Below are 144,179 nucleotides of genomic sequence, written 5' to 3'. Positions count from 1 at the left end.
TTGCGATTTTTAAAATCACAAATACATATTTCGAAAAACTTCTAAACCAATTTGATAAAAAATAAGCATATTAAGTTATTACCTTCCTTGTACCATCCTTAAAGAATTATATGGCCAATAGTGCCGTTCTTCCTTAAATGCCCTTGAATACAGAATATCTAAAACAAATTTAACGAAAATCGAAACTTTTATTTACTTAGAAGTTTCGCAAGTAATCCCACTTAAGGACAGTTTCGAAACAACATTTATCATTCCGTCCGTATATTTCTTCAAGAGACTACATTTTACGCTACATAAAATATACTAATAAGTAAATTAGGTTAATATTTCTGCCAAAAGAAAGTAAAACAAAAAAGCTGAATGAACAGCGTAAAGAGCAAACTTGGCTCCGGCCTCCGCGCCTGAGTTCGAAAGCGAAAGGTGAGCAAAAACTCGCTATTGAAAATATTTCGCGCACAAGTTGGCATACAAATTACTGTTATTTTAAAATAGGCTAAACAAAATCAAAACTTTTTTCCTTCAACTACCTTGCCGGTGAGCTCGACGACTGACGTTGCCTTAAGTGCTCACGCTACATTTGTATTGTTTAATTTGTGCAAGTCTTTAGGCTGTCTAAGTGCGGTAAATATGTCATTAACGTAAAGTTTAGTATAAACAAAACGGTGGATTTGGAGTAGCAGTAGTCAGGCACAGACATTTAGGTGCAGCACGAGCATACTTGAATGACTGAGGATGTGAAGTAAAGAGCGAATATAGAGAGAAGGTCGCTTCTTGATTAGTGAGATATTGCCCTTATAAGCAAAAAATTCTAAGACTTTCTTCTTAATTTTAAAATTTTAACTTTGATTTTTGACCTGCTTTGACATGGGTTTTTGGCATCAGCTCACCTTTGCCACGGTACTCGGTCGATTGATCGTCGGTTTTCGGGTCGTAAGCATAGTTCCAAAACTCATCGCCAGTAATAGATTTAATGACATCCTGGTAGTCGGAAACCATTGTGTCACAGACGTTAACGCGACACTATTTTTCGAAAAATTGAGTGATTTTGATTTTCTTTTTTCTTCGGATGATAAGATCTCTGAAAATGGTTGACTGAAATGGTTCTTTGTCAACGAGTTCTTGAACCTCTTTGAACAAATAGTAGCATCCAAAAACACTTGCCCGCAACGAACAATTATCACCGAAGGCATTTTCCAATATTCTGAATGTTTCGGCACCAGAAATTCTATTCCGCACACAAAATTTATTGGAGCTTATAGGTTGGATAATCTCACTCATCGTAAAAATCTCTGAATGCACTGTTTGTACTTCAGAAAGACAAGCGTATACTACTCGTAAACACTAATTATTATTTTCATGTGAAATTTGGCAAAGATTTCACCGACGGTCATACCTACCTAGAAGTCTTACTATTTCTTGCTCTTAGTAGCAGAAGAGACTGTTGTTCTTCGGGTGCACTCAGTGGCCTATGTAAGAGTCTGTTAAAACCAGGTAGTGCCTAGAGAAAGTTTTCTCACATCACGTAGCCTCCTCGAAACTTTAACCGAATCTTTAGTATTAGTACGAGTCGTTCTAAAAGAAGCTGCGGGGAACGCATGTGACTTAAGCGCTCTTACGCTCGACTGAATGCAAACTATTAAATCGGCATTTGACAGACGCTTCCACTTGAACAAATTCTCCACAACCCATTGCTGGAATTTATTTAAAGTTGCACTACATTTTATCGTATTGACATTAAAACGTACGTTATATGTAAGTTTATGATCCACATAACCACGTCGTTTTTATGTCCTTTCCAAGACTAACGACAAAAAGGAAGTAATTCAAATCTCTGCGCCTTTCTGCCGCACAACAGGCAAGCAGCTATTGTATTTGATTTTAATACGACCACCATGGCTGGAGTTCAAGTTTGAGGCTTACACACACTTTAGCCGTTCAAATTTCGTTTACAAAGCCAAGCCTCTACATGTGGCAACCTGCGTGCAGCGCTCCTTTTTATAGTTTAGGCGAGCAACTTCAGTGGCGCAGGCACAAAGCGGCAAATCCAATGCAATGAGCTCGTTATAGAATATTATGTGACAGTTTTCGTAGCATAAACGTGGTCGCAGCAACACACACACACACTGGCAAAGTAATAGCTTGCGCATGTGTTGCTGCGGTATTACTTGTGTATGAAATAAAAATTCCGCAGACGTCCATATGTGTATGGTATATTACATATTCATATAAATTCATATTATTTATATAAATATATATTTCATATATTTAGCTTATGCCAGTCGAGCAGCTACTTTGCATTTTCTTCTGCTCTTGCTTTGCTGCCAAAACATATTTCTTCCGTAACATTGGTTGCGAAAAATCGGTATTTATTATATTAGAGGTTCAGGCGACTGCACAGCTCTACGAAATAACCACTTTACCCCACTATAAGATGTGTATAAAGCTGTGCTAAGATGAGAATATCTACGTGCCTGCAAGTGTGCTCAATTTGTCAGACAATTTATACGTTAATAGTGATATGTTCATAGCGAAATTTGTGTAAATGAAATGTAAAATTTTTCCAAGGATACCCAGGCAAAATTGGGTTATTTTATAATAGAACATGAGAAGCCATTTCAAAGGCACAACTTTAAAATGGTTTAAGAAAGGTAATTTCCAATATTGAATAAAATGGCTTGACATAGGAATATAAAGTTATTCCATTGGTTTGCGGTGATTTTTCAGGTAAGGTTTTTTTCCTCAACTCTTTACAGCATGTGCTAGCTTAGAGCTCAGATTCTTTGAAAATAACCTTCACCGGTTTTAAGGGTACTAAATTTTGAAAATTTCTGGATATAACGGGTTATCCAAGTATAGGTACTTTTTTCAGTAGCCTTTTTTTGACATACCACGCCTGGCTCATGTCAACCTATGACAACTTGATAATATTTTTGTTCAGTATTGTTTGGCATTTCATCATGGAAAGATTTACGCCTCAACAACGTTTACAAATCGTTCAGATTTATTACGAAAATTCTGTAAAGAATGTCTTCGCTCAATTTGTGGTCAAAATAATCGGTCTACTGAGACCCAGCACTCATTATTGGATAATATTAGACCGAAAAGACCACGTGAAGAGACCGCAGTGAGGAAAATATAGCGCCCATAGCTGTATTTAACGCAGACCATGGCGCCATTCGCAACAACTCGGAGTGACGCATGGAACGACTTCGCGCATTTTACGTCGAGATCTTAAATTGAAAGCGTACAAAATACAGCTTGTGCAAGAACTTAAGCCGATCGACCTTCTCAAGCGACATCGCTTCGCTCTATTGGCTCTTGAAGGTTCCAAGAAGATCCAACGTTTTCAAGCCAAATCAGCGATGCGATCCATTTCTGCCTCAATTGGTATGTAAACAAGCAAAATTGCCACATTTGGGACAAAGAGCAAGCTGAAGAGATTCAAGAGCTGCCATTTCATCCAGAAGACAACGGTTTTGTGAGGTTTGTGAGTTTGTGGAATAATCGATCCACATTACTTCAAAAATGATGAGTAAGAACGTAACCGTTAATGGCGCCGTTATCGCGCTATGATAATCAATTATTTGAGGCCTGAAATTGAAGGTCGTGATTTGGGCGGCATTTGAATTCAACAAGACCGCGCCACTTGCCATACAACACACTAATCAATGGATTTATTGAGAGAATACTACGGTGAGCAGATAACTTCACATTTTGGCCCAGTCGATTGACCTCCAAGATCGTGTTACATCACACCATTCGACTTTTTTTCTGTGAGGATATGTAAAGTCTTATGCCTCTGTGGACAATCCCGCTCGAACGAGTCATCGAAAATTGGACTCAATGGATGGACCATCACAAAAAGTAGGGCACCTCGAAATGATACACCCTTTGTAAACTGCATATGAATGTGTATTGAATAGTAGTAAAATTAATAGCTTAGAAATGTTAAAGGATTAACGATCTAACGTTAAAATTCTAGATATATAGACATAAACTTACACTTTATTTAAGGACAGCTGTTGACAGATATTTTCTTATCAAACTAAAATCATTTTCTGTGTTATTTTATAATAAAGTCCTATAATAGAATTAATCTTATTCTTTCTTTAGGCAGTCATTAAAACCAAGAACCTATCATTACCTATAAAAGTTTCTAAAAATTGTACATGTACCACAAACATGAGACACACCATCTTCAACCTGTATGACTTTGTTTTCTTTTTCGATTTACACCAAGATTCGCTAATAAAACTCGTATTTATTTCCCCTCAGTTTCCACTGTGTGTGTAATATTATATTGCCAATCACTTGCGCCTGACAATATGCAACAGTTTATGACAGAAGTAACTGAAGCCGAGCCATTGCTGCATTGCTGTGGGTTTTCGCGGTGAGCTACCGCTAACGCCATTGACACTTTAGCCCATGAAGGCGAAGTACAAGCGCCATCGTTCAGCGCATTCACACTCACACATTCATATATATGCCTTTCAAATATTTATATACGTTTATATTTTTTGTGCCATAAATGCAATTTATCGCTGTGCCGTTCTCTGGCGGCGGATTATTTTACACTGTGTCTGCTGTGATGTTGTCATGTGTATATGCTTTGCTAGGCATACACTTGCATATACATACATATTTAATATTTGCACAGTAGAGCAGGTAACTTTGCTTTTGAGGCCATGTGGTTATAAAATATTTTTATAAGTTTTTATCGCTCTTTAAGCCAAAGTGTGCTATGATTTTTCTGCAGAATGTGTGTAACGACCGGCTGGAAAGTCTGAATATATTTATATGTGTGTATATGTAGTGTATAACGCCAAAGTGTTTAAGTTGAAAATTTTAAGCAAATAAATTAAACTTTAGTGCGAAGCTTTTTATTAATTAAATTAACAGATTTCACTCTTAATTGTTTTTAAATATCGTTTGTTATGTTGACGTCATTTTTAAATTTATTTCGATCATTTAAGGAAAGTCGTTATGAATTTATATGACCAAGTTTCGCTGACTAAAAAAGGTTTTGCAAAATTTTTTTTTTCAATTTTTGAAAAAGAAACTACTCAAATTGAGCTGAATGTTGTTTTCTTTGTATTTTTGTAAGTAGTCCAGGTTAAGCCAACCAAATGCAAAATTCTACAAAATGCTTTCGGGTGATCGCTAAATGAAGTTGAGAGAGATATTTGACAGTCCAAAGATATAAAACGCTCGTTTGATATAGCTTGGTATCACTGTGTTGCGCTAACTCATAGTCAAGACTATGTGCCGAGACACAATCTATTGGAAACGTTCGAAAAATATTCTACGTATTAGTTCTGCATTCACCGTTTTCTTTAGTTTTGACTTCCGACAATTTTTGTACACTGAAATGTTAGCTGAAAATTAGTTTTGTAACAATGAAGATGAAAAAGTCGAGATTGCGTTATATTTTGCAATAAAAGACAGAAAACTCGTACTATGAAATTGGTACCGAAAGGTTGAAAGAACATTAAAATTGGTGTGGCGTCATCGATGGCAACTATGTTGAAGAGAGAAAGCAAAATTTATATGCCAAAGAAATTTCTTTAGATGATATCAACCTGTCCTGTGTATTTAAATTTCGTTTAAAACTTAAAATCGGGGTTTTTGAAAACTAAATAATTTTCGCTGGCAATTACTTTACTTGTGCTCCATATAACATCATCCATCTAACATGTATGTATATAAATGAGTTACAAGCTGTCCAGTTTTCCGCACTTCACCGTGGCTCTCAGTCTGCCACAAAAGTGTGCTCATGAATGCTAATTTGACTTTATTTATGCAAACGCGGTCAGTTTGGTTACAAACAAGTAACTTAACAAAAATGTGTCGGCAATTTATTACATGCGGTTCTCACTTTAACACACAACTCAATTTATGCAAAAAATTTCATATTTTCATTACACGATTTTTTATGCTTTTCACTCTGCCGTCTACTACCTTTGCGCCGCCAGCACTGTACTTAAATAAGTAAACAAAGAGAATTGTGAAAACTAAGAGGGAAAACCACTTTTGTTGACAAAAAAATTTAATTTTTGCCGAGTTGCATTATAAAGCAATTTTCATCTCATTTTGGCAACGACATGAAGCTCAAAAAAGCATTAGCGTGTAATGGAAATTGGCGGCGGCTAGGGCGCAGTCATGGAAATGGCAGAAGGACTCAATGACCTATTGGCTGAGTGAATGACTGGCTCCGTTTTGCGTTTGGTGTTTTTTTCTGTTAATTTCGGATTTTAGGTTGGATGAACGGCATATGGCCGGCATTAGGCGGATTTAGGTTGAGCACTAGCCACGACAACAATGCGATTACAACCGCCTCGCTGTGCTCTGTGCGGCTTTGGGCCGCAATTGGCATGATTTTGCTGACTCGTTCGGGGACCATTTGTCAGTTATCATATTTAGAATGACTTTAATCGAAAACAAAGCACGAAAGAATTATGTTGGGAAGTCGCTCATTTATTTTTTCGTTTATTATGGCAGCTTTGTTTCTTGCTTGGCTGCATGATCAACAAGCAAACAAACAAAGAGATGGCTTTTATTTAATATTTTAGCTCTGCTATGCGGCTTCGTCTTTTTTACTTGTAGTATTTGCAATATTTTAACGAATTTTCTGCTTTATATGCTTTTTTATGACACTTAATTTCGATTTTTTTTCATGCTGTACTCGAAACGCGAAAAATAAGCGCTTAAAATATCAAATCAAATAGCGCATTGTGTTAGTGTGTGTGTATGTCTGCGGCGTTCGACATGTTTATGTATGAGCCCATACATTTAATAGCCTAAAAGCTGCCAAATAAGAGCATAAATGAAAAGCATTAAGAGCTGTGGTGACTTAGCAGCGCGCTTTATATGTAAGCATACCCATGTACATAAATGTGTATGTGAGTGTGGTTGTGTGGCGGTAGCAGCGTTGCGGCCGACAAAGAATGCGCAGCCAACATAAATAAGCGTGAAATTATGGCATAGTTGTGTGTGTGTCGATATGTCTCAATGGTATTCCACTAAATTCATAGTCTCACGCACACAATTACACAAACAAACGCTCGCACATATTGTTGTACAAAAACGAACCCACTTTTTTGCATCTGGGTATGTGTGTCGAGTGCATGGCGACGAAAGCATGACTTTATGTGCGCTGCTCTGCCAACATTGACCCGCTTCAGACAAACACTTACAAGTGTCTATTTGTATGTTTGTATGTGCGTGTGTATAGACAAAAAATAATAATAATACAACATCAACTTTTGAAACTTTTGTGCGGGTATATGTTTATACGTCTATGTGTGTGTATGTGTGCGTGCATTTATGAGCATTTTAGTTCATTCTATTTTTCTGGCTAGCCTTTTGGGAACTTTATTTCTGTGGGCGAATTTTTGTATCTGTCCGCATAATTTTACACACCCACACACACAGACGCCACACACTCTTTTATATGCGTGCATATGCACTTACGTTTGTATGCAACTCAGCGTTACAAGCGCCACTCGCCGCTAAGTTGCACGCTCCGAACCGTTCTCCTTTTCCCCAAAGAAGAAGCGCGTCAACACGACCCCACAACGCTCTCCCGGCACTCGTCCGCCGACTGTATTTGCAAAGCGCCGCTGCATCCCTTTCAGCGTTTAATTTAAAATGAAATGTAAGCGCACATTCGGTGCACAAGCCGACGTTGATGGCAAGCAGAGATTTATTGCTGACCACTTAAATACTCTTGAGCCAGTTCGTTCATTGTCCGCCGCTATTCAAAGCAATATTCCGCTCGAATTTCAGTTGCATTTTGCCGCCAAGGCAGCGGATACATAGTCACTATCGAAAAATAGCTCTAACTTCTAGTTCTAGCTCGTGCACTCTTACATAAATACTTGCAACAAACGCAGTAACAATCAAGAAAATGCTTTCGAAAATTTACCAAACAAGAAAATATGTAAAAAAGTCCGTTCACAACTGCGGTTACACAGGCTATCATACTGTGTAACGGGCTGTTTGGTTTTGGAAAGTGGAAAATTAAATTATAGCTGAGCTGCAAGGGGTATTAGGGTGTTTCGCTATTACTCCAAAAGGTTTTATTTACAGGTCTATTAATGCTCCACTAAGCAGTTTAGCGTGTTATTATTGAGTTTAGAAGAGCTTTGTGGACGCTTTCATACCTCATTGCATTAGAGAGCTTGAAATAGAGAGAACGCCTGATACAAGCAATTTTGGGAAAGAAATATATTCACAAAATAGTTCATCCAAAAGCCAAAAGATCGGTTTGACCTTAAGGGTACAAGCATGTTCCAACTTTATTTGAAAAGTCGATTAAATTTCCCATAAAAATCTAATCTAATACTTGTAGAATAATAAGCTATGTCCTCGCTAAGTCTAAATACATAGATTAACATTCTTGTCAGAACACACCCAGTAAACTTCAAAAGTCGAACTGGATTTATTTGTGTCATATGAGGCAATTAAAAATGGAATGAGTTGTCTCTTTGTAGGGTATTTACCTTCATTTATATTATATGCTATAAGTATATTATATTCTGGAAAAGCCTTCCGCCGTATTAAAGACATTCCCTTTTGCACATTTTATATAGCTAATCGTAACCAACAGTGCGTATGAGTAATCTACCCATCACTTTACTGTTGTGTTGCAAGGCTTAACACGATTTAACCCTAATTTCTCTTTAAAGTGATATATTTGGGACCAATTTACTAACGTTATTAATACGTAATAAACAGCTTGTGAGAGGTGTATGTTCACGGGAGTATTTATAAAGTAATCGTTGGTGCAAGAATATAACTTGGTCAGTATAGAGTTGAAGCAGAAATTGATTGTTCCGAAGTTTAATCGAAGCACTCGGATGTTCATTGTTAAAATTCTTCAAAAAACAAATACCAATCAATAAATTTCACTAACTAAGACAGAATAACTCCTCTAAGCGTGTCAATACGATTTTCGAATTCTTGGATTTCGTTTTGCTATTTTGTTAAATATTTGCGAAGTCAGTGGAAACACTTTATATAAACTAAAAAGCAGAAAAACCAGCTTATGAGTAATTTCTTAGTAACCATAATACCTTTATCGGTCTAAGGTTTTCTATTAATTCTCTCCATCGCGTCTAGACAATATTATGAATGTACTTATAAATGAAGTACTGACGTCTGCATATATTTTCGCAATAACTTAAAGCCAATATGAATTTTATGGCCCGTCGTAAGCCAAAAAGATCCTATTAAGATTGAAAATTTGCCGAAAAATTCGAAGAAGGCAATAAATAGAGGCAAATAAAGACAGAAACGGGTACACAACTACAAACACAAATGATAAAAGTAAATGTATTTCAAATAAAAATTTAAGAACAATAAATTATCTTTCTGTCAACGGATATCAATGGTCAAATAAATTTTTCACCTGCCAAAACTTGCCAAAAAGGTCACGCGCAGCAAACATTTTGCAGGCTTGTACGCTCTGTACCCAAACTTGAATATTTTCTAATTTTTGTTTCGGATATTATACAAGTATTTTTTGTTATTAAGAGGTGAACAGGGTGCACCATCTTCGATGGAGGTCTTTAATATTTGAGAAACATCTACCGAAATATATTTTGAATATTTTTATTCAATTAATACAATTGCAACTGCAAACTGGATCCATCAAACTTCTTTGCATGATCAGAAAGTGACGACTTGAGTGTCATTGTGACATGCATTTTCAAACCAAAGAATTAGTTGACACAAATCGATATTGATGATTATCGCTGTCCGTCGATAAGCGCCTAAAAAAGATTTCTTCAGCCGCGCCTTTAAAAATACAACATTTCTGTGATAAAAATTCCCTAAAGTAACTGGTGAATATCCAGGACTAACGATTTGTGTCCACTTATATTTTGACAAGCAAACCTTTGCACCGATTTTCCACCAAAGATGCTTGAAAATGAAAATTTATATACATATCTTCAGCGAAGAGCGTGGTTTTTCCTGTTTCAATGGCAAAGGGTTCGATATTTTATTAAAACAATAGTTGAAACAAATCACGCAGGGTCCAATGAAATATAAATATATGATCCGACATAAAAGAAAGTGCACCCTGTCATATCAATAATGTAGCTGCCGTCGTTTAGTGCGCTTATGGGAGTTCGTGGCGCGCTCAATATTTCTATGAGTGTCTTTATCTATATACATACAATACATATGTATATCTGCATGCGTTTGGAAGTACAATGTTTACTGATTTTGTGATTTCAGAAAATTTTGCTATCAATTCTGGAATTGAAACCCAAAAACACAGAACAAAGCTATATACAAAGGAACCATGTTCTAACATCTATGTACGTCTACACACAGAGATACATGCATTCACTCATTCATGCCATATTTTATTTCGCCGCACAGTATCTCCCTTAACGATTTATGCGCTCCGCCATACCAATAATTCCATACCAATACATTTGTGAATCGGTTTTACATTAACGTGCACACAAATACACACACACACACACAATATCATCATATCAAATTTGGCGATGTGTATCTATAAATGTGGAAATGATAAAAATTCCAATGTCCGTGCCGTGAACCAGCTGGCCATGGCTTCTCCTTTGACCGTCAGCCTAAAATGTACTTTGCTTGTGTTTTTTTTCATTTTCTCAAACAGTGCGCGCATTTACTTTGATCCCCGTTCCGCAAACATACACGCGCACATACATAATTCATTGTGTGCTCAGAGAAAATGTAGTCGCGTTTGATGTACGAGGTCGTAAATTGAACTCGAACACTTGATTCTCATTTTCAATTTCAATTCATTAAGTTTCATTACATTTCATTGGTTTGGACTGCAAGCCATGGTTGCATTCCGATGCAATTTGTGTTATCAGACAGTAAGGCATATTGATTTAGTGCAGCGCAATAATAATGGATTTAAAGAGACAAGACACTTGTAAGCTCTGGTATAAATATTAGCGAATATAATAGCGCGAGAAAAGTCTAAACTTTGTTGATTTATATGTGAAGAAACACGCAATTAAGTTATAAAGGTATATAATGCATTGTTAGGAATTTCATGCTTTTGTATGTAAGATATAATTACAAAATATAATACATTAATAAATAACTGTAGTAAATTGGAGGCAGTAAGAAATTTTAATAATTCGCTTTAAAATTTTGCTCTTATATAACGAAGAAATGTTTTGATCTTATCCAGAATTCTTCTGAAAAGTATGCGGTGGCTGTTGTTGTGGGAAATTGAAGATGATGCAATGGAGTAAACGAGTCCTGCAAATTAGAAAACAACTTAGCCAAAGCCATTTATATACATTTTTATTTTAAAAACACCAGCTCCCTCTGTAATGGACATTCATCCAAACAGTATGCTACTTTCTTCCTTTTTTATTTAGGGCATTTCGTTGAACCATATGTCTGATTAAGGGCTGAAGTGTGGAGCTAAAAGAGAGGAAGCTTCAGCGTAGCCACTCCGACATATTCGGTTTCAGGGTTCGTGGAAGTCTAAGTAAAGTGTCTGTCTTGAAACAAACAGCTCGCTTTGGAAATGTGCGCAGGGTTTGGGACCAGCTATGAAGAAACCACTCTCAATGAAAATAAAAAAAAAAACCGCCTTGGATGAAAAGTCTGCAATTTTGATGGTAACCACTGCAAACATAATAGAGAGAAGGTGTCTGATTGACGATCCGTAAACTTTAGAAATATATGATTTGATAGCGGGTATATAATCCACTGACTACCCTCATCTTCGACTCTAGGCCTGAACACCTTAAGATACTTTTACTTCACAATCACAAATTCTCATTTCATTAATGTTTACGAGAAAGAGTGAACAAAAATATTCAAATATACCTATTTGTATGATTCTTGAAATTTGACGGCTGCTTGCTTAAAGCTTTCTAGGAACATTTAGGACGTACTTTTCACACCAAAGTGAGGACTGGAGAGTGTTAAAATCATACATTTTCACTCCTTTTCACAAACAATAGATGTATATACATATATATATATATATCGAAAGTAACATCAGTTCCTCAATATATTTAAGAAAACAAATAAAAAATTTATTTAGCCTTAATATTCAATAAGAGGCCTCTTGAAAATAATCACCCACTTGACACTGACTTTTGCTATATTCCAACTAAAATGAAGCAGCCGACGCTTTACTCGGAAATTTTTTGTATGTGTATCATGTGCGCACACTAAATGTAACGGTATGACGGAAAAATAAACCGAAAGTTGACGAAAATAAAACGGTTTATGTTTTCGCAGTATGTCGGTAGTTTGCTGACATTAGATGTCCTTATATGTCCTTGAACCGTCACTAAACCAATTGCCAGCCAAAAGCTACAATCAAACTCGGCGCTGTCAGTTTTGTTTTTGTCGACAGCGCCATAATAACAAACGTAAACACACAGTTACATACAAACTTTTACGAGCAGACCAAAAGGCAGGCAAGAAAGCCAGCAGTTGCGGAGATAAAACAGAGAACATTGAGCATTAACGGACTGGCATTTGGCATGCAGTTGTTATCCTTTCGCCCCTTTTGGCCGCCGCTGTTGTTATACACAGCTTTTTTTACATTTGCTTATTGTTTTAACTGCTTTGGTGATTTTATTTTTATACTTTTCAAAGCCTTTTTTGCGCCTTACAATTTCTGTTGTGCCGTATCTGGACAGGACAATGAAATTGTTTTACACTCAATTGAGTTGCAAACATTGAATGGTGGCAGCGGGCGTGTGTGGCCTGAGTATGAGAGCTGGCAAAAATTATTCAACTACACATACAAAGATATAAAATTGAAGAAAACAATGAACCACCCGCAGTTTTATGCACGTATACATACAAATACCGTAATGCAGAGGCCCAGCAGGCCGCCACGAAGCCATTCAACTGCAAATGACTGTCACAGGCAAATTGTGCACACACCCATACATAAACAATAACTTGACGGGAAATTTAACTGACCTGGCTGATTGCCTGACGACTGCCTCACTCAAAAGCTGCTTGACTGCTTCACTGCTTTGAGTTTCACTGGCCGCTTGGCTCATCGCTTCTTTCTTGCCTGACAGCGCTTATGAAGATGCCAACAGTTGCTCACTGTAAGTAATATAACAACACACAAGGGTTCAAGCAGCGAAATTCATACAAAAAGATGTCTGTATTTCTTTTTCCTGACAACAAAAACATTTAATTTAAAAGACAATAACAACAATGTATGCGTAAAGCAAAAGGTTTGAAAAAGGTTCCACTCCATTTCAAAGCTCACCATGCCGCTTACCGACATACAAACAAAACTGTGCATGATCGCTGCAAAGGATGCGTAAGACAACGGCATTTCCACCTTAAAAACAGTTATTTTAGATACGAGCACAAACTGGGTACCCAACACAACTATCCCAACCGGCTGGTATTCGTGTTAATAGGCATGGCGGAGTGCTTGCATTTTCGCTTGTTTGTGTATGCAGGCACTTTACTTTAAAACTAATGGCTTGCAACAGTGAAACGGAAAGGCGAATGAGCTGGAAGCTCACTACACTGTGCGCATTCGTGGGAAAGTTGACATGCAAGAAAACCAGTTTTTGTAGTAGTGCTTTAAAAGTCTTTTAATACTGAAAGTTTTTGGTTATAATCTGGTAGTATGAGGTCAAACATTGTCTTCGTTACTGCTCGGTTACAGGCAGATAGTGAAGAATTAACGAGACTTTCGCTTGGGTCTACTGATAGGCCTTACTAGTTGTAGAGTATATTTTTAACCTTTTAAAGGCTGCAGTTAATCTTGGTAGATAGAATTTAGTATCTTAGGAAAATATTTGAGACACAACGCTTTTAAGGAAGCCATTCTATGGAGAAAAAGAGATGTTAGAATAATAATAGAAAAAGTAGCTAAGGAAGTGGGTTTTTTCACAGAATTTTCAATTTTGATGCATGTAGTTGCACCAAGCTTTCACCATTTTTCTCACTGTGTATTTATAAAATCAAGAATTGAGCTCATTACTATGCTAATTCGGATCTTCCTTTTTGTGCGTACAAAAAAATGAAAACGCAAAAAGCAACAACTAAACTTTGCAACATTTTTAAGGGCAATGAATATTTAGTTTAGCTATTTGCCGGAAATTTTGAATGGAATTTTTGATTGCGTTTCAAAGGGAGTAAGTAACGCAGTAAACAGCAAAATTGTGAGTAAATGTATACCAACGTCCATAAGTATTTTGGCAGCTGCTGGTGATGTTCGGAGGGTTGCGGAGGGAATGAGTTTCACCGGACGGCTGAATGCAGTGCATTGTGTTGAAACTGTTGCTTGCGCCAAGGGCTTATTAGTCGTCAAAATGTAAATGCCAATCAACAAAAAATTCTTGCTCAGCAATACTCTATTGTTGTCGTGCTCAAGTTGGCTGTTGTGGTTTTTTCCCCATTTTTAACAGTTTGCCAAATATTAAAATCGAATTTTCGTGGAGAACACCAGGTGGCTGCGTGTTTGGAAGTGTATTCATTGATTTGGGGCATTCAAAAATGCAATCGCTTTTGCATATTTGTCCTTGTATCCGTATATGCTTATGCATACAATTGGGCGCACAAATTTGCTATCTTGTTCATTGACACGTCGAATTCTGTTTGGTATTTAGCTTTCTATTTACTCGGGGCAGCTGCTGTCCTCCACCCGCGGCTTAGGTGCTTATTTACTTTCTTTATGCTGTGATTGCTGTTTTCCGTTTTGTTGGATACGCACGCCATTCGCCGCAACACAACAGCTACAAATACAGTTGCAAAACAATTTTTTCCCTAGGCTCGTATATTGTGTACACAAAAAAAATTTATCAACAAAATAATCCCCAAATTTAGAGAAGCCATTAGTATTGGGCGCTTCAACGTGCCTCCCATGCAGAAGGTTCCCATGAATGTCTGCTTGATTTTTTTGCTGTCAGAAAAATAGAATTTTTTACTGCCTACTAAAGAGTGATTTTCACTCCCTACTGTGGTCTTCAAACGCCGCACTCTGTATAAGCCATTTTACTTCTTGTTTTTCAGTTCGGTGAGTGCGTTAATAAAAGCTGCGCAACTTGATACTACATGAAGAAAGAGATATTAAGTAAAGAAAAATGTCTCAGAAAGCGGTTTTACTCAGATTGCAATAACAATTTGTTTTCAGTTGGTTTTCGGTGTGTATGTAATACACTTACAGCATTAACGTTAAACATTACATTTAGATAAGAGAGAGTTTGCTTTTATTGAAATGACATTTGTAAGAGGGCTTTTATTATTGATTAACGACTTTTGAGCAAAACCATGCTTTTGTATTTGTAATTTTTAAGCTTGGAAATATTTTGCGTTTTGAAGACTATTATTTTTTTTCTTAGAAATTATTTTCAGTCGCACCACTAAATAACCTGAGTTATCATTGTACATTTTTGGAGTAAAAAGTTCAACTCAATTTTTTTCAAATTTACTTAATAAGAATAAATATTCTCGGCTTCCATTAATTTTTGATAAAAACTGCTTATACTTTATAAATTAATTACTGTAACCTGCACGAATTTAATATTTTTATATTTTAACGTCATGCGATACTTGGAGAATATTCATAACCTTGTAATCAAAAATCAATAATCATATTCCATTAAGCTTTTATAGTTATAGTGACCAAAAGGCTTGCTAAAAATCCATAATGAGAAATTCAGAGTTTCTCAGGCAGAACTGATAAATGACATTCAGTAATTTAATCATTTACATTATTAAATCCTCTGCCACTTTTGACATAAAATAAAGAGCCTCTTGGGAAAATGCCACTCGATTAATGTCTTCTACTTATCTACAACAAGTAAACTTACGTTTCCCTGTGAATCATACAGAGACGTTTAATGCATGTTTCGCTCAACTTAGTATGTCAATCATGTTACTTGCACAAACATAGGGTTGTTTTAATTTTGCCTGTTGGCATTTTGTCGTATCATGCCAAGAACCCTTCACACATTGATGTGTTTACAAATGTAAGACCCATCAATCCATTTCGTAACCTTTCGAATTCACTTCTACGAATTGTGCCCATTAAGCGCAAGCACACACATACATACATATATGTGTGAGTAGAGGCAAAGAAAGTATATCCACCCTTACAAAGGCAGAAGACTCTGAATTTATAGTGTAAAAAGTAAATACACAATACATCATCTGCTTGATAAATTACTTGACTAATGTGACACCATTAAACTGGACTCTTTCCTTTGAAGGTGAAAATTTTAGCACATACCACTATATCAAAAGACACAAGAGAAAATAATTTGTCAACAAACTGGCGTGTGTGTGTATTAAAAGCTGTATATTTACTGTTGATATAATTCTTTAAATTTGGACGCCTTTTTTACATGAGTGAGTTTTTAGTATCCAAATGCAATTTTCTAATGATTTTTCTTTTAAACTTAAAGCAGAAAATTGTAAAACTTATATGCTTATGGCATATCTTGTGTTTATCGAGGTAATGTTGTTATTCATCGCCACTAAACTATTCTAACAGACAGGAATGGCATAAAACTATTTTTTTTAATGGCTTAACCCTCTAACCGGCGAGCCTGCCTTTAGACGGTGTATAATTAATATGTTGCTATGCAGATCTTATATTTCAAATCTCTGTTCTAACGGTAAATATCAGCTGATAACAACACAATTCTCTTGTTGAAACAAATTACAGTAAGCATTCGTCATTTGATTGCAAATTGTTGAGTTCTAAAGTAAATTTTTTGACAAAGTGTGTAAAATAATTATTTGTGCATCAAGTGGAGTTTTTAAAATAGTATAAAATCGTTAAAATTCATGATTTGCGTGAACAAAAATTTTTTCTTATAAGTAAATATATATTCTTTTATGTTTTGTGCTTTGATGTTAAGTTTTTAGCAAAACTTTGTTTGTAGCCGGTGAAAATTGAACACCGTCTAAAGGCGGATCTGCCGGTTAAAAGCAAATTTTGCACACACGTAGCTCTAGTCCATTTTCTTTATCATTTCATTTTTCTTTAAAAATTTTTGGGTTTTAAACATTCTGGGAAACAATTAGCAGTTTGAAAATGTTTTCACAAAGAAAAAAATTTAATTTCTCAAAATTAATGGATGAGGAAATTGAAGAACTCATGGCTGAATCGGTGGATGGCGCAGATTCAGAAGACGATTTCGACGACGATATTGATGATTTGGAAGACCCAGACTTTCAATTACCAAACGTAAACATTGCAACATTTGAAGAAGAGTGGGATAATGCAGAAAACAACGATTTTGAAAATATCTTTAGAAACTCAGAAGAACATCTGGCAGAAGTGTATAACAATGTGGAGCAGTCTGACGAGTCTTTACCATCAAAACCTGGGAAAACAAAAAGGGCACGATCCCCTCTACCAGAAACTGAAGCTGGTGAAAGTCCAGTAGTATCCAATGCGGGGGGGCTTAGCGGAAATATAAAAGATATTTCCGTTCAAAATCCAGAGTTCAGAAAAATTTTATGGAAAAAAAAAATTTCTTGAACTTGAAAAAAATGATGTAGTTTTTCAAGGAGACAAGGAATTGCCGCAACAATTCAAAGAATTAACCACACCATTCCGTTGCTTTAATTATTTTTTAACGATGACTTTCAAAATGAAATTGTTTATCAGAGCAATTTGTATGCAAAACAGCAAGATGTTTCTACAAACTTTACTTTGACATCGTGTGATTTTAAAAAATATATCGGAATTTTGATTTATATGTCTGTGTACCGATATCCCAGTGTCGAGAGTTACTGGTCCAAACATTCTTTCGAGCCAGTTAGAAAGGCAATGACTTCCAAATAGTTCTTTTCAATCAGAAAATATCTTCACTTCAATGATACCAAAAAAATTAAAAAAAACCACAGGAAGCAGGATTGGATGAACTGTATAAAATTCGTCCACTTATTGATAGACTCAATATGCAATTTGATTCTGTGCCAAAAACAGCTCGGTTGTGCATGGATGAACAAATGTGTTCAACAAAAATGTTGACAAAATTTCGACAATATATGCTCGCAAAGCCCCATAAATATGGCATGAAACTTTTTGTTCTTTGTGACTCGAATGGCTTTTCTTACAGATTTGAAGTATACAAAGGAGCTGGCGATAATAAAGTAATACCCAATACTCCTGATTTAGGATCAACAGCCAATGTAGTCATAAGGTTGTCAAGTACAATTTCAGATTTCAAAAACCACATATTGTACTTTGATAATATTTATACCTCTCTGCCACTTCTTGTTTATTTTGTTTATTTACGAAGCAGAGGAATTTATGCATTAGGAACCGTCCGATCTAACAGAATACCCAACTGCAAGCTGTCAAAGGAAGTGGAATTAAAAGATAAAGAACGTGGATACTCAGAGGAGTTTGTTGGCCGTGCCTTTGGAGTAGACATATCTTGTGTTCAATGGAAGGATACAAAATATGTACGACTGGTATCCACGTATGCTGGAATTAAGCCATTTAAAACACTAAACAGCAATTCACAACCCTTAAAAATATGCCGTTATGATCGGAAAAATAAGTCCTACGTCGATGTAGACTGTCCTAATATAATTAAAGAATATAACCGCCATATGAGTGGTGTTGATTTGATGGACAGTCGCTATCACATCAGAGTTAAGACCAAAAAATGGACTATGCGTTTATTTTATCACTTAATTGATATGTCGATAGTAAATTCATACCTCCTTTTTCAGCGCATTCATGGAATTAACTGTAAAGATATTTATCATAAAAAATTACCAAACTTTCGTATTGAAGTGGCTGATGTACTTTGTCGTTATGAGGAGACTAACGCCAAAGGAGCTGTTGGTAGACCTCAGAGCCAAAGTCCACAAATACAAAAATTGAAGAAATCGTATGATCCACCCGATGACATTCGTTTTGATGGAGTTGGACATATGCCGCAGTGGCAAAAAAGTATGCAAACTTCCGGGATGTAATTCCGAAACACAAATGTATTGTACTAAGTGTAAATTAAATCTGTGCCTCTCAAACAAAAACAAATGTTTTCAAATTTATCATAAAAACAATAAAAAGAACTGAATAAAATTTCAAGTAAAATCATCCTCTAATAAAAGTTTTTTATTACGTTACCAGGCAGGTCCGCCTTTTGGCGGTCAACATATTTTCTCACCTGGAAGGTAAGTTTAGATTTTTTTTTACCTTTGAACATTAACGTACGTTTTATTTAGCCAAAAACTATAAAAAAATAATTTTTTTTAATCGAAAAAAAATTGGCCGGTTAGAGGGTTAAACTACATTTTTCAGGTTGTAAGAATTTTTTCCCCGTTTTGTAAGAAAGTTAAGTAATATATTTGTTATATCAAATTATTCGTCCAAGTGCAAAAATTAAAATTTTTTTTTTTTATATTTTGCAGATCCATAAAATTTAGCCAATTATCTTTTGATGTTCGCTTTAAATTTTACCATTGTGACACATTGTTACAAATTCCTTAATCCCTATATGTGGTAACACTTGCATTAGTGTGCGTTTTGCGCATTGAAATGTTAGAATTCAATTTGTTCAAATGAAAATATAAACTTGGCATTGAAATGTGCGCTCTGTTTCGAAACTTATTTACCCCGAGCAAGTATTTATGCAAATATTTGCAGATTAGGGTCGCGCGTGATAGTCTCAGCACTTACATATATGCCAAATGTCAAAAAATATGCGTAATGTTACACACAAATAACCAAACTCTTAACCAACAACAGGTTATATAACACATTTTTTCATCAAATAATTGCATTGACGGCGCGTTTAATGCTCAGCACTGTGGGTTCAAGTCCTTTTATTTAAATATATGAAAATGTTACGCATACGATCTGCTTTAAAGTGTCGGTATGGTGTAATTTCACGGTAATTATTATAAGATCTGCTTGTTATATATACAAACAATAACAATCTTTACACTTTTGCCTAAGTTTTAGAAAAAAGATTTTTGAGACGAGTAAGTATTCAAGCCTTTATTTTTTAAGCAATCATCGAAACATATGTACACTGAAACTCTATCGTACTCTATGCGACACTTATACTGGCTTTATCTAAGATCGTAGCAGAAATAAACTTATACAATATATTAAGCCAGATATCTTTAGGAAGCAATCTGTTCCTCATATTACGTATACGCCCTGTCTAATAGTCAGCTATGTAATTATCATATGATAGAAGCTGAAACTTGTGTTAAGAATATTAAGAAATTTGTCACCCTTATACTCACTTCAATTACTATGCTCGTCATTTTACACTAATTAATATAAAACATCTATATTCTCAAAAAAATGGCAGATATTCAATTTCAGTAAATTATTCACAACACCACGAATTGAAGAAAACAGTCATCATGACCTTGCGTCTACACAGTAGTATAGTATATGTACATGAATGAAGACCTTGTAATGTCGAAATAAAAAAACCAACCTTTTAGTCAAAGTTGGCGTTAATTTGATTGAGTGTTGCTTTCCTTATCCCATGCCCTTATGCTTCTTCATATACAAAAAAATTATTTAAAAAATTATATATTCCTCTCCATATTAAGTGACCCGTAACTACTGTGCAATACCTTCATGGGTCGTTTAATTTCAAATTTACCGTAAACAAACGCAACGGAGATAACAACAATATCTGCATAACGGAAAATATAAAATTTTCCTAATGTCATTCTTACCTCAGCGTATTCCATATTATTATTCTCTCCTTAGTTTGTTTACTTCGCGTAACCCTTTTGTTTTACGTAGGTGCCTCAAGTGATTTTGTTTTATGGGAATATTTGTTGCTGCCTGCGCAGTCGCCTCGTTGACCTCGAACATTTTTTTAACGTGAAAATTGGGATGAGCGGATACGTTTTTTGCGGTTGATTTTTTACATGTATTGGTATGTACGTAAAAATACATATATATTTTTCCGTGGCTTTATTTTATTACTGTGCGCGGTTCTTCAAGAGATTTGAAATCAGAAGAAATTCGACATCATTTAGTATTACTATTTAGCACTCCAAGTCGAATATTTCAGACATCAGCCAAGGAACTAAATTAATTTATGCCTCTAATTCAAAAGTTGGCCATGGTCATATGTTTGACCAATACTTCGAGTTATTTGCGTATAAATCGAAATCTGCGTTATGAAGTTTTCAAGCTACAAACACAACTATGGGTCTCTTATGATACTTTTTCGATAACTTTTTACCTAAAGTCATAAAATTGTTCAAATATCAGAATTATGTTGGGTATATCTGTGTTAGGCGACATTGCAGGCCTCTCGCATCCAAAATCAATTCTAAACAATTAGGCTTAAAAATCCAACCTACATTATAACATAATTTTTTATATATGTGTCATGCTTAAAAACGGTACTTCTTTATAAGAATGGTTTCATTACGTAAATATGAATAAACAACACCAAATTAATGATAAGAAGTACCTAATTTAGCCCTTTACATTGACGTCTATAAGGTAATTGCTTATCTCAGTTTCTTATCTGTAAAAATGTATTTATTCTTAAAGAAAATTGTCACTCCGCGCACAACTGCTTGTAAATAGCAAAACATCCCTTTTCGGTTCAACAACCGCAGGCGATAATTAATAGCACTGCTTCATCAAATGTGTTGTGTTTAAAAGGATTTAGAGAGAATCTCTGCAAGAGACATTAAAACCTTTCTCAAGCGTGTCTAATTACGGATTAGTTGGAATGAAAATTAAACTACAAACACACATACAAACATATATATGCAAATAAATATGTATTTAGACAAATACATTCAAATAAAAACACAACAAAATATGTATTTAAATAGGCGCTTAATTAGATCAGCGACGCGATTTTGTTGTAAGCCAGGAGATTTTCCGAATGCCGCCACTTTCGAATAAGTTGTGGTTCGTTGCGGTCGAAGTGGTGGAACAAAATTACAAAGCCGTAATAATTCAAAGCAAAAAAGACCGCAAACGTAATATCGACATAGATCCGCTTAAAACAAACAAAACCCCAACAACAAAAAAGTAGAACCGCAACAATGACAACCGCCATATGGCAAAAAGACGAAACAAAATGGGCGAATCATGAAAATAATTTTAATCCTTTTTTAATTGAATATTAGAAGTTGAGCAAATACACATAAGAGCTGGACTATACGCATTACTCGTGAGGGAATGGCACCAAAACAAATAGCATTATAGTTAGTAACCTAAATGAAACCAAGAGCAAACACGTCAACCAACCAACCAACCAGCCAACCCGAAAAAATGAGCCCAAATAGCTGGAATATTAAAATTGTATTAATGGCGGCGTTAATGAGTGCCAACGGCATTCAAATCTAATAACGGCAGACCGGAAGCGCGGAACGCTGACAGCCAGCAAAGCATCAAAGCATGGCGCGTATACTCGCTCACCAGCTATTTTGCGCTGCTGGGCAGGTGTTGTAAATTAGAAATTAAAAATCAGCTATAGCTGGCGGGGGGTGGAGTTGGCTGAAGTGTTTACACTTTTGAATCTGCTACGCAATTTGTGGAAACTTTGCGAGATTCCTGCGTGGTTTCGCAACAGCCGCGACTTTTGCCCCATTAAAGGTGGGTTTAATTAATTTTTCCATACGCTGAAATTGCTCCCTTTTTTGTCCTCCAAACACGAAGAAAATATTTACGCTTTTTGATAATTTTCTGTTTTTTGCGGCAGCCTTTGTTGCATTGGTATGTGTGTGCATTGGTGTCTGCACGCTTCAAGCAGCTTTTTAACCTTCTACCATATATGTTTGTATTTGCTGGCATAGACATTAGGGTGTGCGCTTTTTTATACTCTTTGTTGCTGTAAACTTTCCGAAGTTATTTTTCTCACTCTCTCTCGCTTCGTGCTTGCAGTGGCAGCCACTTTGACGCTTGTTTTCTCCTCGGTTGGTTTTTTCTAATTTATTTATTTATTCAAGTATTATTAGCAAACAGCAATTGACCCAACCTAATGCATATACATGAGTGAACTTATCTAACTGGCATTTAAGCACATATTTGCCAGCGAGCGAATGCCAGCCAACTTTTGCGTTGCTTTTCCTCTAGTGGTTGAGCAATTCACGCGGTCATGCTGCTTTCCATATGACGTGGCGTGGCTTTTGCTGGGCCAATGCTTTGATGTGGCCATGAGTTGAGTTGGCAAGCTCAGATGCACACCTTTATGCGTACGTGGGTAGCACCAAATATTATTAAGAGGAATGTCTATTTCGAGCGTATTTTTTAGTAAAAAGGCAGGTATATAAGCTATTAAATTTGTTTCCCAGAAACAACAGTAATCCAGGATATAACTGAAACTTCTTTTATATATAGTACTTAATGATTGTACTATGGGGACTAGTCCAAATTTGACAACGTTTTGCATATGATGTAGATCTTTTTGGTGGTCAAAGCTGCATTATAAAGTAAAAGAAAAGTTTACTGTTTTATCCAGTTGATAGGGATAAATATATGCATCGTCATCTATTTAATCTTAATTAGAAGGAGTAAAAACGAAATATTGGATAGTCAAATAACTCTTTTCGTGTTTCTTATCAAACTTTGACTTATTTATTTTTATTTATTATGAACTTTAATAAACCAAATATGCGTTTTCTTCGATGGTTTGCTTCAGTCTCATCAGTTGTTGGCAGTAAAATGTAGAATTAATCGTTTGACCAGGCTGGAGTAGCTCATAGAGGATGATTCCTTTCTGATTCCACCAAACATTCAGCTTAACCTTTCTAGGCATCAATTCTGACTTTGCGACCATTTGTTGAGCTTCACGACGCTTGGACTATGATCTTTTTTGCATTTTATTGTAGTATTGGATTCACTTTTCGTCAGCTGTTACTATTCGCTTCAAAAATGAACCGCGAATGTTAACTCGGTTCATTAAATTTTTCACAGGCAATTCATGTAGAACTCAAACATTGAGCTTCTTTTTGTTGCCAGCGTTTTTTTATGGTTCGAAATCGTTTGATGATGAATGTTAAGTTCCCAGAGATGTCATGACTGCTTATATGAGGGTTCTAGTCAATCTTTTCCATAATTTCATCGACTTTTTCAGCGATATGTCGACCAGAGCGAGGTGCAACTTTCACATCGAAATTTCCAGACCGGAAGCGAGCTACACGAACTGACACAGCATCGTCTTTGTAAATTTCACAACTGAAAACTCAAAACTTCGGATTAAAAATACGTTTATTTTTTGTAGTAAATGACATGTTATTTAAACTGCAGAAACATTTATAATTTTTAGGTTACTGTCTTGAACTAATTATTATCGATTTAATTTCGAATTATAGAGCGGTGCCATAAGTCACTGGCGTGATTCAGGAGTTCTCTGACAAAGACGATATGTACCTTTTAATTACATTTCTTTAAGCAATCAACATCGACAGAAGAATGCGCAACAAATTTGATGATTAAGCAAATATGCTTGTATGTGCATGTGCGCAAAGCAAAGATGTAATTAAAATTCTTTAGCGTTCTTTAAATTGCAAACGAAAATATCCGATTGACAGTTGCAGTGCGAAAAGGCGAACAGCAATTGAGAAGAGCCTTGCTTGTGCAGAATATATGTATTCGTATGGACGTAGCACAAGACGGTAAAAGAATTTCTTACACTATCGTCATTATAAAGTTTCTCTCGAAAATATACAGTAGAAACACAAAAAAATTAGCCATGTATTTTCCATCAACAGTCGTACAAACATATGGTTCAATTCAATGTTTTGTATCTATAAATTCTGTTCTATCGGGTGAATAGGTGATAGTTTACCTGACTCAAAATCAAAATCGACCATTGCAAAATATCAGAAAGATCACAAGATAATCATATGCCATATTATTTGGCCGATTCGACGCCAATTGTAGAAAAGCGGTCTTACTTCCAGCACGACTACACAACCGCTCACACTTCAGCAAACTTGAAGAAGTCTATCGTTAAAAATTTGACTCATATGAGAAGGTAATCGCCGCCACGGAAGTCCACGAGGCGTATTTTTCAGGCAGGGTAAAAAAGCTCGAGAAAGACTGTGTGAAGTATAAAGCATATTTTAAGGTTAAATAGTTATCGGACCTCCGTTTTATACGTTGTCTAAATTTGAATAATTTAATTTAATCAATAATTGTTAGCAGTATTAGGGAAATTTGAAGAAAAACTTCACTCAGCAGCGAAAGGTGCTTGAAATGGTTTTCAATTCATATGTAATATAATTTGAAGACTAAGCTCTTTTGTACTACAACATTACATATTAAAACTGATATATAGTTTATTTATTTTGTTCCATTATGCACTTCAACCACTGTGCCTCCATATTGCAGCGCGCGACGATCTTATATATGTACTACAACTCGTCATCAGCGCGCAACTTCAACTCTGCAGAGAACAAATGTCAGTTGTCTGTTGCAACATATGCCAGCTTATTACATAATGCAATGCATTTGCACTCGTTGGCTACTTTACAGTTGCAAATTGCACCGGCTGTCATAATTCACCTCGCCATACAGTTGACAGAATTCTTATGGCTACCTTTTATAAACGGCATATCCGACGGAGCTATTCATTTGAGACATTTTTTTACGCATGGCGCTTTTACTGCTGCAAGCCTCTGTGTGTGTGCGTGTCTCCGAGAAGCTGTGGTGGGCATCGACTGCATTGCAATTCATTAAAACTCTTCTTTGTGACAGCATAACTGACAGGCATATATGCACACACAGTACATATGTAGTAGTGAGTGTGTATGGTTACCTTCATCATATATACCATATATGCTCGCATTGTGTGCGCAACCGTATGCGGAAATACACAAGCATCTGGCGTTTGGTCTAGCCTCAATTAACAACTGCCAGTTGGCTGCTTTTGGCTTGCTGCTGATGATGGCGACAACCACTCAAACGCGGAAGCGCACAACTGTTCACTGCTGATAGCTGTATGAGCAATCATAAAGATGTTTAATGTTTTAAAATATACTATATGTGTATGCGCTGTTTTAACTGTGTATATGTATACGTACATACTAAAGCTGATAAGCTTGTAGATAGTAAAATGGGTGGGGAATGAGCTGGAAGCTTCTTTCTTTATAGCTCACCTTCTACATGTGTATGCATGTAACTCAAAAGCGAACTCATGTGTATGCACATACTTACATGCATAATAAAATGTAAAAAAGTCGAGCTTAATAAGTAAAATATAATATTTATATGTAGTATTTATGCATTTAAGTACATTCATTTCCTTAACAACGTTGCTCACGCGTTTTTACAGTTAATTTTATATACCAATTTGTTGGTGTTTTTGTACCGTATCCGCTCTTTTGATGTTTTAATAATGTATTATGCACCCAACTCTTTCGTTCGCCTCTCTGTATTTACCTTGTCTTCGCAGGTAACTGGTGTCGCGTAATTATTCACACACTCACGCCCTCATTGCGGTTGTCATGTTTGGTACTTGTTTATGTTTACACTTCATATTTCATTTAATGAAGGTACATAAAGAAAATAAAACAGAACAATATTTGTACATGCATGCTGTTTCCCCCCCACCCACGAAGTGTTCTACACGGCGTATACGCAACTTCAGCATTTGACAACTAATTTAACAACGTAACGCCTGCAGCGCCCTAGCAAGGTTAGTCGCTACTTGTGCTTAGACTCTTTTGACAGGTCAGCCTGAATTTTGTAGTTACAGTTATAATGTTATTTGAAACTTTTCAAGGCAAAGGTGTCAGCGTTATCTCACGATGTTGTTTAATATTAAATTACAACAAAAACATATTTAATTTGTTATTCACACTCGCCCCGTAAGAGTTAGTGACTGTTTCATGGATTTGCAGCAATGATTTCATCATGAAAGAAAAATTTGCTTTAATTAAAAATAAATTTAAATAAATAGTAAATATGAATTTAAATAAAAAAAATTAGTACCAAAACTTTTTCAAAAGATTACTTCTTATTCATACTTCTAAGTCAAAAAATATGAAATTACAGAAATTTTTACTTTGACTTTATGAACTCGCAAAATTTATGACATCCAGTATATGAGTACCGTCATATCGTATACGAAGCATCCTGCCGGTCTAACTTTGTACTGACATGCTTTTGAACTTTTTTAACAACTCTGAAGCGGCTTTCAGTCATATTTGGACTTGAAGTACGTAAATTTTTATTAGAAATTCTGTTCAATAAAGTAACCCAAACTGAAGTACTTACTTTGACAGCTGGTTCTTCAGTAAACTCTCTTGTAAATGGTGTGCCTCTACATGAGCACCCTTTATTATAGATAAAAATAAAAACAACAATCACATATGCTGCAACGCTGCAGGTGTGCACGGAAAAGGTATAAGGTATTAACAAAAAATTTTGCTCCGCATGCGCACCAACATCCAAAGAGCTCGCAAGCCTTTTGAGCTTTAGACACTTTCCCTACAAAATTCCAGTAGCAACTCCCCACTGTTGTTATTGCACGCGTGTTTTTGTATAAAGTGCCTGCTTTCGGGGAACATGTGTGCCTACATTTTTATCTTGAGCGTGTCAATTTATCCTCGAGTAAAAAATTACTGAAATTCTAAAGTAGAAAAAATTTGGCAAAAATGCGTGAATGTGGACAAAAGCAAAACAAAAATAATAAAACTGGAACAGGCATACATATGTATGTTAAATGTTTTTTGGCTCATTTTTTAGCCGCGTTCATTAAACAGTTGGCCATTCTCACGCTGTCGCTCACATGATCTCGCTGTTTCTACTCTTACGCTGCCGTAGGCCATAAGTTTTTAATGGTTTAACAGCTAACGCAGTCACTGAAATATTCACCGGTTTGCCGGCTCTTGTGAAAAATGCACTTGTGCGCATTTAAAAATATTCCACATGCTATTTGTGGTTCCGTCGTGGCAAAAATAGTTAAAGGCATAAAAAGTGGCGACGAAATTGGTTACCAAAAATGACTCACTAAAATTTTTGTTAATTTGTGTAACTGTAAATTTGCAACATTTACTTATTGTGTATATGGCCGAAGCTGGATGTACATATTTTATAATTAATGTTGTGGTGATAACTGGTATGCGAGTAAAATGATCTCTTTCTGTTTGCCATGCTCAACCTCAATCCGAACGCAGAGGCTGGTATGTATTCGATCGATAAATGAGCTCATATTTTTCCAACGTAGTGGCGTTAATAAATACACTATACAATTATACCCTTACATAGTCAGTTATTAAAATGAATTGATGGAGGCAGTGCGTCCTACATACTTTTCGAATTTAATTTGAAATAATTATTTAAATAGCGAAATTGTTTAGAATGTGCAAAAACAGAGTTAATTATTACTTGAAGGGCACTACGAAAGACACCAATTACCTTGGCAGGCTAAACAAATGTAGCGCTGAAGTTGACATGAAAGCCACTTCGTTCTTAATTATTTAGACCACTGGAACGTAAAGCGAACTTTTCGTTGTTTCTACTCTGCTTCAACTCTTCTGGCCCTTATTTGTATTATTTTCATGAGCTCAGGGATCTCTAGGCAACAGTTATTGATTTTTGATAGAAAGTTTTAGAGCTTATCCTGGAGCCCCTTTCGGTGATTGTAGAGGTAGTGAGTAAAATAATATGTGTACTCCATTTTCCTAAGGCTTCTTATATCTTCTACCATCTAAGTAAAATCCTTAGTACGAAAATAAGTCAACTTAGTATCTTGTGATCGTTAATCGGTACATGAAAGACTTCTCTGCTGTAAGATAGTTTATCATCAGAAAGGACCTAACTGCTAGTTGTATAAATGCTGCCCCTTGTAAGGGAATTAGCTGTAATCTACCCAACATATCTATAACGTATTAGTAGTTATTTTGAGATACAATTATCTGCGAGTACTTAAAGTTTCTTAAGACTTTCTTAAGTACAGAAGCAACTTACAAAACAGGTTTTAAGATATAATGTCAAGCTCATGGAATAATATTATAATGGTCCAGAGAATCTGGCACGTGCTGACCATTTTTTTGAAGACGGTATAAGTGAGTATATATTTAATTATCTGCTCATTTACTATGCTGTTCACTTCTGACATAGGACAGTTTCTACATAAACAGTTCAGCGCTGGAATTCCGCAGAAATATTAATCGTGTGAAGAAGTTCCAGTGAAGAGGGTCACTTTAGCCGAGTCTTTGCTCTGTGTCAAAGAAATCGTCAGGGTCAAATACAATCCAGGAAGATTTCCTGGCATTACTCAGCGTCAGTCACTAATGTGGGTCGAGGCACTGAATATAGAATATATTAGCATTTGTTCAATGGCATGCCACTTCAAAATTTCTAATCAAACTTGCTCCACCTCTGTAACATAAATTTACCGCAATTAAGTGAGTTCAAGCAACTTGCGCATGTACTCCATCCACGTTACTGAAGGACTTCATTTGAAACGAGGGTACGTTATTTATGCCAGTTTGAAATTGCCAGCAAATTAAGAAGGAAATGGCAGAGTCGCTGACAGAGGTCCGCGCCGAATTCATAAGAAGTTATATATTTTCGTATGTAAATGTGAGAAAATGTTTAATGTTGCGAAATACCAAGCCAATTAACTGCAATCATTGACGATTATTTTAATTTAATTTTTTTTACGAATGCCTTTTTTAATTTCCCAACTAAACATGCCATTCAAAGGAAAGCCGACGCTGTAGTTGTGGCGGATGGTGGGTAGCAAGCGCAGCATTTGTAATGAAGACGGTGAATAATGGCAGCTGCGAGCGGTCGTCGTTGACTACAGCTCACGCGCTGAATAGCCAGTAAATGAGCAATTAAATTTGGCGTAAAATTTATTTGAAATAAGTAAAAGAAAAAACTTAAACTAATAGCAGACTGCCGAGTTTGAATAGGATTGTGTGAGAAAACAAAAGATCTAAAATAAGAAGGCAATTTCATTTGCTTTAAGAATGCTTTCACAAGAGTGGTGGATGTAAAGTGAGACTTGAATGAGGCAATAAAATTTTGTAAAGCGTGGCTAGCTTTTTTATGTACTCACGCTTCAAGCAACAGTTCAATGCGCTTAATTGAAGAACTTGCTTATTTGTTCTAATTGCTTAGACTTCATCAGAAAAAAGATTAAAATTTGAAACGTTGAAAGCGGCTTGTGTCTTAAAGCAAAAATTAATAATTTCAACAAAACTAAAAAAAATCGTACAACTTTATATGCGCTCGTGTTTGTTTCAACATAATTTGTAATAAAATAATTGAGTTGACAAACATGGTTGTCCCGCATGTGCAATATTACTACAAATATTATTATACTTGAAAGAACCTTTTTTTTGAGCTTGGAAACTATAATCGATTCCGGCTCCGATCAAGGTTTTCGGCTATCGGACAACTTTACTAAGCCTTGCGCGTTCTGATTGTAAGAGATGTTTTCTGAAGATCAACTGAGGCGGACTTTAATATTGTGAAGAAGAGGGAAAGGAAAAAGTAAATGTGAATAAGTTGAGCAATAAAAGTCCCTGGAGGTTGCTGGATCGCGGAGATAAAGGCTTTGTTGTTATAATAATCTATGAGATGCAGAGAAAACTCACAGAAGAAATAGAAGCAGAAATTAATATAATAATTCCCTCGGTTGCAGAACTATTGTGAAAATTGAATGCATATTTGAACGCTGAATCACACTGTTTTTATCCTAGCAAATAATGTGAAGTTGGCAACTCCTTGCAAGTGCTTTGTAAATAATTTTTTCTCACATTCCACGAATAAGTAATTCACAAACGCTTTAAAACGGCGTAACCTCTTATTACTGAGCCCACTGACATTCTCAATACCAACCTTTGTACTTCTTATATTCCTCGAACTTCATGGATTTCAAACACTGGCCTCGGAAAATCGAATTGCAATATATGTATATAGTATAACTGGTGTATGCGCGCATTAAATAATTCATACCATATTTCTTCGAGCGTCCTACCACTCATGCGGCCAAGAGTCCTTCTTTTTCACAGAATTCGCGGCATTTCTCAGGTCGACATTTGAGCGCTTTAATTGCCAATAATGAGATTTATAATCGACTTAGATCGTTAGCGTAAATCGCAAGCGTCTACACATATATATACATAGGTATATGCACCTTCATATACACAAAATGTATATATATAATATATTTTTAGCACCGTTATAAATGACTGTGCGCACCTATAGCGCGATGGATCTTTTATTGATTGGCATGCGATTCACTTCAATATTATTGCTGTGCAAATAACTGAGCGAGAAATAAGAATGTGAAGTCAATTAAGTAAAAAATGCCAGCGGAAAGCAGCTTGACGCCACCTGCAGTGTGGCATTATTTGCCTTCAGCACAAAACCAACGACGTCAAAGGCACAACACATACCCATACACATACACACCCGCTTATGTGGTAGTACCTTGTGTAATACGCTATGCTAAGTTATTATTTTCTGAAAATGATTATTGATACGTTGCCAGCGAATGTGAGTAAATTCAAGCGTTCGTTTGCATTGATGTATAATTGCTTTTTGTAATTATACTTGTATGTAGATGGAGGTGGGTATTAATGGCTGTGTGTATTGATCATGTGCCTACGCACTGCTTTACTCGTATATGTGTTAGGTTATTAAAATATGCCAGGTGCGTATCGCTTGCGTTTTCGCCTGCATGTAATCATTAATGTTCATGCCTCTATTAAAAAGGCCAAAGCACATGAATACATGTTGGCACATCATTTGTGGTTTTATGTGCTCACAAAATTATACAAACCTTCCTGGAAATGCGTGTTGGTATGTTGGCTGGAGTATAATATTTGAATTTTTGCCAGCATGTGCTTGCAACTCTGCGCCTTCAGGTGAGCATATCGGAAGTGATAGAGTGAATGCAAGACAAATGAAAGTGATTGATTAGAGCGACAGGTTACATAAAGGTTTAATGGATAGTGAATTAGCTAACGATTATATCATTTAACATAGATTATAAATTCAGGAAATTGAATTAATCCTATATGCTCAAATAGAAATCTGAGAGAATAAGTGGACCACTTTTTGCCGTTTTTCGCTGGATACATTGGTCCATCAGTGTAAATCGAAAATTCGAAATTTCCAAAACTGAAGAGAGCTGATATAGCCTCGCCTCTGTAAACTTCACAAATTTCATTAGTAGCTTGCGTGGCATTCTTCCCTTTTTTCAACTTACCCGAATTAAATTTTTTTGTCTAAATGAAGCTGAAAATCTCACCCTTTCCAACGCTATATGATATGACAGAATGTGAACGGTACCACCGGAGATATACGACTGGTACGACAGCTATTGACAAAATACGAAAACTCTTTTTCGACTACGAAGCACTATACAACGATTCCTAAATTCTATTGCTGAGTAAAATATTGTCGGCTAATCATATTGAGATATTTTATGTTGAACCAAATATAAGTGGTATCAACATATCAAGATCCACGTTGATGATATAAAGGCAAGAGGATCTTAGCCATAATGCATGCCACTGATACCAAACATATAATATACGTATGTATATTAACAAAGGACGCGTTCGATTTTGAATCGGATATATTTTGACCGTTGCATTTGGATAAGATCAATCGGAAGCAAGTAGAATTTCGCCCTCTATAAATGACGGCTGTGGATGGAAGCGCTCTTTATTTCTCCGCAAGTAAATCTGATTTTTCCCATATAGCATATAAACGTAGAACGATTGGACAAGTAGTCATGTACTTAACATATTCACCTACGCCTGTTTTATTTACATACTCCATGAAAAAAGTCTTTCACTTAATACTCGTACTGTGCACATATATTATTTGTTTACATATGGCACCATAAATTTTCCTTTTCACAGATTTCGTCAGACTTTCAATACGATTCCATTTAATCATATACTCGCAGCACATATGTCGGCGCACTCGCCATAAATATTTTCAGTATATCATTACCGACATCGTTTCACTTAATGGCAGCGCTTTATAAATAGGCTTGCTGATGTTTTTATTTACTTACCGCCATTGGAAGGCCTGCTTGCATATGCTCATTCATTATATGCCAAGTGAATCCGCTCCCGTATATTAATTTCTCTTAATTTAATTTCATTGTTATGCATTAATAAATTCGCTACGCACGGCAACACCTGTCACACTTTATAAGGCTATGGATTCTAATAAACTGCGAGCATATTAATCCAGTACTGGCAAGGATAATAAGTTTATATGGACGTATGCGTTCAGCTTTTTCATGAGATTTCATCTGGCTTTATTAAATAATTTAAGCAAGAAAATAATAAACAAAAATCAGTTGGTTCGATTTACTTCGTTTACGAAAATGATGGTGTGTCTTTTCATATCTCCGTTATATGCTGTTGGAGAAGGTAGAACGTAAATGGAAACTGTAGTGTGATATAAAGCTCCTAAAGTGATTATTATTATTGATTTTCTATTAAGAGCTTCGTTGCATATACACATCAGTTTAGGTTAACGAGTGCGTAAATAAATAAAATATGAAACTAAATGAAACGAAGCACTTACATAGCATAATATTGTGTGTGTATTTGTATGTAAGTATACTACAGGAAATCAGTGGCAAACGCATTCCATATGAAACACACTTATAAATAATAATAAAGGTAAATTAATTATAATTCTTTTGTAAAATAGGTCAGCCCACAGTTTACTCTATCATTACACTACGCCCATTTTTGCTGGTTTTCAAGTTGTGTGGGCGTGATATACTGAAAATTCTTTCAACAGTTAGTATTTTAAAAGTTCTGTATTAAACTTCAATGAGGAAAATGGATATTATGGCAACTTTCAAGCATCAAATCAGTAGTTTCACTGAAAATTTGTAATCTTCTATACATGGTTGCCCCTAGCGGACTCGGTAAATAAGTGAGACGGCTTTCCTGTGTAATAAGTAAACACGATTATAATTTTACGTGAAATACTATTCATATAATTCTCATCTTACTATGTTCATTACATGCTTCGCAGATGTTAAAAGCAAACTAATAATGAAAATTAATCTGCTTGTCGAACAGGGGCGGATCCAGAGTAAAATTTTAGGGGTGGGCCTACATAATTTTGTATTTGATTTGAGAAATGTGTAACTGTAGACCATAATTTTATTTTTGATACATTTTTCAACATTTATTTTGCAACATAAAATCTACATGGCATTCATTATAGTTTTTGCCATAGTAAAGCTTAAGCTGAATCACTACAAAATGATTTCATGATTTATAATATTTAGGTTAGGTAAAGTTAAGCACTATACTACTTGAACAGCGGAATGCAAGTCGCGGAGATCACACTTGATCAGTTATTGCGGCCACCATATTTCGCCTTTGCTGATTTGGTGAGCTGACTGCCGGTCAGTATTGCCAGTTTTAGCGCTCACAGCTGGAAGGAGAGCAAAATAAATATTGAGAATAAAGTACAGAGATGATTAAACCTAACATTTTTCCACAATAATATCCATAATTGGACTTACGAAAGAATTTCAAATTTACGCCATGGCAATGATCTTCCTGTCGAGGCTGAACACACAGAAAACGTTGGGTATAAAACTGAGAGATTATTGATAATCTGTACACCTCAATTCTTGAACATTAGTTTCAGAAGATGCGTCACAACACAATACGCCTTTTTTGACAATATTCATTTTTCACCTAAACAAAATATGTTTGATGCTGCCATATTTTAACGAAATTTTAATGCGTCATTTTAATTTTCATCGACCAATACCATCTGTTACAATATCAGGGTGTCACAACACAGGATTGTCATAGTAATTAAACTTTCGACAAAAAAGCTAATTTAATTAATTTTAACGCCGAATGCCGTAATCTCTTATCATTACACACACACATACATGAAAAAGATTTGACAGAATTAGAGGCTTCAACAAAATTTCACTTTAAAGGCTACGCAGAATCATTTCTAATTATTACATAATGTACTTGGTGCATTTTCTCTGACGACGGAGCGAAACAAACACACATACAATAATACAGCTGCCAACAATGTCGGTGCCGACGTTGGCGCAAACAAATTAGGTTCATTATGGCAGTGACATGTGTCAGTTGAGTGTAATGCAACAACAATGGCTACAGCAACCTTTCAACTAAGCAACGAAAAACAGAACGTATATACACAAGTGGCAAAATAAAAGCTAAGAAAGTAGCAGAACTAACTGAAGAAGAAGCGGCGAAAACTTATGGCACATACTGCTGCCGTGTTGTTGTAAGTTACCCGCTCTGCGGCGCACCACGTCCCGGTCTAAGATCAGTCAAATACATCGTTGGTGTCGACAGTAACGTCAAAGGCGTCAACAGCTTGCCGACAGCGCATGAAATTGCTACAACAGTAGCACATTGCCACCAATGGTGGCGCCACACTGCATGTTGGCAGCTAGTAAACATTTTTATTAGTGCTGCAAATATTTTGTACGCTGCAACAGGCACAACAAAAACACAGCATAATATAGAGAACGCTGCACAAGCGCCGACTACACGACCGACTATAACACAAATGCAACATTAGAAGACGCTGGCGGCGCAGAGCAAGAAGAACGGGAAGTTCTTCCACTTGTTGGCAATATGGCTGAGACAAATTTGCGCTTATCAACTGTGGTGTGTTGGCAGCATAACTGGTGGAAGAAGCTGTGTCTGGAAGAAAAGTGAAGAATAAGTGCGGTTTCAGTGGCAAAGTAGCAAGTTGATGACTTGCAGATGCAGTTGTCATCCACAGGCATCGAAGAGTGAGTGTTGACTGCATGGCGTTTGCTGAAGAACAGTGCGAAATTGCAACAACAGCAACACTGTGTATAGAGTCCTACTGGTCCTTAGTGCTGCTGCCGCTGCAGCTGCTGAATTTTATTTAGATTGACAACAATTTGGCTTTATGGCGTGCCAGTCGCAATAACACCGCCAGCAGCTGGTGAGGGAAGCGCACACCATCAGACACACACCACCGATATTTACACATGCAGACGCGTTGATTGCTGTTCACGCCCTGCAGCTTTAGCGATGCTATGGCAAAGTATCAACTTCGATTCCAAAAGTCAACCTCAACTGCTAAAGGATAATGACATTCACTTCGTGTGTATGAATTCCAAAGCATGTGGCATAACACTCGAGCGCAGTTAGTTTTGTTTTCATATATTTATCTCTGTATGACTCGGGGGGTAGCTGCATTATGTAGTCGCAACAAGTTTTCACTTCCGTCCTTTTATGCCACATGCTGCTTTAACTTGTAACTAGTACATGCGAAAACATATCCATAACCGAATATATGTATATAAATTCACACTTTTATCTGTGCACTCATTTGCAGCATATTTACGAATGCTCCCGTAGCTGTGAAAAACCATAGAACTCAATTTAATGATATCAACCCTGACAACTACCGCCTCAGTTGTGTTAAATGAAATGTCTGCACATTTTGCCTGGGTATAAAGCGCACGTATACATACTCACACGTGTCAAATGGTTTAAAGAGGTGAGGTGTGTCGTGCGCAGATAAAGACTGGCTTGGTTACGGTTGTTTACGTATTGAAATAATTAGGAAGTACCACAGGAAGTAAATACAGCAGGCAGTAAAAGTTCTAGCAAAATTATGTACATGAAAAGCAGAATTTTAGAACAGCTTTCAAGCTCAAATTTTATATATAACTTTCACATCGTTAAGGCAAGTAACCTGTGCATTGGTCACCGGGGGTATTAAATAATGTCCCACTGGTGCACTCAATATACTCCTGCATCAGTTGGCTACAGATGTCTTTACTTGTAAAGCAGCAACAAGCTCTGCTATAAGAATAAAATAATTCGGAGTTTGGATTGGGGACATAGCGCCATCCTGAATCAGCTAAACAAAAGTAAATCCGACTATATGTCTTAAGGTTAGATTTCAATAGCCACTTCCAGGTGAAGATACCCTTTAAATGTGAGTAGAGAAGAAATTTGGTTGAAAAGGATAATGTAGTCTCTATCTATTATTATTAGTATACCGACAGGTCCAAAATGGACTGCGGAGTAAGGACCGGGGAATACTGACGTCTCCCTTTCCATCCGCCTCCCAATCCCAGCCAGCATTTTCCAATGCATGCTAGGTTTAGACAACGGTTGTGAAGTTCTCTTAAATTCTCCGTGAGGTTGCAGAAAGCAGACACATATACGTAAGGCAGGCGGCATTGCTAGCCTTGTGGACCTCATATTTCAGTGTAACTAGTCCACAACTTAAAGACGGCTATAAGGTAACTAGCATATCATGAATGTAAGTAGTGATTACTGATTATTTTATCATTCTTGACGTGGTTCAAGAAAGTCACTCCATATATCCATAGAATGAGCACAAGAACTTTTAATGAAAATATTGAGATAAAAGTGCCTTTCAGTTGTTTGTATATATATTTTTCGTTCCATATTCCAAAGATAATACTACTGCCCCTCTAATGGGTGAGAGTTGAAAATACTACGTGACACACCAAAATCGATACAAATCAGTGCCGTCTCTCGAAAAATCACTGCTTTAGTTAAATTCAGAACATATTGCCTTCTTACTTCTCTCCCTCATAGTGGTCGCTTCAAAGAGAGCATTAAATCTGTTTTCTAGCTGCAAGCGTACTCGCTTTCATAATTCATTCGCCATTTAACATTTATGGTGTAGTTTTGTCGCAATTTATCTTTCGCCATTTAAAATTAACCACAATGCCATTTATGACACCTCAGTTTACACGTTGTCTTTGTCACTAAAACAAGCCACTAATAAAAATGCATTGCTCTGTCGACACACCAACTTAAAATACCAACACATGGACGCTCCACCACCCCCACGCCAAACTGCCTAACTGTGCGTTCTTGCAGCACCGAGAAATTATTTATGAGAATGTGTTGAATATCATAAATGCCTAATGTGCTGACGAGCAACTTGTGCCGGCAGTCGTTATTGCTGACAACGCCAGTTGCTTTGAATTTGCATGAATGAGCAATGCGAGAGTGCCGTCGTTTGACGCTGCGGGCGTGGGGAGGTGGTGTGCTGGAAATAACATTCACACACTTCATCTTTTCGCAATAGCGCTCTCTTTGCCGCTTTCACTCGACAGCACGCTTATGCGTATTTTTATTGTCACGTTATATTGTCATTTATTTATGCAATTGACTAGTTAGTTAATGCATGAATTCTTCAAGGTGAGCGAAAGCGTGAAACGTTTTCACTTTGTGGTAAACAAAAAGCTGTTACTCAACTCAAACTGTCTTTGGCACACAAGTGAATGCATGAAAGCCTGTAAACGGAAATTGATTGTAAGTAATTGGAAGGGTGCATTTATTTACCGTTGTTCGGAAGGGTAGTGTAATTTATGGGGTGGCAAACAGTTTGATTTTGAATTGTTTATATTTTTTATTACGCTATGACCCACTAAGTGCATGTCATAGATCAACTTAAGTACTTCAAAGTATCAAGCAGTATACTATGAAATAGCAACAGTGAATGGAAGTTATAATAATTCATAAAATATATGGAAAAACATTACAACAGAAACAAATAAGTAACGGCTAAGTAATAGTAAATTGATAAAAATCATTTTTTGAATTTCATCACATGATTATGCCTTATGTCCCATATATATTAATAATAAAATCAGTCCAGAACTACAGATCTCTACACTGATCCCATTAACTCTGAGGAAGATCTCAAATATTAAACATTTTTAACATAACGCATTTTTCAAAAGAGCGCTACAAAAGTTTATGCTTGAGACCTTAGAAAATTGGGTTTAGCGTCTGAAATGCTGCTAGCGTGCCCGTGGAGGTCATGCAAAATAAATCGAGTTTTAAACATAATTGCATCGAATTTACTTTCACAAGTATAAAGAATCATATTCAAACATTTGGAGCGCTCTTACTGAAAAACCCGCTTTTAAAGTTGAAGCCACTGACTCAGAATTTCGGTAGTAAGTTTTAATAATTTCTACTTGTTGTTGGAACGTATATCCTTTCATGATGAAATGGCAAACCTTTCTGAAGAGAAATGTCAAAAGAACGGAAAATGCGGTGTCTTTGGCTGTCTCTATCAGTCTACTTTTGTAGTGCCCTATCGAAAAAGCCTATAATTGTAGGAATGGCTATTTCGATTTTGGAATTACTAAGCTCCTAAAGGCTTTAATTCATATAAATACGAGTAATGCAAGCAATACATGGAAGAAAAGTGGATAGACGGACATCCTATATTAAGTCAAATCTCATCAAGGATCACATTACTGCTTAAAGGCCTGAGCTCATTTATTCAGTTCAAAGACATCTGATATTGTGAACTAAAGTTTTCTGCAAAATAAGTATGTCATTCTGAAATATATCTGCAACTGCTTTAAAATAAAATTAGTCTTACCTTTCTTTTGCTGTTTTAATTTCGCGAATGGCCGTCTGACGACATAAATAAACTACTACTAAGTCAGTTTGCAAAGTAAACAACGCATTTTGCATACAATATTCATGACTTTTATTTTGCGGGCTTAAGTTCATTTACTTTCTGTAGAATTAAAATTCATAATTTGACGCGCACACTTTATTTCGTGTCTCACTGTGTGGGTGAACAAACACATGCCCGCCTATACGCAGAGGGTAGGTGAAGCTACCCCACAGGAAACATGAAACTAGTTTTGAAGAAAATACTGGTTACTAGATAGAAAGTGACAAAACTTGAAGACATCTTGCGTAGAGTTGGTTTCCAACAGCAGATGGGGCATACAATTTTTGCATAAAAACGCGAAGAACTTGACCTACAAAGAAGTTAAAAGTACGCAACTGTTTTCTACTGGTATATAACTGGTGCATTTCTGACCGCAATCTTACAACTGTCAATGCAGAACATGCCAGAAAAGGCGGCGGTCGACTTGTGGTTCCAATTAGTTGTAAAGTAGTTCATTAATAGATGATTTAGAGCAACGCTTATACATATATTCCACACATAAGCACATAAGCACTCATACACGCACAAGTACATATTCTTAATGTTTGTCAAGTTTTCAGACAAATTTAATTGAAGTCTGCGCGCTGCTCTGCGCTAACACTTTCGTTTTTTTTAAGTCAGTATATGCATACGCGAGTAGTTACTTGGGGTATATACCCTCTACACGTACAATACATATACTTAAATACGTGTATTTGCATCTAAGTTCATCGATGTGTGGATGTGCGCTTTGTTGCCATTATAGCTGTCACCGTGTGGTGCCCTGCGTGCCGCAATAATCACCAACCAGGCACGTTTTTGTAGTGAAAATTACACCCTGGGGTGCCGATGGCGTGGCCGTACATAAGACGAATGTGGTCGAGCGCATAAAACGTGACAAGAATTTTCGCAGCGGCGCAGCGGTGCGCACAAATCCGCCCATGCACACAACCAGTGATTTTCGTAAGTCAAGTAGCTGTTGTTTGTTATTGTTTTTTCCTTTCGCTTTCCTTGCACGCCGGAGGTTGGGATTGGTAGTGCGAAATTTTCGTGTGTTTTTAATGAGTTTGTATGCATATGAGTATAATGGGGTTGCTAAGGTAATTATATTTAAATATGCATGCAAATGTGTGGCTGCTTAATGTTGTGCACTCTAACTCAGGTGTAGATTTTGCCGCAGTTACCCAGGCACAAGCCGCGAGACTTCGGTAAACAAGCGGGGGACTTCACATTCCTTCACTTACTAATGCTTGCGTGTTTTAAATTTGTTTCAAGGAACTTAAAGTTGCCGTAGTTTTTACATATGCATGTGCTATATGTAGAAAATAGAGATAAAAAGAGAGAGAAGAGAGAAATATAAAGTTTCTATGAAGCTAGGTTTCACGATTGCTCTGATTATGTGAAATCTCTTTGTTTTATTACATGAAATTCGAAAATCTTCTTTAAGAACAAAGTCTCGTTGTTCGCCATTTTCTATTCCGCGAGCTGTGACTTTTCTGTTCCTAATCAGAGAGCTCTCCTCTATCTCGCTTACAGAGGTATGATGTGCTTAGCCTGCTCGATCTCGCTTCTGTATCCCAACTGAAATAGCAAGAGTTAGCGGCTACTAACGTTGCTTTTGTAGAGTGCAAGGTTGTTTTTAAAAATAACAAGCTTTTTCTTTGCACCCAAAAAATACATTATCCACATATTTTCTTTTTAATATAATAGATTTCCAAACTAAACCGCATTTACAGTTTTAATGAAAACTTTAGCTGCGCAAAATTCCCCAAAATTTACTAAACTAAAACTTTTCTAATATATAAAGCATTTTCCATTTTAAATACCTACATATGTACATATATACAGTCAAAATGTGCGCACATTGGGCCATACAATAACAACGAAGGTAGAACAGGGTTAAATTCTGGGCAACTACATCTAATCACCCTAATTATTGTAAATCTGCGCCAAAATATATTAGCACTTGTTACATACATAAACGAGTTCATTTAAACTTTCTCTCTTTCTCTCTCTAATGTGCGTTAATATGTATGTTTACAATAGGGTGTCCGTTATGTAGCTAGTTATTTGTTTTTTTTGCAAATGCCCCTTAAGTTTTTGTCTAAAAAAGGATCCAACGTAAACAAGCTTTTTATTTTTAATTCAAATTTCTTTTCCTATGTTATAATATGAGATTGCTTGAAATTTTGCATAAAGCAACTAAATTTAAAACTTCGAAAAAGCAATATTCTAATGCAAAATTTTTCATATATTTTCCGATATATAAAAAAGTCTTAATAATTTTTTCCATACAAGTTTTTCTTTCAAAGTTATACTGTACATCCAATGACCTGAGCGTTCATACATGTGATTTACACATATTGTGTTGCTCATACGATATGGTGTACTCTATGAATATTCCTTATAGAGAAACCTTTTTATGAAAAAAACATTCGAACATTTTTTGTAGAACGAAAAGTTCTTTAATACTATAACACTTTCTAAAATTGATGATTGGCCTGCTTTTGAGATGAAAGATATTGGAAAAAATCAAAAACTCCTATATAAAATATATGATTTAAATTGAAAATAAAAGGCTTGCACCCTTAGTTTTAGGACGAAAACTGAAATTTCAGCTGGCGATTGCAACAAAAAAAATCTACCTGGGAAATAACGGACACCCAAATACACATACATATGTACATATAGTAGACATGCGCTCCCTTCCATTAGCTTTCAAACACCCGTATACCAGTGCAGACAAACATGAAAGTCTATACATTGGCGATAAAACGGTAAATTAATTAAACTGAATTTTGAGTGTGTTTGATGGGAAGTGGTGTAATAAATGTTGGACATACAGACAATGGAAATAGGAATCACGTGCACGTTGAAACTTTCATTAAAATTGATTCGAAAGTTTGCAAGGTGCTTTAAGCATAATTTCCGATTGTATTTAACCAAGAGGTATGCGCGATTTGAAATTTGTTTAAATTAGCTAATAAAGGAGATTTATCAAAAAACGAAAGTTAGTTAGAAAAAATAGTTATTTTCCAACAGCACTGATATGATAAATATACCCATTTCAAAAGATAATTTGGGGTATTCAGCTAGATTTTAAAAGCTAAGTAAGTTCCTCAATAAACTAATGTAATTCCGCCTAGAAACGTTTTCTTAATTCATTTCCAAAGACCAACTGTTTGATTCTTGCAAAGTTTGAGCCAACACAATTTTTTCATTATGTAAAATGTTATTTAAAGAAAGGAAATTCATTTCGTTAATATTACCAGGTCTTCCACTTTCTTAAGGGAAAGTTATTTTCTGGTGATCAGGGGCCCTATTCTGTATCTGGATTCGTAAATGTATTCTATTCGAAATTCGAATCTACTTTATCAATATGCGAAAGTTGTACCACCCTGTGCCAGAATAAATACGTACAATTTTCGTTTTTGCTTTCTACAACTTAAAAGCTAAAGAATATTTTATTCGAAAACTAGCTGACCCCGCAGCCGTTGTCCTGCGTGAAATTATGTGTATTGAAATGAAAAAATGTTGAAATTATATTGTGTCGAAAATGATTTATTTTCGAATTTTCTACATTTTTTTAAAGTAGCGCAACTTAATAAACATAATTTTTTGATTTCTGTTCTGGTGCGTAAATATGCAGAGAAGATGGGTATCCAACTCGTCAACACGCCACATATATCTGGCCGTGTGAAAAACATAGCATTTCCCGATTTCCTTGTGTCCTGTTGATTGTCAACGCAAAGGCAAATTTCCCTGGAAATTGAATCCGTTTGAACTGAAATGGCTGTCCCTTGTATTCGATAACTGCGTCATAATCAGTCGGGTTCCATTACAAAGTTTCGGCGCATGAAGACTGTGAAACGTAATAATGACAGATCCAACTGTGAGACGCATTTTGGAAATTCCCCTGGATAATTTACGGTTTCGTCTTCCTTGTCAAGACGATCGATCAATTTATGTTAGCGCAAACCTCCCAGAATTTGACTTTGAATCTTCCAGTTTAAGTCATTAACATCGGTATTTTTGGCAGCTAAAATTGCGCGTGCACTCAAGCAATTGCAGTTACGATAACTTGGCCAATGTTCGGATAAACATTCGTAACGAGTTCATCTTCCGTTGAAGTGAATTGACAAAAGGGAGGTGAAATTGATATCAAACCACTGGAAGTATCAACCGAAATATGCCCATTTCCAATTCTTAGCGAATACAATGTAAAATGTCATCGGCAAGGTCACTTTTTCGTATCCCATAATTAACGCTAATTTGAAGGCTGATATGTCGAAATGATCTTCGGGAAAAGTATGCGAACTTCAGTGGCATGCGAAATACTATCGCATTGTCCTTCGTCTGTTTCCAGTGATTATCATGTTCCAGCAAATGCTACTGCTGGCATGCTTCTTAAAAAGTTGCACACACTGTACCATTCACAATACGGAATGACTTAAATGAAGTTGAACCGCGAGACGCACAACAGTCGGAAAACTTTCATGAATTGCAAAAGTAAACATCCTACAAAGCGCTTTATTACGGTTCACATATCAACCCATTTGATACTGCTGATCTCATATCGTTCAAGGCCAACAACCGCTATGTTGCTTTGGTGACGTACTTGCAAACGTATTTGATCGATTTCACCAATCTGCAATATTCAACATTGACATGAGTTTTGAATGTGAATTAGACAAAAGTGGCGAATAAGGTACGATCCATGTGTTGTTAACGTCGATATTCACGCCTCTAAAAAAGCTAAATGAGTAGTGTTTCGTGCTTTTATTGTCAAACATACAAACCAAAGTGGGATTGTAAGGTTCGCAAGGTCCATGAATCATATTGGCTTTCACCACTTCGTATAATTCTGGATCTATTTGTGAATCAGGAATTTCCGCTGAAATGATTTCATCAATTTGATCTGGTGTAATCACCTTCCGCATCCAAAGAAGAATGTGTGCGTGCGGCAAACCTTTTTTTTGCCACTCAACAGAACACATTCAGCATCTAACAGCATCATATATACCATAGGTTGCTTCAAGATAAAGACCATCAAACATCGCAGCTATTGTCTAATAAGTCGTGCTGTGATATCGTTACGATCGCTAGCTGATTGACCGCGATCCATAATTCCGCACGTATGTCATCGCATTTTGGGAGTACTTCTTGCCTTTCCTTGGGCTGCCATACGTTGATGGCAAAAAGAACGCCGACCAATATTAGCGCGACCTCTTCGTGGCTTCGTAACAAATTTCAATATGCAATTGATCACATTGTGTGAAACACACGTAAAGTTGTCACTGAATAATTTTAAATAATTTTTCCTTTGGATAGCCGGAATAAAAAAGCAAGCGATCAAAATTGAACAATTCAAATAATTTACAAATCAAAATATTGAAAAACAAAACAAACAAAAATTGAAAAAAATGTGTATGGAAAATGTCACTTTTTGGAATTGTTCAATTATCCGACTTCTCCTCAATAAAGGTATAAGGTATTCTGTTTCTAAACCTTTGCCGATCCGCAACAAACAACTTTTCAATTTCAAGATTGGTTCAACCGTTCTCTTAGTGTTACTAACAAACAAACATTCATATTTATTGTAACGTTTGTATGGGGAAAAGAAAAGGGCTGTTTTTAGGGGTTTTCCGTAAACTATTCGAATTTTTCTCGCCGTAAAACCCATCCTTGAACTTCAACAAACATTTAAGAAAAAGAATTGGCCAAATTGGTCCAGGCGTTATTGAGTTATGAGCGTACATACATTTTGACGATTCATTTTTATTTATATATGTAGATGTATGTAAATGTAGATTTTCTTGAAAATCCGAAAACCGAGTAACGGAATATAAAAAATCCGAATTCGAGTAATTTTTTTTTCGAATCGAGTTACAGAATAGGCCCCCAGTTCACTTAGAATTATGCCAAAGAATTGATGCTGGATATTGTAAATGTCAACTTAATTTCTGCGCCTTTTATTGCTACCACATACCTCCATTCGATTATGCCAGTCTGCTCGCTTTATGCCCCTTGTGTGTTCGAAAAGCACGGCAATAATCGCTATGGGTATTATGTACTCCTACAAATATTGCATTACAATTAAAGATCTTCATCCGAGAAATATCTCTCTTCTGTTTTTTTTTTTTTTCATTTTCTCTTCTCGAAAACAACTGCACGCTTTCATGCGCTTCTTTTGATGTAACTCACACAGCCGCTGGGATGTCTCGCTCATATATGTATGTAATTGCCATCAACGCGACGACGCTGTTGACATGCATGCAATCAACATTCAGTGCCACCACAACAAAAATAATATAGAGTGAAGAAACTACAAATGTAAAACTTCTGTTATTTTTCTCTCAGCGAACTGCGTTGTGTGGCTTGCAATGCACCTACCATACAGCGCTTATTGCTCTGTTTGTCTGTTTGCGTGGAAGTAGCTGAGCAACCATGTGAGGATCGCAGAAGAATTCAATTTAAATGCTGCTGAAGGGAGGCTTCAGACATGGAGTTTCATTTTCCATAACGTATTCTTCAACATTGTCATTGAAACTCGAAAAGGGTGGGCAATGTTCAAGTCATTTTTTAATTTTGCGTACGTTAGTTAGTATATTTATTTAATTAGTTTTAAATACCGAAATATGCCGATGTTTCTGTCAAAAGGAAATATGTTAGGTTAAATTTATAACCGGTGCATACCTTATGAGGACAACAAATGTTCTCTACCGACACATTTGATACTTAAAGCTCATTTAATATATTTATATCACATTGTTCAGCGGGGTTTGCGCTCCTTCTTAGCTAGAGGACTTTTTTCGCTAATTATATTTTAATGTTTTTTAACTTTTATAACAAAAAAAAAATTACCAACACAGACAAATAAAACAAACAAATGGTATTTCTGTATTCAAAATTTTTATATTTCTTCATTGCTCAGATGCCGTTTTGCTACATAAAGCACTAACCTCATTTGCGGATGTAAACCTAATTCAGTTGAAATTTTTTGGAAACTTTTAATTTGCCCACACTTTTTGATGGAACTCCACTTAAACTATCAAGCTGTTAACCTACTAAACAATAACTCAACTTCTCTTTACACGAAACGCGAAGAAAAAAATCACGAAAGTACCACAGTGTGCAATGTGAAAGTCAAATGAAATTGCGATTGGAATCTTTTTCGGTACAAAAAGTTCTACTCTCATAACAGCAACCAAAGCAATTTTCCAGTACAGAAACGCAATCAAATTATATTTGTCTTTCGTTTCACATCGATAGCCTATGAATAGATGGAGATGGAGGGGTGTATTTCGTCCACACTAAAACACTGTATTTGCTGAATACTCACCTACATTTTTACATATGAACGGTTACTTATTTACGACTATATATGTATATAGACATATCTACTTATGTATATTTCTCTGTGTGTATATATGCGAAGTTTTTGCTCATTAACTCAAATTGTTATCAAACTGCTGGGACCAAGTAAATTTGGCGACGCACAGCCTCGCCAAGTGGACCAACTTTTACCCATTCACTATTTATCGCCCGTCACGTCAGCGTCAAAGTATCGGTATGCAGGTCGTTGCGACCTGTCACGTCCAACAGTCGGTGTGTGCGGTCTCAGCTGTGATGTCCATCGCAACACGGTTGTGGTTGCGCCACAAAACGTGCAGCACGCGTTAACCTGCAACAAATTGTATCTGACAGCAACAGTAAAAGCATGCGTCGTCAATCTTCGAGCTAACTTCCACTTACCTATGCAGCCATTTTGCATTTAATTTTCTTGTTGTTCGGTTTTTTTTGTTTTTTGGTTTAATAATTTTGATGGAACTGTAAATGAAATGTGGTGACAACCAAGGACGCCAATAGAACTTAACTTTGCCCAAGGTAACCACAATGTCAGCCACAAGTGCAGTAAATTATAATTATGTAAGCGTAGAGAAGAAACAGAGTGATTTTGACTGTCACTAAGCAATCACTTTTCAATTACAACGTGAAATGTGGCCATTATTTGTCCCAGAGCAAGTGCAATCGGAGAAAGATTTAAAATTAGTGAAACTAATAATTACTGGTGGGAAACGATAGTCGTAATGATTGGATTGTGGAAGAAAATTGCATACATTATTAGGTACTCATGCATTTGTATGCCTTTATGTTCCTTTTAATCTTGTAATATCTGCGGATTTTATCAAAAAAGTATCAAGGCACGTTGGTTGAGACTTACAGGAATGAGATTTTCATGTCAGGTGAATTCTGAGAAGCTTTAATTTGCCTCGCGAAGTGGAAAATATCTATTCAAACTTTAATCCTCTCTTTAACATAAATATTAAAATTTAACATACTTATTAACATACGCATATTTTTGTACGTAGGCTCTTATACATAACACACGCGGCAGCAAAGTATTAGCATATTCAAAATTAAGCCCTACTCAAGGATATAAATGTAGGCTTCAGGGCGAGTATTTGAGTTAAGCAAGCTTATTAAAATTCAGTAAAATCTCTAGTGCTTGTCAAACGAAGTACGCTTAAGTGGATAAGTTGACAGCTGGTATTGGCACTAATAACGTATTAGATGTGCACTAGAATGGTAATCTTGAGGAAAAACAAGAAAATAATATAGGTGATGACCTAATGGGTTGTTGGACTTTGCCCACTTCATAAAAATTTCCGCAATTGTTGCTGTTTATTATTTACACATGCACATTTCATTCTTTGTGTTTTATGTATAGATTATTAACGTCATTTTGACGTTAGCTCCATTGTTATGGTTAGTTTGCCAAAACAATTTACTATTGCTGCCATTGTTTGATAGTTTTCTGCTTATCACACATGTGTTGTTGTTATGCTAAACACTGTAGAAAGCTGCACACGAATATTTGCGTGTTGTCATATTATGAATTATTCATAGGCGTGAAATGGTTGCCTTCACAATGTTGAGACATATTTTTGCATATATGTATTATCAGCTATTTATATTATGTAGCGATTATGCTCAGCATATTTGCCACACTCAACAATTTGGTGTTTAGAACAAGCTGTCGAATTGGCGAATATATATTCTTAAGTGGAAAATAGGCACATATGTACATGCATATGTATAGTATATGTTAGAGAAATGAGATAAATACATCTATAAATAAACTGTTAGGATAGTTAAATAATAACAGAAAGAAAACTGCCTCGTCCCACGGAGGTTCACTTAAAGGACGAGAGAGATAGAGGAAGTGAGAGAGAAAGTGAAAAATAGGGAGAGGTAAAAAAAACTTCTCGATTAAAATGGAAGGCTTTGACATATATGTATATAAACGCTTTAAACTCTAGAATTGATATTCGACAGATGAGTTTGTGCAAAATCGCAAAGAGTAGTATTTAAATTGAGTGGGAAATGAAAATTACTTCAACGAAAACAAATAATATTTCTTTAAGTTTGAAACGAAGATTGCGGAGAATATTTAAACGTCGAAACTAAGTGCTATCTTCCCTTTAAATTTACAAGGAAAATACTTCAGCTATATTCAAGTACTTCAACTTGTTTTTTTTTTCTTTGTAGATTCTACATCAAAGGTAGCTATGGGTAATATTTGTAGTATTTAAAGCCTCGCTAATTTTTTTCAGTGTGCAGTCTCATACATTGGTTGCTGGAATTGTATTCATAAATTTTGCCATTGCGTTATTAATTAGACCCAAAGTGGTTTATCCTTCATGTCATGTCAAGCAGCAACAACTCATTATCACCATGTTATTTTGTTATCTTTGGAGCGTTAGCGATTCTGATGAACTTCATGTTACTGTTACCCAAACCCGTTTTTTATTATTTCTTCCACAACAGTCTCTTTGGGACGTTCACTGCTCTCATCGACGTCGGTGCTGATATAATCACTCCCAACTTTAGTAAACCACCTGAACTTCAGTTGAACAAGTGGACTGAATTTGATCAAAAAAGTAGCTTCAATAACGCACTAACTAGTCTAATAGACTTCACCAGAAACATGGTTGCCAATAAAGTGATAAAAATGGAGTGAGCTTACATTTCTTTAGAATATTATATAAGCGTTGAAGTGTAATTCTTAATAATTTCACGAATCGGCATGTCCCACCCAGTTGTCTGCATTTTATGTCAATCAAAATTTAATCAAATTGTATGGGAATTTAATTAACACACTCTCTTTCTAGAACCTAAGGCTGCCTGATCTATCATTCTGCATTGAGTCTGGCTCTATCAGCTCCAGCAGCCAGCTGTCAGTAAGTTACGAAAATGACGTTTTAGAATTCGGTATAAATTTGGCAGGAGCTCCCTAAGCTGATGCAAGCAGTAAAATTGGCATTAATGAATTTCCTGTCTAAGTAATACCAACATTACAATATATGTATGTATGTGTGTCTATACAGAAATTTGAAATGAAATTAGTTGCTATGCACACCTAAGAGAGAGTTTGATGAATGTTGTTGCTTGTCTGTCATAATTGTCTCGTCAGAGCTTATATTATTTTGAGCCGTCAGCGAAAACTTGTTGCGCAAATTCATGTAAGTTTATAATATAAGTAGATGTGTGGGCTAACTAACTAAATAATAATATTGCCTTTGCGCACATATTTGCCATTTAATTCGGTGTTGGTTAGAGTTAATTTTAGAGTATGATTATGAAAATTTGAAATCTGTATATAAAAATTATTCCTGGTTTTCCAATAAGAGTAATATAATTTCTTAAAAAAAAAAACCATTATTGTTATGGAAATTTAAATGTTTTCTTATTTATTGTGAAAAACAATCGAATGATGGTCTGAATATGATATATTTGGCAATTTTTGTGTAAATTTTCAACTACATTAAGTCAAATGTCATGAATAGCACGTTCGATATTGGCTTCTAAAGTTTGAAGGGAGTCTGATTTATTTCCAAAGACCACTGACTTCAAATATCCTCACAATGAGTAGTCTAATGGTATTAAATGACATATTCCTGAAGGCTATTCACTGTTATAATTTCTTGAAATAATAACCTCCAAAGTTTCTTTGCAATAATTCGTTTTTGGACATAATGTGTGGCACGTAACACTGTCTTGTTGGAACCGGATGTTGTCAAGATCAACTTCTTCCCATTGCGGCCATAAAAAATTGGTTATCATCGATCGATACGGCTTTTCATTGACAGTAACGGTGTCATCAGCTTCATTTTGAAAGAAGTACGCACCGATGATTACACCAGACCAAAACCACATCACACCAAACTGTCAACTTAGGTGAATATAATGATTGTTCATAAATTATTTGTAGATTTTTTTCGCAATAAAATCGAGAATTTCGCGTCACTCAGATAAAAGTGAACCTCGTCAGAGAAAATGATTTTTTTAAACAGTCGTTTTCAAGTTGTTCCATGGCAAAATCAGCAAATTCACGTCGTTTAGGGTGGTCCAATGACTTCAGTTCTCAGATAAGAACAATTTTATAATGGTGCAAGCCGAATCCTTTCTAAAAATCCGCCAGATTGAGGTTTGAGACAGTCCCTATTCTGGAGAACGTCTTGGAGTCAGCAAATTGTCCTTCTTTGTTGTATGAACATTAGTTAAGAAATCATACGGATGGACCATTATGGCGACCATAAAGTGGTAAAAGTGCACGAAAAGGTGCAATTGTAGAACAATTATTTTAGTAATAAAATTTAATTATTTATAACGCTGTTTTTGCGTGCCATATATATCTTGTATATTTTTCTACGATGCATTTGTAAACAAGGGAAAAAAGGCACTTAGAAATCGTTTTTCAAGCTGATAAGTGGAGTTCATTCCCGACTAATGGACACTGGGCACTCAAATAGCGGGGAGTGTTCAAAAAACCGAATTTTGCTGAAATTATTGGAACTTGTTCCCAATTTTTTCAGAGTAATATTTTATGTCTACTATCGTATGGTTAATGACAGAAAATAAATGTGAGTCAAGTAAAAACAAGTCAGCATCAAATATTATATTGGCAGACGGATAGTATTTTCAACTAAAGTTTAATTTAAATTTTTAATAAAACTGCATTAAGCTTGAAAGTGTTATTAAAATTATTTTCAATATTTCACCGAAAACTCTCCGCACGCAGAGCTACTAGGAGTTAGTCTCTGCGTGCAAATTGGGTTCCGTTTTCGCTAGGCATACAGCATATTCAGAGTAAAACACAATACTCTTTGGTATTATGTCATCGGAGTTTTGAATGAACACTCATAATTTGTGTTTAAATACCATAATTAATAGTTTTGCCATTGAAGTGTGTGTTGAAACGATTAATAATTAGAGCAATGGCGGAGATAATTAAAATTAAATGAGAAAATTTAATAAATATGCAAGTTACAATATTTAATATATTCCGGGACAAAAGTAAATGAATCTTTACTTAATTAATGTAGCTTTTTCGATTTTCCCCTCTTAATGTTTGCGTATATTGCACTCGTTAAGCCAAAGGGCTAGTAATAGTAATAATATATGTATTTGCCGACAATAAAAGAAAGCGGTTATTATTAAATGTTACATGCAGTTGATGGAATATGCTTTAATATTATTGAATTACGTACAAGTATATCACGTATGGCATGTTTATTGCTTTATACTCTAGTAATTATGCTCCGGTGTAAGACATCAGTGGATGGCAAGGTATGCAAATCTGATATTAATATACTTATATATCTTATTGCCCACCTGGCAATAACATCATATTCTATCCCGTCGGAAGATAGCTGAAACTGTATATTATGGAGAACACAGTAGAAGCAATGATAGACACTCAAACAAAGCTAAAGTCTTGAACTTCATATTCAATTGGGAGATTGTGTTTAAGGAGTGATATGTTCTATCTCTAATCGTAGTAAAACAGATTACTACTATTTTAGTTACAGAATATAATTTATTTAATTATTGGAGAAGAGAATGACTTTAGAATGTTTTAAGTATATACATTTCGTATGACTCTTCCGAATGACCTCCTTTCAGACTTAGAGTTAACATATTCGAGAAAAAAGTAGTATTTATATTAGTCATATTTCATTTTCAATCAAATCTTATTAAAAAGCATTTTCGCTTTTCATTCACTTATTATTTATTTACACTATTCTGAAATTAATCGGCGAAGTAAGCTGAACAGAAATGTCAAACCGATTTGTTCAGTTTGCCAGCTGTTTCTCTTGGAAACTCTAAGCCTTCCCAATCATGTTTGCTGTGAGATTTGAAATTAAATTTCAACCATTCTATTAAATGGCTTAAAATAGCTAATCACAAATAGAAAATATTTTTATTGTTAATTATTTACATTTTATATTTCCCTGTTTTACACACAGCTTACTCGAGTTTATGCATAATAAGTACTTAAAAATATTTTCATTTGAGAAACTAGCAATATGCCATACATACCGTTAATTACAAAATTACAAATTTAATACTTAATTAGGCAATTTGGGTATAATTACAAACATTTGTTGATATGGTTATGGTTAGCAAACATGGGTGCTTAGTTATTCTAAAAATTAGCTGCGGTATTAGATTACGTTATAAAAAATATATTTTGTCATTTGAAAATTAATATTAAATGTGACTGGTTGCAATTTGTGTTGCTTTAGCATTGTTGGTTGTCATTAAAATTATTTGTGACCTCAATCTGGTATAAATTTGCGGGTAAATTAATTTTTCACTTTCTACCATATATAGCATAGCGTTAGGCGCGTAGCAGCTAGTCTTTGCGGGTCAAATGAATGAATAAATTATGCAATGACAATAGTTCAAGGTAATTAATTTTCAGCTCATATTTTGTTGCCACATTATGCTGCATAATATGCATTGAACTATTTGTGCAAACTATAGTACATACATAGGGGCGGATCTGGGGGGGCGGGGAGGCGGTCGAACTGAGGTAGAGTTCCCCCACCTACAGCATTTGCGAGGGTCTCCTTCACGTACTCTGCACTTTGCCAGCCAAAAATGCTAGCCTGAACGATCCTTTTCTTCTTCGCGCCGAATCACGACTTGGCTCAGAACAACGATGCTCCAGAAAAGATTGAACGGCTTAGCACTCCTCAACATAAACTAGGTCATTACTGTGGAATCAGAAGAAATAATAGAAAAATTTAATAAAATGAGCAAACACCGTATTGATTTTTTGCTGTAAATTAAATGTTGAAATATGTATAAGTTCAACATTTCTCAAATCAATTACAATTGACATACCTGACATACATAACAATTTTCGGTATCTAATCTAATGATGTGTTCGCATAAAAAATTTGGAAACAATTTTTATTTTCAATTTCTATTCATATTATTGAATGCTATTGATATAGTCAAGCTGGGACCATGTAACAATAGTGGAGTATAATGATGATGTTGAGATATAAAGAGGGTTGACTAATTTAAATCGGTAATTCTCTCACACAATTTCTTGCATTGTTTTTACCTTTGATTTCCTTTTCACATAAAATTTTTTTGACAGGATAGCACCTTACAAAAATAACAGGCAGCGAAAAGATCGTCTTGTCTTGGTTTGTCGGGCTTAAACTCTAAACTTGTAGAAAATATGAATGCAATGATTTTTGGTTTTATATTATATGAGAAAACACAAGTAAGAAATGTAGCGATCTGAATTCATTCTCTTTTACTTTTAAATTTCCAAATGTGTGAACCAAAAATGACATTTACTGAAAAATCTGCCAATGTAGTTACAATAGTAACCTTGTGTAAAAGTATTAATAACTTAAATTGTGCCACTTGCCTATCCATTTATGCACAAAAGTGCCTCGGTTGAAAAAAATATTGGAAATGCTGATAAATATCATCAAGGGTTCATTGGAAATATGACTTACAAAAAAATGTTGGCGAAGAATGTCGTTGCAAAACGACTTCAAGGTAAATTTGATGTTACAGCGCTATGATTTTCGTGTGGAGTTTCCAAAATGTTTTAAAATTCGACTTTTTAGTTGCTCTACGATTTCGATCACTTTGGTGTCTTCTATCGGCCGATTTGTGATTTTTCGTATTGCTTAACTTGTCAGCTTTAATCTCTTTCCCCATTTTCTCTATCAATTTCGTCGAAGAAGCTGGATGATTGTTTTTTTCCGTGCTTCAAACACAGTCGCGTGCACCCCTTATATATCACTACGAGTATTTTCTATTAACTCTCAAGACTGAAACTTTTAAAGCATGCAGCAATGTCTGTCGATTAAATTTTAAATCGAATATTAATACACTATGTATGAAAACTCAAAAGCTCAATATAATTTTTTTTATTGTCTAACTCATTACAACTAACCTCGAATCGCTAATTAATGATGTAGATTAGGAGTGGATTTCATAATACAAATGTGTCACTGCTGTTTTTGTTTTCATTTAATTTGTATTTGTAATTAAGTCCATATGTTCGCTTATGTTTGGGTGATTTGATAAAAGTTTATTTACTTTTTCACACCTGTGCGAGGTCTCGTAAATTAAACTGTAGTCGGCAAATGCAGCAAACATCCACTTTAACTGTATCTATGTATTTCGCATATGTTTATATTTATAAGCCTGTGAACTGCAAATGAAATTTTCTGTCAAACCATAATTGAATTCGTTTAAAGTGTTTTTATTACTGGTGTAGTTTTAACATTTTGGTAAATATTTTTTCATTGATGGCAAATATTATACACTTAATTGCGTTAAAGTGTAATTACATAGATACTTCGAGATAATACTTTGTCCATATGCACAATTTGTTTGCTTTATTTTAATGTAATTAATTCCATACGGAAAAAATTCTAAATTGAGTTGCGGTGTGTATGTGCAAATATTTTATATAATGATTGGTGTTTGGTTGCTGGTGCTGGCTTAATTTTTTGATGTAGTACAAAAAAAAAGTTTATTATTAAGGTTGCGAGTTTAAACTATTGATGTACAGTATAGTATAATAAAAATTCTTGTAATTACTATTTTTTTAATTTCATAAAATTTGTCTGTTTAATAATGGAAAATTATGGAATTAAATGAATCTGTTGGTATTTATTTATTAGCAAAATTATGGCAGCTCTTTAAATACCTAAGAAGGCAATAATTTACTTTTGACATTGAAATGTTATAGCCATGATTATAGAAAAATCGAAAAATTCCTCGAGAAGCAGTTATTTATATAAATAACTGGGAACTTTGTCATAAAAAAAAACTTTTGTAAACAAATAAATAAATTTTTAAATAATTTTCGTTTAATTTGTGTGAATTAGGATAAATTTGAAAAATCTTTCTGAGTCAAGGGCTAACCAAAAGCTTTGAAATTGAGCTCAAACCATTTTGAGGGCATCAAATGAGGACTATTTTGTTTTTTTGGGAACTCCGGCTAAGGAGATTATACCAGATTTACCACTTACTTGTTAAAACGATTATAAAAATAGTTCCAAATGCGAAAAATATCCAATTTTTCCATCACAAAAAATTTTATGAATACAAAAATCTTATCCCGTTGGATTAATATGATAGAAAATCCACTTTAAGTTTTTTAAGCTGCCACTACTTTACTGCTCTTGAACGTTGGTGCTAAGGTGCAGTGCAGTTTACAAAATGTGGAATTACATTAGTGAAGCTACTTTTACATAGGCTTCAAAATTTTACAAAGTATGTTTCCAAATATGGTAGAAGCAATAAAAGATATACTTTTGAACAAAATTTGCATATATGGTATATTAAACGCCAAAATAAGTAAGAAATAACGACTGCAAATTTAGCATACATTTAAGAGCTAGAGGATAACAAAAATACGTACTCTCAACTGTAGCCTTAATAGAGGTGATGAAATAATATGTGGGTTCACATTTATAACAGAGAAAGATAGAAGTAAAAGGTAGTCGCATTAGTTGATCGATACAGAAGCCGCAGTTAACAACGAAAATAACAATATTACCAGATACCGCAGTTATTAATAGAAATAAAACAAGAAAAAACGTTAACGTCGGCTGCACCGAAGCTAGTAAACCCTTCACAGGTGCATTTCTTTTAGTAACTATTATTCAATTTGTATGGCAGCTATATGCTATAGTGAGCCGATCTGAACAATTTCTTCGGATATTACATTGTTTCTATGAAATATCAAATTTCCTGAAGATACATCGTCAAATGAGGAAGTTTTCCATGCAAGCATTTGATTACGATCATTCAGTTTGGTTGACACCTATATGCTATAGTTAACCGATCTGAAAAATTTCTTCGGATATTAAATTGTTGCCTTAGAAAATAATCTCTACCGAATTTCGTGAATATATCTTGTGTTTTTGCAAATGCAAAAGTTTTCCATACAAGAACTTGATTTCGATCGTTCAGTTTGTATGGTAGCTATATGCTATAGTGCGCCGATCTGAGCAGTTTCTTTGGAGATTCATTGTTGCCTTAGAAAATAATCTCTACCGAATTTCGTGAATATATCTTGTGTTTTTGCAAATGCAAAAGTTTTCCATACAAGAACTTGATTTCGATCGTTCAGTTTGTATGGGTGCTATATGTTATAGTGGTCCAATATCGGCAGTTCCGAGAAATAAGCAGATTCTTGAAGAGAAAATGACGTTTGCAAAATTTCACAACGATATCTTGAAAACCGAAGGACTAGTTCGTATATATACAGACAGACAGACAGACATACAGACATACGGACATGGCTAAGTCGACTGAGCTCATTTATATATATACTTTATAAGGTCTCCGACGCTTCCTTATGGGTGTTGCAAACTTTGTGGTAAACTTAATATACCCTGTTCAGGGTATAAATATTATCAGACAATTAAACGCATCCCAATACAGTAGTTCGAAAACCAAACATAAGATCTTGTTCGGAACCTCAAAACTGCTAGATGGTATTGCTGTATAACGATTTTCACTACTTGAATTATTAGGTATTGCAGTAATTGAAGATTATAAAACAATTGTGTATCACTGCGGGCTGTTCGCTGTCAACCGACTATGGTCTCCCCCTTCATCTCAATTGGTCAAATCTTAAGTCTCCCTTTCTTGAGGTAAAAAATATTGCTCAGTTAACGTTTATGCCACTTTGAAACAGCTTTTGTGTGTCCAAACCATGACAGGATTTTCACTGTTTGCTTACCAAGGGTTCTTCTTTATATTAATGCAAACATACTAACATATTACATTATTATTATGTTTCATAAATTTTCGTTTTATTAAAAAACTTAAATTTTCTTGCATTTTATTGCGTATACTGATAAGAGCATTGTACATTCCTGTTTTCATTAAATAGAACAAGTATAGTGCTTACTTAAACTAATACAAATTAAAACTAAGGTTTTGGTATTCAAAAGCATTAAGACCGTCGTTTGCAATTTCTTAAATAGATTAGGTGTTGTTACCTCTTCTTTTAATAACTATTATATTGTAGTATAACATTCTTATGTCTAGATAAAGTCTAATTTAAGCATATAATTTATGAGCTGCATAATAATTAAGGGTTATAATAATTTAGTTGATTTCTTATATAATAATTAATTCTAATAATGGCTACGTTCAAACCATACTTGAAGAACTATAATGATTTTCTACCTCCTACCTATAAGTAATTATGTTGCTGCTTTAACCGAAACTTATAAATACATAAACGCTGCTGTGCAAATATAATATGTGTTTGTGTATTGTATATACGTGCATGTAGCGATGACAAGTAATTGCTCACACTCACGCTTGATTTTAATGTGCAAAGTTTGTCTTCGTCAATTTGCCGCTCGATTGCTGCATACTTTGCACTGAAATCATCTAAGCTAAATATTTTACGCACAAACATATATAAACACTTTTAGACAAGACTACATTTATCCATTGTTTTGGATTGTATTGTGCGGTTCCATGGTATGGCATTCATGGCGTATACGTAATTGCATTAAATGTAAACTTTGGTTAAACTTCTTGGTCCACACACTCGTTTCGTTGCCAACGACACAATTCACCTGCTCACCAGCCATTGTTGACTTATCTGTACGTTGTGATTGTTATTTTTCGTTGTTTGCGCTTTTGGTGTTAGTATTGTTGTTGTGTAAGTCTTCCGTACTCATTTCATTGATTGCTTCTGGTATTAAATTTGTGTTGGCCGTTTGGTGTCACTAATCCTGGGAATAAATATCATAGTTATATATACTATAGGTATTTGAAGGGTTTCAGTCAACGAAACTTGTAACAATAGCAAGGCAAAAACAAATACAACGATATGTAATGGTAGCAAAAACACAATTGACTATGTTTACAGACAGTATTGTTTACTTATATACTTATTCGTTGAAGCAGTTGGTATAAGTGCTTCTCATTCATGCACACAAATATATAAATTCACTTACGACAGACGCTTACATAGACAATACCGACCTGCCTAGGCGACAAACTGTCAAACTGTCTCTTATTAACAATTGCATGTATCTTGCCTTCTGCATTGCTACTCAAACAAAGCTCATTTCACTCACTGTCAGCACCAATACATTAACACACATATACTAAATAGACATTACGCTTATGCAAATCCATACATAAATAGCAGCTACAGATTGTACTGCCTTGCAGCTGTTGCTTAGATTTCAACAAAGCAAATTACTACAGAAATTATTTCCAGCGCTTGCATTGAATTAAGGTATCCTGATCATCATTAGGATCTGATTTCGAGAAATTTAAGCAAACAAACATAGCTTGCCTGTACGTCTATTACCAATAAATTACCTTTAGCACTTCTGTGATGGGATTTATATGTAAGCGTTTTTGACTTAGTTTGTAAGGCAATGCAGATTTATTTATTACAACAGACTTTTCCTTTGAAAATTGAAGAGATCCAAACAGATCATTGTAAACAGAGTTGGTTACATTGAATATTTAATCCTACTTAAGCTAAGTATTTCACTTTGTTATTTTAGATAGCCAGACGCAGGAAGGCAACATTTTCATCTAATTGATAAGTTTTTGTTACATTCCGACTACGAGAAGAGCAGCTTTGGCAATTTATTAAAGTTCTATTTATAGTTGATGCTTAAGTTCCCATGAAATTTGTAGAAATTTAGTAAATTTGTTTGCATCATAAATTCGATTCGATAAATCGATTGATGAGTAGTTGCCGGTATAACAGACATCGCTAGTATGAGAATAAGGCAGCTAAACTGAAAAGTCCACGGCCTACCATAGTAGAACACACTTTTTGGCAAAATTCGTTTTTTATTGAAAACTGGATTTGTTCTTTGCTTCAAAGTCGGCGATCACCTCTTTATTCGACTGACCAGCGTTCTTTTGAGACCTCAGTAGAGGAGCTAGACTGGGGGCCAGATCTAGAGAATATAATGGAAGCGGAAGCAATTCGAAGAATAATTCATGGCTTTTTGCCATTGCTACATTGACTTGTAACACGGTGCGTTGTCTGGGTGAAACAGCACCATCTTAGGCGATTTCGTCCTTCAAACGGCCCAATAAAGCTATGTACTCGTAATAGTCGCTGTTGATGTTTTTTTCTTTTAAAGGTAGTCAATAACAATTATTTAGTGCGTATTCCACAATAGAAACGTCATAATCTTGCAAGTTGACTGTTGCGTTTTTTGACGCTTTGGACCGACTTCTTCATGTGCAGTCCACTTGGATGACTGTCAATTAGACTTCGGAGTAAAAAGATGCCATGTTTCATCCATTGTCATACATCGATGCTAAAACTTGGATTTATTATGCTTGAATATCTCCGAACTCTGCTCCGAACTATCAATATGATGCATATGTTCCATTTATATCTTTAGAGTGTCTGATATCTCGAATAACTTCCCTTTACGGTCATCCAAAATTATTTTGTGGACTCTATTGATGTTATTTTCGGTAAGAACCTATTTGGTCGCTCACTGTGTTCACCATCACTTCAATATTTTTCAAGGTTAGGGTTAATTAAAAGTCATATGGATTAAATTCCAGCAGCGCCCTCTATATGTAAGAAAACTATCAATTGACCTACTATGCACCATTTCCTTAAATCGTTAACACCTTAACATCATGAATTTACATGACCTATTCCACATATTTGAAGTCTTTCAGCAAATTAAATTTTATCAGTTCTCACGTTAACGCGCTAATGGTGACCTAACAGCTGTTTGGAGAATACTACTATTGGAAAACTGTGGCAGCCTCAAATATTAAAATTACTTTGGCGACCAATTTCATTTGATTGCTTCAACTACTCCCCCTAGCTTAGTTTTTCAATTTGCCTCGAATTTTGTATTGAAAATATGTTATACATTTTCTTGTAACAGTTGCTTTATATATCAAACTTCTGGCTGTTTCCCGAGTCAAAAGTCACCTTCAATTTTATCACTGCAAGGCCTTGTTTGTTGGTTTTATGCACGTTACTCAAGTTCTATGCACACATTTAATCACCACACTCTTTAACGGCACTCATTTGTGGCTTAACAAAATTAAAAAAGATTCCAGGCGGCAATTCCCGCAGAGCACAATAACAACAATAATAGCGACCAACTGTTACTACTCTTGATGTATGTATGTAAGTACTATGTCTGAAAGTAGCAGAAATGCTTATATACATATCGGAAGGATAGCTAAAAGTTGCAACACGGTACGTGCAACTTGACCTACAGATTTTAATTTCCATGATGGATTTTCAGACTGTTGTTTGTTCTCTTCTAAAATAATTCTTTTTTGCCTTCACTTGTAGCAAGCAAGCGATTCGTTTATTGAGGAACTAAAGAAAAATACATATTATGCTGCTGACCGCAGGTGAGCCAAAAGTTAAACAGAAATTTCTAATAAAGAGAATGCCACAAAAATTTTCTGCAAACAGAAATAACTTAAAAACACATTTTGTAATTTCTACAACTTTTGCACTACCAATATTCATTAAATGCACACTCAACCTAGATTTTAGTGTTGGCCAAAGAAAATGAAATTTTTTCATTGCAAAAATTGCAAGAATCTTAAAGTTTTTATAAAAACCTATAGATAACTATAAATATATAGATTGTTATACTGGGTGCGCCATACTTTATGTTGGAATGTAAAAACTTATCTTTTTGAACAATTTTTTTATCTTTTTACTAAGTGGCCTCCATTGATAAGTTAGCGACGACTTCGAAAGGAATACGTGTTTTGAGCTCGTAAATTGTTTTATTACCGACTGTTTTGATTTCCTCCTGAATAATTAAACAAAAAGAAGGCAGAGCGAGTTATACCAGGAGATCTTTGTACCCAGCCTATGTAGCATCATTTTGAGATCAGTCGTCCTGGGAATTCTTGTTGCAGATAGAGAGTATAAATCAGCAGTAATCAATACTTAAGGTCCGCCGATCCCATGGAAAGGAAATGATATGTAATGGCTATCGACTTAATATTAGCGTTTTGATGCTAAACCAATTCAATCGATTAGTAATTATCAACGTGGTGCAATCCTTTCAAATCGATAGAAAGTGTACCCTCTACTCAGATATCACGTATATTTTGCTTAAACAATTCACAAATCAACCTTTTGTTATCACTGTTTTTGATATTTATATATGAAAATATGCATATATATTTTATTATCCATCCAACTCTTTACGTTTGCCTTAGTTTATTTCTTGTTAGTGTGGCTGACAGCAAACCGCCCTGTTGTCAAGCCCACCAACCACTCAAAAGGATACACAAATTATTTCGGCTTTTCTTCAAGTGTTTGTAGAGATTTAAGAGAACTTGCCACAAGCATTATTGTAAGCTGGTAAATATTTCTACAATTATATCAACAATGTGGTTACGGTGTTTTCTGGCAAGCTCGGTTGTAACTAAATTCCATACGAATAATACAAAAGGTGTAGGAGGAGACAGAGCTTTACTGGGAGTTTGATGTCCCTAAATGCCAAATAAATGATTTAATTAGTCATCTAATTGAGTTGAAAGTTGCAAAGTAAACTGAAAGTATTCCAAGTGTTGCAGATTTGATATGGGTATCGGTGGCAGCATTTCTCTCAGCTTAATTACAAGAATGACATGATGATCTGTGTATATTGGGTTACTTCAAAACTGCTATTTAGACAGCAACAAATCCAGCTGAATGTGGCCTACTAATTTGATGGTGATTAATCTCTCTGGAATCAGGCTCTAACTAATGCAACAGTTATAGTTTGTCAGGCGAGATGCTCAAGCAGTTGAATAAGGAAAATTTTCAAGCTGTTGAGATTAAAATATTTTCAACATAGATATCAGAAATAAGATAGCTTACAAGAAGGATTCCCCGAGCCATTTATTGTCTCCGTTTATTTCTGTACACACTGAACCCACTGTACTCATTGCATTCAACATAAAATAATTCTCAATTTCTTGGCAATGCTTTAAGATTTAATTCCCGTCTAATGACAAAAAGTTTGCTATCAATGCGTTGCTTTAAATAACTTTTTCAGCGCGCACGCTGGAAGTTTTTCGTTAATGCCCAAAGTTTGTGATGTCCAACTGTGTCATACAAAATCAACAAATCCCCGATTGCTGCGCGCAAATCACTTGAAATTCCCATTTCAACGGCAAACAAAGAAAGATTCAATGTAAAAAAGTTGGAAGGAAAATTGCCCACTAACTCAATATGAATTGAGGAATATTTTCGATTCTTTTTTGTTTATTTTTGTCACACAAACACATTTAGAAAATTTCGGACCACTTGGCATACAACCATGAACGCTGGCATTATGAATGTTCGCCAGCAATTTTTGTTGAATTTGGTAGTCATTTTGGTGATTTTAAGCTGGCTTATAATGTCGGAAATTCAAACGTTGGGCAAACAGACAGAGACGTTGAGGTGAACGGGTAGCTATTTGGAGCCAAATATACCCCGTGAGGAAACTTGCTGATGAGAAGACAATGTAGGGTTAAATTAAGCGGGAATATTGAGTAATTAAATGTCGAGGAAATTTACCAAAAATGTTGTTTCTATGATTGTAATGGATTTCGCTATTTTACTTGTGAGAAACTGCAAACTTCTGAGTTATTACTCTCTACTGTCTAATATTTCCCACAGAGCGTATTCATTTATACGTTATCATATACATATATAAAATATTAAACTCCTTCGAGATGTCAATAAATGGACCCATTGAAAATTTATGAATTCAAGTATGGAAAATATTTGCGAGAATAAATATAGAGCGAAAGAGATGATAAAGCCAAAAAAGGAGGAATAAAATGAACCCACAGCAAAACTATCAGAAATAGTTGGCAATCAGTAGACTTTGCTGTTAGTTATGACTTGGTGGGTAGACGGCGGTTAAGTTGATTAGGTTTGTGTTTGGTTAGGCAAGCGAGGCGGTGAGCGATGTGTAGCTAGAAGGCACTCGGCTGCAAAGTTGGATCAGTAAACGGCAAGTGTGTTGAGTGGTTCGCTTCGGCTGAATGACTGAGTTACTTCGTGACTTAATGACCAACTAACCGACTGACTATCTGGCTGCCTTAATGGTTGGCTGACTGACCGACTGGCAAACCTGTGGATTTTTTTTAGCCAAGTTGACAAATTTAGTTAACGTCATAAAATTTTGAATATTGCTTGGGCAGTGGTTGAGAGAAAAGAAAGTAGGCACGATTTGTTCCGTCAATGCTGCTGGCAATTTGCGTCAATCGATCGAAGTAAGCAAACAGAAGGTTCTGCACACACACGCAAAACCTAACACGAACAAACGCTTATCAATTTCAAGCATTCAAGCGAGACACACCCAGTAATCATTCGCAGTCATTTGACTGTCACAAGCGCCAAAAATGCGAACAAACACACAAATTTACACCAAACACATGCACAGACTGCAATATGTATGAAACTATTCCTATGTAAGCACATATATACAGATAAAAATATATATTAAAGTATGCATTTCAATTTCACATCACCACTAGCAAAATAAATATACGATTGTAGTATGCGTAGCAAACGGTTGTGAGGCGGGACAACTCAAGTCGGACCAGCAGCAAAGTCAACATAAAATTCCAACAACAATACACAGTTCAGCAACTGCTCCACTGACGAACCGCAGCAGCAGACCGTGTGGAACAATAACCGGCGCTCTGCGGGACCGATAGTTGTGGCGGCATTTGTGTGTATACTTTTGGTTTCCGCTCCGGAAACCACTGAAAACCAATTTACGAAATAACATAATTTTGCGAAAAATAAATTTTGTTTGCTGTCACAGCAAAATTCTGCAACACAACGCAACTATTTGCCGCTATGTATGTATAAGTAAATATTTAAATATACTTGTATATATTGTAAGGGTGAATATTTACAGTTGCGCATGTGTCACGAGCGCTCCTGCCTTGCATATCAGCACGTTGTGAGGACGCCGCGCCATATCATCAACGCATAAATGCTCATTCTCGCACAAACTATGCAAAGTAGCCAAATAACGATAAAACTTTCCAAAAAAATACATATTTATACAGAATATTATATAGCTAAAGTGACAGGCACAAGCGCCATTGGAGGGTGCAACAAACTGCAGTGGAACCTTGCTAAACAGCATGCGTTGTGAGGAAACGGAAACTAAATCGATTGAGCTCTAGAAGTGCGCTTTTATTTTGCATATAGATGACTGCGAAATGAAGTAATAAAAGTACCGCTAGGTGCTACTAACCGGTAAAGTGGAAAAGATGTTGCGACATGAATTCAGTTTTCCTAACATGACTCAACTCAGAAACAAGAGAAACCTTCAACTTAAAGTCGAATGGGTGAAAGGAACAATATATTTATGAAGGCCCTTATCTTTTCTGGGATCGGCTAGGTTGTATGGCAGTTAAATGGCACGATCTGAGAGATGATGAACGGAGACTATAGCATTATTTCGGATAATAAATTCGTTAACATATCTTATCATAGTTTTATAAGCAAGTGCTTGGTTTTGATCGATCAGTTTGAATGGCAGTTATATCTAATTAGGACAGATTGACAGGGACAGTGATTTCTTCTTGGGGAGAAAATCATGTGTGCAAAATTTGAGATTGACAACTCAAAAACTGAGGTACTGAGGCCTCTGACGAACCGTGAGTCGGTCATGGTTAAATAATCTCAGCTTGTCACGCTGATTAAATATGCTAAGATATATATTTCAAAATTTATACTTCGTCCTTCTGGTTGTAACAAATTTTGTACAAACTACGTGTTCGCTGTTCAGAGTACAGAAGAACGCGTATTTTATGATCGAATAATAAAATAAAATTCTTCGAACAAAAAAATACTTTTTTTTTTTAACCATGAACTATTTTTCCCGATCTCGATACTAAATATTACTACAAGAACCGCACTTCTGTGAAAAATATTAAAACCAAACATCGAGTTGGTAAACATCAGGAAAGGCGATACAAAAAAGTACAAGACGGTGAGTGAAAGCAGATCACCAATATGCCGCACTGAAGGAGTATAGTGTAAGCGAACTCAATTAATTTCACAGCATGCGGTGGCATGTTAGATGCGGGCAAAAAACTGAATAAATTGTATACTTAAAGCGGGAGTTAGTTGATCTTATTACTTTTGTTGCAGTTCGGTGCGTACAGTGCCCGTGGACGACGACGACGAGGCAGAAGAGGACGTGCCCGTTGCGGTAGAGGCATTTGATGATGCTGTGGAACCTGAGGACGACGTCGAACACGCCGAGGACGCTCTGGAATCTGTTGAACGCGCTGACACTGAACTCAGACAGGAGTCACGCAAACTTGCCTGCCTGCTGACACTGCTGCCGACTGTTGATGGTTTCTCTCCGCCGGACGCTAGAGCTGCCTTCAAAGGCTTTGTTTGCGCCAATTGCGCGGCGATGGCATCCGCTATTGTCCTGGTTGCGGTTGTCGTTGCCGCTGCCGTTGTCGTTGTCGGTGTGGCTGACGTGCAATTGACAGGTACGCGTAACGCTGCTGCTACTGTTTTTGCTGTTGCACCGTCTACGCCATGTTTTGTCAAGGCTACGGTCGCTACGCTTTGTTGTCGTTGCTCGGTTTGCTTTTGCTCTAATCGTTCTTGTAAGCTGCCTGAGCAGGCGGCGCTCGTCGGCATTTGTGGCATGCATGTGAGTGGTACTGTTGCATCGCCTGTTTTACTTACTGTTGCACTTATGTCGTTAGCCGTGACAGGAGCTTTCTGAACCACTGCTGCTGTCACAGATTCCATTGTTTGCTTGCTCATAGCTGTCACCGGTTTGTCGACGCCAGTGTTTGTCAATTCCGTTGTCACTAAACCGGTTGTTATTTTAGTAGTTGTTGCTGCTGTTGTTGCTGATAGCGAGTTAGCTTTAGCCTTGCCATCAAGCGCACTTGACTTCGATGTGTGATCGTGTGGGTGCGCCAAAGCGGGAATAACACCTATCGAAGGTGGCTTGATGTGTGGTGAGGGTGTTGCTGCTATTGTCGATTGCACACTGGGAATATTCTCATGTGACGCTGTCAAATTCGATTTCGCTTTAACTTTCGACTTATTGGGTTGTGCATAAATGTCCGTAATGCCAGGAGCAATGGCTGTACCGCTATTGTTGTTGTAACCCGTTGTTTTCATTACATTATTGCGTACACCACCAATTTGATGGCCTGCCAAATTCATTAATGTAGGTGTAATTAGTGTCGGTGTCAATGAATTTGCCGTCACCGCTGTTGTCTTGCCTTCACTTTGTGTGGCTGGCAAATTAGTTGGCTGTTGTATCGCATAAATACGCTCGGTGTGGTGTGTTCGTTTCGCGTCGGTTTGTTGCTGTTTTTGCAGCAATTTGTCTTCCACTTCGACGGCAATTGGATGGCTTTCGAAGCTTTGCAAACCCGCACTTGCACCGTTACTTAAGAATGTCGTCACACCGCCAACACAACCTGACGGCGTGGCGTTCGGCTTTGTGCCGATTTGAGAGTTGGCCGGCGTTAATGATGCTTCCGAGGAGCTATGCATAAGTTTTGTTGCTGCTGTGCCCGTTACCTCTTCCGCTCTGGTGCTTGACAGGCTATTAAAGGGCGCCTTGTCAGTTGAGGTGAGCTCAGCGCGCTTAAGCGTCGAGTAATTAGTATCGCCACCAGCGCCCGCCTGCGCCTTCGGCTTCTGTTGCGGCACTATGGGACCCACTATAAGTGTATTCTGCGTGATTGGCGGCTCGTCTTCCTCCTCGGCTGTGCAATCGTGAGCCAGCATTAATGGCGATGTGGTGATATTGCTGCTATTACGACGCGTCGAAGGTTTCCGTCCCAGCGTGGAGATTGTGCGCGGTGGCGGAAGTGGTGGATAACGTGCACCTGTAGTAGCAACAGCACCTAGTGTGCTGCTGAAGTGCGGCAGAAAGCTATTAGGCGGCAATGAGTTGCGTTTATTAGTGGTACGCAGGTCCAGCGTCATGGGTGGTGAGTCATTAGCGTTTGCATGAAATTCGATATTTGCATTGCTTGTTGGCAAAACCTTGGGATAATTACGACTTTTGATAACTTGTAGTTGCTGCGCTGGTGTACGACAGACGCTGGCCATCCCACCATCTTGATCATCATCATCGCGGCTGGTCACATTTACATCCTCACCCAGAAAACTGGTCACCTTTTCATTTTCTTCAATGGTATCGCATATTCCACTGTAGTAGTGCTGCATATCAACTGGGTCCGAGTGTGAGTGCGCGTGCTGCGCGTTTGGCATATATGGCGGCAATTGGCCCTGTTGTGGCAATTCCGCCTCACACGGCTCGGTGGCAGCTGAATGCTGGCGGGTAAGCGCATAACGTGTGCTATCCAAAGAGTTCTGCGGCGTGAGCAAATCCTGATCGGTTACCTCTACCTCCTGGCAGATAATTATGTTGCGCCCATCTGACTTTAATTTGTGCACCTCAATCGGCTCTTGCTCCATTACGCTGCTGCTGCGTGCCGATGGTGTGGCATCAACAGCGACGCTCACTTTCTGCGATCCCACTGGCTGCTTGAAACTGCCGCCGGCGCTGCTGCTGCGCAGTGAGGAAAACGTGGGCGAAGAGGATTTTTTCGAACCACCCTTTGAGCTGTCGGCACCACCCCCACCAACACATGCTTTTGCATCCGCAGCGGCGCCGACTGCAGCTGACATCCAAGCGCACACCTTGGTGTGTGTGTCCACGGTGGAGGTGCTCAGTTGTCGTGTCATTTGAAAGCCATTAATCGGCGAACGTTCCGTTTTGACCGCTTCGTAAGTGTTCGATTTGCGTACAATGTCCAGAATGTAGCTCTCATCGCCGTCATTTTGCTTCGAGCGCTTGAATTCATCGTCCGTGGTGCCGTCGTAACTGAGTATGCCGCCCAGTTTTCGTTGCATTGAGTGCGCTTTCTTCTTCCTCTGGAGCAGGAATGTTGAGTAAATGATGACATTAAGCACAATGAACACGGCAATCAGCCCGATGAGTAGTTGTATTGTCGTCTCTGATTTGGCAACTTCCTCTTTGTTGCCAGCGCTGGCTTCGTCACCAACGGCAGTGCTGCTACCCGCATCATTACCTGTGCCACCACTACCATCACTATCTACACCACCTCCACCACCACCACCAATACCATTGTCATACTCGGCAATTTCCGCTCTTGGCACACCATAAATTGCACTGCCGCCAGCCAGCGTTGCGCCACTGCCAACACCAATTTCACTAAAACCACCCAAGTCATTTATTCTGGGCAGCCCACTGCCTCTTCCCATGCCAGCTAGCCCACCCAGTACACCATTTGCGGCCATCGCATAGATTTGTTCGTCGTTCGCTTGTTTCGTCACGCCAAAAGTCGGTGGCGCATTGTACATATTCTCTGCAAAGGTATCGCCAGCCGCGTTCGCATCGCTTGCAGCGCCGACACCATCTTTGTTACCACCTAATTTCCATGGCTCCTGTAGCAGTAGTTTCAATGTGCGTACTGGGTCCTCGGCACCATTATCACGTGTGCCAAATTGACTCATGTGCCCGGTTATTACTTCGCCCCCACCATGCCGCTGCACCGGATACGTATGCTGTGTTGCAGCAGTGGCACTACTCGTACCAAAGACACCATCGGCTCCATTGTACAGGGTTGTATGCAAATACGGCTGTCGTTGTATGTTTGCAATTTGGTTCAGTTCATCGGGCAACTCTTTGTTCCAAAAATTCATATAGATTTGTCGGTACTTATAGCCAATCGTTGGTGGTATGCCTGCGAATATATAATGAAGAAATTTGTCAGTGCCGCTATGTATTTTTGTATGTATGTATGTATGTGTGTAGAGGAGGTATGAAGTAGAAACGAGTTGATTCAATGCATTGTGCATTGACTTAAGTGAGTAAATGGCTCTGTTTTTTGAAGAGCTATTGCATTTGTGCAAGGTTCATGAGGCGTACTCCACATATAGGTTTTAAAAACCAAGCCGCGTTATATGGAGTGCTCTTTATGTTTAGCACTGTTTTTTTTATGTAAATTCGATTTTATAATTCAAAATATTCATAAACCACTTTTACTCAAATAACTCAAAGGCAGATGTCTGGCATAGGTAAGCTCTTGGTAGTGACTAAGAAACTGATCTTCCAGTATACGATTTTTAAGCTGGATCAGAGTAAGTAAGCAAAGAAATATTTTCCATCTTACTTGCGATGAAATGAGAGAAATGATTATTTAAGTTGCTGACCCAGGCAATATTAAGAAAGTACGAAATTTTTAGCATCTGGGACCTCTCCTTGCCTGTAATTGATTTTCTGCAGACCAGACTAACATAGCTTAGCATAAAGTAATTTATTTATTTGTTGAACTGATAAGACCTTCCTGTAGTTATAATTATGGAAGTCTTTTAGGAATAATTTCAGTGAAATGATCAGCGAATTCTCGATTTGAAAAAAGTGTTGTATTTTATATAAACTATCAAATTTGATAACTAAATATATTGACAAGAATTATTAAGAAATCGATTATCCATTTTTTAAGATTCTTGCATTCCGTTTGTTATAAAGAACTTTAGTTAACATTTTTTGAACATTTTACTTTACGGACAGAGTTTCCCACTTGTGTTTCAATGGGGTTCGGAGCTGTATATATTTTTTAACCCTTACGGAATGATATTATTTGTAGAATAGAAATATACAGTAGCTATTCTTGAAGGCAAATATTCGTTACGCACAGAAATGTTTTGATATTTAACATCTGGCGATGCGTAAACCACCAAATGGTCAGTTTATTGGTCCTTACATTTTAACTTAATTGTTCGAAATTTAATTTTACGAAAATATGTCCAAGCCAGTTATATTCAAAATTCCAGCTGTTGCATATTTTGCATGGAATGCTCCCATTGCCATCCTTTACCCGCATACACCAACACACAAAATCAACGTAAGCTTGTACGAGTGTGCGTATTCGCCTGTGCGCACTTCTTCGAACGAAAATCAAATTGAATTAAACGGCTACCAATTAGTGGAATACTTTTGCTCGTTACGGTGCACAAACATACGTTCGCACACATATTTATTGCTTTAATAGGCAGTTGATGGTTGCGGCAGTGGCTGAGAGTCTATGGAGCGCATAGCACGAGTACATAGACACACACATTCATATTTATGTAACTGTCTACACAGCCGTGTCCTAGACGAAGGCTAGAGCTCATCGTCCTTTTTAGGCTTTTATAAATCTTTATTAATTTAATGGGCTTTTACGGCTACATTCATAAATAGCTTATTACATCAACGATACGATTTGCCAACGCGCTGCGCTCCCTGCAGCCGAAAGGCTATGGATATTTTATTGAGAGCATATTAATCTCATATTGCTTTTCCTAATTATAACAATTTATTTAGTTGCTACATTTTACATTGCTTTGCTTAGTATTCGGAACAAAAACAACTAGCAATTCAGAAATTTCACAGTTCACAGGTTATATTAATGAGATTCCTTAGTTTCTAATTAAATTTTATAATAGCATTGCTGCAACGTAGAGTCTATTGTGGCAAGGGTTAAATAATATTGATCGCTATTGATGAGAGATTTAGATTCTAGAGCCCTGAATGGAAAGCTTGAGCGTTATACCTATGCTCCTTGGCTCTAAGGAATGAAAGATGGTTGCAGATGTTTGCAAAAATATTTCGACAAACATTGGCACTCGCAAATCAATAATTGTTAGTAGGTGCTTGGTGGTCCAATTGTTCTTCCATTCTCTCGAAAGAGTCGAGCTTTTTTGAATAGGATGAATTCCTCAAAATGGTTTGGAGGCTAAAATCTAAATATAATTAGAGAAATTTTGAACAATAATATTCAAGCACAGTTTCAGAACTCTCATCACACTCGACGATCTACTCCACACAGACAGTAAAAGGCATACTATCTACTATTACCAACTCACCAATATTCATATACGATTGCGTTCGTTTATTAAATTCCGGCCAATCGAGATCATACCTATCCCATTCCAGCGCGTGCAAATTGATGAAACTTCCCTTCCATGGTGCTTTCGGATTTCTGTTGATAATAGAAAATAACAAAATAAAATAAATGCTGGAATTGTCATGTGAAACTATATAAACAATTATTTGGTGATGTGCAATCTCGGCTATGCAATCAACTTTAAAGGTCATGAAAATTCACTTTCTACTGGTCGGATGGTCGGGCCAAGGAGCAAGTAAAAATAAAATTTAAACGAACATTTTCGAAACAAAATTGAAATTCATTCCGGCTTGTGTAGAAATATACAAAAGTATAAAACTTTATTTCTATTGCCACTAGCAGTCGTCAACACTACACATATATAGTACGTGCTTACACAAACACACACTGAACAAAGTCGCTTGCATATACTGAGTAAGCACCGTAAAGCTTTTTCCATTGCAGTTTTGCACACATTTGCAGTAAAAATTGAATTTGACTGCATTTGCAAGATTCGCTTACGCAAAGTCCATTACGCACAATGGCCCGAAGAAAACACTTGCGCTTTTATTTCGCAATATCACAATTGCAATTTTGCTAAGTCACAGCAAGATTTAGTTAAAATGCTATAACTGGATTTTGGGAATAACATTTTCATAAGTCCATATAGGCTAAAAGTAATGTAAGTATTTTCAGAAGTAATTTTTGAAATGGTTTTAAAAATAGTTAATTATATGACTTTTTTAGAAATAGCATGAATGGCGAATAAATGAACACGGCTGAACCTGAACGAACTATTTCAGATTGAGTCTTAGAACTCAACTATTATAATGATAAAACTTCACGATTTTCCTTTAATAAAGACCATATCATCGGCGTAATCATGATTATTAGATTTACAGATAGGAAAATATTATTGATTTCCACTTTTCATGGACAACTGCTTCAAAAATCCCAACAACATAGAGATACATTCCATAAAAGCGCCTAGAAACTTTAATATAAATATCATATATATAAATTGTCAAACTTACCCAGTCTTCGCAAAATTGGTCCAGTATGTCATCACTGCTTCGGAGAGCAGCTTTTCCTGTGCGCCATACGAATTGCTGGGAAAGGGACCAGCTGGTGCAAGTGGTGCACCGAAAATGAAGGCCAACTCTTCACCCGCAATGCTATGTGGCAACTGTAAACAAATATGTGACAAATTAAAGCAAGACAACGAACAATAGATTATTTATTTTTATATATTATACAAATAAATTTATAATTTTTAAAAAACAAAAAAAATTGGGAAAAAATTCGGTACATTTAGCAAGTTTTATTTTTATTCTGTTTTCATCAAACTAAAATATGTGCTTTTAATATTTTAATTTATTCTATTTTAATAAGTAAATAAATTGTAATAAACTAATAAAAGTTCCCAACCTAAATTCATTACCAAATACCAAGCAATAAATTTTTAATGAATTTCTAAAAATTCTTGTTGAAATAATTTTAAATTACAGCATTTTCGAACTTTGATGCAATAATAAATAAAAAACGAAAACAAAACTAAAATACTCACAGAAATAATATAAAGCGCAGCTAAATATTTCATGAAAAATAAATAAATCGATGGAGTTCTGTCGTGGTTCGGTGAAAAATTGTTTCCTCTCACCTTTCAAATCAATTTACTACCGGAAATTGTATAAAAATGTGCAAATTGCTTTATTGTTGTATGTGTATGTGCGTATCGCATGCAAATGCTTTCCGTTTTATTTTAATTAGATTTGGAAACGATTTTTAAATATTCATTCTAATTTACACTCAATGCGGAAAACTATTTTTATTTGCCACAAAAATGCATGATAAGTCTATGTATCAATGCGAGACTATGATTTTAACAATTAAATTCCCGTTATTTTGAGAAAAATGTGTACTATGCTTTTATTAAAAATATGCAAAATTTTCGCATAGAATTAAGTATCAAATATATATATTTTTTTCAAGCAAAAATGTAGTTAGATTTACTTGTATAAGAATGTTGCTGCTCTTTCACTAAAATTAGCTGATTTGTTAAATTTTAGTAGAAAAGTAGGAATTCTTAACATTTTTACGAAATTGCTTACTATATAGGTATGTAGCGCAGGATAATTGCAATAAGCCTAATAATTTTGTTTGCGCTAGAATTACGTTATTCTAAATTGGCACATGCAATAAAAAAAAAACAAATTAATTGGTAATAAACCATAGTTCTTCTATAAGTCAATTCATAAATTTTCCATCTGTGTGTTTTTGAATCTTTGCTTTCATAATTTTAGTTTCTCAACCTATTTGCGCACGCCCACATTTCGTTGCTGTTTGCCGTTACATTAAACGAAGAACTGTTGGTATATCAATGGAAAATCAACAATAATTTCCGGAAGATTTTTTTAAGCTTTATTGCCATAAAAGTGTGTCTGTAAGTCTTGCCATGTAATCGCGAAACTTTATTAAAAATATTAAAAATTCTTAAACACGCAGGACAAATTTGAATTCTAAACTTCTTATTAAAACAGTTTTCTTATTGAAAACATTTTTAAAAGGGTTACTAACGCAATCACGAAACATTGTGAGTTAATTGAGGCAACTTAGCTCTAAATTGATGCATTAAGCGAAATTCTTAGAAATCCCAAATAAATAAACATACAATTTCTGCTTGGATTATAATTTAATGGCCGCGTAAATGTACACCGTCCGCCAGTCAGAGTTGTTAAGACTCTTTTCCCAGACACGAAACAAAGTTGCTTAAATTGTACATTTGCGAAAGGTATTTTTTGTATTTGTATAGGGTGCGCCATAATTATGTCGTCATGTAAGTAACTTTGAAAAGCAATGATTTTTATGTTTGACATATTTTTAAAAAGTTATTTTTTTTTTAAAAATTTATTGACAACAGAGAAAAATGGTTTTTGATGCGCTATGCCCTGCCTTTTCGAGGTCCTCGTTTGCAATGATTTCTGGCGTAAAATTATCTTCTTATATAAGTCCAATTAAGGAAGTAGTAGTATAATTCAGTATTTTGTAGTCCGATGACCGGGTATTTTTGTTTTTTTTTTTTGTTATATGTATGAATGGTTGATTCGCTGTTGGGCAAGGAAAATTGTGTAGCTTGTGTAATTGAGTATTTTAAGTCAAGCATATTAAAAAAATTCAGAGCTTTTACTGGCTTTTTGTTCAATTATTTATACCTTAAGTTAGGGTCCACCCTATATTTTAATAAAAGCAAACCGTTACTACTTTCATGCATTTCATTGATATTCTATGTTGCCGCTGTCAAAGAAGTATATACAAATCAAAAGTGTTGCAAAGTTTTGCAAGTTTTTGAGTAATATCTGTTTGCAACTACATATTTTCATTCACTTTATTTTGCACTTTGCTAATTTTTGTTTGTGTCAGTTAAGCCGCTAAATTCTACAGAACAGAGTTTGCAAATTTATGAAAAAGTACAAAACATATAGACAAATACTTGTAGGTAAATATAAATATTTGTAATTGATAGTTTTCCATATAAACCTGGGAGTAGAATGGCCAAGTAGCTACAAAATTATAAGTTAAAATTGAATCTGTTAAACTAAAACATTGGACCCAAACGATTAATTTATTTCTGATTTTGTTTATACCGCGTTTTCCAATAAGAGTGATATAATTTTTCCTAAAAAAAAATCACACCAATTATTAAGGAAATAAATTTTTTTTTAATGTGAAATACAATCGATGCAATTAAGTTCTAAATATAAAATCAATCGATGAACCCAATTTTCGAATAATCTTTCCACTAAATCTAGTTATATATCCTGAATAGCATGTACAATATTGACTTCCAAAGCTCGAGGAGAGTCTGGTTTATTCCTAAAGACCAATGACTTCGAATAATCTCACAAGGAGCAGTCTGATGGTGTTCTTCTTCTTGGAGACCATTCATTGTCACAATTTCTTGAAATAATCGAGTTGCAAAACTTTTCTTCCAATAATTCGGTTGGTCCACGTGCTTTGCGGCACCTAGTCTGCCGAAAATGATATTTGGAAATCATATCATCCCTATTGAAAAACCCTATGTAATATACAACTTTTAAAGAGGGAAATATAAACATATTTTTTATATGTGTTTGTGAGACAGCAGTTTTTAAACAAGATTGCGCCGAAGTTTCTTTTATAAATCTTCCATTATACCCTTATTTTCACCATTCATCATTTCAGAACTATTGTTGCTGTATATGAATAAAAAATATGTTTACTGGTCAAATGTCAAGTTCGTGACTAGAGTTTTCTATTTAATTTTTTTATATTATTGCTTGCGACTGTCTGCATATTCCGTTACTTTCGATTATCTAGTGTTTACACATTTCTTATTCATTTCACTTTAGTTTATTTTCGCCGTTTTTCTTCATGTTAGCTTTACACTTTCATTTTCTCGCCAATATAGTGAAATGAAAACTTCCGGCTTTCTTTTGACATTTCCTTGCCATTGTAATTATGTGCGAAAATATGATTTTGGCGCAAAACACGACACAAGAAAGCACACACGTGCCGCATACACACTTATTTGGTGACAAGGCCGTATCCTTGCATGTCTGTAACTGCACGTGTTCGGTTATAACCTCAAAGCAGATGCTCCGCCAAGAATTTACGTGCCAGAAAGTGTGAAGTTTTCTTTGCTATGAGGTGTTACCACACAATAACAACAACATACATACTCGCACACACGCGCACATGCACTTCTGCTTACAAATGAGTCTATATATTCCTTTATTCACTTGTAGTTGTGCAAATATATTTGGTAACTTCCGTGTAGCATGTGTTAGCGCCACGTTTGCTTGTAAGTGGATCAGTTTGTCCTTGCAGATATAAATATGTTTTGTTGTAAACTTGTTTGCTTGCCCGTGGCATGTGTTCTGCTGTTAGCTCAACATGTCTAACGAAATTCATTGGTTTTATATCCTTGTGCCGCATTCATTCAAAACTTGTCGGCTATTTTCTTGGTTATGTACATAACTTGCTTTGTTATCATTTGTGACGTTTTTGTTGTTATTGTTGATCACTTAGTTTTACCATTGGATACTTGCCAAACTGGCGGCTCGCTCACTTTTGTTGATGGGCGGAGTTCCGCTTTACCGAGTTGATGTTCTCCGACAAAAACGGAACTTGTTTCGGTATAACTACAATAACAAGATCACAATGCCTGTGGGGCATTTCTATTATATTCTTTTAGTGAAGTTTCCTACAAATATTTCAATAACAAAGTAGTTTTGGGAGATTTGGTGTTATAAACTCGCTTCAGGTCTCTCACAACTCGTTTAAGTGGCAAATTTATCTAACCTTTGGAGAAATTTTTTGACCCAACTAAGAAGAGTTGTGGAAGTACACATTAAATGGTATTGCTTTGGCTGCTCACAAGCCGAGGAGCATGAACCGACGTCTAACTGACATCAACTTTTTCATTTTTAGCAATTAAAATGCCGGCAAGTCTTTCAGAAATGCCGCCAATAAAATTTTCTGTCCTTTAATCATTTATGTGGGCAACCTTTTGGTGATCATTTAGAGATATGGATCAGTTTGAAAGCAACACTAGACTAGTTTACTGCTAGTGATTTTTAAATGGATTGAGCCGACTTTGCTGAAAAACCTGATGACATTGTATAATAATAAAAGGGCTTTTTAGAGGCGTTAATTACGCAAATAAAACTTTTTTGTTATGCTTTTTCCTGGTGATTTCCTCTAAACCTCTTTTGTGCTTCAAGGACGGCTTAAAGCAACAAATCCTGCAAATATTAATTCTAGTTTTCTTGAAGTGGAATACCGTCCGCCAGAGTCATTAAAAAGCATCAAATTTGTTTTAAGTTCAAAAGTAAATTTGTTAGGATTTGCAAGTTGATAAAAAGATATGTGTTCTCCTCTGAAAGAGCTTTAATAAACAAATATGTACTTTGCGGATTCTGACGTCCTGAGCTGATAAATAACCCACATGTGTTTATGATTCCCTTATTTAATGTTTACCTATTTGCGAGGCAAACAAATAACATTGCCAAGTGTCAAGCGTAGAAAACCGACCAATAAATAAGCAAACTTAAACCAAACATGAGAAAGTTTAAAGTTGTCAAGCAGTAAGTGAGTGGGAGCATACACTAAATAAAATGCTCGTGTATTTATTTATTTACAGTAGAGCTTTGAAAGCAAAGCCAGCACGCCGCCTCCACTACGAACACGCTGTGAGCTAACAAGCAAACTCTTGATGCATGCAAACTTTGCGAAACGCCACGGCGCGTTGTTGCTGCTGTTGTTTACTCGTTTGTTTGTAAGTCCATTGTTGGCTGTGACCTACTGCGCTTCATTTTTCGGCTAAACACAATCAAAGATTTGCGCCAAGTCACGTGGTGAAAGTGCACAACTACATGCACAAAGAGCGTTTGGCGACCACGAAAAGCGCCAACTTAGAAGCACGCTCGTTGTATAGTATTTCGTTTGACTTGGTTGTTGGCGGCCTTTTCCCTTTCCTTGGCATCCAGCGATTTTTCATGCTTTCCGCATTACTTCTACTTACAACTTTACTTACCGCTTATGCATGGGTTGTGCTTCATCCAGCTTTACGCTTAGTTTGCTCTATTTCATTTTGCCGCACTTGTTTGTATACTTATATATATGTATTTAATATTTCTTAGTAGACCATTATTTCATTTTATTTTATTTTATTGTTTTTTTGTTTGTTTGTTTATTGCCGACTACATCACAAAGCCTGGTCTTTGAGTTAGCAAGAATTTTATTTAAACGCTCCTTTATTTATTTGGCTAAAGGCCAAACATATTTATAAGGCAGCTCAAGTAAACAAATACCAACACACACACACACACAAGCGCTGCCATGTAAATATTTGTACACGCAAGTGTGTGTGTGTAAGCATTTCGTAGCCACATAAATATATTTATTTGTCCCGTTAGTGGGCCCAAAATATATTTTATATGCTTGAAAAATTACAACATAATCGAAATAAACGACAAAATGTAAGCTGCAATAACACATAATCTCTCTCTCTTTCCCACGACTTGCCCCAAAGGATTTTTCGGTAAATGTTTTTATGATTGTAAATCTGTAAGCTACAACAAATGATTGTTTAGCGGCGCCCCGAGGGATGCAAAGGTAATTTATGAAAATTCACATATATATCAATTTGGCGCTAAAAGCTTCGAATTGCTGTTGATGCTTTCCTTTATTGGCAATAATCATTAAGTATTCATGAAAGGTAAAACCGATAGGGCGGGTAGGGGGTTGAATATTACACGTGTACGGAAATTTATCAAACTTTAAGAATTACCCAAAAGGAATGATTATTTGGAGAAGAGAAAAATGTATGCAAAACAAAAATCCGATAAAATGCGAATTGAAAAATTGCTTCCATATCTAAGAAGTAAGGAAGGATTTTCTTCTAATTTCAATTATATACCTGCCACATTGACCGAAATTTTCAGTAAAAAGTCAACTTTGAACGCTGGGTTCACATAACCAGTAGCTAAGGACTTGAACAATTTCGGTTCGATTGAAGCATTAATAGTCTTTTCTGGTTTCACTGCGAGAAGCAATTTTCACAGGATTCTTTTGAAGGCAACTTTACTCCATTAAGGGAGTTCTGCATTGAACAAAGCAAATTGTAGTCCGATGGTGCAGGGTCAGGGCAATATGGTGGATGCCTCAAAACTTCCCAGCCAAGCTCTCACAGTTTTTACCGAGGCATCAAAGATGTGTATGGTCTAGCGTTGTCCTGATGGATTGACTGTTGATCAGTTCTGGCCATTTTTTCGATTGCTTTCTTCAATCTCATCAGTCGTTCGACCAGACTGGAGCAGCTCATAGAGAATGATTGTTTTCTGATTCCACCAAACACTCAGCATAACCTTTCTAAGCGTCAATTCTGACTTTGCAACCATTTGTTGAGCTTCACCATGCTTGGACCATAATCTTCTTCGCACATTATTGTCGTTTTGATCCACTTTTCGTATCCTGTTACCATTCAATAAATAATCGCCGATGTTAATTCAGTCCATTAAACTTTTCACAGACAATTCTTGTGGTAACCAAACGTCGAACTTCTTTTTATAGCCAGCCTTTTTTTAATGGTTCAAAACCATTTGATGATGAATGTTAAGTTCCATAGCGATGTCATGGCTGCTTATGTGAGGGTCCTAGTCAATCTTTTCCATAATTTCATCGACTTTTTCAACGATAGGTCGACCAGGGCGAGTTGCATCTTTCACATCGAAATTTCCTGGACGAAAGCGAGCGAACTATTGTTGTGCTTCACGAACTGGTACAGCATAGTCTCCGTAAACTTCACAATATAAATATCGGTATAAATAATTTACAGGTAAACATTTCGGGGAATACACCGCGCTTATCTTGATGGACCTATGTCTCCTACAAGTTCATCACATTTAATTCCGCAGCTCTGATACACAATTGACAACACTCAAAAAGAGTATAAGCAATTCTTAAGCATTTTATTGTTGGCTTATATGTAAAAGCCTTGAAGTTATATTATTTTGCAATGCTTCTACATACATACATATGTATGTGAACTAATCAAGCCGTCCTTTAAAGTGCTGACCTTTGATTTGTAGACTGTGGCTCCTTGATTACTGCAAAGATATTGTATAAATATGAGAGAAAGTCTAAAGCTAAAAATATACGCAGTTGCAAGCAAAAAAATTGTTCTTGCAACCACTCATGTGGCAAAGAAAATATGGGCATAAAGCAAACATGACGCAAAATGACATTGTAAGACAGCACAAATAAATTCAGACGCAGTTGCGAGTCCATAGTAAAGAGCATTATACGCAAGTGGCTTATTGGTGCAAAATTGCTGGAATGACTGGTATATTTTGGCCATCATGTGGTTCTTACATCATATGTCTTTGCAATTTCCATTATTATGTGTTGTGAAGGAACAGCAACTCAAAATTAGGATTTTCAAGAGATTTTATTTCTGGACCATTACAGTATAAGGCATATATTTTACTATAAATAAATATTCATTTATTGCGGTGAGCACCTAAACCGCTAGCGGGTTCGTGTATGACTTTTGTTAGGATGTATGTTAATAGGTTCTTCTTTAGGGTTAGAATACTTTTTTTATAAAAATGTTATTAACGATTTTATTGAGTTGAATTGTGGGCGCACGAGGACCTTCAAAATCAATGAAATCATCCTAACAGTTCGAACTGCAATTTTTATGCAGCTTAGCCGACCTTACCCCAACATTAAGCTTGATCCTCAGGTTAGACCACAGAGTTGACGTAACTCCAACATCTATACCCCTAGTAGTTTCTAAGCCTGTAAAGACACCCTTTATGTACATATGTACACGTGATCATTTGTTAACTGCTTGAAAGACGTAATCTGGCGTAATGTAAGTTGATGCTTGGCATTTTGCTCAAATAATATGCGTCGAGGAAATATACCCTTCTCTCCTATAGTATGTGTGTGGGCTTTTCATTCTTCGTTTGCGTACTTTTGTCCGTTGTGCAGAAACTAATCCGACAAAATGAAGTTATAAGTCAAATGGGGGTTTCTTCTCTTTGCAAAAATATGAGCAGCATCATCATCATCTTAGCTGCATTACACTTGATTTGCTGCTGTAATTTGCCCACTGCACTCTAATTGATGAGGCACACAGCGCATTTACTGCACCGCACAGTTATATACGAGCTACATACATATGTGCTTGAGTGTTGGTAAGCTAGTGAAAAGATTATGAGGCATATAACTAAGGCTGTGTGAAAAGTAGATGTTAGAGAAAAGAAGCACTTCAGACAAACTGAAATAATAACAATCTTGGAAGAAGCAGAGGAGTGTATTTTGCTAGAGAAAATGTGAGGCGGAATAATAATGTTCTTGATTGTCATATTTTTCTCCTAACTTTTAATTCAACATTTCAATAAGGGAAAAACTGTGAGCTCTATAATTAAAAATGTCTAGCCAAAGTCCCTTTATACTTTTAGAGGGTTGATGGGTCTAATACGAATTTAGATAGATAAAACAAAAATATAAGTCTATATAGCGACTTATACTCCTATTTCAAACTATTCAAAATGACAAGCCAAATTGATTTCTGAAAATAATCTGTCTGTATATCTATCCATCCGTTCGTCTGCACACCAATTTGTGTCAAAAATTTCTCCAGTAATTATTTAGATATTCTGATAAAACGTCTATCTCCTGGCACCTTGAAGTTACTAAAACACAAAGCGAGCTATAAAACAGGCTCCTATCAGGAAAGAGTATGCACATACATATATCTAATATGTTGAATACTCATACTTCTCTCGTAGACTACCAAAGAATCGCCAGCTAAACTGATTGAGAATATTTTATGGGATCATTCTCAGAAGTGGAGATTTTTGGTTAATATTCTCAAATCAAAAACAAAATGCTTGGTCGATTGATGTCAAATTCAGTCTATGTGATTTTCATTACCTTCTATCTGCTCTTTTTACTCTCTTACAAAACAAATAATATTGAACCCCAGCAATATCCTCTTCTTATAAAACACAATTTCGAATGCCGTCAACTTACTCTACTTTACACTAGACAAGTCAAACTTGAGTAGCTTTTTAAAGGTTATGCACCTAATAAAGAAGAACTACGATCCAAAAATAGTAACAATGGTTTCATATATTCCCAGCCCCCATATACCGAACATGAGTAGGTGGATTTAGGTACTTGTATTTCTTAAAAAGTGTTCCGTCTTTGGAGACACTCAAATGTACATATGTGTCTAATTTTGTTTGAATTTTGAAAACACACACTCAAGACAGCATACAAGGCGAGTACATCTGTCGCAGCATGCTGAAATGTTTGCATACTTCTTATGCACGTGCTCTTACGTTCGAACGGTTGTGCAAATACATGTACTATACTACTTATGCACTTTACGCTCAAGCGCCCATTCACTCACTTACGCACTTATGCTGCTTGTATGCGCATGCCTGTGTACATAGTTGTGCCACTTACGAATGGCTTGTCGAAAGAAGCCATCACTCGAGCCATGGGCATGCGTTTACAAGCCGTTAAAAATAGCATCATATTTTGTAATGGGAAAAATGTCGAAGAAAACGCGTTTGTACAAAAATTTCCCCTCAACAGGGTAAAAGTGAGTAAGAAACGTTGAAGCTGGTTGTGTTAATAAACAACATTTTCATCGAGCTGCTCATGTTCAAGTCGAATGTGGGTTAGTCTATCAATTTGATAGCTTTGCGTACACCGCTCCGTAGAAACGTCACAAAGTTCATGTGCTGACATCAATCTCATGTCAAGTACGCTTAGATTGATAGCAGGTTTTATGCTGGCTTCAATCACATTCTCTTTCTTCGTCTTTTCCTACATTCACCAATTTCCGTTTCTGACACTTGCTTTAATTTCATCGTCCATGTGGGCGAATGAGCTCTGCAGTATCAAAGTCAGTGTCACCGAAAGAACTAAAATTTTTTATAGTTTCGATGTTGCCCTCGCATCGTGTAATTTGTGATGTTGATACTGCTTTCGGGAAGTTTTTGCAACCACAGCAACATGTTTGTCTTAATTTCCAATTTTGTTTTGCCAAAGAATGACTTTTTTCTTACCCAATACCACTAAATTTACTAATTTCACTTCACTCATTCACTTGTCTCGTGCACAGTATTTATAGCGTTCATAGTTTTTTTTTCAATATGTGCAATGTACATAGATACATATGTGTGTATAGATACCTAAACGAACATAGAATGAAACGTGTGCGTATCATAACTGTTATGTTCTTGTATTTAGAAGAAAAATATTGACGAGAATTGTAGTCTACAGAATTTTGTGCGATTGAATTGAAGATGAAGAACATGGTTTCATGAGACTATCAGAAGAACCATTGCAGAGAATAGTATATCTTGCGTTATGCGATTTGAGACTCTTCTTTTGTTGAGCGTGAGTTTTCTAAGGCCCACCTTAGTCTAATACTTAAATAGATCCGGTATCTTATGGACCAATAGATCATTTGCTCTTGCTTATTCTTGAACGACAACCAAATTGTCATAATAACTGCGAAATACGGTGAAACAGTGTATAATAGAAAGCGTCTACAAATCTGTGGATGGACATAAACTTATAGATCTTGCTACAGTGATTTATCTTATGCAAGCTTAAGTTGTTTTAAGAGTGGGGCGAAAGTCATAAGCAGATTTCTGTGGAAATGCTTTTGGCAGTAATTGTTTAGCTTTAAATTGACATACCAAGCAAATGTTCTATGATCTGACCGATAGATTTATCCTAACTGTTGAGTTTTCTGATTTTTCTTTTGAAAAATTTGCTTGCAGTAATCATCACTAGAGTCTATAGAATGGAATGAAAAAAAATATGATTTTGAAATGGGGAAAAAATTTTGAAAACTTAATATTTTAAACTTTTGTAAAACCACTTTTCCCATTGTGTTTTAACTACTTAAAGAATTTTTTACAGAAACTTTATATGATGATATGTAATGAAAATCCAAAATTTACACACATTTTTCTAAATGAACCTAAAAAGTTCCTTCAAAGATTATGCGTGCTTTTCAGAAGCCAGCTGTTGGCATTAGAAAAATATTGAAAGTCAAATAATTCACAACTCAATTCAGAATTACTCAACATCTTTCCACCACAGTCACGACTGCTTGATGGCTGTTTGGAGCGACGTGCCAGTACGACCAGTGCCCAGTACAAACTACTTAAATATAAACGAACATTCCGATGCCAACTTCTGTGGATTCAATAATACGCAGAGAGTACTTCAACTCATGGCGTAACGCAATTGGCAGCATTTGGAAACTTTTGGCTACATTAACACTCGAGCAAAGTGAACAAGTCCAAACGCATTACTGCCCGACACTCACTCGAAGTGCTTGCAAAAACTTCGAATGTAAACAAATGCGTTTACATTACCTCACACATTTTCGTTATACCATTGACCGCACGAATAACAACGAAGCTTCAATATGGCCTTTTTGTGGGAATTAGGGGTTTCGTTTATTTTTCGGATTATTATAGCCATTTGCTTTTCTTTCCACTTTGTAAACCCGCTCGAATGACTGATCATCATTGGTTTTTTGCTTCTTTTTAATGCATTAATGTAATACGCTAACGAAAGTTAAATAAATAAATAATCACTTGAATGAAAATATCGTCTGATTACAAAAAAAATTAATATTTTATGGAACGGCAAATAAAGAAAGTCTACTCACGAAATGTAAATGATCTCTTCTGACAACATAAATACAATCAGTAATGTTTAATTTACGAATAACTATCGATTAAGGGAATAACCAGAAAATATGTCTTCATTTTTAATATATGAGAGCAAATACTGGATAACTTGGCTAGCTTCAGTTGCCGCTAGTGATAGGACAATTCAATTTGTTCATGCCTCATGTCTCACTTCCCACGTTTCAACGACTTTTAACCACCGGTTAGTTGCTAGATCCAACAATTAATTTTAGAAGGTTTACATGTTTAAGAGTAGGATGCATCGTTGCAAATCATATCCTTGCTATATTAGGGAGCATGATATTAGAAGGCCACACTTGTGTAGTCAGTGATTTGCGTTCTGCCATTAATCCATTTTTAAATAATGATTAAAGAAACGTATTAGTAATGTAGTCATTATCTAAACTAAAAATAACGATTATGTCTTTAACTGTTTCTCCAGAGTACTTAGGTAGTTTCTAGTACGTTAATACATACAGCAATGAAGTTTGTTATAGTGGTGGGTTCCGACACGGTCGTGGGAGTGACCAGCATCTACTAGTATGTAGTATGTATGTGAGCTCACAAAAAACTAGTTTTCACAACTTTAATATTTATCATTAAAAACCACTTCACTCCCACTTCAATTATGCTTATTTCGATTAATTTAATATAAAACACATTATGCCAACATTCCATAAAATCTTTAGCGCATAATACGATTCTCAAATGTGAAGCATATAACTGCGTCACCATTCAGTTAGCTGCCAGTAACTGGCTGATTTATTGAGCTTGCGACCTTAAGAGACATTTATTTTAATACAGCTTACACAATTTCGAAACCTATTTTAAATTGCAAGGGAGTGAGTCAAGACATCTAAAAGCTTCACACAAGTCAACACAACAATAGCGTATTCGGTTAACCAAAAGCAGTTAATAAATCAGAGGGAACTTTTCTATGGCTCAAGCTGTTGTTGCTTCAGCTCCAGCAGGTTTTTGAGAATCCGTAAGCAATTTGCTAAATGATTTCTAAACAGATATAAACGATATGTTCGTATCATATGCACAGACAATTTAGCTACAGCTTAGCTGTTGTTGGCTATGTAAAAACCACACACAATGTGATAAAGGGTGTGCGTTGTGGAGCTATGAAATTTTTTAGTAAAAACTGGCAGAGAAGAAATTAACATAAAGGACAAGAAATCCGAGAAACACTGTCTGGTATAGATTGCCTTCTGAGAGTCATATTTGCTCACATTTAAGTAGAATATAGCGCCTAACTTTCTGTCAATGCCGAACACTACAGGCAAGTAATTTGCTACTTTTTAAATTGTTTGATGTCTAAATTGTTCCAACGATTCATATCAAAACGTCAATTTTTATCATTTTAATGTTTTACTTTCTATTCATGATTTCATCCTCTGAAGAAGCACTCACTATATATGTCTATGTACGTATGTACGATGTCTCTAAGAAAATGTAAAGATGGCAGGAAAACAAAACTTTTGTACGCCAGCATGTATGCTGTTTTGTAGACAACAATAAATCCCGTGTGACATTTATACAAAAGCCTGTTACATGTGGCAAGCCCGGATGTATGGCATAATGCGCCTAAAATCTTGCGCTATGCTCTTTTATTTTACCATATATATACGTATATATTGTATGTAATGTATATTTGTAAGAATATACGCTTACACAATGTACATATCTAACACATTAGCGGTGCCGTTAGGGCGTTTAGGGCCCGAGTGGCACCTTTTGGAAGTCTTAGGAAAAAGTATTTTCATGTTTCCACAGATTTTTTTTGTATTTAATCTTAAGGTGGGACGAGTTTACTTTTTATGTATAAGCATAAGAAATAAACGAAAAAAATGCAGAAATAAGTCAACACTAATGGTCGGTAAAGGGTTAAAATGATCAAACCTGTGTCCAATAAAGCGAGAATGTTGCAGAATTATTGTTTCATATTTAAAAATGTTTGAGAAAAATATTTTAAGCTAAAAGCATTGAATACGCTAAATTATAAAATTTTTGGCATTATTATATCCTTGTGACTCTAAAATCGTAGCGGCCGGAATATTGCTCCTATTTTAACATTATTGTGCTGATGCGCTCATGTGTACGAATCTTTCCAATAAGAGCTCGTATACAATATTAAATATTCAGACACTCCAACCGTTGTGAAACCGGAAACAATTTTGCATTTCAAATCGGAATTTAATTAATTTAATTTGCATTGCCTGTATATTGTATGAACACATGTGTAAACAGCACAAAAACAGTGATGCGTGTACACACAACGCCCCTATGCTTAAAAAGCTAAATAAATAAAGGCAAAATCCATGGTAATCACATGCGCACCCACACACCGCCATGTAATGAAGTGGGCAAGCATTCTCTCAGAGCATAAAAAATTATGGTTGATATGGTTTTAAAATACAAAGAACATAATGACGCGCACTCATACATATATATGTTCATAGCAATACCCAGTTGACAATATGAAGAAGGAAGGAAGTTTTTAACGTTTTAAGGCATCTTTGCAGATAGTCGTAAGAGTCTCAGTATGACGAATAGACAATGGCGCAAAGAAAATTCATAAAAAGCTTTATTTTGCTTTTTGCTTTATTGTTGGGAAACCGCTCACTAACTTTCTGAGCCCGAACGTATACTTTTTTTTTTCAAATAATCATATAATCAATATAATTTCCACGCATACCATAGGTGTGCAATAACTGTTTTATTTTGTTTGAATTGCTATGTTCCAAATAATTCATTTTTTAATTTTATCTATGCTATGATCTATTATGTTCCCTTAGGTTAAATACTGAAAAACAGCCCCGTATGAAATTAATGAGGATGGAAATTCAAGTTTTCCTCAAAATTAAGCTTTCAAATGATGCTCTACTTTAATGGGCATGATAATACAGAAATATTTAAGAGTATTATTTTGAAATCTTCGAAAGAAAATGCCGAGCTGCAACCTCCAGAATGACAAAACACACACAAAGAAACACATAAATCCGTACAGTCAGGGCAACATTGTTGGCCGGGATAGCAGTTTGAGCCTCTGACTCTGGCCAAACCGCAACTGCGCGGAAGTAACGAACGAGTGAGTGTTAAGCAGCTTCATCTTCTTAGAAAATGAAATAACGAAAATTCAGCAAATAAATGAAGACCGCTGGCGGCACCATTAGCGCTAGTCGCCGCATCGCCGTATGTGCGTGTATGTGCCCTGTTTCTTTGTTTGATTTCGGCTCGCTTGTTAGATTTAATTTGTTTGCATTAGTTTATGCTGGCCCTGCAGGCAAATTCAAACTTCGAAATTAGTTTTAAACCAAATTTCCCTAATTTTGTATGGTGTGGTACTGAGTTTTCGATAAGAAAAAAGAAGGAGATTCTGGGAAATAGAATTTATGTAAACTTTGAAATAATATAGTACAAACAATTTGAATAAATAGAGTACAATTGATATTATGGAATATATAAAGGATTCAGAAAAACTATTCGAAAAAATTCTGTATACTGGGTAGAACAGTAGTACTAAAATACTGTGCTTCTGGTCTTTATTTAAACGAAATGCTTAGGATGAACAACATAAATCAGTGCTCTGTTATATAATCTTTGGGCTAGTTCTCTGAATTAGGCAGAATACCTTTATATTCAGAATAATGGCTGCAAAATTTGCTGAGCTCACAAAATATGATAAAAAGTTTTTAGAGTAACTATTTTGAATAAATTAATAAATTTGTTGACTGAAGCTGTTCTATTGTCGTAGAAACAGAATTTGATCTTTTCGAAGTTCAACCGATATTATTGGGTAGCGTAAGTTTCAATCTGGAGTGAGCAATAAGGTTTTGAAAATGTAATTGAATATTTTCGATAAATAAGAGATATAAATTTGATTATGATTTCCAAGTTCTTCTGAGAAATTTTCTTCAATTGCAAACAAAAACTTATTTATAAATCATATTAGACAAGACTAGAAAATAATAGAAACTAGATAATATATATTTGTCATTACCAAATATAGTCATACTACATACACCTCAGTGCAGTATATTTGCTAAATATATGCATATATAGTACATAATCTATTTGTAAGTAAGACTTTCAATTTATCCATCTTATTTCGATGGCCTTTCTCTCAGAAGCAAACTCTGCGAAATAGTTCATTTCATGCTCCATGCATTGGAAGACTTCGAGATCACTTTTGTAAGTATCTTATGGTTAGGTACATTATGAGTGCCTGTATTTTTTTATTAAGGACATATAACTGAATAACCAAAAAAAATTCTGATAAAAAAAATAATTTCTTTCAAGTTCAGCTTATGGTCTCCCAAAAAATTATATCAGTAATTTTCCAATAACAGCCACAAATAATTTATTAAACACGACAATGAAGCTAATATCAAATTGCTTCAGAAGTACATAATTATGTTTACTATGAATATCGACTATCTTAGTAGACGGCGCTCTCCTGTCAAAAAACTTGCACATAAAAACAGCGGCAAAGTTAATAGAAGCTTGCTTGCATTATTAAGTTATACCAACACTCTCTGCAGGGCAACTGTATCATTGTTGTATATGCGCGCATTGTTTGCTCTACCACTGGCATTTCCATAGAAACGCCACGCTTTTGTCTCCAACTGAATGCCAGTTGTCCTTCCGCTTTGACTGCGATACAAACTTTGTCGGTAGGGCAAACAGGAGCGTTTGTTTATTTCTACTACACATTTGCCAGCTCACAAGCTCATATAGAATTTTGCAATAGATATATGATCACATAGACATTTTATACATACACATGTGTTTCAGGGTGTATACATATGAGGCGCATGTATTGATATCAGCTACTCCAGTGGCAGCTGGTGAGCATTTTGTTTTCGATCGCTTTGGTAAAGACATTAAAATAAATCTTTACATTACACACGCACACGCACACGCACTTACACGTCTACGTATGTATAGAAGACAAATAAAATATAATATACGTATGTGTATTAGGGTGGGCCAAAAATAAATTTTTTTCAAGTGATTGGAAACAAAATAGATAACTTTAAGGTGGAGGAACTTCCCCTTAAACTGAAGAGAGGCTTTGTTAGAGTGGCCTACCAACCGATTTTTCAGATTATTAAGCAAAAAAATATTCATTTTTATGATTCACCCTAATGCACATAATATGAAGTTTAACGGGCCTGATGACTTCAAGTTTATCTTTTATTGATTTTCAAGACTAAATAAAGTGATTTCGCGTATAACGAGTATTTTTGCAATATTCATGGCGACATATTTAATGGTGTGACAAAATACCGTGCCAGTGAAATAAATACATAACAAATATTGTGAGGTATATTATGGTGATGGTTAAGAGATGTATGGCGAGGAAACTTATACCTTTGGCATGTTAACGTCAATGTCTATTATCTAGTTTTGACGGCAGATAATACTTACTTAGGTACACAAACGAAAACATTTTTTTTTAAAAGAAAACATTTTTTTTCGATACAGAAAATATTTCAAAATAAAGTTTCTAAATTTGTTCGTAAATATACTATATGTGTAGTACTATAGTAGTAACAAACCAAAAATACATAAAAATACTCACATTGGCATACGGTCCCGTTGCGCTGTTGTGTCCAAACACATACATATAATTGCGTCGATTGACATCGGCGTGAAATAAGCCAGTCTGCATTAGAGGCCCCACTATACGGGCATCGGACAGTATGTCAAGTACAACATCACGATGCTCCGAATTGGTGCCCTTCGTAGGATTGTTGTACATATCCTCATATCTGTAATAAATAATAATATAATAATTAATGTAAAAAAAAATTCTGCGATCTAAATTAATATTGCAAGAAGTCCACTCTAACTTCATTTAATGATTTCGTTTAATATATATCTTTTGTTTACAAAGACAAACGAGAATTTCTGGAAAAAGAAGCGAAAGTTATTATGTGTGTTGGACTAAAACCAATTTTATTGATGGGTGAGTGGCCCTTAGAGCTTGCCTACCACCGGTAAAGTTTTATCAAAGTCCTCAAACTTACTGAAAATAAATGGCTTTCGCCCTCAATAACAATTTTTTTTTTCAAAGACTATGGTGTATTTTTTTTTTGGGATAACCCATCATAATTTTCCAACTACTGAAGAGGTACTTATTCTAACAATATGAAATATATCAAAACAAACTTACTAAAAATTGATAGCGGCCATATTACAAAAAATATTTGAAACACATATTTTTTTCTTATTCGTATTTATTCTTTAATTAATAAACCGAGCCTTAACGGAGAGCGGTATTCATTTTCCCTTATTCCCTTTCTATTCAACGTTATTTACATTATTCACATGTCTAAAACACAGCAGTAGAACTAACAGAAAACTGACAACAACTGACAATACTCATAATTGACGGCACTTTTGGTGCGTCGCTGTCGTAAACGCACAATTTGCCGCGTGTTTGAACTCAGACCCACCCGTGGCTACGAATAATGATTATATCGTGGCTGAAAATCACCGACCACAAATAGAGTTGCTCAACTGTTGGCTGCACGATGTACCTAGTTAATATTCTTGTTGTTTGCACACTTCACTGGAATCCTTTACAAAAGCGCAGCTAGAGGTGGTGCGTTGGTAATTTAACCTGGAAGCTTTTTTCATAAAGTGCAAATCATGCTAATATTACATTAACCCGTGTTGTTGCCGTAGAGGCGGTGATGCCAACGTCAGTGCAAGTGACAATCTGAAAGACGAATAAAAAGCAATTTTCGTACAGCGAATAGTGAGTAGTGCTGCCCTCAATACAACATGCACATATGTGACCTCACACTCCTATTGTTTGCCAGCTTAGCAATATATAGACTTATAGTAAATATGCGTTTGTAGTTCTCGTAAACAAAAATAATAATTTTCGACATTGTGGTGGCTAGCTTATCAAACATTTATAATTGGCGCTGGCATGGTGATGACATGCAAGGAATAACCACTTTGTATGTCAGATAGTGAAAATACCGACAGTTAGATTGATAGGCTGGCTCATCATTTGGAAATTATATAGACGTACCAAAATGTTTCAATTAAGAAGAAATTAATTATATTCTATGCTGCTTTGTAGTCATATGTTTGGTTGCATTTGCAGGTTCGCATACGGCGCTGCGGGGCGTATACGTAATATTTTGTTGCCACCTAGCAAATGTGATATATTGGGAAAACTAAGTAAATAGTTTGTATTTTAGGCAATATTTCAATAGTTTAACTGTTATTTTATGAGTTTTCAGTTTGAAATTTTCGAAATTAGAACAAAGCTGTTCGTAAACTTTCCAATTTATATGAATATCATATTCATTTGGGTGACTATCTTCATGAAATAAATTCTTAATACAACTCTAACATGAAATGTAGATATCTATGTATATATCAGTCAATATATAAATCAATTTAATTGACAGCATTAAAACATAAATTGTAATGTCAGTGAAGGGAATGTTTTCTTAATTATTGATTTTATCATTTAAATACAATAAGAATACGTAGCTGAGTTCTTACAACAATTATAAACCGGTTTCAAATTATGCCAAAGTGTTTATGCACGTAAAGTTATTGGTATATTTATACTCTCGCAACAATGTTGCTAAGGGGAGTATTATAGTTTTGTTCACATAACGGTTGTTTGCAAGTCCTAAAACTAAAAGAGTCAGATATAGGGTTATATATACCAAAGTGATCAGGGTGACGAGTAGAGTCGAAATCCGGATGTCTGTCTGTCCGTCGGTCCGTCTGTTAGTCCGTCTGTCCGTCCGTCTGTCCGTTCGTCCGTGAAAGCTGTAACTTGAGTAAAAATTGAGATATCATGATGAAACTTGGTACACGTATTCCTTGGCTCCATAAGAAGGTTAAGTTCGAAGATGGTCAAAATCGGCTTACTGCCACGCCCACAAAACGGCGAAACCGAAAACCTATAAAGTGTCATAACTAAGCCATAAATAAAGATATTAAAGTGAAATTGGGTACAAAGGATCGCACTAGGGAGGGGCATATTTGGACGCATTTTTTTTGGAAAAGTGGGAGTGGCCCCGCCCCCTACTAAGTTTTTTGTACATATCTCGGAAACTACTACAGCTATGTCAACCAAACTGTACAGAGTCGTTTTCTTCAGGCATTCCCATATACAGTTCAAAAATGGAAGAAATCGGATAATAACCTCGCCCACCTCCAATACAAAGGTTATGTTGAAAATCACTAAAAGTGCGTTAACCGACTAACAAAAAACGTCAGGAACATTAAATTTTACGGAAGAAGTGGCAGAAGGAAGCTGCACCCAGGCTTTTTTTTAAATTTAAAATGGGCGTGGCCTCGCCCACTTATGGACCAAAAACCATATCTCGGGAACTACTAGACCGATTTCAATGAAATTCGGTATATAATATTTTCTTAACACCCTGATGATGTGTACAAAATATGGGTGAAATCGGTTCACAACCACGCCTTCTTCCAATATAACGCTATTTTAAATTCCATCTGATGCCTTCTCTGTATAATATATACATACATTAGGAACCAATGATGATAGCGGAATAAAACTTTACAAAAATACGGTATTTGAAAAATATGTAAATGACGTATAATGAAATATCGATTATCATTTTATCATGCGAGAGTTTAAAATGTTCGGTGACACCCGAACTTAGCCCTTCCTTACTTGTTTGTTTTGTAATATAGTCAACACGAAATATTACAAAAGAATTCTATAATTCCTCCATACCTGATTAGAAGTGTATGTAACAAATTTGTCGATAACCGATCAGAAACTCTGGACCCAGTTATGAAATAAATAATTTCGTTATTAAAATGGCATTTTAATATAGATTATGACTGTATGTGTCGATCATATTCGTGGCAATTCGATAAAGACATTATGAGACTTGCTGGCATTATCAACTTTGCTTTTGCTTTGACGCTGTTAGACTTTCCGTTTGTATGATATTCTTTTAGAATTCAGATTCGTAAAGTACATTGCATAATTAATGTAGCATAATCCTTAACAATTTCATTGTAATCAGAATTATTGACTTTGAAGAAAGAAGAGGAGACAGTTGAGCGCATAAGATCACGCAGAAAGATTTAAGTGTTTCTTTCTACTTTAAAAAACCTTTACATACAGAAGAGTCTATACAACATGAGCTTCGCCTTATTTACGCATGAGTCTCGGTTTATTATTCAAACTCTCTTCTTTTACTTATAATAGTCACTTCATTATAAAAAATAGTCTGAACTTACGTATTACATTAAGTTAATATTTTAACTTTAGGATATTTTGAAAAAAATTTAAATCGATCTTACTTTTCATTTGCCACAGAATTTGTGTGTGCCTTTCACACTAATTTTCATTAGAACTACAACGGTTTTGAATCTAGTTATTCTATTATCGCGAAGCGTTTGGTGCTCATCCCGACTTTCAAGAAAAATTATCATTACTTTGCAAGAATTTTTCTTTAATATCACTGATATTCGCAATTAGTTTTAAATTTATAACGGAACGCTTTAATGCACTAAATTATTCGTATTACTTGCTTTCCTCTATTAGAAAATGAACATTAAAATTATACTTATTTCCATAAGTTCATATACATATGTACATGGTCTGCTAAAATCAAAATCCACTTAGAGCGAAGTAAAACAACTAACTTGGGAATATGTAAAATATTTTACATATACATATATGTAAATTTATTTACTTAATACAATTAAATATTTGTGCACGCACCACTATGCAGCCAATTTAAGTCTGTGCTTTGTTGTCCATATAGACAAATTGCAAAATTTAGCCATGTTCGTTCTTGCTGTAGAAACTAGTGACAATTAGTGGGCTCATAGCTACTAGTGCTGGACTAGATTGACCTTTCATAAAGAAAACACAGCAGTTCCCGATATTTACGTTAAAGTGTAAAGGCATATACTTTTCAACAAAAATCTAAAATTGCGAACTAAATATTGTTTAGTTAGGCCCAGGAAAAAATTATGGGCACTAGTCTTTATTAGAGGAAACTGCCTAAAAATTAACAGAAATTGCAGAAAGCACAGACTTAATTAATTACAGTTCATTTGATCCTTAGCAATGTTGTAGAGTCTTCTTTCTTGTTTGATTTATAGTTACATCTTATAGTATGGCAGAATTTGTCGTTATTTGCAATCAAAGTGATTTAGTCTGAGTCTGAACTAAATTCTATATTCATTATAGCGCCTAGAAGTGAGAAGATCAATATTTATTGATTGGGAAATAAAACTTATTTAAGTCCAAAATTTTTTTTCTTAGTGGAAACAACTTATAAGTCACTGTCAAGAAAACCATAAATCATAAATTGGAAAATTTAAAATTTAAAATAAAAAATTTTATTAAAGACCAACGAAATTTGTGTTAGTCAATTCAGTTATTATTCAGTGCCGACAGCTTCTCGCCTGCCTTAAACTAAAGCAACTTGTCGACTAGTAACATTAGGTTTCAACTGCATCATCATTCATTGAAGAACTGATTCTATAGGTTTGAATTTTTCATGCCAGCAGTTAGCTGTCGTAAAAGAAATTGCTTTTGCTTATTACTGAGTGCAATTTGAGCGCATACGTATTGTGTCTGACATTCTTGCTTATCTCCACTTCAACTCCAGTGGGCGTTTAGTTATTTAAATCCCATACAAATATAATGCAAAGTCGCTTGAGTGTTGGCTCACATGTTGAGCTGTGATGTTTGTTTGCACATTCGTGCGTTACAAGTTGTTATGCAAACTCAAGCGTGCACACACAAACCCATACCTACATCTATGTACAAGTGCAGCAACAATTGCTGCATTCACTGCACGACACACACAGCTGTATTTATCAATTCAAAAATGTTTATTTTCATGCTTTGTCCTAGTGTGATTGTGTGTGTTTTGGAATTGAAGTAGCAGCGTCTTCTGCCTTCCGCAATCGGCCAGCCCTTCTTTGGTCACATAAATTTCCGCAGTCAGAATCCTTTCCCTCAAGTGCGGAAATCTTTAAAAAGTCATAAGTACAAACGGAAATCAAATGTTATGCATGTTGTGTCGCCACACACGAGTTGCTGCCGTCAGTGTGTCCTGCAACTCATTTATCTTGGAAATTTATTCATTGTAAAATTTTGTGTATTTCGTACCGTCGCTTAACAGGCGTCAAGTTGCTTCGCTCGGCGCTCAAGTCATTCACTTTGAATTATCTTTACACGTGCGCCAGCCTTTGACGGTGATGTTAAAGAAATTCGGCAAGTTAAATTAAACCTTCTGGTGGCAAAAACTATGTATTCAGCCATACACACCACTTGCTTGAGAGTTTTGCCAGTCCTTCATATAGTGGTCAAATTTGCTTGTGTCGGACATGGCGTATAAGTAATGTCATATTTATGTACACACACTTTGTCGTAATTTATATTTAAATTGATTTATAATATAAATTTTATCTCCCACTTTACTGCTTGATTACAAGTTAAACAGTTTATATATAGCGTTGTATTTATGTAAATATATAACAGCTTTTATATACAAGAGCATATGTATATTTTGAGTGAAATTAAATTTGCATTTTTCGTGAGGCATGAGCTCGCTCATATGTCTGTATGCACAAGCGTCACGATGGTTATGTGCTCTGACATTTTGTCTGAAGTGTCACATTCGTTTTGTGACACAACTTCCTGAGTTTTTGTTATTTTTCCTTACGCCGTTACTTTTATATGACTTCTGACATTGACGTTAATGGCGTCTTCAATAAATAATAACACTTTGATTGCAGTAATGCGCCTTCACTTTGTTAATGAGTTATAACTGACATATTTAATTGAGTAAAAAACAAGCAAAGGCTTGAGTGTAAATCTATCCCTCGTAAACCGATGTTTTATACCAAGTATTATAAAAAATATGGATTGTTTCGTTCTGTTTAAATAAAATACCAATATTTTCTATATAATATTAAGCTGAACACCACACCACTGATTTAATGCATTTATCTCAATGTATGATATATGAAATAAAGTATGCTAGAAAAAGCCTGATGTCCATCTCTTTTTCTGAACAATAGTACAAAATACCCAACGCCATAAAGTCAAACAGTGTTTTAAGTTAATCAACAATGCAACTTTTCAGACAAATATTGCACCCACACAATGCAACCAGCGTGCAGGAAAGCAAAAAGCAAAAGCAACAAACCAATGGACACAGAGACAATAAAAATGTGCAATAAATGTTTGCTTTAGAAATAACGGCTGAAAATAAATACGAGACACAGTAATAGCAGTTTGACTCAGATAAATGCAATGCACACATCGCTTTGTTGTTTATTTATTTACTTTATTCTTTGTTTCAATTTATTTTACTTTTATTTTATTTTATTTTGCTTGTGTGTTTAATGTAAGAGCAATTGTGGCTGCATTTGAGTACATTATGTGGGCATTTTCATCATCTGTGTGTTGCCTATTCATATATGTGTGTGTATGGGAAAAGAATATATTTTAGGTCCTTTAAAGTCTGGAAGGCTTTTGAGTAGTCGCTTTAATATTTTAGTTTGAGTTTGTAATTTTAATTTTTGCTGGGATCAATACAAAATTTACAAAAAATATAACAAGCTTTTAGTTAGAAAAAATAAGCTCTGATTTCAGCAAGATATATCAATAAATATTGATCTAGTTAATTAAGAGCAGTTCAGTGAAAAACATAAAATAATGAAAGCATAGAAAAAAATCCGGTGATTATTTCCATATATTTTAACTGTAAACTCAAACAACAATCGTTGTGGTTTACATGAGTACCTGCCGAAGTCCTCCTTTTACAACTTAGTCGTGTTCGAGGCTGATCTAAAACCTCTACCATTCTGTGGGTCCGGCACCCGGCCGCAGTGCGACTCAACAATGAATTGAATTTTTCAACCTTACCTGCCTTTACGCTTAAACCACAGCCACCACTAATCTCCACAAAGCGCCAAACCCAATGAGCAGATTGGAGTATACTCCAAGGGCTGACTGCTTCCCGTGGTACCAGTTTAAAGTGTCTGGTAAGGCCTTGTAGCTTTTGCTACTATCAGTTGAGCGCCCACAGCTCAATGTCTGGTGACATTTGTCGCTTGAACTTCAAGTGTCTATTCATTTGAAGTAAACTCATTCAAAGTCTATAATATCATTTCAAGCTGAGTGTTATTGAACAAGATCTGACTTAGAATATGCTGACATTTCAAGGCATGCCCAAAATTCAGACACAGTTCGTATGGATTTTAGTCACCTCTTACGACAGGCATACCTTACCGCGGACAAATTCTACGCCCTACCTGCTGGGGGATGTGAATTCTAACAATAAGCAATCTTATTATCACACTACTTTTTCTTTGCCAATTAATATCTGTAATACAGAAATCAATTTTATTCTTTTAAGCAAACGCGGCTATAAAGCACTATTTTATATTGGAAAAATTAGACATGGGAATGATTTATGGCTTTTTTCGTAGTATGTAATCTTTGATATGAAAACGTTAACTTCACTCTCACCGAAGCTATAATACCCTTCACAGGTGCATACTTTATAGCATAAAAGCGTAAAAAGTCTTTAACTTGATGGTAGTCCGATATGAAATGCAAAAGATTTCCAAACAGGAACCTAAATTGAGTTCTTCAGAATGCAAGTCAGCTCTATGATACCTATAGTGAATATGTGCAAGATTTAAGATCAATATCTCAAAATTTAGGGGCAAGTTCGCGTATATACAGACGGACAAACACATAGATATAGCTATAATTATATATAAGATAATATATATATGTATATTTGTAGGGCATCGTGGCAAACTTAATATACCCTATACGAGGTATAAATATTCCTCAGCACTTACATTATTACAATATTCAGTTTTTAATATACGGAATTGAACAAAAGCTTTGAGTATTAAAAATCAAACCCAGATTTCGCACAAATGCCCTCATTTATCACTTAAACATGTAAGGCGAAATGCTTTTGTAAATTGTGAAAAAGTTTCACAATTTTTACTCTCTGTGTAACATAAATTATTCAGCGAAGACAGCAATCCGCGTTAGCACGAGTGTAATACTTTCTCCATTTTAATCCTTACTGTTATTACTGAAAATAAAATTTTATTCCTTTCCATTACATTTTCCCCCATCTCTATTGTAATCACTTTCATTCATTATCATTCTTGATTGCATGAATGTGTACGACGTTTTTTCATTATTGTATCTACTGTTAATTACCGCTGACAATTCGTTTTTATTATTTTTTAACTTGCTGATTTATCGCGCATTTTCACTCTCTATGCTTATGTATCATTAAACTGCAATTAAATTAATTATATTTCTTGTAGTGACAATGGCGCTGACCAAAAGAGCAAACCGCTGACCGAAAAAATTAAGAGCATATACCCTTTTGTGGAAAAAATGAACACCATTGTGAATATAGGGTAAAAATTATTAGTGGTATGGCGGAATATGTTACGTATACGCACTGACAAAAGTAATTTTGTTTTTTGCTGTCAAACGCTGTGAGTATATAAAAGTATTCTGGTTTAAAAGTTTATGTATCAATAAGGTAATTTATGTATATTCTTTTTTATGTCGCTATTCTTGTGTTTTTGTGTGCAATTTCAGTGGAAAATTATAAAGACTAATTGCTTGCTTGTCAAAGCGTTATATAGGAAAAAAATATTTTCCCTATGAAAAATGGGTATGGTCATAATATTATAGCTAAATGAATAAGCTTAATAATATTTGTAAAGAACGTACGGGGGTTTCTAAAGGCTATATTGCATATCTAAAGATATTTATATTTCAATTATATGTACGTACTATTACCATATACGTTAGAAAATTCTTGAAAGATTATTAAGTTATTATAATTATTTATATAAATATAATAATATAAGAGAAAAAGAGACAAGAGAACATCCTGACACTGATAGCAAACTAACCATCAAAAAGTGATAGAACAGATCGATCGGCTACTAAGACTCTCTCAAATTGAAAAATTCCCTGCAGAAAAGTCAGAGATGTAAGAAAATATAAATACAAAAAAAATTATATAAAAAATACGTACATGAATTTACAATAATTTATTCAAATGTTTATGATTTTTCAGCTTTAATTTAAAAATTGTACAATTTTTTTTTTATATGCGCTGCACCCAATTTTCGAGCTTTAAATTTGGGTAACTTGCTAAAGGTTCAAAATTACAAATTTGTGTCATCAGCTTGCATCTCCTGCATTGAAATAAACACGCCTTCGTGTTAGTGTATGATGGGAGAGTTAGCAACAATGCCAGAAGAATTACGACCATTTTAAACATTTTGTATCTTGCGGCGGGTCAGTTGCCAAATTCTCTCTTAATGGGCGAGCATTAACGCTATTGTTGCATTACAACACAAAATGAACGTGTACACAAAGTTGAAAATGAAAATACACTAGCCAAGCGTAGCATGAAGCCCAGAGAAGAATGTGTTACGGTACAAAAATACTTGGCAGGATTTTCACTGACATTATACAAGCTAAGTTTGAGAACGCACAAATCTTTTGTACTTTTATGTTTACCGGAAATGAGAAACCACAACATTGCTGTTTTGTTAGGAAAGGTATTAATATTGTATTTGCTGGAGCTAATAGTTAGCGAAGAATAGTGAGTGCCACATTTCTGTCTCAGACCGTGCTCTTCATTACCTGGATAGCAATAATATAAGTCAGATTATGATTTTGCTATCACATTTGCTATTATTTTTTTTAAATAGATTTCAAATAATACATATTAAAAAAAAAATATATTCAACCAAAAATTGCTTTATTCAGCGAAAAGCCCACATCTGTCATAAGTATTTTTAAACACTGCAACGCAGCAACTTTTCCTTTGCCCACACAAGCACATACCTAGACAAATACTCGCGTTGATTGAAATAACATATGCTCTTTTAACCATAACTATCGTGTTGAGAAGCATTGAAATATACCGCAGTAACTTTTTATTACTTCAATCGCGCTGCAAACACGTTGTTAACACGGTCAAAATGCCGTCACATCATGTATGTGAGCACAGATTTTGACAGCCTGCTTTTTCCGCTCGCGCCTCCATTTCAGTCTGAAATAAGTTAGCAGCGATTTGTTCAGTGATTTCAATGTTGATTTCTCTTTCTTTTTTTACATTTTCGCATATAGAAAATAGTGCACCATTTTGCTTCAAAAACTCTTGTTAAAACATTTGTAAAATGTGTGTGTGTGGCACAGCAGAGATTTACAGCTGTCACTTCTGTCAGACGCACACGTTAGCAGCTAGTTGTGCCTAGCTAGCTTCAAATCATATTTATTTCACCCTTCACTCACTCACACATGGATTTACACATACAAATATACTACAGCTTTGCCGTATACTCTTTACCTGCTTGTTACATAACACGTGGCATAGTAGTGTGCGACATTACTCCCGTGTGAATTTGCGCCCAAAAAAATTCGCCGCAATTTTTAGAAAAATAATGGAAATATTTTTGCACTTTTCACTTACAAAATAGAATAAAGGGGGTGTTTGCAGTTCTTCGAGCTTCCAATCGGCGCAGTATTTTTACATCATTTTCATGTCAGTTAGAATCATTTTACGTTTATTGTTTTATGAAGCTGTTTGTTGATGGAAAAGTCCACTGATATGCGCAATTTAATTTGTTTTGGTGGAGTGAGATTTTTGTTTTGCTTCTGTTAAAAAAGCACATTTATGAATTCCAGAAGTTTTCAGAAATTCACGTTTCAACGTTTTGTAAGATATTTATTCATTGTACGAGAAGTAAAAATACTTAACCCAAAACCAAAATCGCTTTATTTGGTTTATGGGATTTTTTAACGTCTTAATTAAGAAATAGAAGACTAAATCTGGATCTGGAAATGCTCTTTAAAGTAATAACCTATGAAAAATCTTGAAAATTTTCGTTTGATCAGTGCTATAAAAAATCATCTCTGCAACGCCTGAAACACACGTATACGTACCTCCCTATAATGCTTGAATGCTTCCGTTTTGTGTAAGTTGTTTTAGTTTTTTCCCAAATTCTTTGTCAAGATTCTCTAAACTATAATATCTGACATAACTTTATACTCATTTATCTAGGTATTGGCATGTCTTGGAAATCTGTATTATATGTGTCACGCATTGCTTTCCCAGGCTGCACAGATTACACAAAATGCAGTGAACATTTTCAAGCATTTTCGGAATATTCCGACACCTGAAAGTAACTGAGTGAAACTTCTCACCAATAATCTGCAAAAGTAAAGAATAACTTGAGAAGCTATTTTTCTCTACTGACCCTCATAGTAGCTTAAATATCGTGTTCTTACTGTCAGCCTCGTTTATCAACTTTTCCGCATTCATCTACTTTCTTTAAATAATACATTTACGGTATATTTTTACATCCCCTAAGTGTCTTTATGCCGCTGATTGTCAAAAGCCGAATAAATCAACATAAGATATTTTCAACACAATTATATTATATATTTCCCTTTTCCAATTTCTGAATTCATCAAAATGTCTTTGCTTCAGTTAACGCTCACAACACCGCTGGTGTAAAATAGCTCATGGCTGAATGCAATTTCAATCAGGCTGCAATGTTCCGGTATTTTTCATTGGAGCTGCTTTGTAACGAAAAACAATTTCGCGATCTTCCTACCTCCGTCTAAAAAAGGATGGCAGCCAAAATGTATTTCGTAGCTTCTAAACGGCCAAAGCCAGCAACCAATCACGGCGACCTGCGTATAGCATTTCACGTTACTCATACGCCATGTCGTGCACGCGCCTAGCTCATAACGGCAGCGGCACAAAGAGTCAAAGTAGAGTTAAGTGAGCGTGCAAATACTACTAAAAACGTCAAAGGCTACGGACGGAAAACCTGTTGAGTGGCACATAAATTCTGTAACGGAAACACAAGTGGTGGGCGGGTGCTTACACGTGAAATATTTGTTTGTTTGTGATTATCCAACATGTACGCATTCCACTTCTTGAAAAATATGGGTGCTTTCTTTATCTACAATTTTTGGAAGGTAAGATGATTTATGGGGAAATTACAGTGGCTTTTTGTGGAAAATATATTTTAGCATGACTTCAGCTCTTTGCTTCGAGAAGTTTCGAGGATTTTGAATCAATTCAAGTGAAGTAATCTAAACTAAAGTTATGGGTTTTCTCTGCTGGGCAACTTTCTGTAAGCAAGTGGAACAAAAATGTTGTGAAAAATCTAGAAAAACATGTTTTAATAGGAATATATATATATAGGTATATATAAATTTATAAAATATTTTAAATGCTCAGCAAAGTTGAAGAATATGAATTAAATTAAAAAAAACGTTTCCCTTTCAATATTGAGATACGTGTTAATAATAGTATTTAAAGAAATTTCATAACAATAACAAATTCCATTAGAGTTTTTCTCACTTGCACACACAATAATTTCTTTTAAGATTAACTGCAGCTTTATTTATAATAAAATCGTTGAAAGTAATACCTAAGTCCCTGTTTGCTTTGTATTAAATTCATGTTTCTGTGTGTGTTGAAGTGCCACACTGAAAGCTCCATATTTACCCACACATTGCGGTTTAACACATTTCAACGTTTCATAAGCTTGAAAATTTCACTCACACTTACAACGCATTTACACATGTTAACAAGTAGAAATGCAAGCACTCTTCCAATCACTCAACTGTATGTACGCTGGCATGTATGCATATGTGTGAAAAGCGTCATTGAAAGCTGATGCCGTTAGTCAGTAAGCATCTCCAAAGCAACATGCATGCATTCATATATTGTCCGCGTACCCACAGACACACATAAACACAAGCTCGCAAGCCTTATATCAGGCATTCATGCAGCTATACAACCAGCCACGAGAGCCATCCATCCATCTCCAGCCATCCATCTATGCGGCCAGCAAAGCGGTAAGCAGCCATTCGGCCAGCCAGCTTAAAGTGCTCAAAATGCACAACCAGCAGATTATCTCATAGCGCTCGCTTTGAGCTCGCTGCCGCAAGCATTTATATCTGTGTTATGGTGGTGGCATGGTTGACATCACTTGGTGCCAGGCAGTCCCATTCCGCCCACTGTAGTGTCCGCAATGCTTTTTGCCCTTCCGCTTGCCATTTCTCCTGCAGCTCTACCCTTGTCCTAAATTACTAGAGGACGGTACCTTTGAACGGTTTTTTCTTGTCTGGCAGTTGACGAATAGCTGGCAACATGTTGACATAATTTTACCAAAACATATCCACACAGCTGCATTTAAGCCGTACTTACATATGGACATGCACAATATTGGCTGAGCTGTTGAAAAAATATGTGCGGAAATATAGAAATATAAAAGTTCAGCGCTGCTCTGAAGCTATGCAGTTTGGCTAAAACACACACATGCATGTACAAAATTTTATTTATGAGTTACGCTACGAGGACAGTGCAAAAAGTCCGTGTGTTATGCGGAAAATCCTCATTTGTCTGGCGCCGAAAACAGTTTATATATGAATCGAATACGATTATATTTTTGGATTTTTTATTAATCTTGACACTAATAAAATACATACGCGAAAGCAATATTCACGGGTAGTAAAATCTGACATATACGATTATGAGTATGAGAAAACCTCTTTGGATACAAAGATTTCACCATTATTCTGTTTTAAAGATTTTTTAACACTTTTTGGTGAACAAATCTATAATTTAGATTGTATTAAGATGAAAACTAAAATCAAAAAATGTAACCAAAAAAATAAATGGCAGAACTGACATTAAATATATCAAGGAAAAGAAGACATCTCTGCACAAATTTAATATTAACTTTAGTTTTTCTTAGAGTAGGACGGAAACGGATTACAGTTAATAAAACTTCTCAAAATTTCACTTCCACGAACTGCAAAAACTTGCCGACAAATCAGTTCAACACTGTTTCTAGACAAGGGGACAAATTTAGATGCATGTTTCCGAGTTGAGGGTCACTTACAGTAATAGCTGTGCATGTGCTTTTGTGCGGCATCTCCGTCTAGGGGCAAAGCATCGAGTTGGAAATGAATTCTAAGTGGCTTTAAAATGTGAACATCACACAAACGTTTTGCAAAATTTTGCGCATTATCCCTAAGAGATCGCCCTTATGCCCTGTCGCAACATATGTGCGCATATTTTACATTAACTTGCACGTATGTGTACTTTCAAAGTTTTAATGCACTTTTCTCTTTTTTCTCTCTTGTCCGCACCCATCAAATTCGATCATTCTGCATAGTGGCAAAGCATATCAAACACAAGTGCTAACTTCGGCTGACATACTCGGGGTTATGGTTGCAAAATCACAAGCGTTCTTGTACAACATACTCTGCATACTCGATGGATGGAAGCAAGCTCGATAGAGAAAGAGTACGTGCTACAGGCACATGCATACATATATTTGCCATATGTGTCATAAGTACGAAGTTATAGGCTATTCAAGACACTAAATCATTTCCATGTAATTGAATTGTAGCTAGTGATTTCAAGCATTATTCAAACGTAAAAGCGGAATCGATTTTGTGCTACGTAATTGAGCCGTTTAGTGAAGGAAATGTAAATGTAATGTAAGTTGAGCTTTAACTTTAAGAAAACATTCTTTAAAGTTTCCAATAGTAACGTTTAATGCTATATTATAACGGTTTATTTTGGTAATACGAGTTGGAATCATTTAAAGATAACTTGTTGCTTCCAAGAGCGGCAGTAAGGTTAGACGAAATTGGTGAAATAGCTAATATATTTGTGATATATACTTTATTTAACTTACTGATAACTACCTTTGATTTTATTTTTAATAATTTTATGACCTTTTTTACACAAACATTTCAAAATATGGCGAATTTCTTTTTGATTTTCACTCATTTTTGAACAACTTCCAGAATTTGTTTAAGGTTAACAAATTTTAAAATCTCGCCTTTCCAACACTATATGGTATGACACAATGTGACTGGTAGCACTGGAGATGTACGACTGCAACGACATCTATTGACAAAATACGAAAAGACTTTTTCGACTACCAAATACTTTATAATTAAAGCTTTATGAAAGCGCTTCAATTTGTTAGTTTTTATAATAAAATTTTGGATTCCAAATTTTTTAAGTGGAAGATGTTTATATACTTTTTTAAACCACCGAATTAGTCAATAAAAACACAAATATCGCTTCCTGGCGCTTTAAATACTTATACTCTACAGTAATCAATATTGATTTTTACTTTCGGTTTCGCACCTCGCAACCGTAAGCAATCTTCCATAATGAATTTTATTTTAATTTTGTTATAAAACGTACGCAGAAAAATCAATAGCACTTGACCTACTAAGCGTACAAGCTAACATTGCCACCACACGTACATACATACATTAATGAATGTTGTGAATTTTGTTCTCCGGCAGGCAGTTTGCAGAGTTCAAAACCCTTTTGTATGAACTGGCAGTTATTAAACAACTTTTTAGGCTTGAAACTATTGCAATTAATTCTGCCAATATTGGCGCAGCAAAAATGTGGTAGCGCCTTTTTTCGCCCCGACTGTAAGCGTATGATTGGATCGGTTATTGCACTTAAAAAATACTAAATTACAATTACTTTCCATACTAACTTCCGCTTTTGCAAGCGCTCATCGCAGTCGGTTTTGGGCTGCCGCAGCATTTTCAATAAAACTTCTGACTTTGCAACACAACTTTTGCCCCCAGCAGCATATATATACACATACAAACGCGCTTTTGAGTACACATTTATTTGTGTGAGCTTAGACGCTTGTGCGTATGGTAATGTGGCAACAACTTTATTCAACAAATGCAATTATTCACATGCGCTTCATTGAATTTTGCAGGGGCAAGGAAATCAGAATTCAGCTGACGCTAGCAGCAAGAAAAGCTGACAAGAAGCCGTTATTACAGAAGCAAACGGCTTTAAATACAACTATATATTACGAATAAATTGAGATAAACGGCTTAAAGGCCGATGACGGCCACAACGGAAGCTTCACGATTCAACAAACACTAAAGAATTTCTTTGAAAAATGGCGCATTCCATGGTGTAGTGTGGAGTTTTCGAATTTCAAGGAGTCAATTGTTGATTATAATAAAATTGCAGTAAACAGCATTGCAGCAATATGAAACATAGCTCATATTTTCAGATTACTTCGATGACTGTTTTACGTATTTATACTCGTTTCCATCAAATGTTCAACTTTTTAATTATTTTTAGTTAAAACTGCTGCCAACTTCATATTATTATAATTTGTATCGGCATTATTAATATAATTTCCTCTTTCTAATACATTTCTTATCAATTTTCACAATCTTTTGGTTAAAATAGTTGGTAACTCTCTAATTGCTTACTTTTCTGATTTGACTTCGATAACTATGACTTACGCCACTACTAGAGGACCGAAAATGATTTCAAAACTAGTGCTTTTTAAAGCTATCTTTTCTATTTTGAATTTTTCTCACCAAACTTCATCCACAAAATCGACTACACCTAGCAGTGGACGCGTGATAAATGCCTGGCTTCCTGTGTCCGTGATTTGGTAGGCATGTTGTGCCTCGCCTATTTATACACACATACCCAGACACATTACATAACTATGGAAAATGTAATCATAAATTCAATAAATTTTACTTACTTCTTGAGCGTGGCAGCCAATGCTAAATCGGGTCGAACATCAAATCGTGTCTGCATATAGAAGCGCAATAAATTATCGCGCTCATTCTCACGTAATCCTTCTTCGAGTGCTAATGCGCCCAGCGTGTGATACGATTCGGACTCGGTGACGCCAAATAATAAATCATAGCTGAAATGAATAAACCAATAACGGTAAAATGCATAAGTGTCTATGCACATGATGGTATATAGAGAGTTGTGTAACTATGTATTGACGTTTGCATATAAATAATAACGCTTGCAATGAAGCTTCTGCGCGTCTGTCTATGTTTGTTTACGAATAAAGCTGCTGAGCAGTAAATACAGTAGTGAAAGATGATTTTGTGTATAGCATAAGTTTCGATCTTGTTGTGTAAATGCGTACATTTTACAAGCAAAAATAAGCAAAGTAACGCCAGCCACTACCACTACAAACGCGTTATCCACAACCACAATACAACCATGAGCCTAAGCGCAATACAAAACCACAATCAACTACCATCGCACCGCATTATATAAGAGCAACAACGTTATACTTCAACTACGTCTTATATGCATATGAGCACATGTTGTTACACAAAACCACACACTCACGTAATGTAATTTATGCATGTGTGAGTACGCGGCATTTTCTTATACGAAACTTGTTTACCTCAACTTGGCTTATTCGCTACGGCTTTTGAGCTAATGCACAGGCGTTAATAGCAAATAATGGAAGCGGTAAATTTTACTAAATTTTTGGTAAGCCTTAGCAAAGCGTTTAGCTCGCCTTCGCGCCTCGATTATCTCCGAGAAATGATAATTATTTATTTGGCTCAAGCAAACTACTTAATTTTGCGTCAAGCAAAAACTTCAACTCAAGTATTCTGAGGAAGTTGGCTCTTTTGGGCGCGCCTACAACGCACAATGTAGACCATATGTGTGTTTTCATGTAATCCCATGCGAAGTTGGTTGCCCTGCTAAATGCTTTTCGGTTAGTAATACCTTAAATATCAACAATGCAGCACCGATTAGTTACGCAACCGTTGCGTGTATTTTAATTAGTTATTTATTCATTAAGAGATATCTAATTGCTAATTAGTAACATATGTGCATAGTTCGTGTTGAAAACGGGTTGTTTTAAGTTCTATGGTAAAGACATGTGTGAATATACAGGCTGAGAAGGACTACATCTGCTAATTATACTTCAACCACCACATCCGAATACTTTAAATCTCTTGGAATATTTTCCATACAAGCTCATTATTCCGATCATTCAGTTTGTATAGCAACAATATGCCAAAGTGGTCCATTATTGGTGGTTTCTTCTTATGAAGAAAGGGATGTGTACAAAATTTTAGATCTTCATATCTCTCTACCCTTTATAACATATACCATTTAAGCAAAGGTTAACAAGAGACGATTTTAGTAGAAGTATTTACCACTTCGGAAAAAAAGGATTTACGGTCAAATTACTTCCTGGTGATTAAAAATAATCATCAGCGAAATTTTTTGGCCTCCAAATAAATAGCACGATCTATAGAAGACCGGCGATTAATCTTATAACTGAGGCGAGAAGTATCTTAGTTAGAGCAAAGAGTTTGAACGATAACCTTTGAGCTTCTCAGAAGACCATTTACTACATATCATGTAATTGTTGTTAGTAGACTAAAGATCAACGAGTCCACGCACATACTAGCTGTTCAAACCAACCAAGGTCTTATACGCCTCAGCTATGACATCTTATCATATTTACTGATACGCAAAAAGAGCAATATAATATAAGGTAACTCAAAATATTGAAGAGGAAAACAAAAATATTACAAACCGACTGAAGTGTTCAGTGTATTGCCCCATCACTTTGTATGGCTGATTTGGTATCACATGGCCATCGACAATTGGACCCAATGGAGTTGAAAATTGGGGAAATGATGTTGGTATTTTTAAGATGTCCTGGTAGCTGCAAGAAGAATATCGACGAAAGAAAAATAAAATTAAATAAATAAAATAAAAATCGCATTTTATTATAAACGAAAGATATTCTGAAAGAAGTGAATAGAAATAAGCAATGTCCATGCAATATATGAAAACTGCCGGTATATTTATATAATAATAATAAATAAATACAACAGTAAAAGTAGCGGAAGTAGACGTAAGCATATGAAAAGGACGAACAACAAAAAATCTCTTCAAAGGCGTAGCAAAGTGGGAGAGAAGGAAATTGCAAATATGCAAAATTTATAGCAAACTGAGTTTATTTCCGCACCACAGACCATTGCGTATACGCCATGTACCACCCACACACTTTATATACAAACACTTGCAAATTTCATACACTATAAAAGGTAACACGTGGGTGATAAAGCTCTAAAAAGGAAAGTAGAACGATACACATTTAAATATTTTACTGCTACTTCTTCTTTTGGCATTTTCCAGCTGAATGCGTCATTTATTTTCTAAGTGGTAGTTCCGTATGCGCGCGTTAAAATTGAATTACCTGAAGGAGTAAGTTTCTATGTTTAAGCTTAATGCGCCGTATAATAGCTTTATATATTGCATAAGAACATGTGCTTTCGCGTAATAAATGCAAGGCAATTTCGCAACGAAATAATCAACATGAGTGTGAATTGCCTTAAAATTGTAAGATAGGGTGCATAAGTTCATTCCTGTAAATGTGCATATATTTTAGTAAACACATGTTGCTTAGACAGCCGCAACTCCTTCACTATGAAAATAATTAAGGAAATGCGGCATCACAATACCGCGCCACAAAATTGCTATTGAACTCCTTCACACTTCACTTGAAATAATTAACTTTCTACGTAAAATTCAACCAAGCCAAAGATGATCTCATTTCGTCTGTGTTTAGCGTTACCAAAACATATAATATTTTGTGATTACCAGAAAATTAGTTTATAGTTGGGATGCCAACCTTTAAAAAATTTTAAACTGAGCGAATTATTACTAAATGAGTGTATTGTTTCTTAACAGCGACGCCAACTAATGAGAAAATAAGCTTGAAAACTTTTGATGTGGAAAAACAGGACGAAGTTCTCGAGTTGTGCAAGCGACACCGTTAGGGGCAGACTTATTTCGTGTACGGCTAGTACATACCACTTTTCCTTTTTTGGTTTTTTCGGAACTCTTTGAAGATAAATAAACTAATAATATCCAGCGAAATCATTGTTGTTAATTTTTTTGTTTGATGTACTTTTTCATAAATATTTATTATGTTTTTTTGATCTTGTAAAATCTTCTGAACGCAAATTGCATTCCACACATTAACGGCAAACCACAAAGCATTTTTTACTCTGCCACTTAAGCTGAAAAATCCCAAGAGCCTCTCATGTGCCGTTGAAAGTGTGGATATATGAATGGGGCAATGCTGCAAACTGTAGCGATTTCGAGTGACAAATTTCCAACACGTGCTTATCGAGTAAAAAAGATTGAACAGTGAACAAAACGAAAGAGAGAAAACAAAATGTGAAAGAAAAACGCTCAAAAATAAATAACAAACAAAGGGTTGAGAAGCAGAATAAAAAAGATTGTGAGCCACAACAGTCAGTGGTTGAATGAAAGTTGCTGCGAAAAGGTGAGTGAGGCAGCTGTTGCACAACACACATAGACACGCACGCAACATACATATATAGCAAGTATAAAATATAAGCATAAATGGCCGGCATAAAAATGTAGAACCACACACATCAGTCTACAAACATATGTATGTATGTATATAAATATGTGCTATCAAAGGGAATATTTTATATTGTCAACAACAATAAACACAAAAGTGGCGGAGAGTTTGCAACAAAGTAGAGACATGCCCGCTTGAGTGATGGCATAAAAGCAGTAAAACACCGAATTGCAGTGGCCAATATATCATAAATCACAGTTGACTGCATCAACAAAAGCTGCCTAAAGATATTAAAGCTATGCCATATATAGTATAAACTTTGGTACATAAATCATAAAAATAAAAAAAAAAATTAGTGTACCACCCGGCGCATGTTGATGGATTGAGGTGCATGCCTAACCTGGGAAAGGCCATGGCCATGTAATGCTAACTGCTTCGGTAAAAACTTAAATAATGGCAAGCCTACCTAATGTCAGTTTTGTTATGGTTAGGAGTAGTATAACTTGTATGAGTTAAACATTAGTTAGAAAAAAATTAAAAATAAAATTTACTTCAGAAGATATAAATATTAAAAAGTTGCTTACACTACAGGAAGGTACATAAATCCGCTTTGCTAATACCAGACTCCAATCAAAAATTTTAAGTGATCCAATTATATTCAATCTATTTTCACTACTTTAGAGTGTTCACACTGCCGTTAGAGATCTATAAAACAGCTGTTTTTGAAATTGAAAGATTCACACCGTTTAATATTTGTTAAAAGAAATATTGTATTTTCATATAAATCTTCACATAGATATGTTGATTGAAATATCTATAAGACGGCCATTGGAAATCGAAAATTGGAATCGGAAATAGTATAAATTAGTTCAATAATTTTCACTTCCAAATAAGACTGTACAAATTGAAATGTGCTCACTCAATTCTAACAAGATATCGCTCATATCGGCCGATGTACACACCACAAAGTCAATCAAAGACCAAATAACTATAATAGTCAGTAAACTAGTAAAAAATGTTCGTCTTATTATACAGTTATGGCAAATAGGAAATTATTTCTTTAGATCCCCAGCCGCTCTTAAAGGTACTGGATCCAACTCACAACTATATTTTCGATAATATTCTTTAATGTCGGAATATGGAGATGAATCTGACCAAGCGGCCTCTATATTAAGGTCGTTGATAAGACATTTTCAGAAGTTAGGTTGTCAATAATAAAACATAGATAACGTGGTTTAAGTCATCATCCTTCTACATCCAATTTCTTGATTCTCACCTATCTGAAATGTTTGATATCTGTGCAATTTGTGTGATAATAGAGTTTCGAAACAAGTTGCGAAGTTGCATCCAAGATAGATGATTTGGCTTCTGAATAAAGACCGATTATTTGTCCAACGAAAGTAGTTCATAAGCTGAAAAAAAGCCAGTTTTATACCGATAATAATTCATATTTTCGGTCACGGCAACAATATAAAAAAAAATAAAAGAAGAATTTTCGGATTGCGTCCCGAAAATCGTCTGCGCACTTAACTTTAAATTATATAAATTTACTATTCGCGCAATTTGTTCATTTATAGCGTTATTAGCGCACTGAGTAATATGCTGTTAAGCTGCTTGTTAGCGGCAACACATTGCATGGCAAGCGATAAGCTGACGCTCTGTTTGGCTAAACAAAATTATGTCTAATATGTCTTCTTTTCTGATTTCAACATGCACCGGCACTTGTGTCAGTAAACCCGAACGTGGAAGCAAAGCGCATCGCGACGTTCAAACAAACTGACGCGTGTGTGGGGAAAATGAATTTGTCTAAACTTTTGTGCTGTCATCTATCAATAGCGTGTGACTATAAAATAATAAGATTTCGCTTCTATCAAGCTCAGCGGTAGCTGGAATAAATGTTGTGTGAAGAAAATTGATTTTCCGTAAGACTTTAGACAAGCGGATGTGTACAGTGAATCAAAACTTTTTGATATGTAAGAGGATATGTGTGTTGTGAGCTGAGTTTGTTTTTTTTGGAGAAGCATCAAATATGTCAGCTAAGTTCTAAATCCTGCCAAACTAAAGAGGCTGCGTTGAAAAGTTAATGGTGCAAGTTCAGAGCTTGCCAAGCTTGTGTTGAGTAACTTTGTGATACCAGAAGTTAAGGGAAAGAGATGGTAGGGAAGCTAGGGAAAGAATCTATATGAATATAGAAAATGGCAAAAAGTAACATGACCTGTTGGGATAAAGTGGGAGTTAAAGTGTTTTTCTGTAGTTTAGCTGTCGCTTCTGTGGCTTCAAGTGATTTTAGTGGGCACTGGTCAACTACTTAAAATTTATCGTGAGTGTCGTTTTTAACGCTCTACTCCATTATAAAGCCGATTAGTTCTCAAACTTTCGCAGGCAAACAATCTAGACCCAATTCGTAATGATCAGCTGGTCATTTCTTCAATAAATAAAAATGTTAAATTCTAATCAAGAACCAACCTAAACTAACTTATGCTAGCATCAATTGACGACCCCGTGTTTGTTAAGCTTAAAAATTACTATTACCCTGCATTTCCTCTGAGACGCTCGGCTGTCAATTCATAAGAAGATAGGGAACAAAATATTCTCAAATATTTGTAAGATAAACACTTTGAAGGCTTAGCAGCAATTTTGGATTTATGCGATTATGAATTTTAATTTAAAGTGTTATTTGGTTCAAATATTTAATTATCAGAAGAAACTCCGACCCTGATATGATTGTGATCATAAAGTGTCACTCAATATCCAAATTTTCAACGTACACTTCTGACCTTTTCATGAATCCAACGCTTTCAGAAACTATTATTGTTGACTTGAAAACTTCAAACTTTCGAAACAGTTTATTATCATTCAGACACACGCCACGAATTCATTGACACTCATATCCAATACCGGAACCTTTAGTGATACTCAGCGACCAAGAAGTGTTTGCATATTAAATATTATATCTGCTTCAATATACGTAACTTTTTGCTAATACTATGCACTTAAAGCTACTTCTGCCTCATAGATGGCATCAAAATAAATACATGAAATTAACATTTTGCTTTCCGGCTTTCCATATAACTTGCAAATAGTTCCCTCGAACACTAAAGTGCAAATATATGGAAATTGAGACTTTTCACTGCAATAAAAGTGTATGCTAAAATTCAACTAAAATTTAAATAAACTGAAAGTGCATTACTTGTGTTAACAAAGTTTCGGATATATTCAAATTACACTGAACTAAAGTTTATAATTTCACAAGGCGAAGGAAGTGTGAAAAGTGAAATTGCATGAAATTGCACACGCCTTAGAAAATTCCGAGTAATTTATGCGTAAACGTGGAAAATATATGTTTAAGCAGGAACGCTTTTTACGTTTTCACAACGCTTGTTTTATGTAGGTACATACATATTCAAATAATTTGTCAGTATGTGTGTGTAAGGTGATATTCGATTTACACAGACTCTGCTGCCCTTACTAAGGGTGTTTCTTTGAAGCAAAAGATTCAGAAAAATTTTCGCAGTGACTTCTTTTGGTATTTCATTTATTGACACAGAATGGAACTTATGGACCACCAGGATGTTTTGAATTCACTTTTTCAAGCATGGTTGGTATTTCGACAATATTTATTTTCAAAGGATTTAGTCGGAGCAAATTTGACTTGATGTCTTCACACGTAAGTAACAAAAATCTTCCAACGGCATCAAATCACATTATATATACGACCAAAGAGAAGTTCCTTTTTCTTTATAGAGATAGAGATATTTGAGTTTCGGTTACGCTAGAAATAGCGATAGTTGCAAGTGCAGTACATACTCTGGCGCTGTTCTGTTGGAGGCATTTCAAACTTAAACGATTTTAATTGAAGTACGACGAGTCAGCCGCATTTTGGAATGAGTCCCAACGCCAAAAAACTAGTTGACTGCGGAAATTTTACGACAAAAAATGTTTAGACAATAATAGACTTTGCATGACATTCAGTAAATGTCAATGACATGTGTGCACTTTGATAGCTCGCTTGACAGCTGTTGTTCAAAGAAATTTACTAACTCCAAAAAGAACACCCTATGTGAACAAAAACGTTTATTAAATATAAGTTACAATCTTATGCTTAAGGAAAGAATGCCGATTAAATTTTTAACTCATTTTTCAATAATTTCAAATGACTGATTTTCTGCAGGGGAATGAGCCATATGAAATATCAAACAAAAGTTAATAATTGCAATTACTTCGCATAAATGCTATTATTCAGTTGAAAAAATACTAAAATAATCTGACACGACATATCTGTGTCAAGTTTAATAATAGAAAATTAATAAAGCCATTTTTTGTAAAAGCTTATTTCCACAATTCTTCACAAAGCATATTTTCAAATAAAAGTGCGCAATTTTTTAACTCCATGTATAAATATCAACAGAGTAAAAAATATTCAACTTTTTCACAGCTTAAATGTGAATGTGTGTAATTTGTCAGTTTACTCAGCATATCATAGCTTGACATGCGGCGGAACTAAATAATTGAAAATTACTTTATCATATAAATATATTTGTTTTCCAACTAGTTAGTTTAATTGGCACATTTATGTCCAAAAGTTTTTATTCGCATGTCATCGGTGTGCGCAAATACAACTTTTTGATGCTTATGCTCACTCATCAGCCGCTTTGATTCACTCAAGTCAACAAATATTTACATGCTCAGCATGTTTGGGAAAGTTGCCAAATTAAATTAAATAAGTTGAACAGAATGTTGGCAAAAAGGTTATTTCTATACTAAACTGCAGCTCATGTGCTTTAATCCCGACCACGTGTACTCCTATCATTTACACTTAACAATTTTTTAGCAAAAAACTTTCAAATCTGTCATATGAAAATAAAGTGTGTTTTTTGTATAACCACTTCATACGAATGTCATAATTTTATACATATTCAAGTAGGTATGAACCGCTTGCAACTGCCGGGCATTGGATAACCGTAATTAGCTGATATAGTATTTATGGAAATGCACAAATATTTGCGATCTGCCCTATAAGGAGGATGAGTTGTACTGAGTAAAATTAATACTTCAAGCTTGAACAATCTATATTAATGTAGTAGCAGAACACATTATTAAAAATGACTTTCTAAGAAAAGTGTAGATGGATGTAGACCGATTTCGTTTACTTTCGAACTGCGCGTGTATGAAATTAAGTCAAATCGTTTATGAAATTCTGGAGCTGAAAACTGAAAAATTCTAATGTGAGATTTTTAACAATATACCTTCAAGAAAATAATCTCCAGATGAGGAATTGTATACGTTAAAGAGGTATTGATACCATACCTTGCAAATGAGAGACTTTCTGCTACAGTAGCATATTGATTGTTCTTGGTTGGACTGATTGTTTACAGAGAGTAAATATTTCAGTAATATCAGAATTTTTGATTACTTAAACTTTATTAATACTAATAAAGGTAGGTACGTGGGCCATAAAATCATAACACAAGCACTTAACACCTGCTGTGTACTTAGAAGCTACATATGTATACGTAGGTGCATAAAATTCCACTCTTATGTAGGCACCAACTACCAAAAATTAATAAAATTGAAATTAAAAAGGTATTCGGTTTCGATAAACCTTGCCGATATTAAACAAATAGGGAAAATCAATATTTTTACATCAACGGAATTTAATAAACTATTCAATGAAGAATTTTCTGCCCGCAGTAATTTGCTATCATGAATATAAACATGTGTATATATACAAGTAAATATTCATGGATAAAATAAGGTATATTACACCTCATGGTTAGTGAATATGTAAATCATGCTCGTAGCCAAGAGGCATATTTTGGGAAAAAGACGAATTTATTTTTGTGTGTGAGAGCTTTTTTGTAGAATTTTTTTACTATTATAACGATTAAAGTCGCTAAAAATTGTGAATTAATTGAAGGTAATATTTTTGCTAAAGTGCATGAATCCAATGGTAAAAGCGAAACCCATGAAAGTTTGTATAAATGTGAATCACAAAAATTACCATAAAATATTTTACACTGATTTAAACATACAAACCAGAAAACGGCTGTAAAGAACCAAACAAAAAGGCAAGCATTTTTGGCTCAATAATGAGGCTACCAATAAATAATTAATAGCATTTAATGCATACTCTAAAATTCGCAGAACTGTATACACCTACATGCATAATTAAGTAATATGTACGAAAGCTATCTAACACTTCTCACCAGCCGCTGCACAATAGATATGCATAGATATGTTCTTCGATATTTCTGAACTCTGTTTAAACAATTGGTCACACGGTTGACACACACACTTCGATATGCGCACACGCAGTCACACGCATTCAGCGCTAACTTGAGCAACAAAAACCAGTTATCTCCATTGTTGCTTGGAAGATACGCGGCACATTTGAAGTCCAACACCCCGCCAAGTGGCTCTGCTGTCGCTGATCGCATTAACGCTACAGTGCGTTACATTGAATTGCAAATTGACCGTAAGATTATTCACGCCGCATACCCATGTCCCCCTTTCGCTTTATCTATAGCTTATTTGAGAGCAACTGCGGATGACAGGGATCGACTACACTGAGCACGAATTTTATGTTTTAATTAAAATTACAAAGTGTAGCCGATAAAAGTAGTTGGGAACTTCCCAAGGTGGCGCATGGAATTATTATAATTAAGTAATGAAAAGAAGATGGAAATGCAAATTTCAAGAATGCTAATTAAGCGATAGAAACAGGTGAGGCAGTGGGATGCACTCTATTCAGCATGCATGCATGTGTGTGTATAATATTGTAAGGTATGCTTGAAATGTAACAGAACTGTGGCTGGTAGTCAAAATGAAGCTGAGGCGCTAACAAAAAAGTAAGCATGCACTTATAAAATATTCTTGTGCTAAGATAACAGCCAACTCGAGCAACCAAAGAGTTTCAGAGAGACATTCAGCTATCAATAATTATGGGAAAAAATAATGTTTTTGGGGTTTAAACACAAACGAATTATATTTGAATCTTACGCGAATTTGATCAGAAAAATAAAAAGTGACCAGGTAACAGTAAAAAATGGAGCTCAAACTGAACATAACACCAGAATCGCTCAACGAGTTCCGCTCCTAAAGGGTGTAAGTTGTTTAAACCTTAAGTCACTCGACTGCTTATTAAACCAAATATAATTTGAACATATGGTCCTCAATTTATCGCACAATAATGGTGAGTTCATATAATGCGAGAAGCCCTAAAACCATACGCTGTCTTTTGAAATTTGGTTGATTACACAAAGTACAAAATCAATCAATGTGGGACCACCATGGGATATAACAAAATATTTTTAAAAGAAATTCTAATTTCAAATATGATTTTTGTGATTGAGGATCGAAAATCACTAAAAGCGATATTATATATGAGGTGGACAACTTGCTTTTTTTTCTACAAGCGATAATGTTGTCGAAAAGATATCTATTACTTTAGTTCTTTGTGAGTTATGGCACCCAAGCACGATATACGAGCCTACTGTAGAAAGTGTGTAAAGTTAGTAAACCCTCCAACTCAAATAGGGCTATATAGTTAATTCATGCGAAAAGGAAATCTCATCATGCTACTTTCCTTTTACAAGGAACAAGCATAATTAATTCATCTGTATTCTGATTAATTAATCAAATATTAAGGCAAGTCATCGCAACGAATTTCGCACAGTGTGTAATAAATTCGCCGGCAATGACGACGCGCATTGCGCTAAACCGCATAAATATGCAATGCTTAAGTGAGGCACACACACAAACACATTCGCTTAACCCACTTTAAGCTGCACGAGCAGAGATCAAAGTGTCTATACAAGCACAAGTTCTCTATTATTTGCCAAAACTCCGCTTGGCCTAATTTACAGGCACCCACACACACATGCACGCACAGTACTTTACTACATAATGCCATGTGTTGGTAGGCTGGGCTGGTGCGAAATAATGGAATTTGAAATGCGAGATGTCAGCCCAAACTAAAACGTGATTGTGGGCGTAACCGCCATAACGCCGCTTTGAGTACTTTATAATTAAATAACTTACCGCTGTTGGCGCAAGCAGGACAGCATCTCCTCGTTGTCATCGTTTAGGGGACAATTGAGCGTGTGAGCGATTTGCATGGTGAGCTGAAGCGAATGATTACTGACCGCCCAGTCTGACATAGCCGAACCCGACATGAGTATGGCGCGATGAAATAGGCCTGTGAGGCGGTGTTTACCCGTCAAAGTGAAGGACAAAGGCGTCAGCGAGCGTTGCGCAACCAAGCGGGTCATGGCGGCGGTAATATGAAAAGGAGAGAGGATTCAATTAATTTAAATGAAATTGAGTTGTAAATATGTGATAAGTGACAGGATATCGTGTCTTCGTGAAAACCCATTCACAGCGCTAGTTGGACACGTGTACTGTGTGTGTGTGTGTGTGTGTATTATTGCCTACCGGATGCAACAGGCGATATCATCAAATAATTTACGCATGCAGCACCTGTGCTGTGTCCCATGAGCGTTACGCTGTCCTTATCGCCGCCGAAAGACGCGATATTCTCCTTAATCCAATGCAGGGCGGCAATTTGATCCAGCAGTCCGAAATTCGCGACAGTATTCTCATCAATGCTGGGCTTCAGAAAACCTGCGAAATATTTTAAATGAGAGAATTTAAATTAGGTGTGACGCAGAACAAAGGGGGTAAGCGTAATAACATAGTACTATATTTATATTTGTTGCTGTATGAAAAAATAACATGGCTGGGATTGATGACGTTGAGTTTCTTCTAAACTGCCAGCTCATTTTATTAACGCAGACATATCCGATATCTCAGAGATAGATAATGTATGTTGGCCTATACTGTTCTTCTGTGTATCTTTTTTACTAAAAGTAGAAGTATTTTGTTCTGGCTTACTAATAGTGTTGTGGTAGAGTTTGAAGTCTCACTCAGCTTCGTATTGTAGATGAAAATTTCACCAGAAAATTATTATTGTCATCAATCAATGTCATCTTTACATTTTTAGGGTGCTTCTAATTTATAATATCTAAGCTTGCTCCAACTAAAGGAAGTTCAATCAATCCGACAAATGTTAATATCATAAATTTTTCTTATACCAAAGCCTTTCATTCTTATTGTACGAAGAAATGGAATTTATATTTGAGAAATGCTCGAATAATCACTTTTACTGGATATAAGGTAACCTCATTTAAGTCAAAAGACCAATTTAGACAGACATTTTATCGCCAACGAAATTACATTAATTTATTCCAAGCAGAAAATAAAATATGTTCCACATCTAGAGTGACCGACATTTGCACCTCACTGTATATATCTCTACAAAATTATATACATTTTCATTCAGACCTATGCAAATAAAATTGCAATTTTACACTTACCCATGACACCGAGCCGATAATTGATGGTAACAACAATGACTTGCCCATAGCTGGCGAGCACTGATCCATCGTAGGGATTGCCACTGTTCCACTCAAAAGATTCGCCATGCACGTACACCATTACCGGTAAACGCTTTGTGGATTGTGTGCCCATATCGTAGGCGTTGGACGCGTCGAATACGCCATCTGCGGCCAATACAAGAAAAAGTACTATGGCATTAAATTTGACTTTGTTAAATGGATTGGTAGGCGAATGATGTGCGAAAAAAGGTGTCATTCACTGTCACACAACTCCGCGTAGGCAGCGCAATAAGCACTTGGACACGACGGGAGGTTAAGGTTAACACAGGGTAGACATTCATGGCATCGCACGAATATATAGCGCTATATCCATATACTTGTATCCATGCACATACATATACATATGTATATATATGTATCTATATATATATATATATGGAATTGAACTTACCCACACGCGGCACATACACATTCAAGTAAAGACAATCTTCGCTCTCCGTCTTCAGGTAAGGTAGCAGGCGTGTCAATTGCTTGTAACGACCGCGTGACATTTTCACACTTCCCTGCGCCGTGACGTCGGGCAACTGCTGGAGGCAGACTGGTGGTAAATGACGGGCCATTTTCAATCCTTGCCAAGGCAGTGGCGCACCTACACGTAAGAAATCGAAAAAAAAATGTTAACGCTTGCTGCTAAATTAAGCGAAAGTGTGCGAATAAAAGAAAAGTGGGGTAGAAAGATAGATGATAGTACAGGAGTATAAGTGCGAACACGCTTAAGTAAATTGCAGTTGCTCAAATAAATTATAACGTTTTAATTAACTGTTTGAACATGAGGTAGATTGTTATATTGTATGTAAAGGGCAATGAGGCCAAAATAATTACCTTGGAGATATTATAACTGGCTTTAGTCAGCATATTACTAAAATTATTTTTGAACCGGGTGCAACAATTACTTATCTAGAAAATAATTTAACCTATTTGGAATTATAATCCTTAATTGTGGTAAAAAAAATTTCGTCTGAGAAGTAATTTGAGCTTTTAAGATATTCGGTAAAAAAAAAAACAAGAAAAAATGTTTACTTTGATTACACCGAAGCTAACTATAGTAACAGCTATTAGATGAGCAATATATTTTTTGCTACGAAGCATATCCTCTTACAGGGTAATTGTAGGACGGCGGTACTAGTCTCGCAGCATGTTCGAAACTAGTGCAAATTTTCTTTTTATAGCAAAATTGAGAGAAACTGCAAATATTATCAAAGTCACTAGTCGTCGATGTTGGTATTCGGACACCTGCAAGGTATCCTTTTGACATTTTAACTGTAGCTTCATATTAATATTATCGAAAAAAACAATTAAGTATCTACACGTCTGTGTTTGAAAATAAAATTTCAAGCCAACAAATGTTGGACCATCGAGGAGCTCCACACAGACGTGAGCTATAAGCTTATCTACAAAAAGGCACAAATGATGGAACATCCTGCATATCTACAAAATATGTTTGCTTATTATGAATGTATATGTTACCATGTACTAACGGACTGGCAAGTGCATGGTGTCTATACTCTTGCCACGTACGAATTTTTTGCGCTTAAACATTTCTTAGCTTTTATTGCAAGGTGTAATTTGAGTACAAATGTTAGTAAGAAAAGTACTTGCGGATATCTTCACGTTCTCACCTAATTTGTATATGTGAGTCGCCGTGCGTCGCTATACATTTGTGCGCCATGTTTAATATGTGAAATTCCGTTATTTTGCATTTTTATTTTCAGTTGAAATTAATACATATTTTTCGACAAATATGCAGAGTATTTGCAATTTCGGCCCAAATGGATCGAAAATTGTTTGTACAATAATTTTTTTCATATCGAAAAAAAAAAAATATTTGCATGGTGAAGTAGAAAATGCTCATCAAAGAGGAATACTTGCAAATAATAATTTTTATTGCGCACTTATTTCTAATGTGAGCAAAGCAGATCTCAATAGATAAGGGAAAGGAAGAGAAAGTTGCCATAAATGGCGATAATATGACGGTTAAATAGAGCTCGGCGGTATGTTGGGATAATATTTGGTGAGCGCATTGTTGATATACGGCATATATCTACTTAAAACATATATACATATGTACATATGTGCCTGTCTAAATTAGAAAAAAAATGTTCCAACACCTGTTTGCTTTAACGTTAAATTGTGGCTGGCACAGTCAGCGACTACCATTATTTGTTTATTCATTCTGGTTTCTGCAAAGCTGCAAATATGCTTCTCAGAGTTGCGTGCTTTGTTTGTAAGTGTGTGCATTACTCTTTTGTTGATGATATTGGTATTTGCTTTGACGTCTGGAACTCTGTTTGCCCACGTGTAGAGCTTGTGCACGCAAGTCTTTATTGTTGTAAGGCGCGCAGGTGTGTTAGGTTGGCATTCACTAAGATGCCAACACATTTTTGGTATACGAGGATGCAGTCAAATTTCAAATAATAAAATATAATATTTTTCTCGACTGAAATAAAGACGAATGTATGTTCTTTGAAGGTACAAAAAGGGTGTTACTCATGCGATTTTAAAACCATTAAATCTGAGAGTTGTTGCCGTTCTTAATAATGCCACATCTATATTCTTTATGAAAGCAACAAATTTTTCTTAAACAAACACAAATCCAAACACAAAAAAAGTTTTGAATATTTCACACCAGAAAATTCATTTAATTTTCAGTACAAAATCATCAAATAAAGCACAAATAGTATATCTGTTGCTGACTCACTTCTAAGTTTCTACTGTTTAATAGCCGTTAGTTGCTCAATATTCACAAGCAATTTAAAGCCTTTCTATGGGCAATACCATGTGGCATACCATGGCGTATTCGCAACGTCAGAAATATTCCATGCCAGTAGGTTGGAGTAATACTCGTATTGACAATATGCACTTGTGCAAACTCACCTCACATCAAAATACTATAAACATATGTACGCCGCATACACAATTATATAAGGTATTAAACACAACTGCTATATATGTGTGTGTCTACTAGCAGGTGGTGTAAATAACAACAGGATACGCGTGCGACCTCAAGCCGATGAACATTTCGACAAGATGTGGTTGTATGGCCAATAGCTACCCGCTACCATAATGCTAACTTGTGTATATGCGTCCATTTGGAGTGTATAATTGTACCATTTGTGTGGTCTGCAGCCACTGCATGGATGTGAATTCGAGTGGCATTGCTAAATACGTACACTTAAATGTGACAACCAAGCACTTAGAGCGTGCAACTGGTATGTATATGAGGCACAGCAAATATCCATTGGTGTATAAGCGAGAACGTTTATTGCCTCCTGCTAATTATAATCACACGTCGATCGGATTTAATTGAGTGGTCAATGCTTTCGGGCACCCATTAAAATGGTAATCCCAACACCAGCTGCTACAAATCGATAGCTGGTATATTTGACTGGTGTATTTGGCTTATTTTAATGTTTACTACCAACCTACTAATCGCTCTAATGTGTGGAACTGCTTAGCCGGAAGGTAAGCGTGCCGCAAAGCACATTGGTTAAGCAAGTGATTCTACATTATCAGATTCTATGACCTTTCATTCACAAGTTTAGCAAATGATTGCATGTGTACAATTTGGCTTGCTTCGTTTAAAGTTTCCTATTTAAATGTCATACATGGCGTATGAGTAACTTAAAGAGATAAGTGAACTAAAATGGTACATTGAAGCTTGTTGAAATAAAAATAATTTCAATTAAATAATTATGATGATGTTGGAAGTTTTTCAAATATTGTCGCAGATTGTAATAGAAGTATGTAAGACAAATTATAGAAAACTAAGCAATGAAATGAAATTATTAGCACATACGCATAGCATAAAAACGATAATGGCTGAATCTGGTTTACCAACTATTCAAAACAAAATAATAGATTCTTCGCTTCAAATTCTTGCGAAAACGGCCGAGAACACCAACCCATTACTAAATACAACTATCACCCATGCCACGAAAAAAAGAAAAATTCCAAGAATACAATCGGCTATTTCGAGATGCTTAAGTTTCGCTGCAGAAAATAATATTTTACGTAACGCAACACGCAAATTCACCACTCGACATCCTCCCTCTCTGATCAATGATAAAATACTACAGAACAAGCTTATGTTTTTGTCCAAGCAAAACACACCAAAAGAAGTCTTACAACAAACCTTTGCTGAACTGGAATCTAATTACACAAATAATGGCTGGAAGTTATTGTTTACGGATGGCTCCAAGTCCATCGATTCCACTTCGTTAGCAGTTGTCACTGCCACAGGAGAAATTATTTGCAATTGGCTTCTTCCCTCAACGACCTCTGTATTTACCGCTGAAGGATCTGCTATCCTTCATGCAGTTAATTACGCAAAAAAAAGACTAAAGGAAAGTTCCTCATCTGTACAGACAGCAAATCGTGTATGTCTGCAATAACGTCTCCTTCCAATCGCAATCCCATAATAGAAGTTATCAGAGACGCGGTCATTGGTGCCCCTCAGAAAATCCAAGTAATGTGGATCCCTGGCCATGCTGGTATTACAGGCAACCACTTTGCAGACCTCGCTGCGAAAAATGTAGCCAGGACTCCTGCCTTAACATACTACGTCTCATCTAAGCAAGACATTCTTAACCTTATTAAGCTCAAAAGGCATCAAAAAAACGCAAGCGAATGGAAAACATTTAAACATCACTACGCGGTCATAAACCCAGCCAGAAATCGTATAATCTACTCGTCAACAGTTCCAACTAGCGCAATGAAGACATATACTCGATTAAGGATTGGACACACTATCATAACACACGCCCACTTACTATCGGGTAAAAGCCCATCCATTTGCCCCCTTTGCGATGACACCGCTTCTATCAAACACTTACTCACACTCTGTCCGATGCTTCACCCAAAGGCCTCGTAGCCAGTGCTGCGTTTATGTATTTATATAATAAAACTCTTTTTGTTATATGAATTATTAGAAATAAATAAATAAATATTAGCACATTGTTTATGGACATTTTTTTTGGGAAGACTGATGGAAATCACTTTCCTTAGCCGTCATACAACCAACATAAAGAGTACTGTTCAAATGTTTACTCTAATGGCAGACTAAGCCATATAATCTTTAGCTTAATGAATGCATAATTATCTTGTTACTATACTATTGTTTTGATGAATTTGAAACTTGAGAATTATTTCAGCATAAGATCAAGGTGGGGTCGCTTACTAACTGTGCTTTGAGTACCCCTTTTATTTAAATCAACTAAATTTAATTTTTACGACTATTATTATAATGTTCACTCTAATTAAATAAGGAAAATTTTAAATAAAGCATTTTAGTGGCAAATTCCACAAGTTTCCATAAGCACACAACAAGCCACAACCCACCGGGCATTGCACGGCTAACTGGTTACGTATACGCCACACACCACACATTAGAGACAATAATGACTTACCAACACATGCAATAAGCAGCATGAATACTTAAGCGTTGTATTTGTACAGAGGGTCGCCAGCAATTTAAGTTTGAATTTCGTAGTTGATTTCCGATGCGGAGCGCCGTGTTCACATTATGTTTTAACTGCATTTACAACGCCAATTTGCCGTTGTAATTTATGTACAGAAGAGCGCGCTTGAAACGTGTCGTTACTAACACCTAAACTACTGCTGTGCCCGGAAAACGGACTATACGGAAGCACACGCTGCAATACGAGTGCTATGGTCAATGCCAGAAAGGGGAGGACATTATGGTGTGGAATTGCTAAAATTACCGAAAAACGCAAAACAGCGGTCGATGGCGGTGCACTATTTGAATTTGCAGCTTATATTGCTCTTGCGTGTGTGTGGGTTGCTCTATACATATATGTATGCCGTATGTGGCTGTGTGGTGTGTTAAAAACAAATTTGAATTATCTGCGAGCTGCCAGCAAAGGAAACGGCAAGTGTGTATTGGTATGTGGCAAAAACAAGAATATAAATGCGAATGCTGTTGGGAAAAATATTTCCATCCGACGGAAATGGTAAATGAACCAAATTCCAGCGAATTGCAGATATTTACATGAAATAACGATAAAACGTCTTATTGGGAAAATATAAGAAATATGTGCTGTTCGAGCAAGTGCTTGGAGTAAAATAAGATTTTTTGGCACAGCAGGGTTTAAATTTATGAATTATTTACTGTATTATTGTTCCTTAAAACGATTTTATTACAAAATTTACTCTAGTTTATTTGTTTATATTTTTCGCCATAGTTATTTTCGGCAGAAAATAATAAACATTTGTTGCTTGTAAAATCATTTAATGTTCGCGCTACTTTCCTCGTTGCCACACGAAGACCACCTTGCCTGGCTAACAGCAACGTTTTTATTCTAATGCACCAATTTGGTATCTATAATTAAATCTCTTGACCGCAGAGGCGGTGATGTTGTCGCCTTCAAAGTCACAGGAAATAAAGTATACAACAAAGTGGAAAAGAGGGAAGGACACGGTAACTTTAAATGCTTCCAAGTCATTGAGTATCGGCCAAATTGAAATCTCAAAAAGACGTTAAGAAATTAGGCCAAAAACGCAGGAATACACATATCTACAGAGAAGCTTTTAAACTGTTGTATTTATTTAACTTTTTCAAGCGAATTGTAGTGAGAAAATTTAAAATATCGGAGATTTTTTTTGAAGATTTCTCGATGTTATATGGAATAATGTTAACAAAAGGTCATTGCGAATTATTATATAAAACAAAACGAACTGACCAATTCTTGCATCAAAAAGTTTTGGAATACGTTTGTTTTTTACTTAAAATAGTAATATAAATATAATGGCAAAAGATCCCTTTTGATAGAATTATTGAACGAATCGTTTTAGGAACCAAAGGTTCTGCTTAAAACTAATGCGGTTTACAACCCTAATACAGCTGCCAAAAACAATGAATAAACGGTAGCTCTTCAACTGTAGAAAGTTTATGCACTGAATATTATTTAAAAGTCTGAACCTCGAAGTAGTCGGGTCAAGTAATTCCAATCAATGAAGATTTGAAAGAAAAATCATTAACTAAAATCTCGATAAAGCTTTGTAAGGCTATTTATTATAATCATTTTATTAGGTACACGGAATTGAAATTAGAAATAATGGTTAAGAAGCAAATGCGTTTAGACCGCATACAGAATAATACATTAATATACTGCTCTCTGCTTTTCATAATTAACAACATCTTGTGTAATCTTAAATCTCTACTCCTATCCTAAACTGACATATGCCGAAATATTTATGCTATTCTTTTTATTACCATACTTTCAGTCTGTGAAAAATCAGACCTCAATACAAAGAGCACCACAATGCAACTGTAAACGTCTGTAACTAATTTGAAATTATTAAATTTCCTATGTCTCTTTGAAACATCAAAGGATACACATTCCCAACAATTTGGCAGTTGCAGATTTTACTTACTACGATTAAATCACCTTAAACTGCAGTATAAATTCATTACAGAGTTATCATTATGCAGCATACTCGTACGCACATAGCTTCTAATTGTTTCCACCTAGCAGTTAGGCATCTGACATCTAAATGAGTTAGTCTGACATATGTGTGCCTCGAGGAACATTTCCTCTTATTGTTACTTGCAAACAGTATGCGCTGCAAGGGGCAGCAGAATCGAAACTTGTATATGCACTGGAAATTATATGAAATTGTCAGACAGTTGTATGTCTGTCAAGCTTCGAGGCAAAAGCGTTATTGTTTCTGTAATTACGACAAAATTGATGTATGCCAGATTCAGGCTTGTAAGTGTGAAGGGGGTCTACCTAGGTAGAAAGGTATTTGCTTGCATTTACGGGTGAAAGAGTTCATGATAGGTATGAAAGGTTACACTGCAGGAGGTTAAGAGGCTGCAAAGAGACGCTAACGAAAAACTATGGAAATTATGACTCCTTAATGAGACTTCAAGACCACAGAAACGAAAAAAACCTATTTATAAGCTTGAGAATGCTCTGTAGAAAGAAAAAAGCTAAAATTTGCTATATATGCAGAGGAATAAACATCAATGGTTGGGCATGCGCGATGAGTCTTACGTTGTTCTAATAAAAAAATGTAAAAGTTCGGCTGAAATCACCAAATCTATCAACAAGAAGCTGCGACGCAAAAATATAGCCGATAAAAAGAATGCGTTAGTGTGTTAGCATTAATTTGAATAGACTTCAGCCGCTCGAAGGAATTAACTTGGAAAAACTGCTCTCTCAATGAACTATTCTCCATTCACCTTAACCTTTTTAGTCTTTATGTATCATTATTTCTCTATGTACTCTAACCAAGGCTTTTTCAAGAATGTATGGTTTTTATTGATGATAAGTATGACAAGCCGAAGAACTGAGCTAGATACTAAAATGAATGTTAGATCTATGGGAGCGTCAACGCGCCAGATTTGTGAGCGGTCTTTCGCTTGGGTAGCATTCTTCGGAACTAAGTATTATGGTATGTTATAGAGAGCTTAAGTGTTAAACCAGCCGGCGAAGTGGTTAATACATTTCGAACTCGTTTTGCGTGAAGAAAAATAATAAATATTTGTAGGTGGAGATATGAAGGAATTAAGTTGAATTTTTAAAATTTCAAACCATATTTCTTAGTTGTAAAAATTAGACAGATAAATACTTTGTTGTTGTTTAGTGAATATGCTATACATCACACCATCATAACAATTAGAGCACTACTCCAATATCAACCGCATTATTCTTACATTTCAATACTTCATATTTTCAGTAATGTAAATTAAGTTGACTCACCTGGTGGCATGAAGCGGCGACTGCCTACGGGCGCCTCTGCATATGGCAAGCCCAGATATTGATCGACATCACGTAAACCGGTCGACGAATGAAAATGCCGAGTGATGCCCATCAGGCGCCCTTGTTTCATTCGTATCTCTTTGGTGTATTGCAGCTTTTCCGGCACGATGTGACGACGTTCGTTGCTGTGAGGTGCCTTATTATGCTTGTTATGAACGCCATTGGTGCTATGACTGTTATTATAGTTGTTGCTGGTGTCATCACCACTCACAACAGCTGCTTGTTCAACTAATAGGCCATCAGATAAATTTGAACTTAAGGCGATAGCAATGGAATTAGCATTCAATTCAGCGCTCGTGTGCAACCTCTGCTCGCCAGTATGGGGATTGTTGACACTGTTATTATGCTCGCTCTGTTTGTTGTTAGCATTGTTTTTGCCCTTTCTGTTTCTGCTGCTCAAAGTCTCCTTGCTGCTTACAATGGGCGCGCTGCTAATGTTGTTGGTGTCGCTGTGTTCATGCACATTTTTATTAGGCACTTCATTATTGCTTTGGCTATTTTTAAATTCATCGGCAATGCGAGTGTTTCCAGTGCGGACAGCTGCGCTCTCGTTCGCAAACAAATTTGCCACATTCGCTCTAAAATCGTACAGCAAATGATCGGCGTTAATGGCATACTTGGAGTGTTTTAAATTCTTCGCAGTGAGCTGCTTGGCTGCTTGACTTGCTGTGGCGGTGCTGCTGCCAGCAAACGGAAGCGGTGTTATCGGTGGAGCAGTTGCTGTTGTTTTTGTTTGTATTTTCGTCGCAGAGGATATTTGGAATTTTGGTATTGCGGCCATTTCCCTCTTTATTGCCTCCATTTTGGGCAATACACGTATTTTCGGTGTTGCTGGTGTTGTTGTTGTTTTGCTGTTGAAGCTTTTCGTGGTATTATCTTTGCCCTTGCTAGCGTTGCCCGCAGCCTTTACCGCCAACGAGTTGGTGAACTTCAACAGTGACCCATTGAGATCCGCATTTGTTTTTGTCGTTGCTACTTCATTGCAATTCGCTGTGACTAGGCGCTCATCACTTTCGCTGTCAGGTTCCGGCGGCATGGCGGATGGCATTTCCGCCGTCTTGTCGCGCAATATGGGGCCAAGCGTTGGAATTGCTTCTGTCACTACATCCCCTACAACTTGCCGCGGGCTAGTCATTATGGTGGCACTACGCGTTGTTATCGTTGTTGCTTTTTGTTGAGGTGGCAACATTGTTGCGTCGATGTACACCATCTGTTCGCTGCAATCGGTGCTACTTTGCAGCTGTCGTGGTGACGAATGTTTTTGGAATATTTGAGTGTTTTGTTGCTCTTTGGCGTATAGTGTTGCCGCCGAACAGCCATCACCATAAAATCGTTGCTGTTGCACACTGACAAAAGTCAGCCAAAATAGCCAAACGGCTGCGTAGCTAGCATGGCTTTGGCAATGCCAATAGCGTCGGAAATACATTCTGTGGCATGCGGTGTGGCACAGTTTCGTTGTTCTTTTGAAGAACTGTTGCTGCTGTTGTAGAAGCCTTTAACCAATTTCTAGCTCTCTGTTCGCTTTTTCCACGTCAAGGCCAGTTTTCTCGCTCGGTTTACTTTTCGTGCGCTTGTGTGCGTCTCGTGGCGAATTCTCACTATTTTTTCTCTGCTTTTTGTAGCCTTTGCCTCATTGCTCATTTGTGCTTTCACTGCTTTGATGTTATCTCCGCTGATTTTATTTTATATTTATATTTTATTTTATTTATTTCTATTTTGACTTGTTTTGGTTAGCATTGATTTTGCTCGCCGCTTTGGCTATTTATTTTGCACTGTTTTCTATTTTCGTCAGCAGAATTTTTGACTTCCTTTTGTAGCATAGACGCGTCACTGTCACATTCGAATGTAGCGAGGAATCTGTTTTCGCTTTCATTTCACTGTTTGTTGTCTTTTTGTTTTAGCTATTTTTTAGTTATTTCGGTTTTGGCTTTCAAACTTACTTGTGCTTCTGAAAGTATCGATTGTAGCTTTGTTAATCGTCACCAATTTATAACCCTTAAAGTTAAGATGTAGGCTGTTATATAAAAAAAATCATTCGTACCTACATACTAGTCTATACCGTATCGATTTTATTATCCTTATTTTCTTCAGTGTGGTTGTGGCTATTTTCTTATCTCTTGAGGTTATGGATTTCTTATTCGATCCGAAAACGGTTTGTCTTAAAAAGACATTCTATATATCAGTCTAAGTTGAACATTGTTTTTAAGGCAATTCTTAATAATTACAAGGGTTTGAAATTACAATATCTCTGAAGTAGTCATTACTCTAGCCCGCGAAATATTTATTGCAACACAAATCTATATTACAGTCTCTTTATACACATATGTATATTATATCCGTGTGTGGGGGAATAATTATTGACGAGCAATTTATGTTTTAAACAGTTTTTGCTTTTGTTTTTATGATCGTAAACAACTCGACCGTAATTTATTTGTTTTGCTTATATTTATGTTTTTTATTTGTTGCATGTAAATTCGGTGTACTTGCACAATCCGGTGCATTGTATTATAATTGTTTTGCGTAAATATTTATGGCCTCGAACCCGATTCATCGAGTAGTTTTGTTTATTGTTAATTTTCCCTAACACACACTGTTATTTACATGCAACCCAGTGTATGTTCTAGCACGTATTAAGGAGTGGCTAAATTACGATTCGGTATATTTCAAAAATAATAAATGAAAATACCTGGAAATTGTGCAAGTACTTAAGTTAAGTGGATCCGTTTAAGGGGATATATTTAGTTAGAATTTTCAAAAAATCGATTTTTTATTCTATTTTCTTGAGGTATATACATATATTTAAGAATGAACACAAAAAATTCTATATAGTTCCGGTGAATGTTTTCGAAGTTATACGCAAGGCCAAACTTCAAACGCTTTTTTCTCAAAATAGTGTCTTCAAAGTCGGTGACGAACATACTCGAAAACGGCTAAACCTATTTGTCTGAGATTTTAACACAAGCTTCCTAAATGTATTTATTATTAATTAATCGAAAATTTTTTCTCACGGATAAAGATTTTTTTATACACAACTTAAGTCCGAAATTGTGGTCAAAAATCCATTTTTTTTTAGAAACCGCCAATTTGATAAAAAAAAATTATATTTTGCTTATTCCTCCAATTGAACACTAGTTTTAACTTTACTTTACATTACATTTTATACGATCAAAAATTATCGGTGCTTTTGAAACATCTAGCAAGATTGAGGGTTGATAAGCATCACTGATTTGTTTATCATAAAGCTAAAAGCTGACGAGAGTTTTCATGAAATCAATCCTTGAATAAGAATTCGTTTCTATTCAGTCCCACAACAACTCTGTATATTTTAGTCAGTTTATCACATTCTTTTTTACGTAAATCAAATATTGTAAACAAAATTTTGACAAATGCTGAAAGCCCTAATTTAAGTGCGAAAACCTTACAATAGAGCATAAAACTGCTCAGAAATTGATCGTTGATAGACAACTAGAATTTTTGAACTGTAGTCGAACTAGTTCGAAAAATTCCAAAACAGTACCAGTTAATTAATGTTCCCATCAAAGTTGTAGAACTTTAAATTTTTTAAAATTATAAGCAAATAAAATGAATTTATTGTTTCTTTTGATATTATTAGATTTAAAAAACTTTTATTTACCGACATAAATTTAAATGAAATTCCTCTCTAACCTAAATGAAGCCGTTAAATTTATGTGTTTTTATATTCACGAAGGTTGTTTCTTTTATGCTGCTAAGTAAAGAGGTAATAAAGAAAATATCATACTAGAATTATGGTTTTCAACAAATTATAGCATTTATGTTGCGTGATGTTAATATAACTCATAGTTTCTTTCTCTGCGCCAGCAGCAAACTTCAAGCCATAATTAGCTAAAAATAATATAGATGATTTGATACACTGGAGGAGGTACCGATAGTGAGGCCGCAGAGTCTGTTAGAATTTCCGTCGAGCACAGGCATCCTAAAAATGACTACTCCTCTTGGACCTAGCAACTGAACTCTATCTGGTGTAGGAAAGGACCAAAACCGGTCTATGCGTGGCTTATTGGCCTACCAGATTAACCAACCTAACCTGTTTTTAGCGTCACATTATTGTCTTTAGTATACAAAAAAGTGATAAGCATACTAATTTTTGAAAATTCCTTTACTCTAGACTTAACAGGGATATTTCTTTTATATTTTTTGTTGGTTGTAATCCATAGCCCAACATGATTTTTGCTCATTTCAAAGTAGCATATGTGAAATATCAGCTTCCAGCATTGGAAAACATCATTATGTTGACTAATTGGACCTGCACTTCAGAGTAGTTACCAGGTAATGTATAACTAATGCCTTTCACTATGGGGTAACTGAGCGCATACACTTGTTCATGCCAGTGTTGGCACATATTTGTTTAGGAAATATTGTGTGAATGTGAGCACACATATGTACGTACATATTTCGGGCGTTTCGTAACATTTGTTGCCAATAAACAAATTGAAAAGTGTTGCTCATTCAATACAACATTTTAAATATTATGTTGCAAAGTCGTTGATTGCTTTATAAACATGTGTAAGTAATTACAAATGAACTTAAATCAAACTTTTGGAAATTGTAATTGAATGGAAAAAAATTGATTGTGATTTACTTTTTGCGTTGAAATATTAAATTTTCAAACGAAAATGGTTTTAGGGTTATAGACTTTTTGTGAATGCATGTGGTACTAAGTACACTCAATACTTGAACATATATAACTATGTATATGTAATTATAAAGAATGTTAAAACATATGTATGTATATAAACATACGCTGAAATCATTAGCTAAAAATAACAGTGTATATTTAGATAATTTATTTATATCAATTTCAATTGATACTCGAACACTTAGAATATGGAGGATAAAAATTGATTTTCTAGCTGTCTTGCACTAGTCGAACATTGGAGAGTTGTGAATCGAACAACCTAGCTGCAAATCAAACTTCGAAGTCGTTTTTCCACGGGATAAACATGTTACTTCAGTTTCAAGCCCTGCGTTTTTTAGTTATAAACAACTTTAATTTTTTTTAAATATTATTTACATATATTATTTTAAATATTCTAATTTTCACAATAACAAAATTGGTCTAAAATGTATATAACAAACCTTAAGAAGTGAACATAGCGGTTATGCCACTTTAATGAGATATCAGCGACCCAACTGGATTGGCCACTAAACTCTTGTCAAATATGCAAATTTTTGACGAGAGGACGGCGCCCAAAGATCGCGAGCAGATTATTATGTGTCATGTATCCAAGCGTTTTTCGAATAAACGGCTGTCAAAGTACAGTGAATAGAACTGTCAAAGACAAGTGCTTGTTTTGACAACTAGTTTGACAGCTGGCACTTCAGAACGCCCTATACTTATATACAATATATAAATATCAATATAAATCCTCTGAGAAGCGCATGGAATGACTTAAACTCATAAATATTTGCGGCACATAGAAATTTTTAAATGCACAACAAATAAAGGAAAACAGCAACTGTTGGAATACTTAACCAACATGCATAAACAAACATATGTATGTATATATGCACATAAATTCATAAAAGTCTTTTTCATGACTTTGAAAGGCAGGCAGTTCCAGAACATTATGGGCACTTTAATGGCCGTATGAAAAACACGTGTTTAAATTAGTGTGACACACACAAACTTGTATATATTGTATAAACGGGAGCAAACTTTTATGCAGTGAACTTTATTGTAGCGTTTTCAGGTTCATAAAAAGGGAAATGCAAACCTGTGCGAATTTAACAAAACAAAAAATAAAAGGGAAAAAAATATTTTTTTGTTTGCGCGTTGTTAAATACATATGTATATGTGTGTGTGAATTCAATTTTTTCACACACTGGCGTGCATTTTCCTGTCGAGCGCAAATCACTGAAATTTTAAATTAGTTCAGTGATTTCGTAAACAAATGATTTAACGTCATGCCTGCAAGTACAAACACATGCACAGGTATGTATGTGTTTGCATTTTTAAGCAAGTGTGAGCATATGTGTGCATTTAGCGCTTGTGTTAAGTGCAATGCAAAACAAAATTTAAAGAAATGCATGAATTTTTAGAAAAAAGCCAGAAAAGGCGGCCAAGCGTACAAATCAGACCAAAGCGTGGCAGGCACGCTGAGCTAAATGTGTTCATTAACTGTTGTAACGTTTTGTTATCGCTAAACTGGAATGTGTTCTGTGCTAGAATTAAGTTGTACAAATGTTTTTAAGCACATTAGAAAAAAATCAGATTTAATTAAATAGCAATTGTAGGCCAAAGCAGAAGCCTTCGAAATTATAGCAAAAAGAAAATAAAATCCTAGTCGATTGACCGTTGGAAACAATAAGTAAAAAAAAAAACAAAGAGGAATGAAAAAATAAATTACGGACTATCTCAGATCGGGAAGAAGCAGACGAAGAGTTGTAAACGGCTTATCCCGATTTCTGGTAGAAATACGACCCTTATAAAAAAAGTGAGATAGCACAGTTATGGGTACTAAATGGATGAACCAATTATTTGTTGACACCTTTTTTCACAACCTCAAACTTTATGCGAAAAATTCAAATAACTAATTTTTTGTTTTTTTTTCTTTTCATATTTTAGTAAAAAAGGAAAATGTTAAAGAAATTTGGAAAAATTAACTTTTGTATGTTCCAAACACACTGATTTTGTTTATATGTATGCATTATTTATTTCACCATTTTTTGACTTAATATTGGAAAAAGATGCTAATTTTTAATTGAAAATGCTTACGTCAAAATATCAGATTTAAAAAAAATCAGTCGTTGGGCTTTTTCGTCGCTGAAATCTCTACTATGTGTTGGAGTTAAAAACATATATGCATTACTATGGCAAATTTTCGGAGAAGACGGCAATAAAAAACTTCAATCCACATCGGATTTTTAAACATTTATAAATAATCTATAAATAAATGTTTTGTTTAAACCATTTATTTATAGAATTACATTTTACTAATTATCATATATGTATTATGTAATCAAACTAACAAATATTTCAAATACTTTCGTTTCTTAATTATTTAAAAAAAAAATTTGTATTTTTACTGATTTTGTCAAAACCACAAAATTCGAAATTCCTCAAAAGCAATTAAGAAAATGCTTAGCTGTTCAATAAATTAGCAAAAACAACTGAACAAACTGAATATAAATATGTGTAGGCCAACATGACATTGCCAACTAGTGACGACCCACACACTAATTTCCATTGAATTTTATTCAAATCAGAACGCAGTTGGACACCTTTATCTATATTATGTACTAAAAACTTAAAACCATGAGAAAATTTGCCAAAGATTTTGGATTGGCTATACAAATACATACTAATTTATTGATAATCACCGCAGTTATGATACGAACCGCGATTCACTATTTAGTAGCCACGCACTCAAAACGCGCGAATAAGTGGAGCAAAGAACAGTCATATTATATATATTCAAAGCAAGAATATTTTTTAATGTAAATAAATATATTTTCCTACTTTTCAGCCTTTCCTTGAGTAGCACAACAAACGCGTGCCAAGAGTTCAGGACTCAGGAAATCTCTTTTATATCAATTTCATCTCAATTTGCTTTTCATTTATCCCCCATCCTCAGCGTGCGCACTTTGAAATATTTTAAATATGTACATCAGCATGTGTAGCCACAGGTGCTACCCTGCAGGAAAACTTTGCACAGCTACGCTGTTTATGTTTCAAGCATGTAAGTCTTGTCAGAAAGTCCCGAAGTCATGGAAGCTTGCTATTAACAAACAGTTTGCTCGAAGTCTTATCTTTCCTGATGAAGCGCACTTTCATGTCGATAATAACAAAGCAACCCCAACTGGAAATGGAGAGAGGTGGGTGTTGATAAGGGACAGCAAAACATTGGGTGGCATTTCTTTTGAGATGCTGAAGCCATGATCATTACGCGGAATAATTTATTGGATCTCTAAGACGATAATTTTCAGCTTTACTACTCTCCATGTTCGATTACTGCTCGGTTTTCAAAAAATAAAAATTAATTGTCAAACTATACCAAAGTTATTATAGAAAAGTATATACCCCACTAATGTGGCTAAATCGCTTTATTTTATATTTTCTTTGTTATGCTGGTCCACTTCATCTATTTTCTTTATATTATAGATCGTAACGTGTTCGATTCGCCATTCTCTAAAATTTGGCAAGCGAGTTTATGTTTAAAGAATATTAAATTCTATTTATTTTTATTTTTATATTTTAAGTTAAGATTAATTGTATTAGCCGACACCTTTACACTTTCGCTTGTTCAGAATATGTTCCCAAAATTTGATTATTTAAAGATTCCTGCGGACATGCTCCTATTTACATACAAAATATGGAAAGCAATTAGAAAATGCGTACAATGTTGCATTGCAAATCTTAGGCGCCAAACTATCGGTAACCAGCAAACCGTTAAATATTTCACGCACATTCATACATACACACAAACACACATGAAGCTGTTCAAAAATAAAGCCTCGGCGGTTTTGTCACGTTTTTATTTTCTGCAAGTGGCATACATTTGCTTTCCATATTTTTTGCTAAATGTTTTCCTGACTTTGTGTTTTCTTAGCTTCTTGCCCATTTGCTTTGCTTTTGCATTTATTTATGCATTTCAGCATTCAAATTTAAATTAGCTGCGAGAAGCCTTTACGTATGGGTGTAAGCGACGGCAGATGCCAAGTAGCGATAGCGTTAAAAATACTCAACTGCAGGCGTACACAAACAACAATATCCAACGCAGATACGTCAGCGCCGGTGGTGCGACGCAAAAGCGCGGTGAAATATTTATTAAAATACACTAAAGTAGACAAATGGCAAAAAAATTATCCCATGTTGCATGCAACAGCAGCGCACTAAATTGCAATAGCAAAACAAAAACAACGTGATTTGTGCTAATATATTTACAAAACACATACATATGCATGCCTGGTGCGCGGCGCTAACTTATTGCATCGCCTGCTACAAAGAACGCTTTGAAAACCCCAACGCGCCGGCAACAATAGCGCTTAGCAGCCGCGTTGTAACACAAACGAGCAGCAGCTACTTTGAGTGCCTAAAATGTATTGTTAGCTGCAAAAAAGCGGGCACTGCGCTTTAGAGACAGCAGCCGGCAAGAAGTGAAAGGTCATCAGCTGAGCAGCTGAGTTGCACTGTGTGGAGATGTGCGTGTATGCGCGGCGGCTCGAGTATAGTCTAGGGTGTTTTTGTATGTATGTATCCAAGTGCAGCGAGTTTCTTCTGTTTAACAATGTTTCGCCTGAAAAATTTATTTTCCTTGTACACTTCATGTGACAGCAAAAATGTTTAACTTTTTCTGGGCACTTTTCGTTTTGCTTCGCCTTCCAGCTGCAACTGCTTAATGAAAAGTCAACAAGCGCTAAAAGCTTCACTGTGGTGCTTTTGGTATTTCTGCCGTCGCTCTTGCTGCACGCCATGCTTGTCAGCTGCGCACAATTTGCGTTCCACTTTTCCTCTAAATATTCAAACTCATAAAAATGCACTTAAGTGCTATTTAAAATATAAATTTTTGGCTAAATTTTTTCGAGTGCAGCAGGCATTTGCGCTAATGTGTGCCTTAAGAGAATCACTTCTCTCAACTAGTTTATAAATTGAGAAACATTGAAGCTTGGGTCAGTAATAATTTGTACATGATTTTAATTTATGTAGAGCCTTAAAACAGAAAAATATGCATTGATAATATAAGTATCCTTTTTAAAAACCATTTAATTCTATCCTATGGAGGAACTATGTTTAGAAGTTCACGCAAGTAAGGAAAGTTCTTTGAGTGCCATTTTCTTGGGAGTGGTCAGAAACTACACTTCAATAAAATGAAGAAATTGGTGCTTGAGAATCGTTGGCATTGTTAGAATAGCGGAAATACCAGTGAAAACCATTTTGAAAGATCATCATGAAAAGTGAAAGCATGATTGGCTACAAAATCACTAAATTTTCGGGAAACAGCGTCGCGTTACGCCTGTGATATAATGGTTTCCGTCTGCCAGGATATCATGAAACGTATTTTTATTAGCCATGAGTCTTGGATCTATGCTTACGACCCCAAAACTTGTGATCAATCGACGGAATATAATGGCAAAGGTGAGGTGAATCCGAAGATAGAGCAGGTCAAAAATCAAGGTTATATTGACAGTTTTCTTCGATTATCGAGGTGTGGTGCACTCTGAATTCCTTCCGACTGACCAAACTGTCAACAAGGAATACTGCTTGAGTGTTATGAGTCATCTGTGTGAAGCTATTCCTAGAAAGAGCCTCGAATAATGGGTTGACAACTTTTGGCTTTTGTACCACGATTACAATGATTCTTTGTGAGTTTTTCGATAAACCTTCAATCAATATCATGTCACAATCACCGTATTCGCCTGATTTAGCTCCATATGACTTCTGGCTATTCAGTAAACTCATACAATCACTCCAGAGAAATCATTTTGGGTCAATTGAAGATGTTAAATCTGAATTTCTTTGCGCATTGAAGACTATTCTGGAAATTGACTTTAACAACTGTTGCGAGTATTGAAAAAAGCGTTAGCACAAGTGTGTTGGGACCAAGGAAGATAACTTTGAAGGGGACGACATAGACTTCGAAGCATAAATTAAGAATTTATAATTGCGAACAAAGTCTTACTACTTTTTGCTCATAGTTCTAAACAGGGTGTATTACTCAAACGTGTCCGACCGAAATTATATATGTACATATATAAGCGATCATCACAATGAACTGAGTACTTTTAACCATGTCTATCTGTCTGCCTCTACGACCGAAGTTAACTTTTTTCTTGTTTTAGTTTTCTTAACGCTCCGTATATTTTCTCAACCTTTAAATCAGTGATACTACGAATTTCACTTTTATAGTTTTGTTTTAATTATTCCTTCTTCTTCCTTCCTGTGTAAGTACATATTGTTATTGTACACGAAAACTTTAAAAGCAAACGCCATTACATTTGTTTGTTCTATTTATAATAGATTTCCCGTATTCATTGAAACTAATTTTAGTTTAATGAGCCCGCGAGTAAATATTTTCAGCAATTTATATGTAAATGGTTTTTGCCGCGCCAGTTTGCCAAGCCGCAGTCACTATGAAATAGCAAGCTACACGAAAACAACAATAACAGCTGTAAATGCAAAACTTCTATACGTTTTTGTTGTTTTTGTTGTGGTCGCAATTTTATTTTTGTATCTGCCACGCAGCAGCTAACTAAATAAAATTTCCCCCAAAAATGTGCGTTCGGTGCAATGTAGCGCATTTAGTGTGTGTATATAGTATATATACTGTGTGTGTGCGTGAATGCTGGTGCACTTTGCTCACTACGAACGCTGTGATATTTTTAAACCCATTTGAGTAAAAACAAATTTCGGAATTCCACAGATGTTTGCATTTTGTGTCATCAACATGAAAAATGTGCAAAGTGGAAAAACGCAACGACAAAATACATACTACATATGTACATATAATATAAGTAAATAAAATATGTAAAATAATTGTGTAGCAATGCAAAAAGAAATATAATAAATTTTACTGTTAATAGAAATTGATATTTATTTTGTTTTTATTATTTTTTATTTGTTGGTACGAACTGCGACTCTGAAACAACATCAAAAATCGAAAAAGATACAGATTTTTTTCTTTTTTGGGAATAATAAACGTTTTTAGAAAAAATGATTTTTTTTATATACTGAATAGTGTATAATTTGCCATAAAATTGTTAACACATAGAGGGAAATTTCGGAGACTCCATAAACTCTATATACTTATATGTATTTGATCAGCATGGCTGTCCATCTGTATAAACGCAAATTAGTGCTTCAGATTTTGGGACATTTAACCGAAATTTCCCACATGTACTTTTCTAACAAAGAATATGCTCATTTGTCAAAAACTGTCAATGTCGGACCTCTATAGCATATACATAATTGCTATACAAAGTCAACAATCAGAATCTTGTGGAAACTCTTTTCTTTGACGAGATATCTTCAAGAAATTCAGCATGAGTTATTGTTTGAGGCAACGGTTCAATCTCCGAAAAAATTGTTCAGTTCATATAGCTATAGCATATAGCTGCCAAACAATCTGAACGATCGGAGTCAAGTTCATCTGACATATAGCTTCGGTGCGACCGAAGTTAACCATTTTCTCTATGTTTTTGAACTACAACAATGATTTCTTAATGTAATTTTTTTTACCAAACCCTAAATAACTTTCTTCGAAAATAACTATCCAAATTTCACACTAATCAGTAACGAAGCGAACGAGTTAAGGAAAAAGTAGCTCTTGTAAATCTTTTTCTATCGTCTTCTAACTAATGCGTGTACATATGTTATTTATAAGGAACCAACTTTTCGATTGTTTTTTTTTCATATTTGATGCAATTTTTTTATGTTTTAGACATATTTTTTTTTTGGTTTTATAGGATTATTAATTTTTATTATTAATTTTTTTACTATTAATAAGCCAGCTTTAGCACTAAAAATGGTATATCACGGATTTCGGAAACTGTATGTTGTTAAAGTGGAACCAATTTCAAATTATAAACAGAAAACTGCATAAACACCACAAATTTTTGTTGTTGCTTAAAAATATTATGTATAGCAAGAACTGATATTTTTAATTATAAATTCACGATCCCCAAACATAAAACACGTATGTATGTATTTCATTAGTCGTTCTCTATCAATTTTCGACAACATCATCATTTTTGTATAACAGTATAAATAAAATATGTGAAATTTATTTTTCAGTTAAGATGTTAAATAACTGCATTTTCAGTCTAATTATAATATAATAAATTGGCAGCCTGTCATAATGCACTTTCAAATGTTTTTGTTCACAATTCATGGAGCAAACTAATTAGTACCAATTTGCATTCAAATATTCAAACTCACACTTGCACACCAAGTGCAACTATTTTTAAGCCAAATCATATGCACACAAACACACACATATATCGCCGTACACATTTCAAAGCATTAGCTGCAATAAAATCCATTACTATGCTTATAACAAGCACTTCAGTCACTATTTGCCGTTGTTTATTATTGTTGTTTTTGTATTTTATCTTTCTTTTTTGATAGCAAAATTCAGCCGATTCCTGTTGCGCTTTCCCGCTTTGTTTATCTACCAAATTGCCTTCAGTTGCTTTCATCTAAATCTGGCTGAGTTGCGTTGGGCGCTGAGTGAGCGATTGTCACATTTGATTATTTCTAAATAAACATTCCGTACACAAGTTAACACATGCCACGTACAATGTACATATATGTACACACTTGTATGTAAGTGTGCATGATCAATTATTCACGTTCCAGCACTGCGAGGGTGGCACACGGCGGCAAACAACCAACGCGCTGGCGGTTGAAGCACAAAATCATAACGTAAATAAACACTTCTGTATGTATGTACCGTGTTTTATCGTGGACTACGCACGCCTTGACGCTTCCGAATACACATGTGGATATGGTGGAGCGTCAGAGTTTTGTTATGCGTCAAAAACCATTTCGGATTGTGGATTTCGCCAGCGCTTTGCCGCAATTTCAGCAGCGTTTAATGCAACACATAAATTCTCATTTCACTTCACATGTTCCATCAATAAATTGTAGGCAGTCATAGTGCTGTTTAATACACACATACATATGTATTTATACACTTTTATTTTTCATTTTTTTACGCAACAGCAGCACATTTGGACGCATATGGAGCGTTTGTGTGCTTAGCACTGCTCCTTCTTTCACACTTTATTGAATTTTATTTACACTTAACTTTCATTTAATTTTCTTAGATTTTATCGCACAGCTTATTTTTTATCTTCCCCACTTTATATTCAATATTTAACAAAATTCCTTGGCTATCTGCTGCGCATACATACATACATACTCGAAATACATATAGTATTACTTTTTTATAGACCATTCTGCAGTTTATCCGCTTTTCTTTTTTCATGTGCACACATTCAATTTAATTTGCTTTTCCACTTTAATATTTCTATTTCACCGAATTGTCTTCGTTTCGCCCGTTTAGAGTGTGTAGAAACGTCCGTTTGGCATCTTTGCCAAAAGTCAACTAACGTAAGAATTTTGTCACGAGAGCGCCCTTAGCTAAGCTGCAGCGCATTGCTCTTCTGTGAGGATCTTCGCCTGACTTTTGCATAAGAATGATCATCACAATCTCGGCGATCAACAACTCGGCGTTGTGTTTGCTGAGCACAAAGTTCCCCCTCTGTTTTCGTTTAGCTCAATTATGCAGAGATATTTTTGGGACAATTTACTTTGAACCGAGAATAGAGAATATGGAAAACCATATGGAGATAGAATAAATAAGAATAATATAAAAAGTAAACATTTGTTGTGAGAAGAAATCTAAGGGGATCTTTGAGAAAATGGTGTGCATATTATTAGGTAAAAGTTAACGTGACTTAACGGGAAGCGAGGGAATTCAATTAACATGACTCAATGTCAACCCCAAAACTTAGAAATATAATATGAAAATTGTTGCAACATTCGTCATGAACCTCAATGTCAAGTAACCCATAATATGGATGACCCTTTTTAATGCTATAGTGATTCGATCTTAATAATTTCTTCAGAGATTGTACCGTTGCCTTGGACAATACGATATGCCAAATTTCTTTAAGATATCCCCTCAAATTTTACAAGCACTTGATT

The 144,179-nt window shown here is 35.5% G+C and overlaps 1 protein-coding gene across 1 annotated transcript; it reads right to left on the bottom strand.

Annotated features, from left to right (window-relative positions):
• Positions 1 to 57,586: 57,586 nt before the first annotated feature.
• LOC120782810 lies at positions 57,587 to 131,402 on the bottom strand. Its single transcript, XM_040115289.1, has 12 exons — positions 129,431 to 131,402; positions 121,099 to 121,296; positions 120,627 to 120,812; positions 119,686 to 119,874; positions 119,293 to 119,449; positions 109,447 to 109,578; positions 107,623 to 107,790; positions 90,566 to 90,755; positions 72,733 to 72,884; positions 71,679 to 71,794; positions 65,893 to 69,511; positions 57,587 to 58,506 (listed from the first exon to the last, which is right to left on the bottom strand). The coding sequence occupies exons 1-12, from the start codon at positions 130,914 to 130,916 to the stop codon at positions 58,473 to 58,475; spliced, it is 6,627 nt and encodes a 2,208-aa protein (XP_039971223.1). The 5' UTR covers positions 130,917 to 131,402; the 3' UTR covers positions 57,587 to 58,472.
• Positions 131,403 to 144,179: the final 12,777 nt, after the last annotated feature.

This window comes from Bactrocera tryoni, chromosome 1, assembly GCF_016617805.1.
Source record: "Bactrocera tryoni isolate S06 chromosome 1, CSIRO_BtryS06_freeze2, whole genome shotgun sequence".
NCBI lineage: Eukaryota > Metazoa > Arthropoda > Insecta > Diptera > Tephritidae > Bactrocera > Bactrocera tryoni.
This window is presented reverse-complemented; position numbering and strand designations above follow the sequence as displayed.

What these genes read in the sequence shown, in the direction of transcription:
- LOC120782810 (XM_040115289.1), bottom strand. Translation starts at nt 130,916, where the DNA reads ATGTATTTCCGACGCTATTGGCATTGCCAAAGCCATGCTAGCTACGCA. An exon ending in ACCAATTTTGCGAAGACTGG is followed by an intron (nt 71,795 to 72,732) that starts GTAAGTTTGACA and finishes TATTATCAACAG; the next exon opens with AAATCCGAAAGCACCATGGA. An exon ending in CGCACCGAACTGCAACAAAA is followed by an intron (nt 58,507 to 65,892) that starts GTAATAAGATCA and finishes ATTTATTCCCAG; the next exon opens with GATTAGTGACACCAAACGGC.